The 144179-nt window shown below is 40.0% G+C and overlaps 1 protein-coding gene and 4 long non-coding RNA genes across 5 annotated transcripts; 4 read left to right on the forward strand and 1 right to left on the reverse strand.

Annotated features, from left to right (window-relative positions):
• Window positions 1-6462: 6462 nt before the first annotated feature.
• Window positions 6463-10254, forward strand: LOC128026380 (uncharacterized). Its single transcript, XR_008186415.1, has 2 exons — window positions 6463-6856; window positions 9955-10254. It is a non-coding gene; the product is annotated as an uncharacterized LOC128026380 (long non-coding RNA).
• Window positions 10255-16911: 6657 nt separating this feature from the next.
• On the forward strand, window positions 16912-26173 carry crfb16 (cytokine receptor family member B16). Its single transcript, XM_052613432.1, has 7 exons — window positions 16912-17135; window positions 17946-18069; window positions 18616-18803; window positions 18910-19034; window positions 23649-23796; window positions 23940-24091; window positions 24503-26173. The coding sequence occupies exons 1-7, from the start codon at window positions 17078-17080 to the stop codon at window positions 24650-24652; spliced, it is 945 nt and encodes a 314-aa protein (XP_052469392.1). The 5' UTR covers window positions 16912-17077; the 3' UTR covers window positions 24653-26173.
• A 14570-nt stretch (window positions 26174-40743) lies between these two features.
• On the reverse strand, window positions 40744-42797 carry LOC128026385 (uncharacterized). Its single transcript, XR_008186416.1, has 3 exons — window positions 42653-42797; window positions 42410-42487; window positions 40744-40882 (listed from the first exon to the last, which is right to left on the reverse strand). It is a non-coding gene; the product is annotated as an uncharacterized LOC128026385 (long non-coding RNA).
• A 4814-nt stretch (window positions 42798-47611) lies between these two features.
• LOC128026366 (uncharacterized) lies at window positions 47612-50696 on the forward strand. The gene is made up of 5 exons (XR_008186410.1): window positions 47612-47765; window positions 48158-48236; window positions 48363-48469; window positions 49511-49554; window positions 50300-50696. It is a non-coding gene; the product is annotated as an uncharacterized LOC128026366 (long non-coding RNA).
• Window positions 50697-50885: 189 nt separating this feature from the next.
• On the forward strand, window positions 50886-63553 carry LOC128026374 (uncharacterized). Its single transcript, XR_008186412.1, has 3 exons — window positions 50886-51272; window positions 53276-53340; window positions 62743-63553. It is a non-coding gene; the product is annotated as an uncharacterized LOC128026374 (long non-coding RNA).
• Window positions 63554-144179: the final 80626 nt, after the last annotated feature.

The raw sequence follows: 144179 nt of genomic DNA on the forward strand, positions 1-144179 counted from the left end.
CGCGCGCTATATGGCTTCCGCGAGAGGAAAACTGAATCGGATGCGAAGAAACGGGAGCCCGCGAGCTCATTTCAAACTCTCGCGCGCGCGTGACATGTACTCTGCGCGCAATAAAAGCCCTCGCGTGCATGCGCATTCCCCACATCCTCGCGCTCGATCATCTCACCTCTGCTCGCGCTAACAATTTAATTTTTGTCAGTCGTGGGGCGGGGCTTGCTGTTTTAGTTGTTATCTCAAATGTCATTGGTTATTCCCCTTTTCCTAAAGTCAGTATTCGACGCCTGTTAGAAAATGAGTAATAATTCACTTGACTTGACCCATGACTTCATCAGTGGACCAGATACATGCGAGTAATCATTTCTTTTGCTTGTTTAATTTATTTTTGTCTTTAATGTAATTTAATGCATTGTTTATAGAGTAGATCTTTTGTAGATACTTGATTAACTGGAATTCTTCTGATTGCTAGTGATTGCAGTCTTGTAATAAGAGATACACATATGTTACAGACTGTAATGATGCACACACACACACACATACACACACATACTGTTCATACATACATAATATATATATATATATATATATATATATATATATATATATATATATATATATATAAATAAATCTAAATGAATGACAGTGAAGTGTTTAACAAGTGTTTTATCTTTAATCTTTTAAATAGATACATCGTAATATTTGAAGGTTAGTTTAGTCATTTTTTATTGTTTTTGTTTGTTTTGTTATGAACTTGAATGTCATCTTTTGTGACTGCACTTACAAAAGAGAAACTGGATGGCAGTTTATTTTAAGTTTTCAATTGACTAAAGATATAAGTTATTGTTACATTATGTTGTTAATAAAAGTTTTAAATTTGACAGTGTAATGTGGTACATTGCAAACAAAGGTCAGATATTATATTACATAAAAGTCTAGTTTGAAAAATGACAATCTGTGCTTTAAAGAGAATAAATGTAAAAATCGAGAATCAAATCGAACCGTGACCTTAGAATCGAAAATGCAATCGAATCGAGGATTTGGAGAATCGTGACAGCCCTAGTAAATATCACTTTCATTAATGTAGAATATTACACTATTGACCATTCTGAGCGAGACCAAGTGGAGGGAGAATGGGTAAGGAAGGGGATGAGAAGGAACTGATAACATATGTGAGAGAGGCGTTTCCTGTTCCTCCACTCTGTGGGGTGTCTCGATGATGCCTGTGTATGTTTGTATTGTCTCTTTCTCGAGAGATCAAAAACTAAGTGCATTAGCATGGTTTAAATCATACTTATATGACCGCCATCAGTTCGTAGCAGTGAATGAAGATGTATCATATCAATCACAAGTGCAGTATGGAGTACCTCAAGGCTCAGTACTAGGGCCGCTACTCTTCACGCTTTATATGTTACCCTTGGGAGATATCATCAGGAAACATTGTGTTAGCTTTCACTGTTATGCTGATGATACTCAGCTCTATATTTCCTCGCAGCCCGGTGAAACACACCAATTTGAAAAACTAATGGAATGCATAGTCGATATAAAAAATTGGATGACGAGTAATTTCTTACTGCTAAATTCAGAAAAAAACAGAGTTGTTAATTATAGGGCCTAAAAACTCTGCTTTTAATAACCTAGAACACTGTCTAAGACTTGCTAAGTGCTACTTGATCGCAATCTTTCCTTTGAAAGTCACGTTTATAGCATTTGTAAAACTGCATTTTTCCATCTCAAAAATATATGTAAATTACGGCCTATGCTCTCAATGTCAAATGCAGAAATGTTAATCCATGCATTTATGACTTCAAGGTTAGACTATTGTAATGCTTTATTGGGTGGTTGCTCTGCACGCTTAGTAAACAAACTACAGCTAGTCCAAAATGCAGCAGCAAGAGTTCTTACTAGAACCAGGAAGTATGACCATATTAGCCCGGTCCTGTCCACACTGCACTGGCTCCCTATCAAACATCGTATAGATTTTAAAATATTGCTTATTACTTATAAAGCCCTGAATGGTTTAGGACCTCAGTATTTGAATGAGCTCCTTTTACATTATACTCCTCTACATCCGCTACGTTCTCAAAGCTCAGGCAATTTGATAATACCTAGAATATCAAAATCAACTGCGGGTGGCAGATCCTTTTCCTATTTGGCGCCTAAACTCTGGCGCCTAAACTCAACTAACATTGTTCGGGAGGAAGACACACTCTTGCAGTTTAAATCTAGATTAAAGACCCATATCTTTAACCTGGCATACACATAACATACTAATATGCTTTTAATATCCAAATCCGTTAAAGGATTTTTATGCTGCATTAATTAGGTAAACCGGAACCGGAAACACTTCACATAACACCCTATGTACTTGCTACATCATTAGAAGAATGGCATCTACGCAAATATTTGTCTGTTTCTCTCTTGTTCCGAGGTCACCGTGGCCACCAGATCCAGTCTGTATCCAGATCAGAGGGTCACTGCAGTCGCCCGGATCCAGAACGTATCCAGACCAGATGGTGGATCAGCACCTAGAAAGGACCTCTACTGCCCAGAAAGACAGCGGAGACCAGGACAACTAGAGCCCCAGATACAGATCCCCTGTAAAGACCTTGTCTCAGAGGACCACCAGGACAAGACCACAGGAAACAGATGATTCTTCTGCACAATCTGGCTTTGCTGCAGCCTGGAATTGAACTACTGGTTTCGTCTGGTCAGAGGAGAACTGGCCCCGCAACTGAGCCTGGTTTCTCCCAAGGTTTTTTTCTCCATTCTGTCCCCGATGGAGTTTCAGTTCCTTGCCGCTGTCGCCTCTGGCTTGCTTAGTTGGGGTCACTTCATCTACAGCGATATCATTGACTTGATTGCAAATAAATGCACAGACACTATTTAACTGAACAGAGATGACATCACTGAATTTAATGATGAACTGCCTTAACTATCATTTTGCATTATTGAGACACTGTTTTCCAAATGAATGTTGTTCAGTGCTTTGACGCAATGTATTTTTGTTTAAAGCACTATATAAATAAAGGTGATTGATTGATTGATTGAGATCAAAGAACTGTTGCATTTTTGAGAAATGTGTTTCCCGCACTTTCTCTCAGTGAAATGTGGGAACATATGTCTATGTTAATGCACTGTGTGTCTTTTGAGTGTCTCAGAAGATCAAAGTGTCTGAGGTTCTTTAATTCTTACAAGCTTGAGATCAGTTTTATAAGATCTGCCTTTTTAGAGACTGCCAATCAGGGCTGCAGCTGGCCAAATGGGTGCCCTAAGCAGAATTGTATTGTTGTGCACCCTCCCCCCAAAAATAAATAATAATAATAATAATAATAATAATATACATATATATATATATATATATATATATATATATATATATATATATATATATATATTTCCAGAAACTCAATTTCTAAAGAAACACAAAAATGTATAAAATGCTCCATTACCTATCTTACATTATGGTCCCGTAGAAGCAGTTTTTGTAAAATAGACTAACGATTGCGTCATAAGCTGCTGTCTCCATTTCTTTTACTGTCTATGGTTTTGGACTAGTTTTGAGAAGCAAGTGGGCAGGATTTGTTTTGGCAACCTGGCAAATCCTGATCTGAACGCACGTGCTGGAGATGTACTTCTAATTACAGAACGCCTTTACTGACGAGATGCACATGAAAATCACATTTGATTTTCTGTACAGCCCTACCATCTAGTTAAAAAAGTTTGATGTAGGCGAATTCTGTTAAATAAAATATCTTGCTTGGCATTGAACTTTGAGCTTTAGAATTTTACAGATATTATTTATACAACTAACAACAACATTACACACTACCTAAAGTTTGAAACATGGGACCACGAGGAATGGGACCTTTATGTTTTTTTTGAGCAACTGTGATGGTGCTCCCCTATGAATTGGTGCCCTATGCAAACTGCTTAGGGAGCGGCGGTACTGCCGCTAATCAATCATCCATAAGCGATTATCGCCTGATTGTGTTTGGTATCCGATTAATTGAAGCATCCCTATAATGTTTGTATTTTAATAGTTATTGTGATTTATGAGGGTATTATTCAGTAATTAAATTCAATATATTGCATTTCAGACATCATGACATCAGACATCAGTTCTTCATTAAAACTTACAGACTGCTCCAGTTGGACTCTGCGGATTTATTCACACAGCCACTTGGCACATATAAGTGAAAGTGACGTGTCATTCAGCCAAGTATGGTGACCCATACTCAGAATTTGTGCTCTGCATTTAACCCATCCGAAGTGCACACACACAGAGCAGTGAACACACACACACACTGTAAACACACCCGGAGCAGTGGGCAGCCATTTTATGGGAGCAGTTGGGGGTTCGATGCCTTGCTCAAGGGCACATAAGTCGTGGTATTGAAGGTGGAGAGAGAACTGTACATGCACTCCCCCCCACCCAGGGGCGTAGCAAGCTTTTCAAAAGTGTGGGGGATGGATGTGGTTTGTTTATAAACAATAAAAATGATGAACACATTGACAGAGGGGTACAAAATGCAGGGCTCAAAGTTCTCTGGCACTGTGCGGGATTTCCGGCTTGCAGCGTTTGGCTGGGAAAAAAATAATCCTACATTAAAAAAAAGAAAAGAAAAAAAAAATCAGAAAAGGGGAGAAAAAAACGCAAAATCAGAAAAGGGGAGAAAAAAAACGCAAAATCAGAAAAGGAGAGAAAAAAACGCCCACACAAAGCTTTTTCTCTGGTGGTATAAATAATGTAACAATTTACTGTTTTTAAACATTAAAATAATATACACTTTAATTTCATAGTTCTTCAACAGGTATGCAAACAATATCCCAATAATAGCAATTAGCATTAGTCTAAAAAACGAAATATAATACCGAAAACACTCGACATGTCAACAAAACGATTAACAGAACATCTTCCCAAACACATATGAAGCTTATTTAAAAACCTCTAAAGCATAAACACTCATTCAAAGTACCTGGAAAAGGGAGATGTAAATAACCATAAGTTCCCGCCTCCTCAGCACGAGCTGACCGATAACACCCCAAGAGAGGCGGGCCTTAAGGCAAAACAGCCAATCATCAGCCGATCACACTCAAAGCCGGTGTCAAGTTTGAGAGGGAGGGGGAGGAGGCAGCCGCGGCGAGCGCAGACACAGAGCGGTCAGAGAAACGGAGGAACGACTGTAGTAAGGCGTTTGTGCAAAACTGCGGAAAAACTGCAGAAAATGTGCGGGTGTCGAACCCTCTCACCAGGAAAAGTGTGGGTGTTAAAACCCCCACATCCCCCACGGGTGCGACGCCCCTGCCCCCACCCACAATTCCTGCCGGCCCGGGACTCGAACTCACAACCTTTCGATTGGGAGTCCGACTCTCTAACCATTATGGAGGACTAAACCTGCAAAATCAATAAATAAATACATACATCTGTGTACAAATACACATATTCATGTTTAAATACATATATAAATAATTAAACGTGATGAAAGTAGTCAAATAAATACAATAATAATAATAATGAAAATGCTGAAAAAATAAATAAATAATGCTAAACTCATCCTAAGTGTTTTCTTTTTATCACTCATTTATTTCTGAATGTAGTTCCCAATTTATTTTTCCTCTGCACAACATGCTAATGAAAGGGTGTCAACCATGGACCTGGTCGTGTCATAGCTGGGGTCGTGGCTTTCTCTCTGACAGGAAGTGCATGGTGTAAATATAGTATAGTCCACTTAAAATCACTTTTGCAGTACAACAAAGCAAAATACATAGCAAAACGTATTGTCTGTAAAATATCTGTGATTTCATAAACGAGCCAACGGAATGGCCAGAGATGTTGCTTCGAGTTTCGCAAATCTAGGGACCGTCTCTAAAGTATGTCGACTGTCCCTTTGGTGCCACTTGTACAGAGTTTGGGAGCGTGGCTTGCGCTGCACAACCAGTCAAGCTGGCTCATTCGGATGGTCCGACTTCGTTACGTGATTCAGTTCGCCCGGCGACCTCCCAAGTTCAATGGCATCATCAAGACTTCGGTGGCAGTCCGGGACGCTTCTGTCTTGCCTGAGGAGATTGCTGTCCTGCTGGCAAAGGATGCAATTGAGGTTTTACAGCCCTTACTTCATCGTACCCAAGAAAAGCGGTGGATCCTATCCTGGATCTGCGAGTCTTGAATCGGGCCCTGCACAAGCTCTCGTTCAAGATGCTGACGCAGAAACGCATTCTCAAATGCATTTAGCCCCAGGACTGGTTTGCAGGGATCGACCTGAAAGACGCGTACTTTCATGTCTCGATCCTCCCTCGCCACAGACCGTTTCTGCGGTTTGCATTCGAGGGCCAGGCATGGCAGTACAAGGTCCTCCCTTTCGGGCTCTCCCTGTCTCCCCATGTCTTCACGAAGCTCGCGGAGGGCGCCCTTGCCCCACTCTGGGAAGTGGGCGTCAAGATCCTCAACTATCTTGATGTTTCTGCGCAGATACCCGCGATCCTGAAGGACGGCGAGAGCCCCAGAGCGGTCGTGCTTCACACCGGGGTTAACGACACCACGCTGCGGCAGACGGAGACGCTGAAGAGGGACTTCAGGAGCCTGATCGAGACGGTTCGCAGCACGACGCCCGTGGCGACGATCGTCGTGTCAGGACCACTGCCCACGTATCGACGAGGACACGAAAGGTTCAGTAGACTTTTTGCTTTAAATGAATGGTTGTTGTCATGGTGTAAAGAACAGAAACTGCTATTTGTTAATAACTGGAATCTTTTCTGGGAGCGTCCTAGACTGTTTCGCGCTGATGGATTACACCCCAGCAAAATCGGAGCGGAGCTGCTTTCTGACAACATCTCCAGGACACTTCGCTCCATGTGACTAGTAAGACAATTCTCAAATAACCATTATGATGAGTTTTGTTCTAACCGCTTAAACGCTAAAGGTACTTGCGCTGTAAAACCTATTAAGACTGTGTCTGTTCCCCGAATAGTGAGGTCAAAATATAAATATAATGTAGGATCTAAAAAAAATCTTATCGTAATTAAACCAGAAAAATGTAAAGTAAATGAACAAAAACAATTTTTAAAGTTTGGGCTCATAAATATTAGATCACTCGCACCAAAAGCAGTTATTGTAAATGAAATGATCACAGATAATAGTTTTTATTTACTCTGCTTGACTGAAACCTGGCTAAAACCAAATGATTATTTTGGTCTAAATGAGTCTACTCCACCAAACTACTGTTATAAGCATGAGCCCCGTCAGACTGGTCGTGGCGGGGGTGTTGCAACAATATATAGTGATATTCTCAACGTTACCCAGAAAACAGGATACAGGTTTAACTCTTTTGAAATACTTCTGCTAAATGTTACTCTGTCAGACATGCAAAAGAAATCTAATGTATCTCTTGCTCTGGCTACTGTGTATAGACCATCAGGGCCGTATACAGAATTCCTGAAAGAATTTGCAGATTTCCTCTCAGACCTTCTAGTTACAGTTGATAAGGCGCTAATCATGGGAGATTTTAATATTCACGTTGATAATGCAAATGATACATTAGGACTTGCGTTTACTGACCTAATAAACTCCTTTGGAGTCAAGCAAAATGTCACCGGGCCCACTCATCGTTTTAATCATACACTAGATTTAATTATATCGCATGGAATCGATCTTACTGCTATAGATATTGTACCTGAAAGTGATGATATTACAGACCATTTCCTTGTAAGATTCGCAAATAACCTGCCTGATCTATCTCAACTGCTAATTGTACCCAAAAATACACACGAATTAGACGAAATTACTGACAACATGGGCACTATTTTCTCTAATACATTAGAAGCTGTTGCCCCAATCAAATTGAAAAAAGTTAGAGAAAAACGTACTGTACCATGGTATAACAGTAATACTCACTCTCTCAAGAAATTAACTCGTAGTCTTGAACGCAAATGGAGAAAAACTAACTTAGAAGTTTTTAGAATTGCATGGAAAAACAGTATGTCCAGCTATAGACAGGCTTTAAAAACTGCTAGGGCAGAGCATATACACAAACTCATTGAAAATAACCAAAACAATCCAAGGTTTTTATTTAGCACAGTGGCTAAATTAACAAATTACCAGACGCCACCTGATTCAAATATTCCACCAACGTTAAATAGTAATGACTTTATGAATTTCTTCACTGATAAAATAGATAACATTAGAAATACAATAGCGAATGTAGATTCTACAGCGTCTAACACTTCAGTTTCATCCATCGCACCCAAAGATAAACTGCAGTGCTTTACAACCATAGGACAGGAAGAGCTAAATAAACTTATCACTGTATCTAAACCAACAACATGTTTATTAGATCCTGTACCCTCAAAATTACCTGTAGCAGAAGAAACGCTTCTCAATATCATAAACTCGTCGTTAACTTTAGGACATGTCCCAAAACCATTCAAGCTGGCGGTTATCAAGCCTCTTATTAAGAAACCAAAACTAGATCCTAGTGTACTGGCAAATTATAGGCCTATTTCAAATCTTCCATTTATGTCTAAAATTTTAGAGAAAGTTGTGTCTGCTCAATTGAGCACCTTCCTGCATAAAAATGATATGTATGAAGAATTTCAGTCAGGTTTTAGGCCCCATCATAGCACAGAAACTGCACTTGTTAAAATTACAAATGACCTGCTCCTTGCGTCAGACCAAGGCTGCATCTCATTTCTAGTCTTACTTGATCTTAGTGCTGCGTTCGACACCATAGATCATGACACACTCATAGATCGATTACAAAACTATACAGGTATTCAAGGGCAGGCTCTAAGATGGTTTAGATCCTACCTGTCCGATCGCTACCATTTTGTTTACTTAAATGGGGAGTCATCTCATTTATCATCAGTAAAATATGGAGTGCCACAAGGATCCGTCCTAGGTCCCCTTCTATTTTCAATATATATGTTGCCCCTTGGTAATATTATTAGAAAATACGGAATTAGCTTCCACTGTTATGCTGATGATACTCAGCTATATATCTCAACGAGACCAGATGAAACTTCCCAATTATCTAAGCTAACAGAGTGTGTTAAAAATGTAAAAGATTGGATGACACACAATTTTCTCCAATTAAATTCGGATAAGACAGAGATACTAATTATTGGACCAAAAAACACTACACAGAATCTTGTAGATTACAATCTGCAACTAGACGGATGTACTGTTACTTCCTCTACAGTCAGAAATCTGGGTGTTATATTAGACAGCAATTTGTCTTTTGAAAATCATATTTCCAATGTTACTAAAACTGCATTCTTCCATCTTAGAAACATGCCAAGCTACGAAACATGTTATCTGTTTCTGATGCAGAAAAGCTAGTTCATGCATTCATGACCTCTAGACTGGACTATTGTAATGCACTTCTAGGTGGTTGTCCTGCTTCGTCAATAAACAAGCTACAGGTAGTCCAAAATGCAGCAGCTAGAGTCCTTATGAGGTCAAGAAAATATGATCATATTACCCCAATTTTACAGTCTCTGCACTGGCTACCTATTAAGTTCCGTATCAGTTACAAATTATCATTACTTACTTATAAGGCCCTAAATGGTTTAGCTCCAGCGTACCTAACTAGCCTTCTACCACGTTACAACCCATCACGCACCCTAAGGTCACAAAACGCTGGACTTTTGGTCGTTCCTAGGATAGCAAAGTCCACTAAAGGAGGTAGAGCTTTCTCACATTTGGCTCCCAAACTCTGGAATAGCCTTCCTGATAATGTTCGGGGTTCAGACACACTCTCTCTGTTTAAATCTAGATTAAAAACACATCTCTTTCACAAAGCATTCGAATAATGTATCTTTTTAATTGTGAGTGTAGTTGCATCTGTTCAAAGTTGCATTTTTATTCATTAGCTTGGGTTAAACTAATTTTACTTTGTTGGATCAGCAGCTATGCTAATGATGTCTGTATTTTGTTTCTATGTTTCGCGAACACCTGAGAAGAGATGATGCTGACCCTCAGAGGACCCCAGATGATGCTAACCTTGAATCAACAAACAGAACTAACAATTATTGCTAAATGTGTGACTGAATCATATAATAACTTAATTAATAATATTGATAGTTCATCGTCTAGCTGACTACGTCTTGTATTATTATTATTATTTTTTCTAAAATCCTGTCAAATGTGCACAAACTACTAGCTACTACTAAATATTGTAGAAACATAATTTTCTGTAAAGTTGCTTTGTAACGATTTATTTTGTAAAAAGCGCTATACAAATAAACTTGAATTGAATTGAATTGAATTGACTGGCTCATTATGGCCCGGTCCCGAGAGAAGTTGTGCGATCACAGGGACTTGGTGCTCCGGCACCTCAGTCAGTTGAGGCTTCAGGTCAACCGAGAGAAGAGCAACCTCTCCCCTGTGCAGATAATCTCTTATCTCGGTATGGAGTTAGACTCGGTGAGTATGAAGGCACAGCTCACCAGCAAGCCTGCCCAGTCAGTGCTGAACTGCTTGAGTTCCTTCAGAGGCAGGACAGTGGTACCACTGAAACACTTTCAGAGGCTCCTGGGGCATATGGCATCCGCAGCCGCAGTCACGCCGCTCGGGTTGCTCCATATGAGGCCACTACAGCAGTGGTTGCACTCCCAAGTCCCGAGATGGGCATGGAGCCGCAGTACACATCGTGTCACTATCAAACCGATGTGTCGCCGCGGATTCAGCCCCTAGTCGGACCTTGCTTTTCTACGGGCCGGCGTGCCCTTAGAACAAGTGTTCCGGCATGTTGTTGTCACAACAGATGGCTCCAACACGGGCTGGGGCATAACATGCAACGGGCAGGCTGCTTCAGGGTCCTGGACAGGACCTCGACTGCTTTGGCACATCAACTGTCTGGAGTTACTGGCAGTGCATCTAGCCTTACAGCGGTTTCGGCCTCTGTTGCTAGAAAGGCACGTGTTGGTCTGCACGGACAACACTGCGACTGTTTCGTACATCAACCGACAATCTCATAAATCTGGAGTGAGACGCGGCTCAAGTCGCCTTTCTCGGGGAATGGCGACTCCATCCCCAGACGGTTCAGCTGATCTGGAGTCGATTTGGGGAAGCCCAGGTAGACCTGTTTGCTTCCCACGAGTCCTCCCACTGCCAGCTGTACTATTCCCTGTCCCAGGCCCCCCTTGGCACGGATGCACTGGCACACAGCTGGCCTCAGGTTCTATGCAAGTATGCGTTCCCCCCAGTGAGCCTGCTCGCACAGTGCAAGGTACAGGTCCTGTTGGTTGCGCCTTACTGGCCCACCCGGACCTGGTTTTTGGAACTCATGCTCCTCGTGACAGCCCCTCCCTGGCGCATCCCCCAGAGGAGGGACCTTCTCTCTCAGGGGCTTGGCACCATTTGGCACCCGCGTCCAGATCTTTGGAACCTCCACGTGTGGCTTCTGGAAGGGACGCGGCAGACCTAAGTGATCTGCCCCCAGCGGTGGTAGACACTATCACTCAGGCTAGAGCCCCCTCTACGAGGCAGGCCTATGCTCTGAAGTGGAGTCTGTTCACGAATTGGTGTTCTTCTCACCGCGAAGACCCCCAGAGATGCCAGGTCAGAGTCGTGCTTTCTTTCCTGCAAGAAAGGTTGGAGCGTGGGCTGTCACCATCCACCCTGAAAGTGTATGTGGCTGCCATTGCAGCCCATCACGATGCAGTGGACGGCCGGTCCCTGGGGAGGCATGACCTGATTGTTAGGTTCCTGAGGGGTGCCAGAAGGTTACATCCTCCTAGGACACCCCTGATTCCCTCCTGGGACCTCTCTATTGTCCTGGCGGGACTTCAGAGGGGTCCCTTTGAGCCACTGGATTCAGTCGAGCTTAAGTTCCTGTCTCTCAAGACAGCGCTCCTGATCGAACTCACTTCCATCAAGAGGGCCGGGGTCCTCCAAGCATTTTTGGTAAGTGAAGAGCGCCTTGTGTTCGGGCCGGTCTACTCTCACGTTGTCCTGAGCCCCCGGCCAGGATACATGCCCAAGGTTCCCACCACTCCCTTCCGAGACCAGGTGGTGAACCTGTAAGCGCTGCCCCTGGAGGAGGCAGATCCAGCCTTGCCGTTGCTGTGTCCCGTAAGAGCACTTTGCATATACGTGGACTGCACCCAGAGCTGCATATACGTGGACTGCACCCAGAGCTTCAGAAGCTCTGAGCAGCTCCTGGTCTGCTTTGGAGGTCAGCAGAAGGGAAAGGCTGTCTCCAAACAGAGATTGGCCCACTGGATAGTGGATGACATCGCCTTGGCATACCATTCCCAAGGCGAGTCGTGCCCCCTGGGTGTGAGGGCCCACTCCACACGGAGTGTGGCCTCCTTCTATGCGCTGGCGCACGGCACCTCTCTGGCAGACATCTGTCGATCTGTGGGCTGGGTGACACCCAACACCTTTGCGAGGTTTTACAACCTCCGTGTAGAGCCAGTTTCTTCCAGTGTGTTGGGTAACAGGTAATTGGCGGGAAGGGCTGGCTCGGTGTCAAGCTTGCTGCGCCTTTCCCGCTAAACACGGGGATGTGAGCGCCTTTCTTCTCCCAGCAGAGTTCCCCGGTTGGCGTACCCTGGTCAAGCATCCTCCAGCACCCTCGGCAGTCAGACTTGGTGGAGCAGTCTGTCGCCAGGCCCAGTACTGGTTTTAGCATGCCCGGAGTTCCGGTCAGCCCCTGTACTGGGCTAGGTGTTCATATGGCTTGATTCCCTATGGGTAATCCCATATGTGTATTATTCCACGGTAAGGTGTCCCTCTTGGCAAACCCGTGTCTTCCCTTGACAGACCCGCTCTGTCAGTCTCTTCTGGCATCCGTTCCATCCCTACTCTAAGGTAGGACCTGCCTCAGAGACCCATTCCATATGTAGTACTGCCCCCGGGCCAGTCCATATCAGTATCTCCACATGTCACCTCCCTACGGGTAGGATGTGGTCTCCGTATCGACCTTTTCCTAAAGGCTCGCTTCCCCATTGTCTTGCCAAGCTGTAAGAACAAATAGGGAAGATTTGAAGCAATCTTTCTACGAAGGTTGAAATCCCTTCCACTAACTTTGTGTGGGCGGAACAGCAGCGTGGCCTTCTCCAGCAGCGATGTACTCTCCCTTTGGCCCCTTTGGTAAGTCAGTGAATTTGCGCTGGGGCTTTGGGAAGGTTACGACCTTAAGCGTAGCTTTTGTGGCATGCCAGGGCTTGTCGACAATTGCAGCGCCACAGGGTTGTGACGGTGTTCAGGTTGTGGCATTTTCCATAGGACCCCATATGTCGTTCGACATAACTCGTAGTTACCGACAGATAGGGAACGTCTCGGTTACGTACGTAACCCTCGTTCCCTGATGGAGGGAACGGAGACGTTATGTCCCAATGCCACAACCTTGAACCGGTCGCTGTTGCCGGGACACGTTCTCGGCTCCTCAGTGTAAAACCTAATGAGTGGATGCACCTGTCACCCTATTTATACCCGTTGACACGGGGAGGGGCTCAGGTATGTTAAATCCACTAACCAATTTTAATTGGTGTTTTCTCTTAAACTCAGAGATGATTGTCCTCCCAAGTGAGACCCCATATGTCGTTCGACATAACGTCTCCATTCCGTCCATCAGGGAACGAGGGTTACGTACGTAACAGAGACGTTATGATGCACACCTTTTAGATTTTTGATATTTATGAAAACAACTGTCAAATCATATATAAATATGCTGTTTATTTCACTACTGAATGGACAAAATATAATTTAAAGGCACAAAATCATTTGAGGAGAGTGACTTACAGTAACACAACCAACTGTGAAGAAAGTTAAATTATTTTAAAAACCTACTTTTATATATTCTATTCTGCAGACTCTCTAGGTCAATAATTATAATAAAAAAAAAGTAGAAAATTTGCATTTGGACATCTATTAACTGGCCATTTTATAATATGTTCTTTACCGTGTGTACCCAAAGACCTAAAATCCTAAAAAAAAAAGGACACAATGTCTCTCAAAACTTTATAAAATGATGCATAATTTCATTCTAAACAATTATGCAAAATTTAAGAGAGATTAGGCAAAAAAAAATAACACTATAATAGTTAAATGTTAAACACAGTGTTGTATGAGACATAACACTCAACTAACTATAACAGTACTGTTCATAGGTTTGATGGATACATGCTTAAACATTAAACAAATCACATTGAGTCTAAGTTTACCATTTTGTTCATACAGACACATCAGTGTGTACAATTATGCCAGATTATGATTACAGTGACTCATTAGTCTCGTTATGTAAAGTGAAAACTTTACAGTAGATCGGAAACCGACTGCTCCCTCGTGACCTTTTGTAAACTGTATTTATGATAAAGAACTGCACAGATACAGATATTCTAACAATCTATCAATAAACACACACCTCATGTCCTCTGTTTCTGTTTGGTTTCTGTCGGTCCGCTGATTGAAGAGCGGGCTGAAAGTTGAGGTGGAGAACGGTCGGATGCCGGTCTCATATGAAATTTAATGGTATATGTTTATACTTCTCATCCAACCACAATCCAATTCACTTGATCCGGATAGATTTATCTGGATATGTTTTTTTTTTTTTTTTTTTGAAAGATGACAAGCTGGAATGAAAACAAGCCGAAATAAAATAGCAGTAACGAACCTATTTTTAAAATGCAAGGAGTAGAAGTAAAAAGTCGGCTGAAAAATAATTACTCAAGTATAGATACCCCAAATTTCTACTTAAGGAAGGTAATGAAGTATTTGTACTTCGTTACTTGACACCTCTGGATTCCTTTATTGTCATTGCACAGAGTACAATGTAATTAAGTATTTTTGCTATAAAATTAAAATTACAGAAAGTTACGAGCAAACTGCTGCCAGTTTGTATATATATATATACTTGTTGTGCCAGTTACTGTAATTTCTAAGTTTTTTTTTACAGTGTAGATATGAATTTACAGTTTATTTTAATAAATATCAAAAATCTAAAAGGTGAGCAAAATATTTTACACCTACATGAACACTTTAAAGTTAGTTTTATGACTGTAAGTAATTCACCTCAAAATGCTATTAAATTATGGCATATTTTGTGCTTGAGAACAAATAGCAATATTTACAAACAATTTGACAGTTTATTTGAATAATAATAAAAAAAAGTGTGCATTATAATTAAGACCTATATGAACACTTTACAGTTAGTAGTGTAACTGTAAGTCATTCTCTTCGAATTCTCTTGAAGTTAGAAAAGTGTATACCAATGTCTTATGTAACTTGTAAGATGTAAGATGGTCCCTTGTGAATGTCCACCGTCAGGAAAGATGCCTCTGGCCGTTCCATTGGGTCGTTTGTAAATGGTTGTACACCCTTTTTATTTATTTATTTATGTATGTATGTATGTATGTATGTATGTATGTATTTATTTATTTTTCTCTGCTCTGTCTCTCAGCAAAAGTTACTTTATGTAGGCTATATTGGATTTACAAGAATTTCCTGTCAGAGGGAAAGCTATGCCCCCAGCTATGACACAATCGACCAAGTCCATGGTTGACACCCTCTCATTAGCATGTTGCGCAGAGGAAACATAACTGTGAAACTACATTCAGAAATAAATGAGTCATTAAAAGAAAAGAGTTAAGATATGTTTAGCATTTTCTTAAACATTTCCCATTTGCCCAGCAATTTATTTAATTTATTTGGCAACTTTCATCACACATTTAATTATTTATATATGCATTTAAACAAGAATGGTTTATTTATTTATTTGCATATTTATTATTTTTGTTGGCTTAGTCATCCATAGGCACAGGTTTTACACACATAGAAATCATTCAGACTGAATTCACAGTGTTGCTGTTAATACAACTATTCATTTCAAATATAGGAAACTAAATATGTATATATTCACATGTCTGTAAATGTGTCATAAAATATATTTACAGGGATTCTTCTTTTTATCAAACTGAATTTGAATTAAATTCTTCTTTCAATTAAATTGTCAATAATAATAATAATAATAATAATAATAATAATAATAATAATACATTTAGTATTTTATATTACTAATGTAATATTTTATATTACTAAACCATAATGCAGATTTAAAAATCTTGGATTTTAAACAACACAACTTTTTTTGTGATATTAGTGGTCATAATTGGAAATGAAGAGAGGAATTGTACCTTAGATGGTTGAAGATTTGACTATGTTCTTTGAAAATATTAATTTAAACCATTACAATAATAATAGTAGTAATAATAATAATTATTATTATTACAATTATGTTTTACATTAATTATTTTACATATCAATCTATCTGGTACATATGGCTTTATTGGTCCTCATCAGACAACAAACAGTATTTTTCATCACATTCAGAATAAAACTTATTTTAGGTGTTCTTAATTACAATTCTGTTTGTGCCAGAGGCTGCCTGCAAGAAGCTCTTCTGCCATCTACAGGCTAAACATTTATATTTTATGTGACAATTAATTGCTGGCACAAGCTTATCTGCTTGGGTGGTTGTTTGGAGTCTTTAAAATTTTATTTAAAAATTAATTATGTTTGTGCAGTCATTTAGTGGGATGGTTTGGGGGTCCCCCTTTGCTGAAAATGGGTTTTGGGGGTGGGTGGTGGTGGTGTATCGGAAGGGTAATTTAGCAGTGCTGATTAAAGGGGCAGGGGGCACCCAGGATCTGAAATATTTTTATTTATTTTTATTTTATTAAATTTCTTAATAATCGTTCATATTTAATAACTGCACCTCCCCCTGTTTGACATACTTTCATATAGTTTCATAAACCATGCAACTGTAATTTTCAAACAGGTCTTACAGGTTCATTCTTGTGAACATGACGTATCTTGCCCAACAAGTTATGCTGTTCTTTGCACCCTTCTCATTTTCCATGTCAAGTTTTACATTTAGTACACAGGTATGTTTAGAGGTGCAGATAACATGAAGACACATCCAGTCACTGAGATCGAGACTCTTCCTTTTCACATCAGCGTGATTTTCAGAGGACATTTTACATAAAAAAAGGGAGAGTGGGAAAACCCTACACTCTGGTTTTCGGGTTTTGCCAAAGGAAGAGGAGTCTAGTGTTCACAGAGACATTAGAAGAAGAGGTTATGAGCAGTGGTTTGAATAAGATTCTGTTTCCTCTGCTTCTGTACTTTACCATTAACTGTAAGTATAACCTCTCAGTCACTGTCTATTACAATAGTGAGGCATATAATGTAACACTTCTTTCTTATCACACACTGTAAAGAAATCTATGACATTTATCATAAAATACCAGCAGCTGAGGTTGCCAAAACTTAGGTAAGGTAAACATATTTTGGCGTGCTGTCCTGGGGGAGGGGTCCAGACCTGGAACATAGCCCGAACCCAAAGAACTCCCCTATTCCTAATTTGGGATAAAAATAGATTAGAAGTGAGGAGCTGAATTGGAGGAGGAATGTCGAAAAACTGTCGTAGGACAGGAGGTAGGAAGGCTGCATATATATATATATATATATATATATATATACTTGTTGTGCTAGTTAAGATGGTTAGCTAAACAAGATGCACCTGTGCCAAATTGAATTGATTATCTGATTGTGCTCCTCCTGAACCTTGTTAGTAAAACATAATTTAAATTCACACACAAGTATTTATTTAACTGATTATCTGAAGTTTTCTGATACTTACTGATCCTTTGAATAGTTTTCTGTTTCATTATTTTATACCACCCCAGTCATATATTTGTAAATTACTGTAAATGTTACTTATTTCGAAACATTTAACTGAACATTAGCATCTTTACCTTTCATTAAAGTTAACTTAATTTTGAGTTTGGCACTAGTATTAGGTTCCTGAAATGTTTATGCAGTAAATTTGAAGTTTGCTGTTCTGAAAATACGTACATTTGAACATGCTGATCAGTATTTGTGTGTGAGATTATTCTAGTTTTTTACCAAATGAATGACAAATGTTAATATTGGCCATGCATTTCAGATTCAAGATCACTATCCACAACTCTGAATGCCTCAATGCATTCTGTAAATATGAAGCACATCCTTAAATGGAGCCTTTTGCAAGCATCCTGTTCCATGGCTAACTACTCTGTGCAGTTTCAAGGGTAAGCAAAAATACCCACATTTATTAATCTTAAATCAGTTGAATGTTAATTCAATTCAGTATCAGTACTGCACATTTCTGTCAGTCTATGAAGAAATTTATAGACTGCAAAATACAGTTTTGAGCAAGATCAAGTTTGCACTTTGATGTTACCCCCCCCCCCCCAAAAAAAAAAAAAACAAAAAAAAAAAAACAGTCCTACAGGCAAAATAGTATTTAACAAGCTTAAGGTCCACCCACCACTTCAAGCATCAGGTAGTCACTGCAAAAATACTTTCTTATTTTGCCTGGTAAATAAATAAAGGTAAACTAATTTATTATAATTTATTTTAATTTATTTCACTTAAAAATATTGTCATCTTTTTAAGTTATAAAATTATTATTGTGTTAATATTGACTCTTGTCTGAAAAAACTCTCTCTCTCTCTCTCTCTCTCTCTCTCTCTCTCTCTCTCTCTCTCTATATATATATATATATATATATATATATATATATATATATATATATATATATATATATATAAACTCATATCTGACTGTCAATGTAGGGAGTACGAGTTATACAATCTTAACGCAACATGGGTGGATGCATATGACTGCCAAGAGATCAGTGAAAACTGGTGTGACCTCACCCATGACTTGGCCTCCAACTCTGACTACAGTATCCGAATAGAGACAAACTGTGATGGCCAGAAATCATGGGCACAGCTACCAGCAACCTTCAACAGGAAAGACAGTTGAGCATATTTATTTTTACTAGAAAAAAAAAAACAAAAAAAAAACAGAGATATGTCTGAAATAGCTTAACTGGGTCAATTCCCATTTTTTTCTGTCTTGTATAGCAGTGTTACTGGTTCCAAAAATGATAGTAAATGTGGAGGGGGATCCAGTACAGGTGGGCTTTAGCACAACTCTTTCTGGTGTGACTGTCAACCTTAAAGTCTGGCAGGAGGGAGACGAACAGAATGTGAGAACCTTTTCAAATTTTCATTTTGTAACATAACATGTCTGATGACTCCAGTAATGAGTGCTTGTGGACCTTAGTAAGGGTTAACAATTAGCAGAGATAACTGGGGTTGGGGGCCTTCATGCCTGTGTTATTGTAGAAAACATAATGAAAAAGTGATTCACTTTATAGGTTTGAAGTAAGCCTTCGTAGATTGTAGAGCCTTAATGTATCCAATCTGTCAAAAAATTATCTGTAACTCTTAAATCAGATTTTTAATAAAAGTAAACTCAACCCTTTATTCAATCAATCAAAAAAAAAAAAAAAAAGACAGAAAGAAAGAAAGAAAAAAAAGTACAATGTCAGCAGGCAACAGGTCAATTCTTTTTTCAATGCTTTCACGTGTGGCAGTAAGTGGTCAGGTATAAGAGGTTACCAGTAACAACAGAAATCCTATAGTTGCCTATACCACCCGGAATACACCGGAACAGAACAGCCCTATAGAGGGGCACACAGGCTCGTTGCCAAAGGCAGGGTGAGAGTGAGCATGAAGATATAGACTGTAATAACAAGAATCACTTTATTCAAACATGCAATTAATAATAATAATAATAATACAAAAAAGTCTTGAATGTCTCAAATCAAATCACATCACGAACACAACCACTGAAACATACAAAATTATTTAATAAAATATAAGACAAAATGACAAAAATCAAGAGGTAAAGGGAGATGGACAGCAGAGACCCTCGAATTTCTACCCCACATTCAACACCCATGACATACTTGTGGAAAAAAAAAGACAAAATATTAAGCACTACACTGTGAACACCAGTACAGGGTACCACGACCAACCCCTCCAACTTTAGACACACAGAACAGCATAATCCTGTGCCAGTGCTTCTAACACATAAAACATGCAAAAATAACAAATGATAAATTCTTGTTGTTGGCATGTTAAAAAAATCAGTGCGTATTTCACATGAAATATGCATTAAAAATCCCTTTGAACGGGTCAGTGTCATTGGCTGCTGAATACTTTGATCAAACCATTTCTGTGAGCTTAAAGGGGTGTACCATTCATAGAATAGGATACCACCATTTAATATGCTATAGATCAGCTTATTCAACTTTTTATTTATTTTGTCTTATCGTATAGCCTATACGATAATTCAGGTTTTATGAAAAATGTTATATTATATTAGAAATAAAATTGACAATTTTTTCTCCACACATGCCTCATTTAGTAAATAAACATATTAGTGGACATTATAGCTTTAAAAGTGGTCAAACGTAAGTTAGCATCAAAACTTTAACATTTATGAAAACGGTTACAGTGAAGGTAAGCAATCAATGCAGGTTTAAGACAGACCATTGTAATCAATATCTGTCTTTATAAAATGATGTGAACTTTTCTTGTGTTTACATTTACAGCAACGCCAGTAGGCGGAGCTTATTATGCACTCATCAGACAAACATGCAGGTGGAGGTGATATTATCAATTTAAACAAATGTAAAGATGTAAACTATTTAAATATGGCATTTTATCATATATTTATTTATTGAAGACTTTTAGGTCAGGTAGTAGAACTTGATTTGGCTTTCCTGAGAGCAGAAGTATTCTACCGCTACCACCATTAAATATCCGATATTTATTTATTTATTTATTTTTATTCTTGTTGTTGTAATTTTCTGTAGTCCAAAGAAAATATCTAGATTGCAGGTTTTTTTTTAATAAAAAAATATAATATAATTTTAAATTTAGGTCAAATTTTGTGGTCTTTCCCTGATACTAGCATGAAATACTTGCATATTTTTACATGCCTTTACTGTACAGTAAATGGAATGTATTGTGTTGCAGTTTATTTATTTATTTTTAGTTTATACTTCTGTGCGGTCATGTATGCAGCCTATATCAATTAAAAAAAACCTTGAATTGAGTTCCTCAATGGGGTTAAAATTTATATTAAATGCACCAGTTCAGCTAGACTCTGGAGGTACTTGCGTTCCTTGTTTAGGGGGTTCCTTATTTACTGTTATTTTAAAAAAACTGTTCAAGCTATCCAAAATTCATTCTGAATTTAAGTTCCTCAATGTTTTGGCATCATGTAGACAAAGTTTGCTGTTCATAGTAAAATTTGCCTCTGAGAAGTATGTATTACTTTGCAGCTATATTTTTCCAAAAATCCATATTCTAATCAAAATTCCAAACATATTCAAATAGACTTCCTGTTAGTCGTAGCTGATGACTGTGAATTAGAAAATTGTCCGTCTTGATAATAACAATTTATGTCTGGAGTTTGGTGTCTGTAACTAAAACTAGCCCTCCCACTTTTGACAAAAGGTAGCGCTATAGAGTGCCTCCTCCACGCCCTTTTATGAGCTTTTGCCATTGTCTATCTATCATTAATACTGATATGTGTTTTCAATTCAATTCAATTCAAGTTTATTTGTATAGCGCTTTTCATGATACAAATCATTGCAAAGCAACTTTATAGAAAATTATGTTTCTACCATATTTAGTAGTAGCTTATAAGTGGTGATCAGTTTATGCGCAAATGACAGGGATTTTCGGAAAAAAAACATATATATACAAGACATAGTCAACCAGACGATGAACACTATTAACAGCAATTATAATGTGATTGGATAGTAAGTAGCAATATTTGTTAGTTCTCTATGTTGTTTCAGGTTTAGCATCATCTGAGGTCCTCTGAGGGGTTGGCATCATCTCTTCTCAGGTGTTCTGGATTAGTGTAGCTGCTGTTCCAAAAAAGTAAAATTAATTAGTTTAAAATTAATTAGTTTAACCCAAGCTAAAGAATAAGAATGTGCATTTGATCAGATACAACTGCAGTCACAAATTATGAGATGCATTATTCTAATGCTTGGTGAAAGAGATGTGTTTTAAATCTAGATTTAAACAGAGAGAGTGTGTCTGAAAATTATCAGGAAGGCAATTCAAGAGTTTGGGAGCCAAATGCATTTCATGAATATCTATTCAAAAGTATCTTTACAATTTAGCATCCCCAATGTCTTGAGATCATGTTCACCGAGTTTTGTGGTGAACAGGTGGAGTTCCTCAGAGGAGTATATCAAATTCCAGAGCATGTGTTTTTCACAAAACCCTAAATAGCCAGCTTCCTGTTGGGCGGCACTTATGACATGGAGTGGAAAAGTTGTTTGATTTGATGAGATCTACATGTGTACTGAGATTTTCATATCTATATGTGCAAGTATGTATGATATATATTTTTTTCAGTTCCCCACTTACTTTACCTTCCTCAAGCACTGACAGAACACAGACTAAGCCAGGTACGTAGTAAACTAGGAAAGTAACTAGCCAGCTAGTGATAGCTTAGTGACAGTAATGAAATGTTCAAGGTGATGATGCACAATACTAAGCAAATTTATTTAATTTAACACCTTAATGGCTGAGATGAGAAGATTTACCTCTGTACTGGGTTTTCCTTTTACCTTCTTCCTTTCTCCATTTTCGTCCCTGTGAATTTGAGGGTTTATTAGACTGCTTCATTTTCTTCATCAACTGCGCACTTGCCTAACGTAACATAATGTACTGGCGACCCCCCACGCCCCCAACATATTTGTTGCCCTAGGCAACCGCCTAGTTAGCCTATAGCAATCACCGGCCCTTCTTCCTGGTTCTAGTAAAAACTCTTGCTGCTGCATTTTGGACTAGCTGTAGTTAGTTTACTAAGCGTGCAGAACAACCATCCAATAAAGCATTACAATAATCTAACCTTGAGGTCATAAATACATGGATTAACATTTCTGCATTTGACATTGAGAGCATAGGCCGTAATTTAGATATATTTTTTACATGGAAAAAATGCAATTTTACAAATGCTAGAAGTTGGCTTTCTAAGGATAGATTGCTATCAAAAAGCACACTTAGGTTCCTAACTGATGACGAAGAATTAACAGCGTAGCCATCAAGTCTTAGACTGTGTTCTATGTAAATACATGCAGAGTGTTTTTAGGTCCTATAATTAACACCTGTGAAGAAATATAGAGCTGAGTATCATCAGCATAACAGTGAAAGGTAAAACCATGTTTCCTGATGATATCTCCCAAGGGTAACATGTAAAGCGTGAAAAGTAGCTGCCCTAGTTCTGAGCCTTTAAAAAAAAAAAAAAAAAAGATTTCTGTATGTAGCAAATAAAAACGGCTTTTGAGCAATGTTAATCAGTCTTTATTGTTTTGCATAAAAAGACTTATAAACATTCCACCCTCATTAAAAACGACACAGTTTTGATCACAAAACTATGCATTTACAAAAAAAAAAAAAAAAACATATTATTGGAAGATAGTGGGAAATTACATTTATATGCATTTCATTAAATAGTCTTATACTGTTATGATAATCAAATTTTCAACAACTCCCGACCAAATTGCATATTTTTTCTCAGTTTGGGCCACACAATATATATTTTTTAAATGATAATGATAATAACCGTAATAATAATAATACACATAAAACACTTGCAATTTTGTCTAAAGGTGTGAACAGAGTGTGTTTCTCTAACACTCACCGCCTTGTTTTCATTTGTGTGAAATCAAATTTGTTGTCCTTCCAAACTAAGGCCTAATGTAACATGATTTATGTCTTTACAGGCCTTAATTTATGTGATCAGAGATTATCCCTATAATTTTTCCATTGCTGCCCATCGAGGGAAAGAGAAGATGTGCTTCAAGGCAGAAGCACTGGTAGAAGCCGTTAACAAGAGCTCCAGCACTGACATACAGTGTGTCATCATTCCAAGTGAGTGATCACTGCAGGGTGAGATCTTTTGATAAAGGCAATTATTTTAGTAAATTGCCAAGACAACTGTGAATAGAATAGAAAACATTATAAATACAATAATTCATAATTCTGAGCTTGTAAACATCTGATTTCCTTCCTAGAGCAGATACCTGACTTTATGAGGCCGTTGATGATGGGCATTTCTGTAGTGATAGCAGTTACTGTGGCTTTTATTCTGGGATGGTTGGCAAAACATTTTGGTCCAAAGATCAAACACACTTTTTGTCAAAGGGAGACCATTCCCAATGTACTGGTAACTATATGTTTAACTTCATGATCAATACGTGTCCTGACATCTGAATGAGCTCATCTTTATTTCTGTTAGAAACTTTTATAAAAAAAAAAAAAAATTATTTAGCTCAGCTACAACTCAAGCTCATTGGAAATGCATGACTTTGGCGGCATTTCTGCAAAATGATATTATGTTTCTTCTTACACATCTTGTGTCTCATGGAAGTGGGACACAAGCAAAAAGTAAGTTATTGCTGTTTTACTTCCTCTAGTGTTAATTTCAGCTGGAAACTGCAGTGAATTGTATGCATATGTACATTTTCAGAATTTTGCAAAAATGTAGGTGCAAGCATGTTTCTCCAGTGAGCATTTCTAGATATGATGACTTACAATATCTGGAAGAATGAATACTTGATCTTATTTTATTTTCCAGTTTGATGACTGGCCAACTAGAACACCCATCCTTTTTACCGATGTTTCACTGGAGCCTACAGACCCACTTTTGCTGCTCTTCCCAGCTGAACATCAGTGCACAGTGCAGTTTAGAGGGACCTTATTGAGTGAGGTGGAATGCAGAACATGAAAAATTGTGAAATAGTATATAAAAATTATGTTTCAGTACATACCTCTGTTTTGAAGTCACAGTTTGGTACATTTTCTGTACAGCAGGGGGGATAACTAAACATTTGCTGGACTGTTTCTCTGTCTTTAAATAAATTAAAAATGTTTAGAACTGAAAATTATAAAAGTAGCAATTTTGCTTTCACATTACTATAAGATTAAAGGTCACAATTAATAAAAGAGCACCCCACTTCTCAGTGACATAATAACAACAATAACAATAATAATAATAATAATAATAATAATAATAATAATACAATTATTTAAACCACCATTTTAATAATCCTTTTTGGAATAGTGGTTTTCTGGGCCCCCTCTCTGGTATAGTGACCTCAGTCATGTGCCCGGTAGGCCCTTGCATTAATATGGCCATGAGAACAATTATTAACTGCTTGACTTTCTGCAGTATTTAGACTGAAAAGAAATGGCTATTGATATATTTTGGGCTGTTTGTTAAATTGATCAATTTGCCTCTTTATTAGCAGAACTACACTTGTGGAACATAATATAAAAAGTGTCAAAAAAGGATTTCAAAAGCTAAAACTGTTTTTATTATGCATGAACAACTGTGTGAAATGATTTGTCATCTACAAATGACAAATACACATAGTAAATAAGAAATAATTATAGTTATGTCACGTTATTGCATTCTCTGTCTAAATTTCTTTGATCCCCAATTTTAATTACTGTGTTATTCTGGTAATTAACATTTGTATTAAATGCTTAAAGAGCATGCATTTTGTGTATGTCTATGGATTGTAGGTGTATTATCTCAGTATTGGTATAAGTATACAAAACAGATATTTTTTCTTACCAAGTCATAGCTGTTATATACCTCATTTTACAATAACAAGTTCTTGAAAATATGAACCTAAAATGGGAATCTATTTAAAGGAGAAGCTATTTAAAAGAGAGGAATGGCCACAGCAATATGCAGAGTCAAGAAAAGGTTGTGCAATCTGTGAAAAAAATGTATTGTCCAGTACTATTTTGACAGTTATTCTCTTTTGAGGTAAAACAGAGAAGTTTATCAGATCATCTCAATGTATGTTTGAGAAAATCCCAAAGAACATCTTGAAACAAGATGGTGGAGGGTGAGAAAGAAGCAGAGTGGGATTTACAAGCCTGCTTCTACTGCACTGATTGTTTTGTAGAAGTATTTTTGATATTGTAGATTGTTTTTGAGGCTGCAGACACTGATCAGGATAAGCTCACTGACAACATGACATCCTACATCAGTTTCTGTTAGGACATGTGTGTTCCCACCAGGACTTATTTAACCTTCTGCGGTCCAAGGTGATTTTAGGACCCTTGAGATGTTTTGTCATGCCCTACAATTTGTGCTTATTTCAGCTACTTATAATATAATATTGGTCAATGTGTATTTTTTTTTAGTATTCATCAAAAACTGTGCTACAATATTATGTGAGCAAGATTGTTCTAAGTGTTTGCACTTTTTAAAATAAAATGTTAGTAATTATTATTATTATTATTATTATTATTATTATTATTATTTTGAGGGGTACAGCTGCAACAAAGTCTTGTAGGCTAGAATATTTACATCAAAATGATCTGAATATATATATATATATATATATATATATATAGAGAGAGAGAGAGAGAGAGAGAGAGAGAGAGAGAGAGAGAGAGAGAGAATTATTATATATTATATTGATTTATTTAAATTTTGTAAGACATGTATTGTGATAGCCAAGGTTTATGCGAGGGAGGGACAATGGACATGAATATTTAGTGATTCACACCTGAGAGAAAAAGGGCCATCCCCTAATTGGCCATCAATGAGTCATGCAACAGTGAGGCATGTAAGAGAGAATATATGTGAGGAGATTGAAAAAGTTTTTAAATTATTTTATTTAGTAATGGGAAGTTTGGATCATTTGGATCGTTTGGATCGACTCTGACTTTTGAGTCTTATTCAGCGAATTGAACAATCATTTTTTTACATCAATGAACGGTGGTGTACAGATGTAACTGTGTTAAAGAGGACGTGCTGCTCAAATCTCGAAACACTCTTCATTAACTGCAAGCCGTTCTATTCGCCACAGGAGTTTCACTCGTTCATTCTGGTCAGTGTTTACATCCCTCCGCAAGCGCATGTGAGCTCAGCTTTACAGAAACTCGCTGATCAGATTACAGAGACAGAACAACATCACCCAGACTCTGTTTTAATCATTCTCGGGGACTTTAATAAAGCCAATCTGTCCCGTGAACTGCCAAAATACAGACAGCATGTTACTTGTCCCACAAGAGACAGTAATATATTGGATCACTGTTACACCACAATAAAGGATGCATTTCACTCTGTTCCACGAGCAGCTTTGGGACGTTCTGATCACCTTCTGGTTCATCTTATACCGACCTACAGGCAGAAACTAAAATCAGCTAAACCTGTATCAAGGACTGTAAAAAGATGGACTAATGAAGCAGAGCAGGATTTACAATCTTGTTTTGACCTCACTGATTGGAGTGTTTTTGAAGCTGCTGCCACCGATCTGGATGAACTCACAGAGACCGTAACCTCATATATCAGTTTCTGTGAGGATATGTGTATTCCTACAAAGACTCAACTAATTTACAATAATGACAAACCGTGGTTCACTGCAAAACTCAGACAGCTCCGTCAGGTCAAAGAAGATGCTTACGTGAAGGGGGACAATGTCTTGTATAAACAGGCTAAATACACATTGGAAAAGGAGATCAAAGTGGCAAAGAGGAATTATTCTGAAAAAATAAGGACTCAGTTCACTTCCAACGACTCCGCATCAGTGTGGAAAAGTCTAAAGAAGATCACCAATTACAAGACACCACCCCCCAGCACTGTAGAGAATCAACGACTGGCAGACGATCTGAACGAGTTTTACTGCAGGTTTGAAAGAACACCCATCACCTGCCCTGAACGCCTCCCCACACAACCATTCACACCCTTCACAACTCCTGCAACCAGCCCCGAATGCCTCTCCAAACAACCGTTCACACCATTAACAGCTCCTGCAACCCATCCTGAACACCTCTCCAATCAAGCGCTCTCACCATTCACACCTCCTGCATCCCCCCTCTCAGGTGGGGCACCTGCAATTCAGATCAGCGAGGATGCGGTGCGCCAGGTCTTCCGGAAGCAGAAAAGGAAAAAAGCACCAGGCCCAGATTGTGTTACACCAGCCTGTCTAAAATCCTGTGCTGACCAGCTGGCCCCCATCTTCACACAGATCTTCAACAGATCGCTGGAGCTGTGCGAAGTCCCTTCATGCTTCAAACGTTCCACCATCATCCCCATCCCTAAGAAACCCAAAATTACAGGACTAAATGACTACAGGCCTGTGGCTCTAACGTCTGTAGTCATGAAGTCATTTGAGAAACTGGTGCTGGGCCACCTGAAGGACATCACTGGGCCCTTGCTGGATCCTCTTCAGTTTGCCTACAGAGCAAACAGGTCTGTGGACGATGCAGTAAACATTGGACTGCATTATGTTCTGCAACACCTAGACAGACCGGGGACTTATGTGAGGATCCTGTTTGTGGACTTCAGCTCGGCCTTCAACACGATCATCCCAAACCTCCTCCTGCCCAAACTAAATCAGCTCTCCGTGCCCACCTCTGTCTGTCAATAGATCAACAGCTTCCTGACAGACAGGCAGCAGCTAGTGAGGCTGGGAAAATACACATCCAGCACCCGTACAATCAGCACCGGAGCTCCCCAGGGCTGCGTTCTCTCCCCACTGCTCTTCTCCCTGTACACCAACGACTGCACATCTAAGGACCCCTCTGTCAAGCTCCTGAAGTTTGCAGACGACACCACACTCATCGGCCTCATTCAGGACGGTGACGAGTCTGCTTACAGACAGGAGGTAAAAGAGCTGGCTGTCTGGTGCACTCTCAACAACCTGGAGCTTAACACCCTCAAAACAGTGGAGATGATCGTGGACTTCAGGAGAGACCCCCCTGCACCCTCCCCACTCACCATCATGAACAGCCCTGTGACTGCAGTGGAGTCATTCAGGTTCCTGGGCACCACTATCTCTCAGGACCTGAAGTGGGACATTCACATTGACTCCATTGTGAAAAAGGCCCAGCAGAGGTTGTACTTCCTCCGCCAGCTGAGGAAGTTTAATCTGCCACAGGAGCTGCTGAAACAGTTCTACTCCACCATCATTGAATCCATCCTCTGCACTTCAGTAACTGTCTGGTTCAGCTCAGCTTCTAAATCTGACCTCAGAAGACTACAGAGGGTAGTCCGGACTGCTGAGCGAATCATCGGTACAACCCTCCCTTCTATTCAAGAACTGTACTTATCCAGAGTGAGAAAAAGGGCTGTCAGAATCACTCTGGACCCCTCACATCCAGCACACTCCCTCTTTGAACTGTTGCCATCTGGTCGACGCTACAGAGCACTGAGCACTAGAACGACCAGACACAGGACCAGTTTCTTCCCCCAGGCAATCCATCTTATGAACAGCTGATAATAACTGCGAACACACTACACTTTATATTTATATACACATACACTTTATTTATCTAACACACATACTTAGTATACACTTAAATTTTACACATAATATATATGTACATACATAACTGCATTTTGTAATATACCTGCCTACAATTGTCATTTGTATATTGTCATTCACTATCTACTTATTTGTATTTTTTATTCTTTTATTATGTGTTTTATGTTCTGTCGCTGTCATTCTGTTGTACTGTGGAGCTTCTGTCACGAAAACAAATTCCTCGTATGTGTAAACATACCTGGCAATAAAGCTCATTCTGATTCTGATTCTGATTCTGATCTTTTTTTTTTTGTAATTTCATTTATTTTGTTCATTTTAGCAAAATGTAATTAAAATGTTACGTTACTTCCCCAACACATCTAGTACTTACGCAAACGTTGATCACACTACAAACAATACAAAAGTAAAATGCTATAAGATACAGAAAAGATTAATAATTTTTTTTACCTGGGTCTTAAGTCTGTGATTAGCTAACATCACCTCTTGTCTGACAAGTCTTCGGGTTCAAGTCATTCCTTAATCATGTGACAGCCCCATACGCTAAACCAGTGCAGTATGAGCCAGAAAGATAATTGATTAGAGTTAGATAAGTCCATACATACCTTTTTCATTTCTGTGCGTTCCGTAAGTGTTATTTGACGCACCCACGTTAGCCTAGCTTAGCACAAAGACTGGATGTAAATGGATAATGGTAGCATAGTAATCCCAATAAGTGACAAAATAATGCAAACATTTTCCTATTTACATGTTGTGATCTGTATAGTAACATCGTGTACAAATAACAAGGCTATATGAGACAGAGACCATTTTTAATCGTATAAATACTGGGAACTATATTCTCACTAGGCGTAGGAACACAGCTAACGTTACTTGGGCGGAGTGGCCATATAGCCTTGTTATTTGTACACGCTATGACTATACAGATCACAATGTTTAAATAGGAAAATGTTTGCATTATTTTGTCACTTATTGGGATTACTATGCTACCATTATCCATTTACATCCAGTCTTTGTGCTAAGCTAGGCTAGAAGTGGGTGTGTCAAATAACACTTACAGAATGCACAGAAATGAAAAAGGTATGTATGGACTTATCTAACTCTTGGGGATACTGTGAATAAGCTAAAGTCCTAAAAAGTCGGAGTGTTCCTTTAACAGTGTAAAAAACTCAGTATGCATGAAATAGCATTTCACCCCCCCTTTAATCACGTGACAGACTCATATGCTAAACCAATGCAATCTGAGACGGAAACAGAATTGATTCGTTCATCTCATGAGTCTTTCAGGTCGATTTGTTCCTTAATCACGTGACAGACCCATACGCTATTTCTGACATTTCTGTCACTGTGCTTTTGTTACTGTTTCTTCAGGATCTGTTGTGTTTTATTATTTTATAAATATTGTTATAAATAAAATATTGATTCATTTGTCTTTTTGACTGTCTATCAGTAAATAAACACTAGGCTATATAATAATATAATAATCTAAGCCTACAATACAAAGTATTTGTAGCCTATTTTGTCCATTTTTAATCCAATTTTAATTTTTTAATCCAAACAGCAACTAGAAAAAAAAGAAAAAAACCCAGAAAAAAATGTCTTCATCAAAGTCATTTCGCCAATAATTATAATTATTCAATAATTATAACCAATAATTATTAAAAAAATAATAATAAGTACTATTCACCCATTTGTAAGGAAGGTTGTTAATTAACTAAATACTCTACCCAATGTTGTCACGTCACGTGACAAAAGAACGAACAACCCGAATACCTGAAAGTTGAATTAATTGGTTCTATTTGCGGCCCAATACTGCATTGGATTCAAGCGAATGGGTCTGTCACGTGATTAAGGAACGACTCGACCCAAAGACTCATGAGATGAACTAATCAATTCTCTTTCCCACTCAGACTGCATTGATTTAGCATATGGGAATGTCACGTGATTAAGGAACGAATCAAAAACCGATAGACACAAACTATGAACTAATCAATTTTCTTTCCAGCTCAAGACTGAATTGACTGACACAGGTGAATTACTACTAGCGGAACAGAACCTATAGAATATTGCGCATGTGCGACTAAACGAATCACCCCCCTGAAACGACTCGTTCTTCCCGAGTCACATTAAAGATTTGTTTAAAATTAAGGAAATGTTCAAGAATGACACATCACTCATTTTATTTACAACACAGTATAATCAAAACATACATAATGAATGTCAAATACACACTATTGGGCATACTGATCTAACCACAGAGATGTGAACAGATATCGAGTCATTCCTGAAAACAGATTGTGTTCTACAAGTGAAACAAGTAAACCATACCTGATATTTAAGTGTTTGCTGCTTCTTTCCATGGATTTGAAGAAAAACAACAATCATCATTATTTAAGGAGGGTTTTACCATATAATATCAGTGTAGTTGAACATCTGATTTTGGTACAGTGCTCTCAAAGGAAAAAAGTTTGAATAGACTCAAGTGAAAGGCTGCAGTATGCATCTGTGGTGCAGGTATGTGATCACTAAAAAAACAAACATCCAAAAAAAACAAAAAAACATTTGTGAGCATATTATTATATCAGGAGCATCTGTATATATAGATATTTTGTATTCATTCATAGTCTCATGCATGCCTTGTACTATGGTAAAAAATGACATTTTATCTGAGAAACTAATTATTGTTTAGTAGTTATAAAAATCTATTTTTAGACATGCCACTCTTTCAATAGATATATCTTGCGCGTGTGTGTTTCAAATATTTGCTGACTTTCAGTTAAAGGGGGGGGGGGGGTAGGGGTGAAATGCTCGTTTTCACTCAATATCCTGTTAATCTTGAGTACCTATAGAGTAGTACTGCATCCTTCATATCTCCAAAAAGTCTTTAGTTTTATTATATTCATAAGAGAAAGATAGTCTGTACCGATTTTTCCCGGGAAAACACGACCGGCTGGAGGCATGGCGTGTTGGCGGAGTTAAAGAATCACGAGCGCCAGTAGGCTTTTGCGTTGAGAGCGTTTGGAAGCTTTGACATTACCGTGAGGAAAAAACCATCATCTAAAACAAACCATGGCTAACAGTCAGATTCGGCGCAGTTTTACTCACCGCATGCGGTTCCAACACACGATCGTGACCCTTTTTCTTTGGGACTGCATTATCCTTAAGAAATAAACGATGTGCAAATCCGGCGTCAAAGTGGGCCTTGTTTGTAAAACAAGCATCTTCGAAATGCAGGGAACAAACACAAACACTTGCACAACTCCGTTGATGCTCTGTAAAAATAAACTCCATCCACTGGACCCTTAATGCTGTTTTTTTGGTAATCTATGCAGGGTTGTCTTGCCCTGGCAACCAAAAATACACTTCTTTTGTGACATTTCGCGACGCTCTTGCTCTGATCAGTGAATGTCTGTTGTGCTCTCAGTGCTTTGCTATATGGGAGCGTGCGCTCTTCCGGCAGAAGTGCCCTAGGACCCATATAAGGAAATTCCGCTCCATCTAACGTCACACAGAGCCATACTCGAAAAAAAAACTTTCCGAAACTTGTGACAAACCGGAAGGAGTATTTTTGGAACAGAAATACTCCTTCAAACGTACAACTTAATTTTTGAATCTTTGTCCATGTTTAGCATGGGAATCCAACTCTTTAACAGTGTAAAATACTCATTATGCATGAAATAGCATTTCACCCCCCCCCCCCCTTAATTTTATTGATGCATTTCAAAGAGATATGCACAGACAATGAGATGGCTGAAAGCACACTGTTTATTTTTTTCATTTTGCAAAAGCACAATAATTTGTTGATATTGTGAGTATAAACAAAAGTAGACCCTTTACAGATTTAAATGCTGTATTCCTCTTAACTGTATGATCAAGTATAAAGGAGCATTTTAAGTTCTTTCAACTATTATAATTAAAATCTGGTGATAAAAATTGGTGGCACCACCATCAATCTCAAGGGTTTAATGGAAAATAAGTTAAAGGCAGTTCATCATTGAATTCAGTGATGCCATTATCCAGCTCAGTTTAGTTTAAACAGTATCTGTGCAATCATTTACAATCAAGTCAGCAATATTGCTGTAAATGAAGTGTCCCCAACTAAGCAAACCGGATATGCCTCAGTTACGGGGGCCACTTCTCCTCTGGCCAGACAAAATCAGCAGTTCAATTCCAGGCTGCAGCAAAGTCAGACTGTGCAGTAGAATCATCTGTTTCCTGTGGTCTTGTCCTGGCTGTCTTGGAGATAAGGTCTTTACAGGGGATCTGTATCTGGGACTCATCTAGTTGTTGTCCTGGTCTAGCCTGACTTTCAGGGCTGTAGAGGGACTTTCTAGTTGCTGATCCACCGTCTGGGCTGGATACGTACTGGATCAGGATGATTGCGGTGACCGTCTGATCTGGATACAGACTGGATCTGGTGGCTACGGTGACCTCGAAATAAGAGAGAAACAGACTAATGCCGCGTTTCCACCAAAATTACCTGGAACATTTGTATCAGGAACTTTTTTTCCCCCCAGACCTGTTGCTTTCTGCATTTCCACCACGGTGTAATGTACCGGGAAGATTAGGCAAATAGTCTGGTGAAGTAGGTCTGCGCGTGTTTCTCAATACAAAGTGCTCTGATTTTGGACGTGCATCCTCAGTAGTTCAAACTTTGTGCATTTGACTCGGGAGTGTGATGTCCGTGACAACCAAAATCCGGTAAATCTGCAAACAGCAGCGTACTTGATAACTTAAGTCAGCTCACCATGGCTACAGCAATTTTCATCTCTGTAGGTTTACAATAAAACGAAATAGGATATCAAATACCACTGCCTCCTTTCTTTTTCATTTAAACATAATAACAGCTGCAGAAATGTACTTAGTTCAGGGATATGTGTGTATTACAATGAAACAAAATATTATATAAATTTGCCTTTTTTATTTTCAGTTTAACATATAGATAAATTGAATACAAACCAAAGATAACCTGTTAGATTTACCCAAAACGAATTATATTTTATGTTTAACCACTAAACAGACATCAAAGCCAGCGGCACAAATCAGAAGGTCTGGCCGAGGTGAGGCTGCTCTCGGGGGATACATGAAGACTGAGCTCCTGCTGATCGCGTGGAGCTCACCGACTCCCAGATCGGCGAATCACATTTTTAAATAGGAGCTGTCTTTATAAATAAACCACAGATTTGATTTTTAAAGGGGGGGTGAAATGCTCGTTTTCACTCAATATCCTGTTAATCTTGAGTACCTATAGAGTAGTACTGCATCCTTCATAACTCCAAAAAAGTCTTTCGTTTTATTATATTCATAAGAGAAAGATAGTCTGTACCGATTTTTCCCGGAAAAACACGACCGGCTGGAGGCGTGACTTGTGGGCGGAGCTAAAGAATCACGAGCGCCAGTAGACTTTTGCGTTGAGAGCATGTGGAAACTGTGACTTTACCGTGAGGACAAAACAAACCATGGCTAACAGTCAGATTCAGCGTATATTTATTATCCAGAATCAGATCCCGAGGCTGAAACTGAACGAGAGCAGCAGCAGCAACGACCCGCTCCGAGCGGGCTCGAACCCCGTTCTCCGGCATGGGAGGTGACGCACTAACAAGGAGGCAGAGATATTTTAAGCAGTTTTACTCACCGCCTGCGGTTCCAACACACGATCGTGACCCTTTTTCGTTGGGATTGCATCATCCTTAAGAAATAAACGATACGCAAATCCGGCGTCAAACTGGGCCTTGTTTGTAAAACAAGCGTCTTCGAAATGCAGGGAACAAACACAAACACTTGCACAACTCCGTTGATGCTCTGTAAAAATAAACTCCATCCACTGGTCCCTTAATGCAGATTTTTTTTTGGTAATCTGTGCAGGGTTGTCTTGCCCTGGCAACCAAAAACACACTCCTTTTGTGACATTTCGCGACGCTCTCGCTCTGATCAGTGAAGTCTGTTGTGCTCTCATTGCTGTGCTATACGGGAGCGCGCGCTCTTCCGGCAGAAGTGCCCTAGGACCCATATAAGGAAATTCCGCTCCATCTAACACAGAGCCATACTCGAAAAAAACTTCCCAAACTTGTGACAAACCGGAAGGAGTATTTTTGGAACAAAAATACTCCTTCAAACGTACAACTTAATTTTTTAAACTTTGTCCATGTTCAGCATGGGAATCCAACTCTTTAACAGTGTACAAAACTCAGTATGCATGAAATAGCATTTCACTCCCCCTTTAAACAACTACATTCTCGCCTGAAATACTTTTACAATTACATTTCATCACACAATAACAGTAATATTTTGAAAATTATCAGAATAAATGGTGGTTGAACTCAACCAATGCTGCGTGAACTCAACCAATCAGGCCAATCAGGATGTTTAGAGCTCAAGTCCCACCCCAGAAAGTTCCGGAACTTTGAAAAAGTACTACCTCGCCAGCAGGGACATTCTGAGGGGCATTTTTTTTTAACCAGAACTTTATTTAGTTCCTGGTTCCTGCGGTGGAAATACACCAAGTACCAGGCCAAAGTCCCTAGTTCCTGGGTAAAGTTCCTGCGGTGGAAACGCGGCATAATATTAGCATAGATGCCATTCTTCTAATGATGTAGCAAGTACATCAGGTGTTATGGGAAGTGTTCCCGGGTCCCGGATGTAGAATTTACAGTTTTAGCTATATGAAGTTTGCACAAAACTAAATAATGATCTGAGATATAATAGCTTGGCTGCATAATGTCAACACCATCAACATCAATTACATGTGACGGTATTAAATCTATAGTATGAGACGTATTGTCTAACCCTGACAGAGTTCAGAATGTTTATAAATGCTGATCCCAATGCATCTTTTTCATTATCAACATGGATATTAAAATCACCAACAATTAAAACTTTAACTGTAGCCAGCACTAACCCAGATGTAAAAATAGCAAACTCTTTAATAAAGTCTGTATGGTGCCCTGGTGGCCTGTATACAGTTGCCAGTACAAACATCACAGGTGATTTATCATTAACATTTGTTTTTCTGGATAATGTTATATGAAGCACCATTACTTCAAACGAGTTATACTTGAAGCCTGCCCTCTGAGAAATCCTGAAAACATTGTTAGAAATTGAAGCGACACCTCCCCCTTTAACTTTTGTACATGGCTCATGTTTATAACCATAATCTTGGGGGGGTAGACTCATTTAAAATAATGTAATCATCAAGTTGTATCCAGATTTCTGTCAAACAGAACTCATGTAGATTATGATCAGTGATCATATTATTTACAAAGGTGCTTTCGTAGAAAGTGACCTGATATTTAATTAACCAAGCTTTATCATTTGTCTATCCGTATTGCATCTGTTTTTTATTTGTTGAACCTCAATAAATTTGTTACTCTTAACCACGGCCCGGTGAAACACACCAATTTAAAAAACAAATGGAATGCATAGTCAATATAAAAAACTGGATGATGAGTAATTTCTTACTGCTAAATTCTGAAAAATCAGAGGTGTTAATTATAGGACCTAAAAACTCTGCATGTAATAACCTAGAACACTGTCTAAGACTTGATGGCTGCTCTGTCAATTCTTCGTCATCAGTTAGGAACCTAGGTGTGCAATTTGATCGCAAACTTTCATTAGAAAGCCACGTCTCTAGCATTTGTAAAACTACATTTTTCCATCTCAAAAATACATCTAATTTACGGCCTTATGCTCTCAATTTCAAATGCAGAAATGTTAATCCATGCATTTATGACCTCAAAGTTAGATTATTGTAATGCTTTATTCGGTGGTTGTTCTGCACGCTTAGTAAGCAAACTACAGCTAGTCCAAAATGCAGCAGCAAGAGTTCTTACTAGAACCAGGAAGTATGACGGTATTAGCCCGGTCCTGCAAACACTGCACTGGCTCCCTACACAGCAAAAAACGTTGGGTTGTTTTTTTTAACCCAACCGTTGGGTTACACATATTGGGTCAATGTGCTGGGTTATCTTAAAATTTGTTGGGTAATTTTTTTTTTACGTCGTTGGGTTATTTTTAGTTTTAACCCAACTGTTAAATATGTTTCCCGCTTTACTCCGGTTCAAATTTTAACAGTACAGTCATAGACTCGGCGTCAGCGCGGACATCAGAGGCAACCTGCCTGATTATGAAGGGTAAGTAACTGTTATAACATTAAGTAAGGTGTCTGATACGTTAATTATTATTTTTTTATACGTTAAATAAGTTTTTATTCCCTTTAGTCCGTTTGTTTCCCCCAGAGAAGAATCCTATTCCTGTTTAATCGCCAGCATTAATACATTAAAAAATTAGCTGCAAAATTGTTATGCATCTGTCAGAATACCCTATAATTACAACAATTTCTCTTATGAAGCTAGATTGATTTACATGTTTTTTTTTTTAAATGTGTTGTACTAAATGTGTTTATACTTATGTTTTAGACAATGGACTTTTACGTGAAGGAAAATTTGCAACAATATAATTTCTGCCGGTTAACTGAAACATTTCAAGGTAAGTAACCTATGTAAATTAATGGTACATAAGTTTTCAATTTTACTTAGACCTATGACTTCCAAAAATTATGAAAAAAGACAAAATGAGGTGAAATAAGTGTATTGTTGCATTCCGTCCAAAAAGCTTCCTTTCATTTATAGTGTACTTTTGTTCCTCCCTACAAGTCCAAATCAGTCAAAGGGTAAAGGGTGGTCAAATTTACTCACATTAGCTGCAGATATTGCCACAAATTTTCTGGAGGGAGTGAAAACTGATTTAGTCTGCGTCTTAGTGCAAATGATAGTAGATCCCCACAAAGACTGTAAAAATGTAAACTGTAAGCTTATTTTTTTATTTTTTTAATTGTGCTTTCTGTACTTTTGTCATTTAAAGGCCTTCGTGCAGAAATTGTCTTTAAACCCTTCCTGCCATCTGCACCATACCACACAAATGGAAAATTGGTGTGCACATCATACACGGAAATGAAGCGATCCTTCATTGACATTCAACCTGTAAGTAAAAGCAAAACTTAAAATTACAGTGCCCTGTGTAATCAAGTCACCTTTATTTATTTGGTATAAGACACACGTTGTACAATGCAAATCGTTCCAAGAAGAGATAATTTTTTTTTAAATGATGACAGAATTTTAATTTATTTTAATTTACTTTAACCAATTTTAATTCGCTATCGCTTTTAACTCATTTAAATTCACTCATTTGTAAAGTGAGTGTATCAATGAAATATCATCACAATGCATGTTAACTGAACTTTTTGTTTTATTATTCTTTTAAGGTTGGCACTAATATATAGTGCTGTACATGAATCACGAGACAAGCCAAAATCCACATGTCCTGGTGCTTGGTGACAAGGAAAACTGGTCCTTTGTGACAATGAAAACTGGAACAGAAGACAATACTACAAGCAGTCGATCTGTGTTTTAAACTTTTCTTTGTATATGACATCTAATACACTGTAAAAAAAAAAAGTTTTTTCACAGAAATATACTGTATTATTTTACAGAGATTTTCTACTTTTTTAACATTACGTGTAAATGTAATTAAAATATAGAAAAAAACTTTTATTAAAAACATTAACCATAAAATAAAAGTAATAATCTTTAAATTCATATAATGAGAAATTATATTTTTTTTTACAGGATTATTCTTTTGTTTAATTGGCTTGAATGTGAAATTACATGAAATTCTATGTAAAAAGACAAAAAAATTCACATATTTAAAACTAAGACAACTATTTGTTTTTTTACTGTGAAACCTTAAATTTAAGGTAAATGTATGTAAAAAAACAATCGTAAAAAAACGGTAAAAAGTCTGGCAGCAAAGTTGCCAAACACTTACCGTCAAATTACAGTAAAAAACCTTACGTTATTCTACGGAATAATTCTGTATTTTAAATACAGATATTTACTGTAAACATTTTCTGTATTTTTACAGTTCCACTGCTGAAGAATGAAAAGAAAATCTCATTAAAAAATGTCTGTAGAATGTTAAACAAATGAATAAATCTGCATAGAAACTGGAAATTATTGCAGAAATACCTTAAAATTATACAATTAATTAAAGTCTTCTGTTTTTACACAGTATTCTTTGGTAAATTCATAACATAATCAATTACATCCACAAGAATTCCCCGTCAAAGTACAGATTTTTAGATGTAAAACACACAAAAATATACATAACCTTACAATACCGTATTTTAAAAGCTTTAGGTTTTTATTTTATGGGATTATCAAATCTATTAATATTAAATTCCTGTTAAATTTAGTTTTTGAACTGTAGAAAAAATAAGATCACATTATAATAGCTTGCAAAGCCATATTTTTTTATAGTCATTACTTTATATAAACAATATTTGACAGTAATTACAAGCATTTATCCAATATATCTACATAACTTTTCCCATTAATGTATGGGGTTTACTTTGAATAAACATACTTTTATAGTAATTAAAAGCAACTATCCAATATATCTACAGACTGTTCTCATTAATGAATGAGGTTAACTTTGTATAAACATTGTTTTATAGTAATTAAAAGCAACTATCCAATACAAATACAGACTTTTCCTATTAATTCAAGGAGTTCATTTTATATAAACATTGTTTTATAGTAAATAAAAGCAACTATCCAGTATATCTACATTACTTTTCCCATTAATGTATAGGTTTACTTTAAATAAACCTGACTTTTATAGTAATTAAACGCAACTATCCAATTTACTCTTAGTACTCTAAGTTTAATTACTCTTTAAACTTACTTAAGTCAATTATGGACAGTGGTTCCACACAACCAAATTGTGTTTTGATAACATTAATGGAATTTTTTGAATTTATGCAAACTCCTTGTGTTGTGACAACACAATTGAATGAGGTAGAATCTATGTGAAATAGTAATGTCCAACCAACTCAATTTATTAACTTTGCTTCAACTTAAACCGGTTAAGTTAACTCGACATGTTTTGGTTTATTACAATCTAGGCAAATTTGTTTCACTCTATCAACATGAGGTTTGTTTCAAACTACTCATTTCAATTATGGACAGTGGTTCCACACAATTAGTTCTAGTTACTTTAACACAATATTTTCTATTTAAAGTTACTCCCTTCAACAAAGCATTTTTTTGTGTGATTTGTCTTGTAATGAGACAAAAGACAAGATGTCACAAATGATCAAAGTGTATTTGTTAAACAAGCAATAAATAATTACACACAGTAAAATACAGTTTAAACCACATTACAAAATTACACAAAATAGCAAATAAAATTCTAATTGGCATTCATGGGCAACCAATCAAACCTTATTCCAGGAACAGGAACTGGCTCCAGAAATAACTTCTTCAGTATTCCAAATGTGTACCTGAGTTCAGGAGGGTTGCTCAAGTTCAGTCCATATATCAGTCCCAGCAACATGGTTTTACAGACTGTAAACTGCTATAGGTCCTGAAGAACTGTATCCTTTAAAACTCCAACATCTGCTGGACTGTCTTCAATGATGCAGCTTCAAATATATTCCCACGAGTCTCCTGGATCACCTCCTGATTGCTGCCAACGTCTGTATCCTAAAAGGATGGAGAACTCAAATTATTGTGTATTAACTTTAACAAATCATTTATTAACCTTGAAAAAAAAAAACTCACCATATACTCCATACTGCTAGGGTCTTCACTGGATACTTCAATTTCATTAGTCTGAAGATGAAAACAACAAAATTTAGACTTTGTTTTTTTTCTTCTAAAATTACATAAAAAAAAAGTCAGTCATTCATCTTCTTATGGGAAATCCAGGCAAGCAGTCAAGATGGGATTCTCACAAACATTACAGTGGAAAATGATACACACATCTGGAGCCTGTACGGTAAGCAACAGAACTGGAATGTTCCCAGACCCAGAAACATAGTAAGGACATCAGTAAAACAGTCCACGTCACATCAGTGGTTCAACCATAATTTTACAAAGCTACAAGAATACTTTTTTGTGCAAACAAATCCAAAACAGTGACTTTATTCAACAATTCTTCTCCAAATCGCATCTTCCACCATTATCAACAGCACGTAAATAAATCATGCGCATGGTGCTGCTGACCTACAACACGCATGCGCTGAGCCTTGATTACACGCAGAGGAAAGCAATGTTCATGCCTCTTGTTACTGTCCATAATGGCGGCATATGTGATTTGGAGAAGAATTTTTGAATAAAGTCGCTATTTTTGTTTTCTTTGCACAGAATGTATTCTTGTAGCTTTGTAAAAGTGTGGCTGAAGCATTGATGTCACATGAACTGTTTTACTGATGTCCTTACTATGACTCTGGGAACATTTCTGTTGCATTGCAGCCTTTATGGAGGTTCAGAAATCTCTCGCATTTTCATAAAAATATTAGGGATTCACCAATTGACCAGCCATAAATCGGAAACCGGACGGTTTTTGCTTAAAATTTGCGATTGGTAATCGGCCAGTCTTTGGAATTTTTTTCGGCCGATTTTTCCGGAAGTGCGCCCGCGTGCTCCGACTACATTACTTCTGTGTGAAGGCAAACACGTCCCGGGATTGATTCCAGCATTGAACCCGGGTCGGGGACCTAGTAACATTGCTGGGTTAAATCCCGGGACGAGCGCTGTGTGAACAAAAGCCAGATCTAATGCCATGTCGTAGTGATGACGCACATTATCATGCGACTCTTTTAGCAGCTGTTTTGAAGGAAGATCAACGTTCACTGAAAAAAAAGTGCAAACTGTATGAAGCAGAGATCAGTTAGTTCCTCACTTTCCACGGTGACACCGAGATAGTTCGCCAGATTCAGTGAAAGTGCCTAATGTTTTCGACTCGTACATTCCACGTCACGCCCTGATGTCACGTGTCGTTACGAGACCTGTATTTGCCAGAATCACAATGTGAAAGGGGCTTTATTGAGTTTTTCCTCAATATTGGACTGTAGACTGTGGACTGTCCTTCCTTCTTGTTTGTTGCTTAAAGATTTTCAGTCCAAAATCGTCCAGTTTGCTTGTAAAAAAAATCGGTATCGGCCATGTAAAATAATGATCGGGGCATCCCTAAAAAATATCATAATTTGTGCTCTGAAGATGAAGGATGGTCTTACGGGTTTGAAACGACATGAGGGTGAGTAATGACATGTTTATTTTTGGGTGATCTAGCCATTTAAACACACCTGAACCAGCTAATCAAGGTTCTTGGGAATTTTAAAACAATAAAAGTCTTACCTGAAGTTCCAGGCAGGTGTGTAAGAGCTGAACTCCACAGAACACTGGCTTTCTTAGATCAGGCCTGGACACCCCTGCCTTACATTAAAATAAATCTATCAGTTTGTAGTAATACCACATATTTTGTATTTATTGTATTAATTAACCTTATCTTATTATATCTGTCTTTTTTTGTCAATTTCCAGTGGCCAGTGAGAGAATAATGTTTTAATACAAGGTTGCGTTGAGGGCAGTTGTTCTTACCTGTGTAGTGGGCACCAAGAGGGTTTCATTAAGGACTCTTCTTCAGTATGCAAACATCTTTGTAAGTTTTGCAGTCCGGATCAAGTTTGGCAAAGATTGTTGATTCTGATGGGCCTATGGTAATTCTGTATGTCTCAAATTCTGCACAAATCTGTAAACACATGAAGTGCAATGTGTTACAAAAAAAAAAAAAAAAATTGAACAGCAAAAACCAATTCAATGATCAAAATATTAAATGATTTATTTGTGTGAGTAATGACTAGTGTCATGTTTACCATTCCAAAAATGAGGACCTGATTACATATCTGGAGCATATGTATAATGTGAACAGCTCAGAGTAGTATCTGGTTTAAAGTCATTGTATGACCACACCGCCATGTTCATAAACAAAGCTTCAAATACTTCCACTGTGCTGAGTCAAGGGTCTCCAAACTCGGTCGACATCTCATGGTTAGACATTTATTGATTATTTATCTTTTTCAATTAGTTAAAATATACATATAATAACAAATAAAAAACGGTAATTACTTCCACTTTTGAAAGTCATTATGTATTACTAATACAATTCATTTATACAAATATATTTGGCACACAAAATGAGATAAGAGAGAAACTCCTATTCGCCATTTGATTAGTTATAGGAGGAAGTAGCTGAATGACAAATCATTCTGTCTCTTAACATCTCTTATTGTAAGCCATATGTATAATATAAAGTAAAGGTAAGTGATAGGACGTTTTATTTTTGGATAAGCATTTGATTAATAAATACAATCTCTCTTAAAATACCTTTATTGGGTTATGGTAATCAAAACAGTTTGTTTTGATTTAGCGCAGAACTAAAACTTTAATGAAATATTTCCCCCACTTATAAAATGATTTTATTATTAGCTAGCTCCACACTGGAGAGCTGCTTTATAACAGGAAATCAAGTTATAATTCTAGCGACACTGACTCTGTATTTTCATGTTTAATATTGAAAAGCTATCGATTGCATAAAGGACTGTTATATAAATAAACGTGACAGGACTTTTCTTTACTGGAGTGCCTGGAGAACCTCAGAGTTCGTGCAAACATCCACATCGCTGTGTTTTTAAGAGCTGCTTTTACATCGCGGTCAGTTTTTTGTTGTGTTCATGCAGTTATTTAGAGGAAGGCATGCAGTATATATTTACATATTCATCCAAGGTTCGGTTCGGATCGGATCGGCCAAGGGGCAAGGAACTCGACCGGAAGTTGAAGTCGGGTGGGGGCTGCCATCTTTTAGCAGAACTTCACTTGCGTTAGCATTCCCATTGACTCCCATTCATTTTGGCGTCACTTTGACAGCGAATAACTTTACATCTGAGGCGTTTAAAGACTCTGTTTGTCCATTATTTATTTCTAAAGATACACGACAATGTATAAAGGGCTCCATTACCTTCTATGTTACATTATGGCCCCGTATAAACAGTTTTTGTAAAAAATAGGCTAACGATTGCGTCATAACCACTCGTCTCTCTGTCCCATTACCGTACAGACAGGAGGAGAAGCTCGCAGCAAATTAACTTAATATGGCGTACTGGCGTTACATTTTAAAATACTATACAAAATAATTAATCAGAATACTTACTCCTGCTCACTCACGACAAAGAACTCCCCGCTCAAGCTCGCCGTCTCTGCAAGATTAACGATGGCAGTTTGCACGCACAGCTACTAGAAGATTTACATCTGTCAGACAGGTTGCTGACGTCTTCAAGCTTCGTTTGAGTCTGCGCGTCAGAAACGGAAGTGCTAAAAAACGATAAAAATGGGCTTCACTTGTCTCAATTGAGTTCCAATGGGGTCGCTGTGTCCATTTCTTTTACTGTCTATGGGATCGGCTCGGTTTGCCTCAAACTGAAGTTCTATCTTCTTCTTTAGAATTGATTCAGGAGAGTGTATTACAATCTTGCGCTACAGCGCCACACTGGTCAAACTGCATTATTGCAGGCTTTCAAATTAGGCAGATACGAGATCAAACCACTAACGTTACTCAAAAACATTTGCCGACAATTTTATTTTTATCGTCGACGTTGTCGATAATGTCGAGTAATTGTTTCAGTCCTAGTGTATATATATACTAAAGTAAATACATTACAGAGAGTCGTGCGCTTTCACATCTCCCAACCGCTCAAAATCATCTATTAACGGTGCAATAAACCGATTACACAATACTAGACTGCAAAACAAAAGCTACCCAAAACAGAAACTCTAAAAGAAATTAAAGACTTTGACTTAACACAAGAAAAACTTTAGATTGTCTTACCTGACTGGTACCTCTTGCTCCCCTCTGCACCATCATCAAATGCGTTGGAAATCGTCACTTCCGGGTTTTTTTATTTTTTTATTACGAAATTAAACCCTTTAAAGTCAAGTGCATTTTAATTTACCCTACTTGTCAATAAATTAATAGATTTTTTTTTGCCCAAATACTTATATATAAATAATGATATATATAAATGAATATATATAAATGAAAATCCTTTCACCTTTTCACCTAAAAATTGGTGCAAAGAAAACATTGATTTGATGTATCTGTTTTAGTCCAAAAGTGCATGGTGCACATGCCCAAGTCTGTGATAAACTCATGAGTGAATGTTTATGATTGTACAACATCCCACTATATGATAATCATGTTTTGGTCAGAGGAATGATTTGGCAAAAGTACAATGCAGCCAGTTCACCATCATGCATAGGCCCACTCCCGTAACTTAGCCTAAATACAGAATGACAATACCAGTCACCACAGAGGGCATTTAGAACAGAGACAGCCAGAGCGCAAGACAGCCTGAATGGAATAAAACAAGCTTGCACTACCCTGACATGTCATTAGTCATTAAAACAAGCCATTAATGGCCATCTTGCGATCTTCATCCCACTTTCACGGAGTCCATGGGCCCTTGATCCCCAAAGTCTATTACAGACGCTGGCATGGGGCTCTTTTTCCAGTACCTACTTTGCTGGTGTCTGTAGTGTCTTATAAACTATGGCTTCTGATGTCAGTTACATGGCATGCAGACAGGAATGAAATTAGCACCTCACACCTATCAAATACAGGGTACATTTAAAACTTCCAAGTCCCCTGCCACCAATGCAGAAATATACAATTAAGAAATATTATTTTTCAGAAGCAAAGATAAACTTTGCTGGCCACATCAGCTTAAGATTCAACAAGTGCAGATACAAGAGTGATAGATAAAAAATATATACATAAAATAAAAATGAAAAAAAAACAGCTATGTAGGCTACCTTTCATGCACATATGCTGTAAATAAAAATTGAACATAATAATTACTGTGTGTTATACTACAGACACAGATCTAAAATATTGCCTTGAAAGATGGATGAATACAGAAGGAGGTATTGTTGCACAGTGTAACTAAATATACAGTTATTGCACAGCTTAAGTCTAATATAAAATTCTTAAATCAACAATAGTCAGTGATTGTTTATGCATCATATATACAGTGTTTCTACTGTCAGGCACTGACTCAATGTTTACAATTCTGAAATGTTCTGTAAAAATTTCATAAAAAATGGAGTGGCAAAAATTTTCAGCCCCCACCCATGGACTGTTTGAGCTGCTGCTGTCTGGCAAGTGGTGCTGCAGCCTCAAGTCTCTGATCATCATGCTTTGGGACAGTTTTTCCGCAAGACAACCAGGCTCAAGAATGCTGGACACTAACCTCCTAATGCCTGTCTGCCTGTTGGTGTGAAAGGACTCTTGAATCTTGTGTGCTGATATATCCTCTTTTGACTTGGCTTTTAAGGACATGGTCCTTTTTGTCTGTTTGAAATGCTGCCCTGACAGTGTTTTTCTGTTATAGTATATATTGACCATAGACTATATTGACACATGTCCACTTTAAAAACGTTGAAGCATTAAGACACAAAATCAATCTATATTCAACAAAATTCAAGGCCCTCACTGCAGTGAAATCATTAGGCCTCGGTTGATGGGAACAAACAGCCACACTATGAATAAAGCTTTAAAATAGGGTGCTATATATTTTTAATTTACAATAGGTGAGCAATGTGTGAAAGACTAGGAATTTATTCTGGGGCTCAACAGTTCAACCAAGGCTCTTGTAGCATAAACTTGAGCTTTGGTAAACTAGGGGTGAAGGAATTGTAGACATTAAAATGGTTGAAACATTACACAACCGTGTAAACAAACATCGTAATTGTTTTTCTAGTCTCTGTGCTTTAGATATCACTAAAGGTAATTTAATATATTTACCCAGCCGGCACATGACCTACCTTCAATGTTGAAATTTGATTGAAATAATGTCAGTTGTTGTTTCAACACTGAAATAACGTTTAATGCTACATGGTTGAAAAGGTTAACAAAAACACTTCTAAATCAACGTTGAATGAAAACATTACGTTGTTTCAACATACAGATCTTGTTAAAAAAAATCAACGTTGATTTAGAAGTGTTTCTGCCTTTTAACATATTATTATGATAATTAATTAGCATTTAATGAGTTTTGGATCATAACAGCTCTTCAATGTATATGTTAAAATATAATTATTATCATTATTAACAATAATAGTTTCACCCTCAAGAAAGCAGTGCAGCAGAAACCGTTTGCCTTATGTGATTTTGTGTGAATTTACAATTGTTCTGCTTGCCTAACAGTTTACATTGCATTATTAAATTTTTATTCACTGTCATGTCATTTGACCAATTAATTAAATAATAATACAGACTGCAGTCTGCAAATAAAACTTAATACACAGCTATGTTAACTCGCGCAAACTATTGCTATTGTTATTGGTTGTTTCGCCGTTTTACTTTGAGCATGATTGGTTTATCTGTCTGTTTTCCAGGAAACCGTCCAATGAGAATGTGCGCGGCTCTGCGCGCCCAGAGCGGCTCTGTGCGCGCCTATTTTTAAATTTGAAAATATGTCCTCTAGGTTGGAGCAGCTGCTTTGCGTTGATGACTCGGTCAGACCTGGATTATTTTATATCTGCCTGTTGAATTCTTACATTTTGAGCGAATTTTAGTTGATATGTCAATGAAGAACAAAAGCTGGAATGTGAACAGAGGAAGGGGTTGTTCGTGGTCTGTAAATACTGGCGATATCAGGTAAGAAAACATTTTTCAGTCCTTAACAGTCTAACGTTAACGTTTAGGGACACGGGTAACTGTCATCTTAACGTTACTGCAACCTCGTAGGATAAATAAGTTATCTCTGTGTGTATTTGTACTGCTTCACTATTAGCGTAGCGATATTAGCACGTATTTCATGTGTTAGTACCATCTGATATTGTTGTGTTTTGTTGTTGGTAAGTTAACGTTATGTGTTTCTGTTGTCAGCTAACGTTAGTTTAAAACTCAAACGCATGAGAGGTAAAAAAGTGTGGGAATGAATAAAGTGATAAAACCGTCATTTATTCTTTAGAAGTATGTTTACATAACATCTTCAAACACTTATTAACGATATTGAAAAGATATTTGTTTACTCTTCTTTTTTTTAGATCAAGCATTGGAATAAGATTTTTATCGGGGGAGGACACCCAACAGAAAGATGTGATGTGAAAGAAATGATTCACCAACGTAAGTCAATTTTACCCACGTACTGTTCGAAAACCTACACTAGGATAGTATTAAGTATGATTTTCATACTGTTACTGATAGAAAGTCTGAGTAACTTTCTGTCCTTTTGTCTTTCTTCTGCTGAAGTGGCGCACTGAAACGGGAGATTCATGTCACCTTCATCAGTTCTTTCTTTAATCACTGGACACCATTAAGGGAAAGACCCTCAGATAACAGGATAAATGGGGCTGCAGGTAAAATTATTTGATGGGGTTAGGGTTATTTGATTTTGATACCTATTGGCTTTTTTGTGCTTCCCTTGCTATGATACACATCTCTGATGGGATTGCCATGCTTTAAGTGTATGTTTACATTTTTAATCATGTAATAACTAACAGTCTCAAAGATGACATTACTCAGTTCATGTTGTGTGAATGTTATAATGGCAAAGTTTTTACAATTTAAATCAATTTCATATAAATAATATACATATTTACAGTATATGTTTCCTCACAATGTCAAATGTGCTTGTTAAGTGCGGCAGCTTTTTTTTTATACATTTTTACAATTTTAATATGTAAGTTAACATTAACATTGTCGAGTCAGCAGGGCTAACGTTAAAACTCGCCGTTTGTAACGTTACGTTATGTATTAACCTTATAAAAGTCTTTCTAGCTTTAGCAAATGTAACATTATGCCGGTCCTAATAAAGTTAAAACATTATTAACATTAGCCCTGAATGTGAAACATGCATCAGCCATCATAACGTTAACGTTAAATACCTGTGGTTGACTAACATTAATTTAATAACGTTAGCTGTTAACTTAACGTTACATATTTTGCCTCTTGCAAACACCTAACAGTTAAGTTAACGTTAAATAAAAGGCTGTTGCAGGCTGGGACCTTGTTTTATACAGTCTATAGTTTAACTTAGTTAACGTAATGTTAAGTTAGGACCTGACAAAGACTTGTCTCAGTCGCAGCTCGTTTTTAACTTAACGTTAGCAGTAGCACATTCAGTCAGTTAACATTAACGTTAGCTTGATACGAATACTATTAATCTAGGAAACGTTATAATGCTATGTTGCTCCTACCGTTAAAGTAACGTTAAATTACTGGTAGATAAAAATTTTACCTGTAACCTGCGTGTAACGTAACTTTACCTCCTAGTTATACACATGCCTAGATTTTAACTTTCTCAGCTGACTAAGTTTGTTCTCCTTTATAGTGAACCAGACTCATCGTGAGTGAAAATAACGATTTAACATGAAATTTCATGTCCTCTTTATCCATAGGTTTTGACAGATTGGACTAGTTAACTTACTTCAACAACTTCTGGGTGAGTGTTTTGACAAGTAAGTTGCTGAATTAGTGCTGGGCGGTTTGACCAAAAATTTATATTAGACAAGCTGAATCCCTTAGTATTTTTAAATGCGCCGCTGGCGTGTGCAGTGTAAATGACGGGTAAAGGGTCTGTCTGAAACAGTGTCGTGTGAAGCAGCGTAACATTCATTCCGAACGTTGTGTAATTAAATACATTGGTATCGCGGTATATTAAACATTAAAGGGGGGGGTGAAATGCTATTTCATGCATACTGAGTTTTTTACACTGTTAAAGAGTTGGATTCCCATGCTAAACATGGACAAAGTTTCAAAAATTAAGTTGTACGTTTGAAGGAGTATTTCTGTTCCAAAAATACTCCTTCCGGTTTGTCACAAGTTTCGGAAAGTTTTTTTCGAGTATGGCTCTGTGTGACGTTAGATGGAGCGGAATTTCCTTATATTGGTCTTAAGGGCACTTCTCCCGGAAGAGCGCGCACTCCCGTATAGCAGAGCAGAGAGAGGCTGTGCACAGACAATCATTGATCAGAGCGAGAGCGTCGCGAAATGTCACAAAAGGAGTGTGTTTTTGGTTGCCAGGGCAAGACAACCCTGCACAGATTACCAAAGAAAAAACAGCATTAAGGGACCAGTGGATGGAGTTTATTTTTACAGAGCATCAACGGAGTTGTGCAAGTGTTTGTCCCCTGCATTTCTAAAAAGCCCAGTTTGACGACGAATTTGCGTATTGTTTATTTCTTAAGGATGATGCAATCCCAACGAAAAAGGGTCACGATTGTGTGTTGGAACCACAGGCGGTGAGTAAAACTGCTTAAAATATCTCTACCTCCTTGTTAGTGCATCCGCCTCCCATCGGAGACCCGGGTTCGAGCCCCGCTCGGAGCGAGTCCTTGCTGCTGCTGCTCTCGTTCAGTTTCAGCCTTCACAGCTGTCACAGCTTCCAAACGCTCTCAACGCAACTGGCGCTCGTGATTCTTTAGCTCCGCCCACACGTCACGCCTCCAGGCGCTCGTGTTTTTCCGGGAAAAATCGGTACAGACTATCTTTCTCTTATGAATATAATAAAACTAAATACTTTTTGGAGTTATTAAGGATGCAGTACTACTCTATAGGTACTCAAGATTAACATGATATTGTATATCATAACGAAAATATACACCGGTTTTCTGTATGAACCAGTTTACCGCCCACCACTTCGCTGAATTTCATATTTAGATACTACAGAATGCTCAAGCAAAGACATTCATTATCTAACAAATCAAATGCTTTGTTCAATAGCAAGCTTAACAGTAACGTTAGGGCCATTTTCTGGAAGAGAAACCCACTTGGACAGGTAAGTTAACATTATGTGTGCCATTTTAATGTTTGTACATTTGTCCATATGACGTTATAAGGGGTTTACCACATCTTTCTCACCCATGTTATGGTTCATATTCTGTGTTCAGTTTGACAAGGATCAAGAGACCAAGGACCAGGTGGTGAAGGCTGAACCAACAGACCAGACAGCTCTCCCACAGCCAGCCTCTGAACCTGCTCTACAGTCTGAATAGCCCGGGTGAAGTTAAACTCTCCTTTGCTGGTGACCCAGATGGCTGAGAACATGTTAGGCTGGTACCCTGGAAGCTAAGAGGAAAGTGGCAAAGGAGCTCGCAGGCGAGACTGATGATTGCAGAGGAGCTGAAACCCACAGAGAACATGGGTCTCAATGAACACAAGGTGAGGATTGTATGGAAATCCAGCTGGTTTATTGCTGTTATGTAATAAGTCTGATAATATACATTTTCCTTTTTCATGGGATGATGAAACATTTAGTTGGTGCTGTGGTCTAAGTTACCGAATAACTTTATCCAGAGCAGACTTATCTCGGTTATGTGGCTTGGGAAAGGGTAAAAAAATACACACCGTCACCCAGCCTCTCGGGATACCTAGTGTCGGAGTTGCATGTACCCCCATGCACACCGTTTGACCATTTTAACTTAAAATGACAAGAAAAAAACATAAATACTCCACTTTTCTTGGAAATAGGCTCATTTTACAACTCCCCCAGAGTTAAACAGTTGAGTATTATATTTTTTGGAATCCATCCAGCCAATCTTCGGGTCGGGGGGTCCCACTTTTAGCATAGCTTAGCATAATGACAAAACCATTTGCATCTCTCTCAAAAAAATGATAAAACTCAACTAAAGTACTTGACTTTTATTTTTTTATTGGAGGGATTAACTATTTTGATAATAGTAATTCCTCATATAAAACATATGTTGGTTCCAGTTTAATACATGTGAAGATTATTTACCTTTTCTATTTTTTATTTTACTTTATAATAGGGCTGTGCGATATGGACAAAAAAAACCTATCACGATTTTTTGAAAAATTTTGCGATTTTGATTTTAATCACGATTTTGACACACACAGACATGCTTTACAGTCATAAATGCATTCAGTATAAATTTGAAACATATTTCCAAAAGAAAACCAATGAGAGATTTATCAAAAAGTTGTAACATGCCTCTAGAACAGACAAAATAAGTCAAAATAATAACTAAGTAAAGATGTCAAACAAAGACATACGGCAAAAAAATAAAATAAAACCTGTGTCCAAGGTTTTTTTGGTTTGTTTTTTTGCCATGCATTGATCATAGAGCTCATTGTAGCGGTGCTTCAGGTGTTGAAATAGATTTGTTATACATTATACAGGTTCACACGTACTCCGTTTGCAGTGCGTATACAGTATGTGTATGCGGTGCAGAAGCAGCAGCGAGAGTGCATTATTGTAACGCGAAAGCACATTAAAATAATGCTCGAGCGCGAATCTCTCTGCTCGCACGGATATTTCTTTTGCTCTGTCACAAAACCAGACGCGAGTGCTCCGATACACGCTGCTTTCGCCCAGAGAGAGTGTGCGCACTTAAAATGTGTCTCCTCTCGCTAAAACTGTATCCTGTGCACTCACAACTCTCTCTATGCTCATATGCTAGATATTAATTATTTTTGCACCTTTCCATATCTAACATTTTCCGTTCACATCTTCGGAAAAAATATGCATCACAGACAGAGTGTGTGAACCTGGCATTAGGCTTATGCCCAGTCTGTTTTGTTCTCGCACTCCACTTAGGTGCGCTGCATTCTGAATGGATCGGATAGCATACTGCAGGAGGTCGGGACCGCGGAAAATCGTGCTATAAAGCGATTTAGAAATTGCGCTCGCTCAAATCGTGATTTTATTATGATTTCGATTAATTGCACAGCCCTACTTTATAAACTCGGCAAAAATAACAAACTATTCCATTTGACAATGAATGAAAATTCAAAAATCATGACCCATCTCTAAATTCAGTAATTGTACTGCGAGTCAGAATAATTAAACTCAGTCTTTTGCCAAAGGTTTGTGCCAAAATCACACTTGATAGCAGTCCGTTTTACAAGTGGTTTTAAGATTTTGTTGATCACATTTACAGAGCACCTTGAACCCTTTTAATACTTAACCCCTTAATGTTTCTGCATTAGAAGCATTAATAGAGGCAAAGTTTGTTCATGCTCAATTTTCATTCAAGCTCCAAACTGCAATTATTGTTAAGCGGCAACCTAATGGCTCTGCTCTGGCGATGCTGTGAGGGTAGGAGGCAAAGTTGCCATTGTGTGTAAATTGAAAACAAATCAATGTGGCCACCACTTATATGTTGGAATTTTTACAAGAATGAAACATCTGATCTATTTTTCAGATCAAGGCCTGGTGAGAGCCACTACAGAGGATCATAGCCATCATTGGAATTCTGAAAGGACGTGGGTGAATATCAATCTGCCAAATGAACATTCACATCTGTATATTAATAATGATTATATATGAACTTGTTTGTTTGTTACTGGAAAGAACTTAGCTTCTATTGCTTTTGACTGAAGGACTTGACCGTGTTTTAAGCCTATGTGCATTTTCTAGATGTTGAGCATGAACAGTACTTTAAAACAATGATTTACTGGGTGACTTTTATGGCGTTTTTCCATTACCAGTATCAGCTTTGGTCGTGCTCCATTTTCCATTGCAGATCATACCCAGAGATAGTACCCCTCGATGCAGATGGTCGTCATAGCAAGGCCACACACAACTGCCGCGACGTAATGTTCAATGCGACACACACACCTGCGACCCACATACAGCTGTCTCTTGATTTAAGTTAAAACCTTTCAGCATTACTCAGAATGTAAAGACAGGTACTTAAAGGTGCTCTAAGCGATGCCGGGAGTCGTAACTTCTTGTTGACGTTCGAATTATTGTCAAACAAAATGGAGGCTAGCTAGATCCTCCCTCCTCCTCCTCGCACTAATCCCCCAAACCCCACCCCCAAATCTTTCTTGGTACTTATTGGCTGGAACAGTTTGTTATGTTTCGTGGTGCGGGTGAGCCCAGTTTGTTTTTCTTGTTGTTTGTGGAGCCTGTGGTGTCTAGAAAGACCGCGTTTTTTTACAGTGTGTTCAGGGGACAGGCAGCTAGCGGATAGTGAGGAGATGTTTGCTGGATGTGACAAAAAATGTTTTGGCCTAAAAAACGTGTGACATCACTTAGAGCACCTTTAATTAATATAACATTTAATTTAACTAAAACAAATATAAAAAAACATGTCTAAGTCTTCATCAACACGTCATACTCCTGGAAAAGACCCACATAAAGCTAATATTTTAAAATGATTAATATCCACATCACTGCTGTATTTTTCAGATGTAAGATCAAATTTAGGGGAACAAGCCTGCATCCCAATGTGCACACTATCCATCCTAAATAGTATATAAGAAAATACAGTATATATTTTTTGTACAATAGTTGTTTTTACAGAACATCTCTGCAGTGAATGTTTTTGTTTAAATAATTCCAAGGATATGAAGTAGATTATTATTTTAACGTTATTGCATTGCATTTCTACGTAGGCCGATTTTTGATTCTTTTGACTTTTTTTATTCCGATGCGAGTGATGTACCGTTTTTACACACTTATCTCATTAAAAGGGGAAAAGTCTGTCCATCTTAATTTCTGAAAATGTGTAACATTTGAGACCCCAGCTCGGTCACATTCATATTTCATTAATGCTAATTACATAACTTGCAGTTCAGAAAGGAGTTACTGTGCATTCACACCAGACGCGACTTGTGCGAATAAAGGCCAATTTATACTTCTGCGTCGGGTGCGCGTAGTAGGTACGGCGTAGCATACGCATTGACGTGTACCATACGTCGTACCCTTCACCATACCCTGACGCACACCTCCTCAAAAATGTAACTACCCGTCGCAATGACGCGGACTGCAAGATCTGTGATTGGTCGGCTTGGTAGTATCACGTTTCCTCCTACGCATTACCGGAATGATCTTCCGCACTCTGGACCGCCCGCCATTTTTAAATTCCGAAATTCAGTGAAGAGCCAACATGGAAATGGACCAAGTGACCGAGCGATTATTGAAAAAGTGAGGAAATACAGCCATCTGAATGACTCTTCTTCGGGAGATTACAAAGACTGCCAGATGGCAGCGAATTCAGTCGCCATTGTTCGTAGAAGCCTGCAAGGATCGAGTAATGTAAACACAGTGGAACCCGCCTCTTGTCAACTAACGTTTCGGCGGTGTAACTGCAGAGCAAAACAGACATATGCAGAAGTATAAATGCTCACGACGGCGTCGCCTACGTGCGTAGCATACGACATACACTACGGCGCATTATGCGTCGGTGCGTAGCCAAATGTGTCGTCCTAGTTTTTGATACGCGACGCGCCGATGCACGCAATACTATGCGTTGTCGGTGTGGGCGACATTGCAAGTATTGTACATTAATTCAAGTATATTATGTTTACAGAAGAAGAAAGTTTGAATACAATGGCTGTTGAAGAGGAAAAATTATGCGAGCTTATACGTATAACATACCACCGCCTATCTCTGCGCTGCCTTTGTTGCCGCCGATGTAAAATCAGCAATAAAATGCACTCCTCTTCAGTTGTCATTGTGATCTGAATATCACATGACCCGACTCTACTAATATCACCCGACTCTACTACCCCGTAGCGTGAGCGGTGTATTGCATACGCGCATCGCCCGTGACACTTGCGTCCACTGTTTAGACTATGAAAGGGAGCGAGTCGCTCGCATTGCTTGCTCGCGTTGACTATGTAACGGCCCTATATCGTGCTATTCGCGCGTAGTTGGATGCTTGAACATTTTGAGTTTAGACACTTCATTCGCGCGTGAAATGAACTTCACAACAGATGCGAATTCACGTCATGGGGGGGGCTTCTGCCGGTTGAGTTCACGCAGCATTTTCAACCACCATTTTATTTGGATAATTTTCAAAATATTACTGTTATCGTGTCATGAAATTTAGTTTTAAAAGTATTTCAGGCGAGAATGTAGTTGTTTTAAACTCAAATATGTGGTTTATTTATAAAGACAGCGTCTATTTAAAAATGTGTTTCGCCGATTTCGGAGACGAGCTCCACACGATCAGCGGCAGCTCAGTGATCATGTATCCGCTTAGGGCTGTTTCCCCTCGGCTAGACCTTCTGACATGTGCCGCTGGCTCTGATGTCTCTTTAGTGGTTCAAGATAAAATATAACTCATTTGGGGTAAATCTAATCTTTGGTCTTTATTCATTTAATCTAATGTTATATATACAAGCAAGATCCTTTTTATTCCTGTTTCTGTAAAAGTATGAAGAAGTATCATACAGCTCCGGGTATGCACATACAGCGATGATAAGTTTGTCCTCCATTGTTGTTTCGGATTTGCTACGTCGTAATCACGTCACTACTAGAGTAAGCTCCTGATTGTTTAACGAGGCGCGAAATTTTGCCAAAGTTCAGATTTTTCGACTCGTGAATTTCGCCCGACTTTGAACATTGAAATCACTCGCGCCAGACGCTCTATTCACGTCTGGTGTGAACGCACCATTAGAACTACCGCTTGAGGTGTAAGAAACACTGGGACATGCCATTATGTACAGTAATAGTACGATTTGATTAGACATTTGAACTTAAATTGAAGTGTTCAAGCCATTAAAGGGTTAGTTCACCCAAAAATGAAAATTCTTTCAGTAATTACTCACCCTCATGTTGTTCCAACCCCGTAAGACCTTCTCTCATCTTCGGAACACAAATTTAGATATTTTTGATTAAATCTGAGAGCTGGATCAATCCTCCATAGACTTCTATATGCTGGCCCAGAAAATGTATTAAAGCCATCGTTAATATAGTCCAAGTGACTACAGTGGCTCAATCTTAAGTTTATAAAGGTATGTGCGCTGGCTGAATTAACATCACTTTTATTCATATCTTTCACATCTACTGCAGTCAGATTCACCGTGTTCACTCTGAAAGGAATCACTCACATGACTTAACATTTTTCTTTCGAGGGGAAATATACATCTCAAATGGGGATCTGCACTGAATGGATGGGACATTGCTGTAAAATGTCAGAAAAATGTATGTATGTATTTAGTGAAAAAGTTGTTGATACAAATGCACTTAACATAGACCTTCCAGTTTGTGTACATTCAAAACACCATATACTAATATGGAATGTGTGGACATAAACTGTAATGTTGCTTGTAATTGCTGTCAAATAATGTTTATATTAAGTGAATCCCATGCACTATTAAGAAAAGTCTGTAGATATATTGGAGTTGCTTGTTATTACCGTCAAATTATGTTCATATAAGGTTAGTCTCATGCACTTATAACGAAGGTGTCTATAAATCAGAGTTGCTTATTATTACTGTCAAACAGTGGTTATATAAAGTAAACCCCATGCCGTAATGGAAAAAGTATGTACATATATTGGACAGTTGCTTGTAATTGCTGTCAAATATTGTTTACATAAAATAAACGTGTATTTTTACATATAATGGATAATTGCTTGTAATTACTGTCTATTAATGTTTATCTAAAGTGAACCCATACATTGAGTATATGTCATGTTGATATATTGGAAAGTTGCCTTTAATCACTATAATATATTGTTTATATAAAGTAAACCCTTGTACATTAATGGTAAAAGCATGTAAAGTTATCGGAGATGTGTTTATAATTACTGTCAGGTGTTGGTTATATAAGGTAAACCCCCATATATTAATTGTAAACGTATGTAGATATATAGATATATTGGGAAGTTGCTTATAATTACCATAATAAAAATGTTTTTATAAGGTAAAGCCCAATTCATTTAAGGTACAAATATGTAGAAATATTGGAGGGTTGCTTGTAATTACTACAAGTAATGTTTGTATAAAGTAAACCCCCATATTTAAATGGTACAAATATGTAGAAATATTGGAGAGTTACTTGTAATTACTGTCAAATAATGTTTATATAAAGTAAACTACCGTATTTAAATGGTAATAGGATTAAGAAATATTGTAGAGTTACTTGAAATTACTGTCAAATAATTTTTATATAAAGTAAACTACCGTATTTAAATGGTAATGGTATTTAGAAATATTGGAGAGTTACTTGTTATTACTGTCAAATAATGTTTATATAAAGTAAACCACCGTATTTAAATGGTAATAGTATTAAAAAAATATTGTAGAGTTACTTGAAATTACTGTCAAATAATGTTTATATAAAATAAACTACCGTATTTAAATGGTAATAATATTTAGAAATATTGGAGAGTTACTTGTAATTAATGTCAAGTAATGTTTATATAAAGTAAACCCCAGTATTTAAATGGTAAAAATATGTAGAAATATTGGAGAGTTGCTTGTTATTACCGTCAAATAATGTTTATATAAAGCAATAACAGTTAAAAATATGTTTCTTAAACTTAATATCACAAGATCTTATTTTTTTTTGTACAGGATATAACCAATATTTAACAGGAATTTACTATAAATAGATTGAATAATGACATAAAATAAAATTTTAAATCAATCAATATACTGGTATTGGTAAGGTAATTATACAACATTTTCTGTATGTTTTACAAAGAAAAGTCTTTGCTTTGACAAGGAGTTCTTGTAGATGGATTGGATTATCTTAAAAATATACCAAATAATACTGTATTAAAACAGAAGTCTTTGTTTTTATTATGTAATTTTAAGGTATTTCTGCAATATTTTTAAGTTTTTATACAGATTTATACATTCGTTTAACATTCAACAGAGATTTTTTTTATGAGATTTTTTTTCCTTTCTACAGCAGTTTGACTGTAAAAATACAAAAATTGTTTACGGTACATATCCGTATTCAAAAAACATAATTTTTCCGTAAAATTATTGAAGGTTTTTTACTGTAATTTGACGGTAAGTGGTTGGCAACTTTGCTGCCAGACATTTTACCGTTATTTTACGATTTTTTTTTTTACAGTGTACCCAAAGCCCTCTGCTCCCATTTGAGAGTTTTTGGAACACACAGTCTTTAATAGTTTCTTCAGCACACTGTCTCCTCCTTAAAAACGTTGTATTTAATAATCTGTAAAATACTTTTTTATTTTATTGATCATCAGTAGGTCCAGCAGCTGGTATATTTTTATTATTATTACTTGATTTTATGATTATTTTTTGTTTTATTATTGTATGTTAGGTTCATTTTATTTGAAAGTCGTAATATTTGCCAAGTATGGTAACCCATATTCGGAATTGGTGCTCTGCATTTAACCCACCCTTCGGGTTACAGGTCCAACTCTCTAAACATTAGGCCACAGCTGTGAACTGTATTTGTGTGTTTTGATATGAATATGAATTGACACATTTGTACATCTTGAAAATGTCAGTTGTATTTTTACTAGGGCCGGGACTTTAACGCGTTAATTGAGATTAATTATACAAAAAATAACGCGTTAACTAAGATTAATTAATTACAGGAAAAAAAAATCCCAAAAAATTGGATGAGTTTCGGCGGACCGATTATACTGGAGCACCAACTAGCGTTCGCATATCACCGCAGCACATCGAGTCTCAAGTATCAGCTAGCGTGGACTTTACACTTTATGTTGAACTATGTATTATTTTGTTGGTGCAACAGTTTATGTTGAACTCTTTATTCTTTTGGCCAAGGTTATTGAGAGTTGGACTTAGTATGTTATGGCCTCTGAAGCAACAGAGAGATGTTTTCTAATAGTCAGTGTTTCCAATGTTCTGAATGTAATTGACAGTATTGTGTTTTACTTAAAAATCACTTTACAGAAGGTTCCAGCACCTATAAGCTTCCTGAATTTCTGAAATGTACTATTTCTAAATTGTTTCTAAATATGCTATTGCTACACTTCATGGCAAAAATTGCACTGGTCTGCTAGACTTGGCTGAACAAAAATAAACAATATTTTGTTGCTTAAGCTTATGTAGTCAGTCATTATTCAATGGTATACTATAAATCCATGTGAAAAAAAATTACTTCTCACTGTTCCCAGGTCAAATATTTATATGCGATTAAAATGCGATTAATTTTGATTAATTAATTACAAAGCCTCTAATTAATTAGATTAATTTTTTTAATCGAGTCCCGGCCCTAATTTTTACACATTCTTGTACATTTAAATAAAATATTTTAAAATATATTTGTAAATGTGTTATTTGCATATAAAAATAAAATCTGTAATTTACAACAAAGTAGTTTCAAAATATGGTTGTATTAAGTCATTTTTCATAAAAAATACTGATCTTAATTAATATAAATAATTAACTCAACTGTTGGGTAACTTTTAACCCAACAGGATTTTAACCCAATGGGTTGGGTTGAAATAACCCATAGATGGGAAGGTGCTATACCAACCCATATTTGGGTTACAGGTCGGGTTATTTTTAACCCAACATTTTTTAGTGTGTATCAAACATATGAAAATATTGCTTATTACTTATAAAGCCCTGAATGGTTTAGCACCTCAGTATTTGAGTGAGCTCTTTTTACATTATAATCCTCTACGTCCACTATGTTCTCAAACTCAGGCAATTTGACTCAGGCAATTTGATAATACCTAGAATATCAAAATCAACTGCGGGCGGCAGATCCTTTTCCTATTTGCAGTGTTAATTTCGTTGACGAAGACTATGACGAAAAATATACGTCAACTAACCTTTTTCACGGATGAAAACGAAATAAAAACTAAATAAAAAGTCAGATATGATGACAAAAAAAGTGACAAAATATAACTGACACTTTAGTCAACGAATAAAAATGAGACGAAAAAACATGGGAGGGACGAATGGAGAAGAGATCCAATCAGAGCGAATCTTTGAGGGTAGGTTGATCTATGCAGAAGCAGCTGAGCCATTTTAAAAAGCTGGGGCAAATGCAAGCGCAACAGCTAAACAAACACAGCAGCAGTTACACAGAAAAGAGAACAAAGATGAGTTTGCAGAAATTCGCATAGTTTCGAGGACGTTTTCATAACAGTTAAGTTGTTTACACAGGGAACTACACTGCGACCTTTTGAAATGCCATTGCGACCCAAATTTTTATGGGGTCGTAAATGTATCACTGATTATTTTTGTACCTACTTATGTGTAATGCTATGTTTTAATATGAGCATTTATTAAAACAGAAATGTGTATTTTAAGAATACGTTTTAGAACGTGCTCCGAGCATTCAACACACCAAGTTGGCTTCAGTCCCGCGATGCGGGAAAGTTGAACTGAGCAGCTGGTTACTCGCGCAACACTGAACCAAGCTCTCCTTCAGGACGTTTGCGTCCTCCTGCACCTGAACGAACAAATACAAATCACATTTTAAATAAACATAAGAAAAAGAGCGAAAAGTGAAAGAGCTCAATTCAGCAGCGCGGTGTTCTGGTGTTCAGGGAGCAAGCAGAGACGCGTCTCTAAGTCTAATTGCTTTTGTACCGACAACAAATACATACTAAATATGTCGAAATACCCGTCTTGGAAGGTGTGTTCGAAAAAGTCTGTAGTTATGTCTTCAGTGAAAGTAAAGAGTTGGAAAGAAATCGGATGCGTATCTTTATAATGGATGCATTTGTCTCTTAAAGTGACCGCGCCTAATTTACTAGCTCTGCTGTCAGTGTCTTTAATGTATGAAAATGAAAGTAAATCACTCACTGCTCTTGATTGAATTACTTTGTAGTTTTAACAAGAATTTATCCAAAGTCAATCCAAAAATCAGATAGAATAGATTATATTGTTTTACTAGTGACTAAAAAATAATAATAATAAAAAAATTATTAGGGACCTGAGCATGTTTTGCTTAAGTGTTTCTTTCTTTAATTGCTAATGCAACCTTTTCACACCACAGACTGAACCAAATTAAGCATTGCATCAGACATTATCAAAATGAATTTGTTGTTCTGACACAGTTTAACCCCTGAGTTATTGTCATATTTTATTACCAATTTCTAAACTACAGCAAATAAACTGTGATATTGTAAGAAACGTTGAAGGTGTCTGAATACATTTTGGTTTGATTGTGTATTTTATTTTACAGTGTAGACTATGCAGTGCTATTTTAAATGAACAAAAACAAACTTAAAAAAATGTAAACTTTGTGTAAATAGCACAAATAAAGAAATAGAATGAACATACAATACAAATATAATATAGGTGTTTGTCTATTTCAATAATACTGTACTTCATCTTGAAAGAATGTCATATGCATTGTATATCATTCAGGATGAATGCATATCTTTTTCAGAGAGCATGTATATTTTTCATTGAGAGCAGGCCTTATGTTTATTTTATAAATACCATTCCATAACAGACTGATGGAAACATTTAGTCAAGTCAACTAAGTTGACTTTGTTCTACTAAAAAAAAACCAGACTAAGACTAAAAGACTTAAGACTAGACTAAGACTAAAACTATTATTGATATTTAGTCGACTAAAACTAGACTAAGACTAAAACATTTCAGATGACTAAAATGTGACTAAAACTAAATGGTGTGTTATTCAAAAGACTAAGACTAAGACTAAATCCGAATTTGCTGTTAAAATTAACACTGCCTATTTGGTGCCTAAACTCTGGAATAACCTACCTAACATTGTCCGGGAGGCAGACAATCTAGATTAAAGACCCATCTATTTAACCTGGTTTACACATAACATACTAAAATGCTTTTAATATCCAAATCCATTAAAGGATTTTTAGGCTGAATTAATTAGGTAAACCAGAACCGGGTACACTTCCCATAACACCCGATGTACTTGCTGCGTCATTAGAAGAATGGCATCTATGCTAATATTAGTCTGTTTCTCTCTTATTCCGAGGTCAACGTAGCCACCAGATCCAGTCTGTATCCAGATCAGAGGGTCACTGCAGTCACATGGATCCAGTACGTATCCAGACCAAAGGAAACATATGATTCTTCTGCACAATCTGACTTTGCTGGAGCCTGGAGTTGAACTGCTGGTTTCATCTGGTCAGAGGAGAACTGGCCCCCCAAATGAGCCTGGTTGTTCCCAAGGTTTTTTTCTCCATTCTGTCACTGATGGAGTTTCGGTTACTTGCCGCTGTTGCCTCTGGCTTGCTTAGCTGGGGTGACTTCATCTACAGCGATATCGTTGACTTGATTGCAAATAAATGCACAGACACTATTTAAACTGAACAGAGATGACATCACTGAATTCAATGATGAACTGCCTTTAAACCCCTTTGCGTGCAAACATCGCTGACGGCCCCAGTTTATTATTGTTTCACTTTCACAGCACATTAAACATCACTGTCTTACTTCATCTGGACAAACTGTGCATCAATGGAAAGTTTAAAGACTCAAGCTTCGATATTTGACCAATATTTTGATAAAACATTGTTGCAGTGACAGATATTTAGTGATTTATGTCAGGAGTGCAAAATAATAAATCCGTATTATGCCACATTTTGAATAGAAATTCACAACTCACTCATATTCAGTCACGCCAAGAGCGGTTTATTTGTGTTCACATAGACTCACTGAACAGCGTCAATAAGGATTTACAGACCAAAGATGCATATCTGCGGAGATATATGGATATATTTACTGATGTTTACTTCATATTTCTTCAGACAGAATCGTCATTTCTATTCATTTTCCACGGATTTACGCGATCAGATGATAAACAGTCTCTCCCAGCGATCTGTGTGTGCGTGCAGTAGTCACAGCTCGTGCGGTGTGTGACTCAGACTCTGATTGGGGCTTTCAAACGTCAATCTTAGAGTTTCATATCTGGACACCGCCCCATCGTGTCACATGCTTCCTGCACACTTCCTGGTAGTTATCTGGCCAAAACAACACTGAAACACCTCTGTACACACAAAATATCCGAATAATAAACCCGCGATTACGATAGTAAAGCTTGGTATGAGAATTTCTTGAGATCTGGGGCGTTTTTATAAAAAAAATCGAAAATGTACATCGGAAATGCTAACTTGTGCAGCGATGAAAAAGGCTACAAATAACATATTTTTACAACATTAAACTCCACCCCTGATCGCTAAAGGAAGTTATTATAAACACTCGATCGGGGTTTAAAGTGAGTTTTGAGTAAAAGTGTACTAATAATTTCATAAATTGTCAGATGTAGCTTGATGCTAACGATAGCACCAATGCTACTAATAGCAGGTGCTTTTCTTCTTCATAATGCATTTTTGTCTAAATAATTCACGTAAGGTCGTAAGAAAATGTTTTGTTGTATTTTTATGGTAAGACTTTTGATAAATAAGGGCTAAATGCAAAGAGAGACTGAAGTGAGATCGCTGCTTTGTTGCTTTGTAAAGCCTGAAAAACCACAATCAAGGCTAATAAAGGTGGAATAAAAACAAAAGAATAATGATAAAAGAATAATGCGGATAATGTGTCATACTTGGCGGAGGTGTGAAAGAACCGTTTGGTGAGAACAATACAATCATGATTCGGGCAGTTTTCAACAGTGAAACATACACATGTTTACATGTGAGATCTTACAGAGATGACAAGGGCCATGAATCAATCTGATTAGCCTTCTCTAAAAACACACATGACATGGCCTTAGAAAATATTTCATAAAATTCACAGTTTTACAGATTCGATTATGAAATTTTTTATGAAGTCTTGGAAGACTTGTGGCCTTAGCTACACTGTGTTTTCAAACTCATTTCCTACATCAACATTTTTTTAAATACATTTAAAACATATGTTTTTAATATTTTTGTTTTTATGTTTGATCTTATATATCTCTATTATCATAACAGTCTGAGTGATTCTGATTCCTGAACAGTAAACTTTAAAGTGTCAGCTTTGTGAACAAAGGTTGATTATGTATCTAGTCAGAAAGAATCATGAGCAGAAACCTTTTTATTTTGGGTATGTAATTTCGGTCTCCATGCCAAAAAAGGGGGGTTACTAGTAAGGGGTTAACTATAATTTTGCATTTTTGGCACACTGTTTTCCTAATGAATGTTGTTCAGTTGCTTTGACGCAAAGTATTTTGTTTAAAGTGCTATATAAATAAAGGTGACTTGACTGTTTTTTGTATTTTCTAGTTCGGTTAATAGACTCTATAGTGTGATATATAGGTGAAAGAGTCTCTATGTGCTGAGAATTAACTGACTAATGTGATGTGAGGTGGCTAGCAGACGGTCGGTTTAACCAGTCTGTCTGCTTCCTGACCTGGGCCCCAGTTAGTAAGTTCAAACTCTAAGACTATGTGCCATATTTCTAGAGAGAAGAGCGGAGGGATGAAGACCATCTCTTTTTTAATAGGTCAGGTCTGCCCCAAAAGCTTGTCCAATTGTCAATGAAACCTATGTTATTCTGCGGGCACCACTTAGACATCCAGCCATTGAGTGATGACAATCTGCTATGCATCTCATCACCATGGTAAGCAGGGAGGGGACCAGATCATATTACAGTGTCTGACATTGTGCTTGCAAGTTCACACACCTCTTTATGTTATTTATAGAGATCTCTGACTGGGAAGTCGAACATCATTAGTGCCAACGTGAATAACAATCTTTATGTATTTACGTTTAGCATTAGCCAGCACTTTCAAATTTGCCAAGATGTCAGGCACTCTGGCTCCCTGTAAACATTTGACTATGGTGGCTGGTGTCTCTATATTCACGTTCCATACAATAGAATTGCAAATAAATGGAGCACTTTCTTCAGGTTTCTCAGTGGATGCATCACTGAGTGGGGAGAAACTTTTTAATGTTTTTATCAGAATAGAAGAGTGGTGTTTTGACCCCCGACTATGCCACCTCACTGTCACCCTGTTACCATGCTGCGATGGCTCTGATACTGGAACCGAACAATGTACAGGACTCCCTGAGCTAGACGCATTCAAAGCCATATCTAGAGCCCTCACATTCTTACTGTCCTCAATTAAAGTTTGGATGGTTTCTCTAATTCTGAAATTAGACAAGCCGTATCTGATCACCACACTAATCGTTGGCACAAACAGGGAGCAAGACCCAAAGGAACACGAGACATCAGATTGTCACGAGTTTCTCGTATTGCTTGTAAATACTGGTATTCTACCACCCCCTATACATCTGGAAAACAGATTTCAAGCATTAATAAATGTGGGTGAGGAATCCCCAAATGTATTTAAACATGGATCTGATCAGCCAGCAGCAAACACTGCTACTAACAGGCGCTCAAGGACGAGCAGACAGCGGCTTTCAGCTCAGAGCGCAGCCGAGCCAAGGACTCTGATAGTGGGTGACTTTGTTATCAGAAACATCCGTAGCAGGACTATAACAACATGCTGCCTTCCTCAAGCAACGGTCTCTGATGTGAACAAGGAACTTCAGAACATTCTGATGAAGCACAAGACTGCATATCAAATTATCATCCATGTGGGGAAGAATGATATTCGGAAAGAGCAGTCAGAACTCCTAAAGAAGGACTTCATTGAACTCTTTGAAACACTTCAAAGACTCAAAGTTCAGTCGTTCATCAGTGGACCACTCCCAGCAAGGGGAACAAATATGTTTTCACGGTTGCTTGGGCTGAACACATGGCTACAAAGATCTTGTAATATAAAAGGAGTAAATTTAATCGACAACTTCAATCTTTTCTGGGGCCATAGACAATTGTTTAAACAGGATGGCCTCCACCCAAACAAACTTGGTGCAAGAGTGTTTAAGGACAATATCTACTTCTCCCTCCGTCATCCTTCAGCAGAGTGTGTCAATCCATTAAGCACACACACACCGGGTCCGAGTCATCATGTGGTTGACATATCCCACAAGGACACTGATAACACCACGCAGCCAAAACAAGCACTGCTGATAGACACTTTCCCTGCTGAGCCCTGCCCACAGAGCTCCTCACAGACAGACTGTGATGTATCAAAACAGTTACAAGATTCACCACCCAAGTACGCCTTTCTGGAAAACAGCCAGGGAAGCCAGGACAACACATCACAGCCACCGGAAACACCAGAGACACAGCCCATCTCACCAGACACATTATCACTCTCTCCAGCATCTCCACTTCTGTGCTTCTCACAGAAAATGGAGGAATTGGTGTATGTTGGGACTAAACTCTCCCACTCATTCGCTGCTAGCCCGCAGATATCAACTAAAAAACGGCGGGCCCCCCAACCACCAAAGCCTGTGGGCCCTGTTCCTATGAGAGCTCTCCGATCGCTGCCACAACGCCAGGGCCCAAACCCTCTATCTGCTGAAGGTGAACCAAAAACAACTGATAGCAGCTCTCAGTGATATGTGTCGGGTCCCTGCTATAATAGCAGCAACATTGACAAATGCCTACTGAACAAGCGGGAACCCAGTGTGCCTGTAGCTTTCTCTATTTCAGTTTTATCACGTGATAGAAAGTCTAAGGCCTTCTCAAGCCGAAGGGCAAACTCATCTAATCTGCTGCCTATTATGCATCAAACTAAGATTGATGTAAAGACACAAAGGACTGCCATCAAGCTAGCACTTTTAAACATTCGCTCACTAAAAAATATTTTTTTTCTAATCAATGACTTTATAACCACAAACAATCTGGATTTTATGTTTCTAAATGAAACATGGCTAGAAGACAGCTGCAGTGCAACAATCCTAAATGAAGCAGCCCCTCCTAACTTCACTTAAATGAGTGTTTGCAGGACTGTTAGGAGAGGTGGGGGTGTAGCTGCTCTATTTAAAGATGTCTATCAATGCAAGCAAGTGTCATTTGGTCAGTACTTGTCTTTCGAATATCTAGGGATTGTGCTGAAAGGTGCTCCACGCATTCTGTTTATTATCATTTACAGGCCTCCAAAATACTCTCCAGCCTTTGTTGAAGAGGTCACAGAAATGTTATCAATAATTTCCTCAGAGTTTGACTGTTTTGCAATTGCAGGGGATTTTAATATTCACATAGATAATGCAGAAAACAAAACTACAAAAGAAATGATAATGGTTCTAAACACCTTTGACCTGATTCAGCATGTGCATGGACCCACACACAAAGGTGGACACACTCTGGATCTAATCATCAGTAGGGGTCTAAACATTTCATCCATTGTTATTAAGGACGTAGCACTATCTGATCACTTCTGTATTTTCTTTGATATATTGATCTCTGCTACCACTGAATCTAGATCTGTCTCTGTCAGAAGGAGATGCATAAATGAGAACACAAGTGTACTATTTATGGAGGCTATATCCTTAACACCAAGCATTTCTGCAGACTCTTTTGATATTCTCCATGATTCCTTCAACTCAAAAGTTAAGAATGTTATTGATGATATTGCACCAATAATAGTCATTAAGAAAACAAACAGACAGAAATCAGTTTGGAGAAGATCAACAGCAGTTCAGACTATGAAAAGACAATGCAGAAAAGCTGAGCGGATGTGGAGGAAGACGAAACTTGAAATTCACTATAGCATCTATAAAGACATCCTTCATGCTTTTAATGTGAAACTAGCCACAGCTAGACAGAACTTCTTCTCAAACCTTATAAACAGTAACTTAAATAACAGTCGTACTCTTTTTGCCACTGTTGAGAGACTGACAAACCCCCCAAGTCAGATTCCCACTGATATGCTATCAGACAGCAAATGCAATGAGTTTGCTTCTTTCTTTTCTGAGAAGATCATAAATATCAGGAAGGCGATTAGCACATCCTCAAGTAATGCAGAGGTCAGACAGATTCGGCCAAAATAACAAAAAGATACTATGTCTATTTTTGAAAAAATTGATAGCAAAATTCTGGAAGACAGTGCAGCAACTAAAATCATCAACCTGTTGTCTTGACACACTTCCCACATCTTTTTTCAAAAGTGTGCTTGACTGCTTAAAAGCAGATCTCTTAGAAGTGGTGAATGCCTCACTTCTTTCTGGGACATTTCCAAACTGCCTAAAAACTGCAGTTGTAAAGCCCCTCCTGAAAAAGACCAATCTTGATAACACAATTTTAAGCAATTTTAGACCAATATCTAATCTTCTTTTTATAGGCAAAATTATAGAAAAGGTCGTTTTTAATCAGCTGAACAATTACTTAAACTCAAATGGATACCTGGACAATTTTCAATCTGGTTTCCCACCACATCACAGCACAGAGACAGCATTCATTAAGATAATAAATGATATTCGCTTAAATTGTGACTCTGGCAAAATATCGGTGCTGGTATTGCTAGATCTCAGTGCTGCGTTTGACACTGTCGATCATAACATACTACTAGAGAGACTGGAAAACTGGGTCGGGCTTTCTGGGATGGTACTCAAATGGTTCAGATCATACTTAGAAGGGAGAGGCTATTATGTGCGTCTAGGAGAGCATAAGTCTAAGTGGACGTCCATGACATGCGGAGTCCCACCAGGGTCAATTCTTGCACCGCTCTTGTTTAGCCTGTATATGCTTCCACCGAGTCAAATAATGAGAAAGAACCAAATTGCCTATCACAGCTATGCTGATGATACCCAGATTTACCTAGCCTTATCTCCAAATGACTACAGCCCCATTGACTCCCTCTGCCAATGCATTAATGAAATTAATAATTGGATGTGCCAGAACTTTCTTCAGTTAAACAAGGAAAAAACTGAAGTCATTGCATTTGGAAACAAAGATGAAGTGTTCAAGGTGAATGCATACCTTGACTCTAGGGGTCAAACAACTAAAAATCAAGTCAGGAATCTTGGTGTGATTCTGGAGACAGACCTTAGTTTCAGTAGTCATGTCAAAGCAGTAACTAAATCAGCATACTATCATTTAAAAAACATCGCAAGAATTAGATGTTTTGTTTCCAGTCAAGACTTGGAGAAACTTGTTCATGCCTTTATCACCAGCAGGGTGGACTATTGTAATGGGCTCCTCACTGGCCTTCCCAAAAAGACCATTAGACAGCTGCAGCTCATCCAGAACGCTGCTGCCAGGATTGTGACTAGAACCAGAAAATCTGAGCATATCACACCAGTCCTCAGGTCCTTACACTGGCTTCCAGTTACATTTAGGATTGATTTTAAAGTACTTTTACTCGTATATAAGTCACTAAATGACCTAGGACCGAAATATATTGCAGATATGTTCACTGAATATAAACCTAACAGAGCACTCAGATCATTAGGATCAAGTAAGTTAGAAATACCAATGGTTCACACAAAACAAGGGGAGTCTGCCTTTAGTTACTATGCTGCCCGCAGTTGGAATCAGCATCCAGAAGAGATCACATGTGCTAAAACACTAGTCACATTTAAATCTAGACTCAAAACGCATCTTTTTAGCTGTGCATTTGTTGAATGAGCACTGTGCAATGTCCGAACTGATTGCGCTATATTTTCACTGTTTTATGTTTTATTATTATTTTTATGTAAAATAATTTTCTGTTTTTAAATGTTTTAATCATTTTAAAAGTTTTAAAATGGCTTGTTTTATTTTTGTTATTATTTTTCTTCATGATTATTTTACTTTCTTTTATGTAAAGCACTTTGAATTACCATTGTGTGCGAAATGTGCTATATAAATAAACTTGCCTTGCCTTGCCTTGAAATCTCTGTCAGTCTAACTATTTCCCTGCATTTATCACATGTGAATGCCTCATCACCGACAGGGATAGATTAACTATACATGTGTCAAGCAGTGCAAATAACAATAGCAAGAGAAGCCATTACTCACAGTGCTTGATGAAAGATTCTTACCACAGAGGTTTGATGAACTTGTGAAAAACCGGAGAGAGAGTGCATTCAATTCTGTGACAGTTAATCCAAAAATAAAAATGGCATCTGGAAGTTGCGGTCGGTGTCATATTTTGTCTAAATGTATGTTTTGAAGGAAATATCACCAAAACTCTCTATATTTTGCTGTAGATCATGCTGTAGAACCATTACTCTGTTTCAGAAGCCTGGCCAAAGTCAGTTCATGAGGTGCCTTCATGCAAAAACGCTGCCTGCAAGTCATTGCCTGATACGCAGCGAGTCAGCTTCCTAAAGTTTTTGGATGCAGCCAATGACTTCTCATTTGTGATTCCTGATGGTTTTTGAGGACAATTACTACCCTGTTGTTTCAGAGAATACCCCTGTTGTTTCAGAGAATACACCAAGGTTCTTACACCTTCCAAAGTAAAATTCAAGGACTTTCAAGCACATCCAAGGATATTTCAATTTTCCAGCACTTTACAACTGTGGTAAATTACCTGTGTACATACATACTCTCATCTTAGAATAAAGCACACACAGAGACACAGAGACAGACACACGGAAACACACACACCTTACTTTGTAAATAATTTAAAAGCACATTAGCAATCTTGCATTGTTCTAAACAAAATCAGCAAATTGCCAGCAGGCAGCGCATGTGGACAGCTACAAACAGTTTGTATGAATGTCCTTACATTTGAATGTCCTTAGATTTTAGTGACAATGACGATTAATGTTGATTATATTTTTGGTGGCAGAATGACATGTCATATTCATACATCCTTCAATAGGTAATTTCAATTTCACATGATCTGGACACAACTGTAGCGTTCAACGCAGTGTGTGATTAGGTATAATGCCAATAATAGCCTACCCTAATGCTGGGGAACACTGCATACGATTTGTATGCATTGTGAGCTGATCTTAAATGTATACCACAATTAACACTTTTGATTCATTTTCACTTTTCACTTTAATCGCGACAGTCTTGCGACTTAGTTTAACTGAGCATGGAAATTTTTTTTTACCTTTAAATGCTTGAAGCAAACACTCTACCATGGAAAACAAAACCAGACTTAAGAGGGGGCTACTCAAGTTTTTATTTCTCGGTTTAACCATAATTTGTCATTTTGTGCCATCGCTGACTGAAGCAGCAACCTCCTGCAAGATTTTTTTCCCCCACTCTCCTCCATTAGATTGCAAGCATTAATAAAGAGCACACTACGGACACATGCACAGACTAGAGCAGAGCTGCTTATTTTATGAAAACAATGATTAACCATTTGGTAGGAAAGCAAATTATTATGCAGCTAATGCACAGCATTTTCAAGCACTTTATCTGGCGTCTATACTGCGTTTGAGCTCCGTCACTGTATTCTTTTTATCGACTATTTTTAACTTAAAAATCAATTTTATACACCATTGTTTCCGTTTATATTACGTGTGAATATCCTATATTGTATTCTACAACAAAAAAAAAAAATATGAGTGCCTCGCTATCACTAGTTTTATTTTGATTTGCCAGGTCTGCTATTAGCTTATAGCCCATTAGCATCAGCATGTGTGGTTGTTGCTAAACGCACTTACATTGCTTATACTCTATTCACACACATTACTACTGCTGTACTCACTGTTACTTGCTATTATGGTGGATGAATGTCTACCTTTGATTGCAGGTGGGGGACGCACCGAATGCAGCTCGAGCTCGAGCTCGAGGCCGTGGGGAAGCAGATTCGCAACCTGGAGGTGAGGCAGGCCCAGCTGAGAGAGCAGAGAGTCGTGCTGGAATCATCCCGGGCTGACGCTCAGAAGTCCAGGGTAAGTATACAGCGTGCTGTTAACAGTCCCACCAAGTCTACTCTGTGTGTTTCTCTTCACAGACCCGGTGCACCCAGGTCGCGATCTTCCCGGATGTCATTCACTCCGGCGCCGGGACTCCACAGACCCTGGGTGCATCCACAGTGGAGGACGCGAGCCGGGCCCCGGGCAACGACTTCTCCCCCTCCGGTCTTCGAGATCTCCATCCGGAACCGCTCTGCTCCCCTCTGCGAGACAGGACACGACGCTGTGATCATTGCAGACTCCATCGTCCGACACGTCCGTGCTACGTTAGCCGAAGGTAAAGTGCACACTCATTGTTTCCCTGGTGCTTGTACTCTCGATGTTTCCTCGCAGATACCCGTGATCCTGAAGGCCGACGAGAGCCCCAGAACGGTCGTGCTACATGCCGGGGTTAACGACACCACGCTGCGGCAGACGGAGACGCTGAAAAGGGACTTAAGCAGCCTGATCGAGACTGTTCGCAGAAACTGCTATTTGTTAATAACTGGAATTTTTTCTGGGAGCGTCCTAGGCTGTTTGTGACGGCTGGTGAAAGACAGTCCGGAAACAAATGCGAGTTAACAGGATTTAATGAAATGAAGACAAGTAGAACAATGATACACAAAGACGATGGGACGATAACACTCCAGGGAGACGGTGGTTGGTGAGAAATCCGGCCTGAGGTGGAGTGTAGGTGGGAAGTCCGGGTCTTGGTGGTGTGAGGCAGCAGGAGAGAGTGGCACAGGAACTGCGGGGAATAGAGCCGAAGGTAAGTGTCCGTGGCTGAGTGATCGTGCGGAGAGTGGATGAGGTTCTAGGAAAAACACAGACATCCAAACGCAAACTAACACCTTAACCAGACGGGGGTAACACAACGACATGAAACAACGATCTCACAAACACAAGACGTGAGACAAGCCATATATATAGGAGATGAGTAATGAGTGGCAGCTGTTGCTGATACAATTAACGGAGATGCCCACAACTAATCAGTGCAAACGCAGAACACACAGAATTCACCACAAAGTGTAAACAACCCGAGATCACGGTTTACCAACCGTGACAGTACCCCCCCCTCTAAGAACTCCTCCTGGAGTTCCCAGAAGGGCCTACCTGCTGATTGAATTCATCAATAAGGGAGTGATCCAATATGTCCCTAGCAGGTACCCAACTCCTCTCCTCCGGACCGTAACCTTCCCAGTCCACCAGATACTGGAATCCTCGTCCCCTCCGTCTCGAGTCCAGAATACGATTAACCGAATATGCTGGTTCCCCTTTTACGAGACGCGGCGGCGGGGGAACCGGAGTAGGCGGATTAATACGTGCATAAAACACGGGTTTAATTTTGGACACATGAAAGGCGGGGTGTATCCTCTTGTACGCAGGAGGTAGTTTGAGGCGGACTGTCACCGGACTAATGATCTTGGTGATAGTGAACGGGCCGATAAATTTGGGAGCTAATTTGTTAGAAACGGATCGCAATGGAATGTTACTGGTAGAAAGCCACACTTTTTGACCCACGACGTAGACGGGAGGCTTTGACCGGTGGCGATCGGCCTTGGCCTTAGTGCGCTCCCTCACCCTGAGCAGAGTCTCACGGGCTCTGGTCCAGGTGCGGTGGCACCTCTGGACAAACGCGTGAGCGGAGGGGACCGTGACTTCAGATTCCAGACTGGGAAATGCTGGTGGCTGGTACCCTACACTACACTGGAACGGAGAGAGGCCCGTAGCAGACACTGGCAACGAATTGTGGGCGTACTCCACCATAGAGAGTTGTTGACTCCAGGAAGAAGGATTCTTGGAGACCAAACATCTCAACGTCCTCTCTAAATCTTGGTTGGCTCGCTCAGACTGTCCGTTGCTTTGGGGATGATAACCCGACGACAAGCTAACTGACGCTCCTAATAACTTGCAAAATTCTCTCCAAAATTTGGATATAAACTGGGATCCCCTGTCTGAGACCATGTCTACCGGGAGGCCATGAAGCCGAAAGACGTGATCTAACACAGTAACCGCTGTCTCCTTGGCTGTAGGTAATTTGGGCAAGGGAATGAAATGTGCCGCCTTCGAGAACCGGTCCACTACAGTCAAAACGACTGTCATGCCATTAGAGGGCGGGAGGGCGGTAACAAAATCTAGAGCGATATGTGACCAGGGTCTCGAAGGGACAGACAGCGGTTGAAGGAGCCCATCAGGAGGTCGGTTAGATGACTTACCACTGGCACACACTGAGCAAGCCAAAACAAAATCGCGGACGTTGCGAGCCATACGTGGCCACCAGAATCGTTGTCTAACCAACCCATTAGTTCTACTTATCCCTGGATGACAAGCCATGTTGGAACAATGACCCCACCGGACAACTTCGGACCTTAACTCCTCCGGCACAAATAAGCGGTTCGGTGGGCAACCGGACGGAGGCGTTACCCCTTCTAAGGCCGTCTTGACCTTCGACTCGACCTCCCATACGAGTGCTGAGACAACTAATCTCTCAGGCAAAATACACTCAGGAGTAAAGGGACGGGCGGAGGGATCAAAAAGACGTGACAAAGAATCGGGTTTAACATTCTTGGAACCCGGGCGGTACGATAGGGTAAAATCAAAACGACCGAAAAAAAGTGCCCACCGAGCCTGCCTGGAATTGAGTCTTTTAGCAGTTCTAATGTATTCTAAATTCTTATGATCGGTCCAAACAATAAAGGGAACCCCTGAACCCTCTAACCAGTGGCGCCACTCCTCCAACGCTAATTTGACCGCCAACAACTCTCTATTGCCAATGTCATAATTACGTTCGGCAGGAGATAATCGATGAGAGAAAAACGCGCAAGGGTGGACCTTATCGTCTGAAGCAGCACGTTGGGACAACACTGCTCCTACCCCCACCTCTGATGCGTCGACCTCCACCACGAACTGCCGTGTGGGATCAGGGGCGACAAGGATGGGAGCCGAAACAAAGCGGCTCTTTAGGTTGGAAAACGCAGTTTCAGCTGCGTCAGACCACCTGAACGGAGTACTGGGGGAAGTCAAGGCTGTCAGAGGTGAGGCTAGTTGGCTGTAATTACGAATAAAACGCCGATAGAAATTGGCGAACCCCAGAAACCGCTGTAGGGCCTTACGGGAATCTGGAGATGGCCAATCTATCACAGCCTTTACCTTGTCAGGGTCCATTCGTATTCCCTCAGACGACACGATAAACCCTAGGAAGGGGACCGACTGTGCATGGAATACGCACTTCTCCGCCTTGACAAAAAGCCCATTCTCTAGTAACCTCTGGAGCACTCGTCTGACATGTTGGACATGTTCCTGGAGAGATGAAGAAAAAATCAGTATGTCATCCAGGTAAACATATATAAACTGATCTACCATATCTCTCAACACGTCATTTACGAGTGCTTGGAAAACCCCGGGCGAGTTGGAAAGCCCGAACGGCATAACCAAATATTCAAAATGCCCTCTAGGGGTATTAAAGGCAGTTTTCCATTCATCCCCCTTCCTGATGCGGACCAAATGATAAGCGTTACGTAAATCCAATTTTGTGAATACCGATGCTCCCTGCAACCTCTCGAAAGCTGAAGACATGAGTGGTAATGGATAAGTATTCTTAATAGTAATGTTGTTCAGCTCCCGGTAATCAATACAAGGTCGCAGAGAACCATCCTTCTTACCCACAAAAAAGAACCCCGCCCCCGCTGGAGATGAGGAAGGACGGATGAATCCAGAGTCAAGGGAATCAGAAATGTATTTCTCCATGGCCTCCCTCTCAGGAATAGAAAGAGAGTATAACTTGCCTTTAGGCGGAGATTTACCTGACACTAAGTCTATGGCACAGTCGTAGGGACGATGCGGAGGAAGAGAAGCAGCCCGGGACTTACTGAACACTTCCTTCAGGTCCAGATACTCTACGGGCACGTTTGGCAACGCCATGATCTCCTTCTGAAAGACAGACACAGGAACAACAGGACAGGCAGAAACCAAACAAGACTCATGACAACTTTCACTCCACAATGTGATAGTGTTCGAACCCCATTCCACTCGTGGATTATGTTTGGACAACCAGGGGTGACCTAAAACAATGGGAGCAACAGGGGAGTCCATGAGAAAAAAGGATATAGTTTCTTGATGATTGCCGGATGTGATGAGTGTGATGGGTTCAGTATGATGGGTGACAGGAGGCAGTTCCTGGCCGTTGAGTGCGGTGACATGGATGGGGAGAGACACAGGAAGGACAGGAATGTTCAGGTGATGTGCAAGTGAAGAATCAATGAAATTACCTTCGGCTCCAGAGTCCAGAAGAGCTTGGCATTCATGATGTTGATTCCTCCACCGCAGTTTCACCGGAAGGAGGGTCGAGGATGTGGGTGAGGACTTCTCGGTGGAGATCCCACCCGATAGTAGCCTCAGGTTTACTATCGGGCTGACTCTTTTACCGGGCAAGAGTAGTTGTTATGATTAGCGCCTCCACAGTACAAGCATAGTCCTTGGGACCTCCGCCGTTCCCTCTCCCTCCGGGATAGCCGAGCTCGACCCACCTGCATGGGCTCGTGATCGTCGACTGAACCGACCGTGTTCTCTCGACTCAAGCGCCCCCTACCGGAAGAGAAGGGTTGTCTGGAGGGACTGTGTTGACGGCCCAGGCGATTAAACCTGGCCTCCACCCGCAACGCCAGGTCAATGAGTTCGTTGAGGGTAGGAGGCAGCTCGAGGAGGTAGATCTCCTGCTGAACACGGTCGGATAACCCATGCAGGAATCTATCCCACTGCGCCGCCTCGTTCCACTGGCACGCGGCCGCCAGGGTCCGGAACTCGATGGAGTATTCAGTGACAGATGAGTGTCCTTGTTGGAGTTCCGAGAGGCGATGGGCGGCCTCCCTGCCGGTCGCGGCCCGGTCGAAAACTCTCTTCATCTCTTCAGATAGGAGGTGGAACGAGGCACAGCACGGATGTTGATTCTCCCACACCGCCGTTCCCCATAAGGCAGCCTTGCCTGATAATAGTGTGAGCGTGAACGCTACCTTGGATTCTTCTGAGGCGAAAGTGCGGGGCTGCAGAGCAAAATGCATAGAGCACTTGTTAAGAAATGTTCTGCAATAAGTTGGCTCACCAGCGTAATTCTCCGGTGCCGGAAGTCGCGGCTCAGGCCGGAAGTGGTCCTGGGGAATCCCCGGGGGAACGGTCGGCGCAGGCGGGGCGATGGGCGCAGTGGGAGACGTGAGCTGATGGATCTGCTGGGTGAGCTCGGACACCTGTGCCACCAGCGCTTGGACAGCGCGTCCGGTGTTCGAGATGCTCTCCTGCTGCTGATCCATTCTCTTGACGCTATGGTGCATGAAATCGGTGAGAGTGTTGGTGCTCGCTGCTTCCATGTTGGGTGAGATCGTTCTGTGACGGCTGGTGAAAGACAGTCCGGAAACAAATGCGAGTTAACAGGATTTAATGAAATGAAGACAAGTAGAACAATGATACACAAAGACGATGGGACGATAACACTCCAGGGAGACGGTGGTTGGTGAGAAATCCGGCCTGAGGTGGAGTGTAGGTGGGAAGTCCGGGTCTTGGTGGCATGAGGCAGCAGGAGAGAATGGCACAGGAACTGCGGGGAATAGAGCCGAAGGTAAGTGTCCGTGGCTGAGTGATCGTGCGGAGAGTGGATGAGGTTCTAGGAAAAACACAGACATCCAAACGCAAACTAACACCTTAACCAGACGGGGGTAACACAAGGACATGAAACAACGATCTCACAAACACAAGACGTGAGACAAGCCATATATATAGGAGATGAGTAATGAGTGGCAGCTGTTGCTGATACAATTAACGGAGACGCCCACAACTAATCAGTGCAAACGCAGAACACACAGAATTCACCACAAAGTGTAAACAACCCGAGATCACGGTTTACCAACCGTGACACTGTTTCGCGCTGACGGTCTGCACCCCAGGAGAGTTGGAGCGGAGCTGCTCTCTGACAACATCTCCAGGACACTTCACTCCATGTGATTAGTAAGACAATTCTCAAATAACTATTATGATGACTTTTGTTCCACCCGCTTAAATGATAAAAGTACTTGCGCTGTAAAAACTATTAAGACTGTTCCCCGAATAGTGAGGTCAAAATATAAATGTAATGTAGGATCTAGAAAAAAATCTTATCGTGATTAAACCAGAAACATGTAAAGTAAATGAACAAAAACAATTTTTAAAGTTTTGGCTCATAAATATTAGATCACTCACACCCAGCAGTTATTGTAAATGAAATGATCACAGATAATAGTTTTGATGTACTCTGCTTGACTGAAACCTGGCTAAAACCAAATGATTATTTTGGTCTAAATGAGTCTACTCCACCAAACTACTGTTATAAGCATGAGCCCCGTCAGACTGGTCGTGGCGGAGGTGTTGCAACAATATATAGAGATATTCTGAATGTTACCCAGAAAACGGGATACAGGTTTAACTCATTCTAAATACTTCTGCTCAATGTTACACTGTTAGACATGCAAAATAAATCTAATGTATCTCTTGCTCTGGCTACTGTGTATAGACCACCAGGGCCGTATACAGAATTCCAAAAATAATTAGCAAATTTCCTCTCAGACCTTCTGGTTACAGTTGATAAGGTGCTAATCATGGGAGATTTTAATATTCACGTTGATAATACAAATAAACTCTTTTGGAGTCAAGCAAAATGTCACCAGGCCCACTCATCGTTTTAATCATACACTAGATTTAATTATATCTCATGGAATCGATCTTACTGCTATAGATATTGTACCTCAAAGTGATGATATTACAGACCATTTCCTTGTATCGTGCATGCTGCAAATCACTGATATTAACTATATGTCTCAGCGTTACCATCTGGGCTGAACTATTGTTCCAGTCACCAATTACAGATTTGCAAATAACATGCCTGATCTATCTCAACTGCTATTTGTACCCAAAAATACACATGAATTAGATGAAATGACTGACAACATGGGCACCATTTTCTCTAATACATTCGAAGCTGTTGCCTCTATCAAATTGAAAAAGGTTAGAGAAAAACGTACTGTGCCATGGTATAACAGTAAAACGCACTCTCTCAAGAAAGTAACTCGTACTCTTGAACACAAATGGAGAAAAACTAACTTGGAAGTTTTTAGAATTGCATGGAAAAACAGTATGTCCAACTATAGACAGGCTCTAAAAACTGCTAGGGCAGAGCATATACCCAAACTCATAGAAAATAACCAAAACAATCCAATGTTTTTATTTAGCACAGTGGCTAAATTACCTAAATTAACAAATTACCAGACTCCACCTGATTCAAAAATTCCACCAACGTTTAATAGTAATGACTTTATGAATTTCTTCACTGATAAAATAGATAACATTAGAAATACAATAGCAAATGTAGATTCTACAGTGTCTAACACTTCAGTTTCATCCAACGCACCCTGCTTCTTGCGTCAGATCAAAGCTGCATCTCATTTCTAGTCTTACTTGATCTTAGTGCTGCGTTCGACACCATAGATCATGACATACTAATAGATAGATTACAAAACTATACAGGTATTCAAGGGCAGGCTCTAAGATGGTTTGGATCCTACTTGTCCGATCGCTACCATTTTGTTTACTTTTATGGGGTGTCATCTCATTTATCATCAGTAAAATATGGAGTGCCACAAGGATCCGTCCTAGGTCTCCTTCTATTTTCAATATACATGTTGCCCCTTGGTAATATTTTTAGAAAATACAGAATTAGCTTCCACTGTTGTGCTGATGATACTCAGCTATATATCTCAACGAGACCAGATGAAACTTCTAAATTATCTAAGCTAACAGAGTGTGTTAAAAATGGAAAAGATAAGATCACAAATAAGTTTCTCCAATTAAACTCGGATAAGACAGAGATCCAAAAAACACTACACAGAATCTTGTAGATTACAATCTGCAACTAGACGGATGGACTGTTACTTCCTCTACAGTCAGAAATCTGGGTGTTATATTAGACAGCAATTTGTCTTTTGAATTTCAATTTTATTCCCATGTTACAAAAACTGCATTCTTCCATCTGTTTCTGATGCAGAAAAGTTAGTTCATGCATTTATGACCTCTAGACTGGACTATTGTAATGCACTTCTAGGTGGTTGTCATGCTTCTTCAATAAACAAGCTACAGGTAGTCCAAAATGCAGCAGCTAGAGTCCTTACGAGGTCAAGAAAATATGATCATATTACCCCAATTTTAGTCTCTGCACTAATTAAGTTCCGTATCAGTTACAAATTATCATTACTTACCTATAAGGCCCTAAATGGTTAAGCTCCTGCGTACCTAACTAGCCTTCTACCACGTTACAATCCATCACACTCCCTAAGGTAACAAAACACTTTTTGTGACTTTTGGTAGTTCCTAGGATAGCAAAGTCCACCAAAGGAGGTAGAGCTTTCTCACATTTGGCTCCCAAACTCTGGAATAGCCTTCCTGATAATGTTCGGGGTTCAGACACACTCTCTCTGTTTGAATCTAGATTAAAAATGCATCTCTTTCGCCAAGCATTCGAATAATGTATCTCTTAAATTGTGAGTGTAGTTGCATCTGATCAAATGTGCATTCTTATTCATTAGCTTGGGTTAAACTAATTTTACTTTGTTGGATCAGCAGCTATGCTAATGATCTCTCTATTTTGTTTCTATGTTTTGCCACGGGATTTACACAAGCTCCAGTCTGGATCCAGAACACCTGAAAAGAGATGATACTGACCCACAGAGGACCTCAGATGATACTTACCCTGAATTAAACAAACAGAACTAACAAATATTGCTACAAGTGTGACTGCATCATATGATAATTATTAATTAATAATATTAATAATGTTCATCGTCTGGCTGACTACGTCTTGTATTAATTTTTCTAAAAATTCTGTCATACGTGGACAAACTGACAGTCACCACTTATAAGCTACTACTAAATATGGTAGAAACATAATTTTCTGTAAAGTTGCTTTGTAACGATTTGTATTGTATAAAGCGCTATACAAATAAACTTAAATTTAATTTAATTTAATTCATCTAAATCCAAGAATTTTTAAAAACCTTTAAAAAACTGCATTCAATGTCAAGGGTTTAAAGCACCCATACTCAACCTGAGCTACTAATGTTGCAAAAAGTTCTATAATACCCTCATGGTTTCAGGTTCATCTCTTTGCTTTTTTTCTTCTTCTGTATATAGAAGATTTTTTTTTTTTTTTTGCTTCTGTATTGCAAAAGATTTTATGAACCTTGCTTGGTTGCACATACTTGGTTAACAATTTACATGATCTGGCTCTTGATTTTATTATTGTTATATTTTTATTATTTCTTTACTGGGGTGCAAATATTTCAAACATGCATGCGTTAAGAGCATCTACGGTAATGCACGTTGGCCAAGGTGCAACATACAAGGAAACGCCTTGTCAAAAAAATAAAAATAAAAAATAAAATTACTGCAATCACAGGCATTCATATTCTGATGGGATTAGTTTTCTCAGAGGACTACAGAGTTTGTGTGAGAAAAACACAGACATGCCAGATTCTATACTTACTTTCACCACTATTAAAATATTTTCTGAAATACATCAAGGTAAGTGCACAAAGGTCTCTCTCACACACTCTCTTTCTCACACACACACACATACACACACATACACACACAATATAATATGCTGTTATACTCCATATAGCTTCATATACAAGTCAGAAACTAAGCTTTTTTTGCAAAGGCCTATCTAAAGGTTTAATGGTCCCACCTAGTGATCAACTGTAAAAATAACAAATGTTACCTCTTCCCAACAGGGAAAACCACCAACAATCAAGAATCTCTCACACACACAAACACTATAATTTGCTGTTATACTCCATATAACTCCATATGCAAGCCAGAAACTAGGCCTTTTTTTGCACAGGCCTATCTAAAGGGATAATGGTCCCACCTAGTGATCAACTGTAAAAATAACAAATTTTACCTCTTCCCAAAAGGGAAAACCACAAACAATCAAGAATGCAAGATTATATTGTGTCATGGCTTTGCAATCAAAAAATGTAATTATGATGGAAGTCAATGGGGCAAAAACAGCCACCAACAACAAATTAGGGAGAAAAAATTAAATCTAATGCTGCACAAAAACTAAAAATGCATCAAAGCCAATGTTACTACTAATCTTTGACATGCCCAAGACTGTTATAAAAAGTAAAAAGAAAAAAAAAATCCAGCCACAATTACTTTTATATTGAAAATAAGTGATTTTGTGTGTTTTTTTCCCCCCAAATCAGTGACATAATTTATGTACTTGGCAAATAAAGACTTAACACATTTGGTAGTTTTGATCAGGACTGAAGTTGATTAACAGACTTATGCAAAATAAATTGAAAAAATATATTAATCTGATACATTTTTACAGCAGTTTAACTGAGTAGATGTTTTCATCCCGAACATACCGATAGGGTAGTGAATTTGAACAATCAACAAGGGTTAAGTTATATATATATTTATTTATTTTATTTTATTTTTTTCTTTGAAAGAAACTCCTTATATCTTTACTTCTTTTCATGGCTTGGCACTGCTCTCTTCCCTGCCTTCAAAAGAAACACTTATGTGTGTCTGTTATTCTCAATTAAAAAAATAAAAAATAAAAATTGTGAATGAAATGCACAGAATGCATCCACGTCATTTCACGTGTAAATGACTAAGTTAGGCCTGACAATTTAACTGACTATCTAACTGACTTACTCTCATGCATTAACGTGTCACCAGACAATTATTATTATGGAACATTCTGTGCATATTGTCATTTGGTGCAATCTTGTGGTCACTGTCACAAAATTAAGTATTACAAAATATGCAAATCACCATGACTGTTTAATGTTTGATAGAGCCCAGCTTATTTTACTTTTATTGTGTTTTATTAAACGTTGACTGAACATTCAATTGAAATCAACCACGACCAACATGAGCAGAGCCTGACAGAGTAAAAACATTGACCTAAGAAAACCATAAAAACATATTAAACCATACATAAAGGTTACCTACCAGCTCTTTGTTTGGTGTCTTGTGATGGGTTATTCTTGAAAGTGTTCTTTAATGTGACTAGGGAAGAACGAGTCGTCTCTATGACGGAGACATCACTTTGAATTTTTTTTTTTTTTACAGTGGATTCTAATCTTCAAAAATTACCTTGTTGTATGATTTATGTCTTTTGAGTTCTCCCGTCAGATAAGACTATAGAACTGTAGTGTTACTTGTTTAGTATTCAAAATGTTATTTGCTTTTAATTTATGTCATTATGTCCTTTTTGAGCAAGTATCTTATACATATATTAGACCAATTTGTCAAGTCTGCCTATGAAAAGCAATTATTATACCTGCAAACTCAAAATTGGAATAAAAATTAAACTAGGCTATAAATACTTGGATTATTATATTATTATATAGCCTAGTGTTTATTTACTGATAGACAGTCAAAAAGACAAATTAATCAATATTTTATTTATACATTTTATTTATTTATTTATCAAATAATAACACACCACATATCCTCAAGAAACAGTAACAGAAACACTGTGACAGAAATGTCAGAAATAGCGCATGGATCTGTCACGTGACTAAGGAATGATTTGAACCCTAATACTTGTCAGATAAGAGGTGAGTTTATCACAGAATGAAGACCCAGGCAAATAATTAATTAATGTTTTCTGTATCTTATAGCATTTTAGTTTTGTATTGTTTGTAGTGTGATCAACTTTTACGTAAGTACTAGATGTGTTGGGGAAGTAACACGTAACATTTTAATTACATTTTGCTAAAATGAACGAAATGACTCGAAAAAAAGATTTGTTCAAGTCCAAGTCCGCGATGAGTGTTGTTTCTCTGACGACGATGCACTTCTTTGAATTGCGAACTTCAGAGTCTATAAAATGATTGGCTATAAAATGAACCCATCAAAAGACATCTTAGAGGGGGGCACCTGGGGTGGCCAATCGAATTTCAGGAGGGGCCCGGTATATTGTATTTGTGTGATTTTTACACACACACACACACACACACACACACACACACACACACACACACACACACATATATATATATATATATATATATATATATATATATATATATATATATATATATAGTGTGTGTGTGTGTGTGTGTGTGTAAAAATCACACAAATACAATATACAGACACATCAACATTATGAAAACTTAAATTAATGCTTAATGTAATCACAAAATTTGGTCACAAGACAGACATGCAAGAAACAACTAACTTATGGTAATGATATTGCTATTTTAGATTTGGGTTTGATTTGACATCAAATTTAATCTGTGAGAAATGTCTCAGATCGTCTAGGCATGCACAGCATAACAATATAATTATTACATTATATTATTTGATGAAATACATACAGTAAATGCAGTACATACAGATAAAACACTTAATTTCAGTGTTTTCCTTGTTAAAAACAAACTTCCCCTACTCCTCTGCTTCGAGTGATAGAAAATATCTCTCTGAGAAAAATGTAGGAGCACACAACATTAATGTCGCTATAAATCAATCTAATGTTATAAAATAGATATTTTAAATGAGGTAAAACGCTTAACTTAAGTTACTTCTGGTCTCTCCCTTCTCTGAGCAGCCTCTGCGTCTGTACAGCAGTTCAAATCTGCGAGAGACGGTTAGGCTCGTTTAGGCACGCACAGCATTTAAATATCGTCATTAAGTAAAATTATCTTATAAAATACACGTTAACAAGGTAAAAGACTTACTTATGGTGTTTTCCTTTGATAAAACCAAAATTCCCCATCTTTTCCCCATCATGAATGAAAGAAAATATCTCTCTTGAGAAAAAGTTTTGGAAAACAGCACATAAATATCGCTATAAATCAATATACATATTTTAAATGAGATAAAAACACTTAACTTTCAGAATTCCCTCATAGAAAATAGATGACATACTCGTCTGTTCCATTTCGTGAGTGAAAGGAACACGCACACAGCAAATAAATATCATTATAAAACAATATAATATTACAAAACACATTTTATGAATATGATTAAATACTTTATTTCGCCGTTTTCCATCCTCATATGCGCTGCATCTCGAGCAAAGAAAATGGCGTCTGTGAAAAATATTTCAGATGTGTCAGGCGCGCACACATGAGCAAGTGTCCCAAATGTGACGAATAGCACTCAGCAGTGTTAATAAAGGTAACTGCGTATTTAAACTGCCACATGGGGGCTGTCTACACTAGCAAGTGTTAATTCAACACCACAACTTTAACACTTTACACTAATAGTACCAACACTAGGATTTCAACACTGGAGATTTTGCTGTGCAGAGGATTATTCAGCATACATTTACAAATTATGACAAAGGCTCTATCAGTCTTAGAAAAGGCACGGATAAGTAACTGCTACTCCAGATGATTGTGTATACTGTAACTTGAAAAGTACTTCTTAGTACCCCAGAGGAAGTGTACCCTTTGACTTGAATAAGGTACTTTTTTGTACCCTAGGATGTGTACCCAAAAGGTACTTCTAAGTACCCCATGAGGTTTGTTGTTAATGTTTGTTAATGTTGTAGCTGATCTATTAATCTATATGTTCCTGAGTTCCTGTTGCCCAATTAGTAGAGCACTGCTTATCAAGCGCAAGGTTGGGGGTTCGATTCCCCGGGGACACATGATATGATATGACAAAATTGCTAGCTTGAATGCACTGTTAAGTCACTTTGGACAAAAGTGTCTGCTAAATGCATAAATTAAATTTATATGACAATGTACCTTTTCAAAGGCTACATATATGTACCTTTCACTATGCATATTTCATTGTGTACCCCTTTTCTTTGGAAAGGTACTTTTTGGTACTCAGCTGGATACATGTTTGTTCCTTTGATGGCACATTTGTGAAATTTGTACCTTAAAGTACTTAATTGTACCCTCACTGTAGCTTTATTTCTGAGAGTGTAGTGTGATGGTTGCTGGTTTGCTCCTCATTATTTTGTGTTTGTTTTTGGTTTCGGGATGTTTCTTTGGATTTTGTTATGAGTTGACAGACTTGTTCTGTCTAACTCTATAACATCTTGTATCATACAGAAATGGTAGTTATTTTTCCTTCCTTTTGTTAATAAATATTTTGTTGCAACCTTACCAACACATGTCCACCTTTCATTTGTTACAGCTTCGAGCCAGTCGTGATAAATGAAGGAGGGTTGTATGAAAAATTTGAATATTTAATTTAACTCATTCCTTTAAGGATTATTTTGTTAAAGATAATTCTTTGCAAACATTATTTGTTGAATGTTTTGTTTTAGAAATCTCCTGGAGGATGGTGATTGGTTTGAATTAATTTTCTTCTCGTTGCTTTGCAGGAGTTTGTTAAGTAGGCTACCATATGTCCACCTGAGGACATTTTGGGATTATGCTATTCCCTGTTAAGGTTTAGCGGAGTATCCTTAAAAGGCTCCGATCTTCTTCTTCTTTTTTTTTTAAAGTAGTTTTTGTTTGTGCAGTAAAGGCAGTTAGAGCATTTGTCTCGGGAACATGTCTGTGTTTTGTAATGGTAATTCATTAATTGGTTGCTACTGCAAACACTGGATTACAGTGTATAAAAACCTACTGCAAGTAACTGTATGAAGACTAGGGACTGAGTTTAGGTAGATAGGTAGAGGGAATTGCTAATCCAACGTTTTTCCTCAATTGTTTTTTGGAAATGTAAGTAGCCATACAGTTGTCTTTCATTATGGCCTCAAAGGTTGGGGAATTTATTTGTGCTTCATGATTTGTTAAATGATTTGACTAAAGATCAGCTATTAGAACTTGCCACTCATTGTGAAATCAATTTGATGAGCCAAGATAAATGTATAAAAAGTAACATTTAAACCTTAATAAAGACTGAGTTAATTTTTACGCAGAGTTTTAGAGTCTCAAACTATGCCTCAGCTTTCGTTAATGCAACATGTACAATATCTCATCTAATGTTTAACAATAACAACAATTGTTAATTCAGGCTGAGATGAAAGAAAAAAAAAGCACAAAATCTCATCGAGTTGTCTGAAGTCCAGTTACAGCAAAAACTGCTTGGATTAAAACACTATTGGTTGGATTTAATAATGGATGGTAGGCTTGCTTTTAATGGTGGAGCCATTTCAGTATCCGGATCTTTCTTCTACACAGCCATGATGTTGTAATTGATGCAGTATGTGGTCTGGCATTGTCATGTTGGAAAATGCAAGGTTTTCCCTGAAAGAGACAACATCTGGATGGGAGCATATGTTGTTCTAGAACTTAGATATACCTTTCAGCATTGATGGTGCCTTTCCAGATGTGTAAGCTGCCCATGCCACACGCACTCATGCAACGCCATACCATCAGAGATGCAGGTGTGACGGAGCAGTACAATTGTGAGACCAACCTTTTACCAATAAAGAAATCCGACTACGCCACCCTAGAATTTAACTCTAGGGAACAATACTCAAAACCCAAAAATGGAGTGCATTAAGCACACAGGTTCGGTTCCCTCATGGAAGTAAGCAGGAGACGTGGGTGAAGTATCAAAATACAAATGTTTATTAATGCAAGAATGGTTTTTAAAAGAGACACTAAAGCCGCGTTTCCACCGCAGGAACTTTACCCAGGAACTAGGGACTTTGGTCTGGTACTTGGTGTGTTTCCACCGCAGGAACCAGGAACTAAATAAAGTTCCGGGTAAAAAAATGCCCCTCAGAAAGTCCCTGCTGGCGAGGTGGTACTTTTTCAAAGTTCCGGAACTTTCGGGGGTGGGACTTTCTAAACATTCTGCGCTAAACATTCTGATTGGTTGAGTTCACGCAGCATTGGTTGAGTTCAACCACCATTTATTCGAATCAACATTTTCAAAATATTACTGTTATTGTGTCATGAAATGTAATTTTAAAAGTATTTCAGGTGAGAATGTAGTTGTTTAAAACTCAAATCTGTGGTTTATTTATAAAGATGTCTCTTTAGTGGTTAAACATAAAATATAATTCAGCTGCGGGGTAAATCTAACAGGTTTTCTTTGGTCTGTATTCAATTTATCTATATGTTAAAATGAAAATAAAAAAGGCAAGTCTATATAAAATGTGTTTCATTGTAATGGCTGTGTAACAGATATGCAGGTCAGCGATTCATGGGTTAAATTCTGTTTTATAAATTCAGACTGTTGGTACTAAATGCCAGCCTGGCTGGACTTAAACTATTTACGATGCCCATGCGAGCTTCAAAGAAGAAACGAAAACCCCCAACCCAAATTCTTCCAACACTGGAGACAAAGGAACTTTTCGTATAAGTTCCTTACTTTCATTTTATTATTAATATGCATTTTAATTATGTTTATGGATTGCATAAAATGGTTAATCCTTGTTATGTGAAGAGTATAAGTTGCAAGCTTATACTTTAGGAAATGTCTTTCCTCACTTTAACTTCCTCAAAGAGAGCCATGCTTCTGCAACCCCCACTTTTGCAGGTCGTAAAGTTTACGACCACACAGGACAGGAGAGAAGCCAAGTCACTGGCTTCTTTTGAACAATGCATTCTATGGAATGTATTCATTAACTTTCTGTTTTCATGTTTTATAAATGTATTACGTATTCCCTTTTAGTACATTTAGATGTTTCCCAACATCTGCAGTGTTATCATGTGTTAAACAAATCTTTAAATGTGTAATTCGATCTAAAAATTAGATCTTTGGTCATATATATATTATGTCTAGTCTTGTTCTAATCGTCATGCTTTGACAGACCCATTTATCTAGAGCAAAGTAATGAAAAATGTATTTAATCTGGAATAATGAACTTGCTTTAATATTCCTGATGAAATCGGACAGGCCCTAAATCATCAGGGGTTTGTCTCAACCGAGACAAAGGAACTTTCCCTCCGCTTCAGATCGCGGACATTCATTGGATGCTCCCTCGAAAATGGGCGTGAACTATTTCAAGCTATAAGAATTGACCAAACAAGGTCCACCCTTCTCTTCTTGCGCTCTTTTTGCTTCTTCCTCTTCCCCGTTCTCGGATACGCTGCTCTCCAACGTTGTTTCCGCGCGGCCATAGGCCGCGCTCACAGCGCGAACCCCCTCAGCACAGGGGCTGAGAGAAAAAGCCATTTTAATGGCTCCTTTGGAAGTTTTCGTTTCGTTCGTTTTCTTTTCTTTTCTTTACTAAGTTTATTAAACTATTCGCCTCTCCACGCAAGGAAGACGAATTCTGGAACAATGTTTGTTGAACCTTTCAAATACCGCGCAAGGACAGAACAAAGGACCACGTGCTCCACGCTCACGCCAAGCGCAGCGTGCACGCGCGTCACATGGCCTCCGTTTCATGGCACATGGCTGTTTCAACGGGAACAGTGCGTAAAGCTCACAAGCTCGACGCCGATCTCACGCCACTCACATGGGACACCTTTTGCAAGTATCACTTTCTCTATGGAGATTTAAATGCTGCTTTAAAGTGTTGTTATGATCTGATTTGTTGTTGGCTTCTAAAAGTTACTGACTATGATTTTCATACCTGAGCTCCTTATGTGATTCCATTCTATTTTCTCTCTCTCTCTCTCTCTCTCTTTCTCTCTCTTTTATTTGGATTCGTTATGTATTGTATAAAGCTTACTGTTTGTATTGTCGTACGCATATTTACTCTGTGTGATTTGTAGTTTGATGTATTACTAGTTTAATTATTAAAAACCCATATATAAAATGATTGACTTTGGACTCCACCCCACTCACATTACGAGTCACTGAAATGTCTGATCTTTAGCTACAAGCTCTAAATTTAGAAACTAAATTTATCATAAGGATAGGATAATATTTTCATGGCCAGAGAATACTTTTCCTTGAATTATAAAAAGTGATATCTCTATTGAAAACTGATAACTTAGGTCAATAGTGGTGTGCTGGACAATCCACTGTTTGATCTGCAGTAATTTACAGTAAGAGATCACAATAATTGATATGAAGAATGTAATATTGACATATTAATGAGTAAATTACAGTGCCCTGTGATTAGTATTGGTATTGGCAATTGAGCTATTTTTCATAATCAATAAAATTAAATGTAACTGTCATCTGAGATATATATTAATCAAATTCTTGATTAATTATTCAAATTCCCTATATATCATTTGAGTTAATTACTATGTAAAACTCATTGTTGTTACATATTTTGGTGGAGATAACGCGGGCATTTCAAACTTCGTTTTGTGAGCAATCAATCTGTGTATATGGTTTTTAATAATTTCTGCACGTGCACTATGAAATTATGTAACGTTACTTGTGAGATAAGTCGCAAGACGCGAACTCACTCCTAACTGACTGAGGCAAAAAGCTGGTCAGTAGCACCTAGGTATTCATAGAAACTTAACAGTATAGTCACTGTTATTTTTAACGAAAGTAATCTGCAGTATAATGTTAAAAGTATCCTGTTAAGAAAGACCAAAATCTTTTTACAGTGAGAACATTTTAATATGAATAATTAAAAGATGAAGAAATCTTTTATTAGTTGCAACATGTAAATCTGAACATGAGCGATGTTCCTCTGATTCAGTAAAAAGGCCTTGTTATTAAATATCGTTATTGAATTCGTGGTAAACCACAATAATATTCAAAAATAAAACGATAAAAACTCCTGGTCTAAAATTGGCTTAGCTACCCGATTTTTAAACCTAAAACATTTAAATCATAAGTGCTATTTTGATAAATGTTTATTGGAGTCAACAGTTGGAAAATTCCTGTTTTTGTTACATTTGTGTTTTGGAAGTGAACGGATCCTTCTTCAACCTATGTTAATATAGCACCTCAGAGATTAAAACCTTTGGTTTGTTACTTGTGATTTTTGATGCAGAAAATCAGCCTGACAAACGATCAGATAAATTCTAAGTCCTATTGAAATTGTAATTCCTCTATCTAAACACTAGAGGGAACGTGTGGGTTAGAAATTTCAGGGTACGCCCTGCTTTCTGATTCCAGCTTGCATGAGTGCAAAGCTGCCAACCTGTGGCCATTTCAGATAATGCGCTCTGATTGCTAATTTATAATCCCCTGTGATGTGTATTTGAATTAGATGTCTAAATTCTCGATAATTATTTGCATTTACACTCTTGCTTGTGCGAATATTATTACAGGGAAACAAAAGAATGTTCCCTGCCTTTGACTGTTTACATTTACTTTGAGTTTAGTTCAAACATGATTTGAATTAAAATGTAATTGTTAATAGTGGAAATCTAGATGTGTCAGGTCAACCACTGATTGACCCACTTAGAAGGCAAGCCATCTAGTGGCAGTCTCCTGTTAAATCGACTAACAGACCTCTGTCTTTTCCATTCTGTTTTTGAAATTGCATGTCCACTTTTACCCTCTTTGATTAATCTCACACTGTTTGAGTAATTTCATGATCATTAATGATGACTTACAAGCTATCAATGGTTATTATAGGATATTATTCAGATTTTCCTTTTTAATTCATACATGCTTATTTTAAATTTTGATTTAAACCAGTTTTGAATTTTTAATTTGAATTAAGTTTTCTGCTCAGCAGGTTAAAGACAGAGAAGCAGTACTTCCCCCCCTTGTGGTGAAAACCAGCTACTCCTTCTCCCTTGTTTCATTACTGTCTTTTAATTTGATGTTTATTATTTTTCTTCTCTCTTTTGACTTAGGTTATTTTGATAATTACCATTATTATCATAATTCATTTGTTTTGTTTTATCATGATTAGGTAAAGCTGTTACCTTTCCTCTCTACATATAGTTACTCAATTGATGTTAAACAAACCAAACCTTAATTAACTTTAAGTTTCCTTTGTTCATCCTTTGTGTATTTGATTGTAGAACTCCCTTGGTGATTGGACAGTCATCTCAGGTTTCCAGTGAGCAAGGCTGCCCGACCGGTGTTACCGATACTGGCTGCGAGTGAAACTCGGTCCCTCTTGTCTCAAGAGACATCAGCAATTTTGGCACTCCAAAGGTTGTGCTAAAAGTCACAAGCCGTGCTGTCCTGCGACACGCCAGAGTAACGGAGGACCGGGGACACTGCGGTTCAGTGTTTGGGGAGCACCGGGGAGGTTGACCAAGCCACTGGTTCCCACCTGAATGACTTCAATTCAACCAGGTGAAACAAAAATGATAAAACCTATCCACTTATTATAAGCCACAGAATATTAGATATTCCCCCGGATATATTTTAAGTGTTCTGACCCTTTTGCTTCTTTAAGCCACACCATATTTCTAGGTTTCCTACCCAGATAGCCCACTCACCTGTTGGCCCTATCTTAAAACCTAGCAGTAGGCTTAGGCCTCCTTATTCTCACTAACACGTTGTGTTTCTATTGTTTTCATCTCATTTCAAGTGTTGTGTTTCACTTTGATCTTTTTCTACCACCTGTTCTGTTGTGATTTGTTTCTTTCATTTCACATAGAGACAGTAACCTGGGAGCCACCAACGAAGTTAAATAGTAGAGCGACCACCAGCAGCCGGTGTCATCACACGACCCGCTAGGCTACTGCCTGTCAAATCTCCATTTCAGGTCCTTCGTTGACCCAAGTTAATTGGCTACTTAACTGTCTGACTGTTTGCATCAGTCAGCCCCAAAATTCTCATAAACGGCACAGCCCGTATGAATATAGCTCGTTAAACGTAGAACGAACTTGCATTGGTCTTTTTGTGTGTGTGTGCTGTGCTTCTCTCACCGACAGAGAATCAGGATGTTCCAGGCATCCAGTCCAGCAGTCCACGGGGGCCACCTCTCGACATGGTTGAAAGCAGTGACGACCCCCTTCCTGCCCAAGGATGCCATTAACCTGCAGCACCCAGAGCAACTAGACACCGAGCTAGATGAACTGATGGCACGCGATCCAAACCAAAGCGACTACTACAGAGAACTCGCCAGGATCTTCGGAAGCCTAGTTCCCATTCTCGTCGCCCAGGCACCGCTCAGTGAACGGAGCAACATCGCGGAGGAGGCCTGGAAGGACCAGGCCCCAACCCAGAGTCATCTTGATCAGCTTCTCCTCGAGACCCAGAACCAGCGCGAGAAAGAGGACGACACAGATCCAGAGCTACAGACAGGAGTTGAAAGACTTCACAATGCCCTGCAAGATCTTCGCCTCGACACGGATCAAAGAGAACAGCTGGAGAGTGAAGCCAGAAAAGAACTCAACACTCCAGCAAGGCGACGCTCTCCTAAAAAGAGCAGAGACTGAACTGAAAAAAAAAAAGACTATAAAACCTGGGCCTGCAAAACACACTTGCAAGCGGCCCAAGCTAAATTCAACAAGCTCCAAGATGAACTTGACACTGTTCACACCGAACTGAGACAATCTCACAGATTACAGAGTGGCTGGATCGGAGAAACGCACACCACAAAATTTCTCCCGGGCCGCCACTCCAACCCTTTCAGCCAAGAACCCAGAGCTGGAAAAGGGGGTGTAACAAGAACCAGCTTACAAGAACATCTGTCAACAACGGAGGGAAGAGAACCCTTCCAGAGAACGCATGTCACTAAACCCTGCACTGCTCACAGAGAACTTCACAAGCTAGCCAGAAGCATCTCTACATTCAATCCAGATCCTGCAGGAGGACATGACGTTCATGCTTCTTTACAAGCCATTGACTTTCATTTGCAAACTGTCGCTAACGTGACAGATGTGAACACATTGTACCTGTTAAAAATCACGGCCAGCCGTGATGTGCATTGCTTTCTGGATCGTCAACCAGAGACTGTCAAAGCGTACTACCAGCAACTGCTACAGACTTTGATTCTTGAATTCTCTGATCCAAACTCAGACCATGGGCTCCTTATTGCTAGGGACCTCAAACAGGGCCGATTTGAAAACCCACAGACTTTCTGTAGTCAGCTACGAAACACCTACTTCGGAGCATGCAACGAACCAGGTATGGAACAGGATTTCAACTTAAAAACTCTGTTCCTCCCAAACCTACATGCCAGTTGGAGTTTTCATCTCAGAGTCCCAGCGTGTCCCCGTAACAGAACTACACAAGAGTTACGGAACTTAGCCCACAAAGCTTGCACCAAGCAAAAGACTATTTGTGAAAAGACTGTGAAAAACCCCAACGTCTCTGTCTCTGAGCACTGCTTGGAGTTAACCCTAGATGGCGCTCTACAACACCACAGTCACAGACATCTTTACAGAGAGTCAATACCATTCCAAGCCAGCAGAGGGCAACACAGTGCAGCCACGTCTGAGACAGCAGAGATCCTGAGGGTGCTGAAAGTGCTTCTTCACATGAAAACTCACAAGGAAGATGAGCCAAGCACCCAGAACACTGCCCGTCATCTACAGATCACAGAGCTAACTGTCACAGCACAAGGTGACAGCAACACCCAAGCTCCACAGTCAACAGCTGCACACCCTGAACGAGACAGCACAGGTCCTCACATCAGGTACCACAAACACAAGGTACCAGAAAATGCTGTTTTGACTACCTGCCTTCGCAGCGAGCTACACAAGACCGGTCCTCATCAACCACCGATCGTCCCACCTGCCCTGATGCCAACATTCCTGGGCAGCCCTGTCAAAAAGGGGGTGGGTCAAAAAGGAGTCAACAGGGAAGACCTGATCGACACAGGATTAAACCTGACGGTGATCTCATCCTACCTTTTCAAAAGACTCCAATTTGAAGCTAAGAGACAAGATCGAACTCTTACACCTCAAACTTATGAACTGAATGTACAGGTGTACAGACAGGATGACATCCAGTTTGAACAGGTTGTTTCCATTCACCTGACATTCGTTCCGATGAGTCTAATACATCCCATGTATGTCCCACCAATGAACACTCATACATTGCTCATCGACATAGACCTGCTAGAACACTTTGACCCTTTTCTGAACTTCAAACAGCTAAAAGACTTTGCTCAAGTGCGAGAACCTCTTTCTCTCCAGCCACACAGGTTGCTAGAGCCAGACTGTCAGGTCGCAGAGGTCACGGGAACTCCCACAGAGCCAGACGGTCAGGTCACAGAGGTCACGGGAACCCCAGCAGCCAGCCATGAGTACAACGCCCTAACAACAGGCCCAAGTTCAAGCCTCTGTACCTTAGTCAACAAACAGGGTACGGTGGTACCAGCTTACACCAAAGGGGTCGCTGTTCGGCTCAACCTGCAAGGTGGTCAAACCTTACACCACACGCTGGGTTTCTTCCAATCCTCACCTGAATGTGTGGAACTCGGACTCACACTTGCAAACAAGCATGTCAAACACCAACACCTGTTCCAGCAATGTGATAACATCACAAAAACACACAATGTGATCGTGTACTGGAAGAAGGAAAAAGGACACTCAAAGCTACCAAGTCTAGACGAGGACTTTAAAGATCACACTGACACCCTTGCCAAAACTGGCACACTAAACAACATTCTGTGGTCACTCCCAACCCACCCACCCACATTCAAGGTTGAAGTGATTACACACAGCACAAGAACTTTACTAGCTAAACTGCCTACCTCAGAATCGCTTACGCAGGCTCCGTTGTCTACACAGACCAACATAGCGGACATGCGGGCTTCTGAAACCTTGATAATGACTTTGTTTTACCACCTCTCAGACCCCTCCATCCACCCTGGCAACCAGTCTACAGTCACTGACAACCAAAGCCCCAGACCACTGCATGATACACAAACCATGCTGCGTGCACAGAACAATATTGTGGGTTGTGCACCGTCTGACATCACAATGCCAGGGCGTGTAATGCCACGGAGCAAAAGGGGGATACTGCCAATATATTTCCATGACGCAGCATGTGCTGCACCACGCAGCACCAGAGCCACTGACACAACACTGAGGCAAGCGTCATGCCAGCAGCAAGATGTGGCAAAACATGGGCGAGGGCGAGCTAAACCCAGTCGCCGCCCACGAAGCAAAGAGACTGTCCTGTCCAACCAAAGACAGGCCTTGTTTGTTTCTTTCTCCCCTTTCTCTCTCTCTCTCCCTATTATCTGTACCAGGATGCTGCTGTGGTTTGCCGTGCCGTGCTGTCAGCCAAAGAGAGGACAGCTGCCACCGAGAAAACCGCTGAGACTCCTGACTACCGATGACAGGGCACACTACCCCAGCACTGTAACCGAATACAGCTGTACAAGGTTCCGATGGAGAGAGGACTCCCTCACTCACACTGAGGCCGATGTCAAACACCTGTTCAGCCAATATGAGAAAGTGACGGTTACACAAATGGAGTTAGGTGGACACCACCACCGCTCCAAACAGTTCCCGGGAGCTTTGCTTAGAGCCGCTGCTGCCACCAGAATGTTTAACATTGTTATGTCCAGTGTCAATGCAGCGAACCAGACTGTAAACTCCTCGAAACCACTGTTTACTGTCTTCCAGAAGGACTTTACCCAGACTCAGCTGTTTACAGCGTTAACAACAGACATGCTGTGGGAGGTTAGCTCCTCCAAAGACAGCCTAACCACGAGTAAAACCCCACCATACATGATACCCTTAAGCCTTGTGTTAACTGTGCTGTCTTACACCATCACCATGCCAGCTGACCTGCTACGAATGCACCTGGCCAACTCTCTGGATAGCGCCTTCCTACGGCACGTAAACCCCAAACAGAGAGAAGTGAACGTGCTCCTGAACCAACTCATCAGCGAGTCAAACCAAGTCTACAGACCTAAAGACATTGTCAGTGTCAGGATGTGGAAGAGCAACACCCACACCAAAACACACATTCCAAATGTGGTGGCCTACCACGACAGCAACACACAGCTGTACCTGGCCCCAAACATGCACATGTGTACTTTAACCAAAGACATTCATTATCTCTGCCTTAGCAAACCCTTCCTCAGACACAACTCTGAAGGAATCTGCGAGCTGCAACCCTGGGTCAGCGATACGCGCTGCCCTGCCGAAGCCAAGCCTCGTACACAAGTCACAGAAACGCAAGCAGAGATTGTGGGTAACAGATGGCTCGTCAACACTCCTGTGCACTCAGCTACACTGACCTACGACCAGCATGACACCGCCACCCGTGCCAACCTGCTGGACCAAGTACTGAAAGATACCACCCAACACATTGACATTACTCCTGTCGACACAGCCCTCCAAGCACAGCCTCGACAGCCCGTTCTGAACCAGTCATCTGCGGTCCTAGCCTGGACTGCTGCCGACACTGCACGGGGCATCTCCACTGTCATTGGTCCCGCCCTGACTCTTGGCGTGACCTTCATCCTATACAGGATACTCAACGAGATGCAAACCTCTACAGCCAAACTCACGACAACTGTGGCTGGAGGTCTCCGATGGAATCCCCGGAAAAGGGACGCAAAGTCAAAGACAATACCGAACCTCACCAAGCTGAATCCTCAGCTTCAGGAACCACCTGTCATCATGACCCACCTGCTGCATGACCATCACGATTCACCTGTCATCTGCCCATCCGGGATGATTGCCGTCCGATGATGTCCACACAGGGACTTCATCTGACGAAAGGGGGAGATGTAACAGATATGCAGGTCAGCGATTCATGGGTTAAATTCTGTTTTATAAATTCAGACTGTTGGTACTAAATGCCAGCCTGGCTGGACTTAAACTATTTACGATGCCCATGCGAGCTTCAAAGAAGAAACGAAAACCCCCAACCCAAATTCTTCCAACACTGGAGACAAAGGAACTTTTCGTATAAGTTCCTTACTTTCATTTTATTATTAATATGCATTTTAATTATGTTTATGGATTGCATAAAATGGTTAATCCTTGTTATGTGAAGAGTATAAGTTGCAAGCTTATACTTTAGGAAATGTCTTTCCTCACTTTAACTTCCTCAAAGAGAGCCATGCTTCTGCAACCCCCACTTTTGCAGGTCGTAAAGTTTACGACCACACAGGACAGGAGAGAAGCCAAGTCACTGGCTTCTTTTGAACAATGCATTCTATGGAATGTATTCATTAACTTTCTGTTTTCATGTTTTATAAATGTATTACGTATTCCCTTTTAGTACATTTAGATGTTTCCCAACATCTGCAGTGTTATCATGTGTTAAACAAATCTTTAAATGTGTAATTCGATCTAAAAATTAGATCTTTGGTCATATATATATTATGTCTAGTCTTGTTCTAATCGTCATGCTTTGACAGACCCATTTATCTAGAGCAAAGTAATGAAAAATGTATTTAATCTGGAATAATGAACTTGCTTTAATATTCCTGATGAAATCGGACAGGCCCTAAATCATCAGGGGTTTGTCTCAACCGAGACAAAGGAACTTTCCCTCCGCTTCAGATCGCGGACATTCATTGGATGCTCCCTCGAAAATGGGCGTGAACTATTTCAAGCTATAAGAATTGACCAAACAAGGTCCACCCTTCTCTTCTTGCGCTCTTTTTGCTTCTTCCTCTTCCCCGTTCTCGGATACGCTGCTCTCCAACGTTGTTTCCGCGCGGCCATAGGCCGCGCTCACAGCGCGAACCCCCTCAGCACAGGGGCTGAGAGAAAAAGCCATTTTAATGGCTCCTTTGGAAGTTTTCGTTTCGTTCGTTTTCTTTTCTTTTCTTTACTAAGTTTATTAAACTATTCGCCTCTCCACGCAAGGAAGACGAATTCTGGAACAATGTTTGTTGAACCTTTCAAATACCGCGCAAGGACAGAACAAAGGACCACGTGCTCCACGCTCACGCCAAGCGCAGCGTGCACGCGCGTCACATGGCCTCCGTTTCATGGCACATGGCTGTTTCAACGGGAACAGTGCGTAAAGCTCACAAGCTCGACGCCGATCTCACGCCACTCACATGGGACACCTTTTGCAAGTATCACTTTCTCTATGGAGATTTAAATGCTGCTTTAAAGTGTTGTTATGATCTGATTTGTTGTTGGCTTCTAAAAGTTACTGACTATGATTTTCATACCTGAGCTCCTTATGTGATTCCATTCTATTTTCTCTCTCTCTCTCTCTCTCTCTTTCTCTCTCTTTTATTTGGATTCGTTATGTATTGTATAAAGCTTACTGTTTGTATTGTCGTACGCATATTTACTCTGTGTGATTTGTAGTTTGATGTATTACTAGTTTAATTATTAAAAACCCATATATAAAATGATTGACTTTGGACTCCACCCCACTCACATTACGAGTCACTGAAATGTCTGATCTTTAGCTACAAGCTCTAAATTTAGAAACTAAATTTATCATAAGGATAGGATAATATTTTCATGGCCAGAGAATACTTTTCCTTGAATTATAAAAAGTGATATCTCTATTGAAAACTGATAACTTAGGTCAATAGTGGTGTGCTGGACAATCCACTGTTTGATCTGCAGTAATTTACAGTAAGAGATCACAATAATTGATATGAAGAATGTAATATTGACATATTAATGAGTAAATTACAGTGCCCTGTGATTAGTATTGGTATTGGCAATTGAGCTATTTTTCATAATCAATAAAATTAAATGTAACTGTCATCTGAGATATATATTAATCAAATTCTTGATTAATTATTCAAATTCCCTATATATCATTTGAGTTAATTACTATGTAAAACTCATTGTTGTTACAGCTGTATATAACGTTACACATATCCCTGAACTAAGTACATTTCTGCAGCTGTTATTATGTTTAAATGAAAACAAAAGGAGGCAGTGGTATTTTATATCCTATTTCATGTTATTGTAAATATACTGAGGGGAAAATTTCAGTAGCCAAAGCGATCTGAGTTCACGCAGCATTGGTTGAGTTCAAACACCATTTATTCGGATCTTTTTCAAATATTACTGTTATTGTGTCATGAAATGTAATTTTAAAAGTATTTCAGGCGAGAATGTAGTTGTTTAAAACTCAAATCTGTGGTTTATTTATAAAGACAGCGCCTATTTAAAAATGTGTTTCGCCGATCTCTGCAATGGTGAGCTCCACTCGATCAGCGGGAGCTCAGTCCTCATGTATCCTGTAGCAACAATGAGTTTTACAGAATAATTAACTCAAATGATATATAGGGAATTTGAATAATTAATCAGGAATATGATTAATTTATATCTCAGATGACAGTTACATTAAATTTGATTGATTATGAAAAATAGCTCAATTGCCTATACCAATAAATAATCAACGGGCACTGTAACTAACTCATTATTATGTCAATATTCCATTCTTCATACTAATTATTGTGATATCTCTTACTGTAAATTACTGCAAATCAAACAGTGGTATGTCCAGCAAACCACTGTTGACCTATCAATTTTCAATAAAGTTATCACGCCTTATAATTCAAGGAAAAGTATTCTCTGGCCATGAAAATATTATCCTATCCTTATGATAAATTTAGTTTCTAAATTTAGAGCTTGTAGCTATAGATCAGACATCTCAGTGACTCGTAATGTAAGTGGGGTGGAGTCCAAGCCAATCATCAGTATATGGGTTTTTAATAATTAAACTAGTAATACATCAAACTACAAATCACACAGAGTAAATATAACAATAAATACGATAATACAAACAGTAAGCTTTATGCAAGACATAACGGAATCCAAATAAAAGAGAGAGAGGGAGAGAGAGAGAGAGAGAAAATAGAATGAGATCACATCAGGAGCTCAGGTATGGAAATCATAGTCAGTAACTTTTGGAAGCCAACAACTATCAGATCATAACAACACTTTAAAGCAGCATTTAAATCTCCATAGAGAAAGTGATACTTGCAAAGTGTCCAATGTGAGCGTGGCGTGAGATCGGCGTCGAGCTTGTGAGCTTTGCGCGCTGTTCCTGTTGAAAACAGCAGGCGTGTGCCGGAGGCCATGTGACGCGCGTGCACGCTGCGTTTCTCTTGGCGTGAGCGTGGAGCACGTGGTCCTTTGTTCTGTCCTCGCGCGGTATTTGAAAGGTTCAACAAACAATGTTCCAGAATTCGTCTTCCTTGTGTGGAGAAGCGAATAGTCGAATAAACTTAGTAAAGAAAAGAAAAGAAAAGAACGAAAACAAAAGCTTCCAAAGGAGCCATTAAAATGGCTTTTTCTCTCAGCCTCTGTGCTGAGGGGGTTTGCTCGCGCGGAAGCAACGTTGGAGAGCAGCGTGTCCGAGAACGGAGAAGGAGAAGAAGAGAGAGGGCGGACCTTGTTCGGTCGTTCTTATGGCTTGAAATGGTTCACGCCCCTTTTTCGCGTAAACAGCCAATGAAAGTCTGCGATCTGAAGCGGAGGGAAAAGTTCCTTTGTCTCTGTGGAGACAACCCCCCCTGGAGATCTAGGGCTTGTCCAAATTCCAGGGATTATTCTAGCAAGTTTGTGATTCCAGATTAAATACATTTTTCATTACTTTGCTCTAGATAAATGGGTTTGTCAGAACATGACGATCACAACGATACTAAACATAATATGTAAAAATGATCAAAACATGAAGTTACATTCAAATGCAGAATTACACACATTTAAAGATTTGATTAACACATGATAACACTGCAGATGTTTCCCAATTTATATGGGAAACATCTAATGTACCAAAAGGGAATACGTAAAACATGTATAAAACATAAAAACAGAAAGTTAATGAATACATTCCATAGAATGCATCGTGGAAAAGAAACCAGTGATTTGGCTTCTCTCCTCTCCTGTTTGTCCAGGGTGGTCGTAAAGTTTTACGACCTGCAAAAGTGGGGGTTACATACACATGACTATTTGAGAAAGAGCCAGGCTGAGGAGAACATTTCCTAAAGTATAAGCTAGCAACTTATACTCTTCACATAACAAGGATTAACCATTTTATGCAATCCATAAACATATTTAAAATACATATTAATAAGTACTTACAAAAGTAAGGAACTTTACGAAAGGTTTCCTTTTGTGTATGTTGGAATGTGGTTGGTTTAGTGTCTCCTTTGAGACCAGCCCATGTGACTCTGGAATTTCTTGTCGTAAATAACTGTCACGTAAAGCAGGATGTGGCCAAATTCAGGGCGGCCAAAATGGTGAATTATGTAAACAACAAAGGTCCTTGTTTACTCACGTTCTGGTCTTTTGCTCCGAACGTGTTAAGAGTCAGGAATTCACTAGTATGGACAGATGACTGAAATACCATCAGCTCATTAGTGTTACATCTCCCCCTTTACCGTCGGATGAAGTCCCTGTGTGGACATCATCGGACGGCAATCATCACTATGGGCAGATGAAAGGTGGATCATGACGGCAGGTGGTTCAAGATGGTCATGTAGCAGGTGGGTCATGATGACAAGTGGTTCCTGAAGCTGAGGATTCAGCTTGGTGAGGTTAGGTGTTGTCTTTGACTTGGCACCCCCTTTCCGGGGATTCCATCGGAGACCTCCAGCCACAGTTGTCATGAGTTTGGCTGTAGAGGTTTGCATCTCGTTGAGTATCCTGTATAGGATGAAGGTCACGCCACGAGTCAGGGCGGGACCAATGACGGTGGAGATGCACCGTGCAGTGTCGGGAGCAGTCCAGGCTCGGACCACAGATGACTGGTTCAGAACGGGCTGTCGAGGCTGTGCTTGGAGGGCTGTGTCGACAGGAGTAATGTCAATGTGTTGGGTGGTACCTTTCAGTACTTGGTCAAGCAGGTTGGCACGGGTGGCGGTGTCATGCTGGTCGTAGGTCAGCGTAGCTGAGCACACAGGTTTGTTGACGAGCCATCTGTTACCCACAATCTCTGCTTGCGTTTCTGTGACTTGTGTACGAGGCTTGGCTTCGGCAGGGCAGCACGTATCGCTGACCCAGGGTTGCAGCTCGCAGATTCCTTCAGAGTTGTGTCTGAGGAAGGGTTTGCTAAGGCAGAGATAATGAATGTCTTAGGACAAAGCACACATGTGCATGTTTGGGGCTAGGTACAGCTGTGTGTCGCTGTCGTGGTAGGCCACCACATTTGGAATGTGTGTTTTGGTGTGGGTGTTGCTCTTCCACATCCTGACACTGACAATGTCTTTAGGTCTGTAGACTGTAGGCTTGACTCGCTGTTTGGGGTTGACGTGCCGTAGGAAGGCGTTATCCAGAGAGTTGGCCAGGTGTATTTGTTGCAGGTCAGCTGGCATGGTGATGGCGTAAGACGGCACAGTTAACACAAGGCTTAAGGGTATCATGTACAGTGGGGTTTTACTCGTGGTTAGGCTGTCATTGGAGGAGCTAACCTCCCACAGCATGTCTGTTGTTAACGCTGTAAACAGCTGAGTCTGTGTAAAGTCCTTCTGGAAGACAGTAAACAGTGGTTTCAAGGAGTTTATAGTCTGGTTCGCTGCATTGACACTAGACATAACAATGTTAAACATTCTGGCGGCAGCAGCGGCTCTAAGCAAAGCTCCCGGGAACTGTTTGGAGCGGTGGTGGTGTCCACTTAACTCCATTTGTGTAACAGTCACTTTCTCATGTTGGCTGAACATGTGTTTTACATCGGCCTCAGTGTGAGTGAGGGAGTCCTCTCTCAATCGGAACCTTGTACAGCTGTATTCGGTTACAGTGCTGGGGTAGTGTGCCCTGTCATCGGTAGTCAGGAGTCTCAGCGGTTTTCTCGGTGGCAGCTGTCCTCTCTTTGGCTGACAGCACGGCACGGCAACCTTGAATGTGGGTGGGTGGGTTGGGAGTGACCACAGAATGTTGTTTAGTGTGCCAGTTTTGGCAAGGGTGTCAGTGTGATCTTTAAAGTCCTTGTCTAGACTTGGTAACTTCGAGTGTCCTTTTACCTTCTTCCAGTACACGATCACATTGTGTGTTTTTGTGATGTTTATCACATTGCTGGAACAGGTGTTGGTGTTTGACATGCTTGTTGTTTGCAAGTGTGAGTCCGAGTTCCACACATTCAGGTGAGGATTGGAAGAAACTCAGCGTGTGGTGTAAGGTTTGACCACATTGCAGGTTGAGCCGAACAGCGACCCCTTTGGTGTAAGCTGGTACCACTGTACCCTGTTTGTTGACTAAGGTACAGAGCCTTGAACTTGGGCCTGTCGTTATGGCGTTGTACTCATGGCTGGTTGCTGGGGTTCCCGTGACCTCTGTGACCTGACCGTCTGGCTCTGTGGGAGTTCCCGTGACCTCTACGACCTGACAGTCTGGCTCTAGCAACCTGTGTGGCTGGAGAGAAAGAGGTTCTCGCACTTGAGCAAAGTCTTTTAGCTGTTTGAAGTTCAGAAAAGGGTCAAAGTGTTCTAGCAGGTCTTTGTCGATGAGCAATGTATGAGTGTTCATTGGTGGGACATACATGGGATGTATTAGACTCATCAGAACGATTGTCAGGTGAATGGAAACAACCTGTTCAAACTGGATGTCATCCTGTCTGTACACCTGTACATTCAGTTCATAAGTTTGAGGTGTAAGAGTTCGATCTTGTCTCTTAGCTTCAAATTGGAGTCTTTTGAAAAGGTGAGATGAGATCACCGTCAGGTTTAATCCTGTGTCGATCAGGTCTTCCCTGTTGACTCCTTTTCGGCCCACCCCCTTTTTGACAAGGCTGCCCAGGAATGTTGGCATCAGGGCAGGTGTGACGATCGGTGGGTGGTGAGGACCGGTTTTGTGTAGCTCGCTGCGAAGGCAGGTAGTCAAAACAGCATTTTCTGGTACCTTGTGTTTGTGGTACCTGGTGTGAGGACCTGTGCTGTCTCGTTCAGGGTGTGCAGCTGTTGACTGTGGAGCTTGGGTGTTGTTGTCACTTTGTGCTGTAACAGTTAGCTCTGTGGTCTGTAGATGACGGGCAGTGTTCTGGGTGCTTGGCTCATCTTCCTTGCGAGTTTTAATGTGAAGAAGATCTTTCAGCACCCTCAGGATCTCTGCTGTCTCAGACGTGGCTGCACTGTGTTGCCCTCTGCTGGCTTGGAACGGTATTGACTCTCTGTAAAAATGTCTGTGACTGTGGTGTTGTAGGGCGCCATCTAGGGTTAACTCCAAGCAGTGCTCAGAGACAGACACTTTGGGTTTTTTCACAGTCTTTTCACAAATAGTCTTTTGCTTAGTGCAAGCTTTGTGGGCTAAGTTCCGTAACTCTTGTGTAGTCCTGTTACGGGGACACGTTGGGACTCTGAGATGAAAACTCCAACTGGCATGTAGGTTTAGGAGGAACAGAGTTTTTAAGTTGAAATCCTGTTCCATACCTGGTTCGTTGCATGCTCCGAAGTAGGTGTTTCGTAGCTGACTACAGAAGTTCTGTGGGTTTTCAAATTGGCCCTGTTTGAGGTCCATAGCAATAAGGAGCCCATGGTCTGAGTTTGGATCAGAGAATTCAAGAATCAAAGTCTGTAGCAGTTGCTGGTAGTACGCTTTGACAGTCTCTGGTTGACGATCCAGAAAACAATGCACATCATGGCTGGACGTGATTTTTAACAGGTACAATGTGTTCACATCTGTCACGTTGGCGACAATTTGCACATGAAAGTCAATGGCTTGTAAAGAAGCATGAACGTCATGTCCTCCTGCAGGATCTGGATTGAATGTAGAGATGCTTCTGGCTAGCTTGTGAAGTTCTCTGTGAGCAGTGCAGGGTTTAGTGACATGCGTTCTCTGGAAGGGTTCTCTCCCCTCCGTTGTTGACAGGTGTTCTTGTAAGCTGGCTGGTGATTTCCTTAGAAGTGAGCTTACACCCCCTTTTTCAGCTCTGGGTTCTTGGCTGAAAGGGTTGGAGTGGCGGGCCAGGAGAAGCTTTGTGGTGTGCGTTTCTCCGATGCAGCCACTCTGTAATTTGTGAGATTGTCTCAGTTCTGTGTGAACAGTGTCAAGTTCATCTTGGAGCTTGTCTCTCTGCAGAGTAAGCTTGTTGAATTTAGCTCGGGCCGCTTGCAAGTGTGTTTTGCAGGCCCAGGTTTTATAGTCTCTTTCTTTCAGTTCAGTCTCTGCTCTTTTTGGAGAGCGCCACCTTGCTGGAGTTTTTTGTTGAGGTCTTTTCTGGCTTCTCTCTCCAGCTGTTCTTTTTGATCTGTGTCGAGGCGAAGATCTTGCAGGGCATTGTGAAGTCTTTCAACTCCTTTCTGTAGCTCTGGATCTGTGTCGTCCTCTTTCTCGCGCTGGTTCTGGGTCTCGAGGAGGAGCTGATCAAGATGACTCTGGGTTGGGGCCTGGTCCTTCCAGGCCTCCTCCGCGATGTTGCTCCGTTCACCGAGCCGTGCTTGGGCGACGAGAATGTGAACTAGGCTTCCGAAGATCCTGGCGAGTTCTCTGTAGTAGTCGCTTTGGTTTGGATCGCGTGGCATCAGTTCATCTAGCTCGGTGTCTAGTTGCTCTGGGTGCTGCAGGTTACTGGCGTCCTTGGGCAGGAAGGGGGTCGTCACTGCTTTCAACCATGTCGAGAGGTGGCCCCCGTGGACTGCTGGACTGGATGCCTGGAACATCCTGATTCTCTGTCGGCGAGAGAAGCACAGCACACACACACAAAAAGACCAATGCAAGTTCGTTCTACGTTTAACGAGCTATATTCATACGGGCTGTGCCATTTATGAGAATTTTGGGGCTGACTGATGCAAACAGTCAGACAGTTAAGTAGCCAATTAACTTGGGTCAACGAAGGACCTGAAATGGAGATTTGACAGGCAGTAGCCTAGCGGGTCGTGTGATGACACCGGCTGCTGGTGGTCGCTCTACTATTTAACTTCGTTGGTGGCTCCCAGGTTACTGTCTCTATGTGAAATGAAAGAAACAAATCACAACAGAACAGAGGGTAGAAAAAGATCAAAGTGAAACACAACACTTGAAATGAGATGAAAACAATAGAAACACAATGTGTTAGTGGGAATAAGGAGGCGCTCTACAATCAAATACACAAAGGATGAACAAAGGAAACTTAAAGTTAATTAAGGTTTGGTTTGTTTAACATCAATTGAGTAACTATATATGTAGAGAGGAGAGGTAACAGCTTTACCTAATAATAATAAAACAAAACAAAGGAATTATGATAATAATGGTAATTATCAAAATAACCTAAGCCAAAAGAGAGAAGAAAAAAAAATAAACATCAAATTAAAAGACAGGAATGAAACAAGGGAGAAGGAGTAGCTGGTTTTCACCACAAGGGGGGGGGGGGGGAAGTACTGCTTCTCTGTCTTTAACCTGCTGAGCAGAAAACTTAATTCAAATTAAAAATTCAAAACTGGTTTAAATCAAAATTTAAAATAAGCATGTATGAATTAAAAGGAAAATCTGAATAATATCCTATAATAACCCATGATAGCTTGTAAGTTATCATTAATAATTAGGAAATTAATCAAACAGGGTGAGATTAATCAAAAAGGGTAAAAGTGGACATGCAATTCAAACAGAATGGAAAAGACAGAGGTCTGTTAGTCGATTTAACAGGAGACTGCCACTAGATGGCTTACCTTCTAAGAGGGTCAAACCGAAGTTGACCTGACACATCTAGATTTCCACTATTAACAATTACATTTTAATTCAAATCATGTTTGAAACAAACTCAAAGTAAATGTAAACAGTCAAAGGCAGGGAACATTCTTTTGTTTCCCTGTAATAATATTCGCACGAGCAAAGCTGTAAATGCAAATATTTATCTAATTCAAATACATCAAGGGGAAAGATTAGCAATTAGAGCGCATTATCTGAAACGGCCACGGGATGGCAACTTTGCACTCATGCAAGCTGGAATCAGAAAGCAGGGCGTACCCTGAAATTTCTAACCCACACGTTCTCTCTGGTGTTTAGATAGAGAAATTACAATTTCAATATTACTTACAAATTATCTGATCGTTTGTCAGGCTGATTTTCTGCATCAAAAATCACAAGTAACAAACCAAAGGTTTTAATCTCTGAGGTGCTATATTAACATAGGTTGAAGGAAGGATCCGTTCACTTCCAAAACATAACTGTAATAAAAACAGGAATTTTCCAACTGTTGACTCCAATAAACATTTATCAAAATAGCACTTATGATTTAAATGTTTTAGGTATAAAAATCGGGTAGCTAAGCCAATTTTAGACCAGGAGTTTTTATCGTTTTATTTTTGAATATTACTGTGGTTTACCATGAATTCAATAACGATATTTAATAAGCAAGGCCTTTTTAACTGAATCAGAAGAACATCGCTCATGTTCAGATTTACATGTTGCAACTAATAAAAGATTTCTTTATCTTTTAATTATTCATATTAAAATGTTCTCACTGTAAAAAGATTTTGGTCTTTCTTAACAGGATACTTTTAACATTATACTGCAGTTAACTTTCATTAAAAATAACAGTGACTATACTGTTAAGTTTCTACAAATACCTAGCGCGCTGACTGACCAGCTTTTGCCTCAGTCAGTTGAGTGAGTTCGCGTCTTGCGACTTATCTCACAAGTAACATTACATAATTTCATAGCGCACGTGCAGAAATTATTAAAAACCATATACACAGATTGATTGCTCACAAAACGAAGTTTGAAATGCCCGCGTTGCCTCTACCAATTCTGTAGCAACAATGAGTTTTACAGAATAATTAACTCAAATGATATATAGGGAATTTGAATAATTAATCAGGAATATGATTAATTTATATCTCAGATGACAGTTACATTAAATTTGATTGATTATGAAAAATAGCTCAATTGCCTATACCAATAAATAATCACAGGGCACTGTAACTTACTCATTAATATGTCAATATTCCATTCTTCATACTAATTATTGTGATATCTCTTACTGTAAATTACTGCAAATCAAACAGTGGTATGTCCAGCAAACCACTGTTGACCTATCAATTTTCAATAAAGTTATCACGCCTTATAATTCAAGGAAAAGTATTCTCTGGCCATGAAAATATTATCCTATCCTTATGATAAATTTAGTTTCTAAATTTAGAGCTTGTAGCTATAGATCAGACATCTCAGTGACTCGTAATGTAAGTGGGGTGGAGTCCAAGCCAATCATCAGTATATGGGTTTTTAATAATTAAACTAGTAATACATCAAACTACAAATCACACAGAGTAAATATGCGTACGACAATACAAACAGTAAGCTTTATGCAAGACATAACGGAATCCAAATAAAAGAGAGAGAGAGGGAGAGAGAGAGAGAGAGAGAGAGAGAGAGAGAAAATAGAATGAGATCACATCAGGAGCTCAGGTATGGAAATCATAGTCAGTATGACTAGTCAGAAACCAGTGATTTGGCTTCTCTCCTCTCCTGTTTGTCCAGGGTGGTCGTAAAGTTTTACGACCTGCAAAAGTGGGGGTTACATACACATGACTATTTGAGAAAGAGCCAGGCTGAAGAGAACATTTCCTAAAGTATAAGCTAGCAACTTATACTCTTCACATAACAAGGATTAACCATTTTATGCAATCCATAAACATATTTAAAATACATATTAATAAGTACTTACAAAAGTAAGGAACTTTACGAAAGGTTTCCTTTTGTGTATGTTGGAATGTGGTTGGTTTAGTGTCTCCTTTGAGACCAGCCCACGTGACTCTGGAATTTCTTGTCGTAAATAACTGTCACGTAAAGCAGGATGTGGCCGACTTCAGGGCGGCCAAAATGGTGAATTATGTAAACAACGAAGGTCCTTGTTTACTCACGTTCTGGTCTTTTGTTCCGAACGTGTTAAGAGTCAGGAATTCACTAGTATGGACAGATGACTGAAATACCATCAGCTCATTAGTGTTACAATCCACAGAGAGCAGCCTTTCCTGGGATAGACCTTCTGATATGTGCCGCTGGCTCTGATGTGTCTTTAGTGGTTAAACGTAAATATAATTCAGATGCGGGGTAAATCTAACAGGTTTTCTTTGGCCTGTATTCAATTTATCTATATGTTAAAATGAAAATAAAAAGGGCAAATTTATATAATATTTAGTTTCATTGTAATGGCTGCATATACACATATCCCTGAACTAAGTACATTTCTGCAGCTGTTATTATGCTTAAATGAAAACCAAAGGAGGCAGTGGAATTTGATATCCTATTTTGTTTTATTGTAAATATACAGTAGGGAAAATTGCAGTAGCCAAGAAGAGCTGACTGAAGTTATCAAGTATAATATATATAAATATAGTATATAGTTATGCTGCTGTTTATAGATTTACCAGACTTGCGTCGTTGCGGACATCACACTCCCCAGTCGAATGCACAAAGTCTGAACTAACTACCGATGATGCACGTCCAAAATCAGCATACTTTTTTTTTTATCAGCGGTACTTTGTATTGAGAAATGCGTGCGGACCTACGTCACCAGTCATTTGCCTAATCTTCCCGGTACTTTACACCACGGTGGAAACGAAGAAAGCAACAGGTCTGGGGGGAAAAAAGTTCCTGGGAAAAAAAGTTCCTGGGAAAAATGTTCCGGGTAATTTCGGTGGAAACGCGGCATAAAAATGTCAGAAGGACAGCAGGAGACCCCACTTTAAATGGAGAACAACAATTACAAAAATGAATGTGGGCAATAAAGGAAAATACATTTTAAATATGAAAACAAAATAAAGTAAATATCAGCAGGGCTGAGGCTCCCATCGACAGAAACAAAAATGGAGTCTGGTTTTACAAGAGCACACTTCACACACACACACCAAAGTGCACTCAGATCACACTACCACACACTTGAAGTGATACACCGCACGCAATGAAGAACCACCACCACAAGAGGGAAGATCCGTTCACCAGTGGGACCCCCAGCTCCTGCAGACAAGCAAAAATAAGTTAACAAAATCACAATTAACTCCACATACAATATAAACAAATGATAATAACTGATAAAACTCCAAACAAAAAGGGATAAATATCACAAAATAAAGAAAAAAATTAGAAGAATCAAATAAGTTCAAAAGAAATTACAAAGCAACTTGAAGTCAGATGTAGATAGGAAGCAAATCAAGTTGCGTTAATAAAGAAGAAATAATGTACAAATAGACAACACAATATAACCAAAAGTATAAACAGTAAACCAAAACGAAATCAAAAGAACAGAAACAAAACAATTCTCTTCTCTCAATAAAACGAGATCGTCATATTCTCCCTGCTGACACACAAACAGAAAGCGGCCACTACACCCAATCGGAACCAGACGAACAGTCCCCTTGCAGGAATGTAAGCAAAACGTCCACAGCACAAAGCAGAAGACAGCAAACAACGCAGCAGATCCGATACAATTTAAGTTAGAACGGGATGAAAAGAGAGTGAACGAGAGGGAAAACCCTATAGCGAGCACAAAGAGAAACGTTACTAATAATGATACTTGCCCTTCACAAATTATAATTACATTAAAAACACTTACCGTCGAGGTATCACCCCAAATAGAAAATATACAGGCACCGGTCTATTAATCAGCCCACAGACAACAATGGGGTAGAGGAAACCATACCTAGACAGCATGCTAGCTGTCAACAGCACAATGGTAGTACAATATGCGTTCATACAGATGCACACGCCCACACACATACCTGAGAGGCAACCGGTCACTAGATCCATTAAAGCAGCGCCGAAAACACACCGACACCCGGACAAAACGACACTAAAAGTAAAAAAAAAAAATGCTTTAACAGACCAACCACTTTTCAGATTACACCCCGTTACAGCACAGCACGCTTACCTTTAACCACCGTAAACACGGGCACAAAGGGGGAAAATCGGACGTGACGCACCACGGCCAACAACAAATCAGCCCTTATATTGTGGATACTGATCACTGATCCGGCTGTCAATCACCTAATCTCATTACATTCCACCCCAAGTTTCTGCAACGTCGCCCCGGCGGCGATCTAAACTGCAGCCCCCTTCAGAACTCAGTTCCAAGGCCGAAACAAGGTACCAACTGTACTACCAACTATACGAGACACTGAACCAGCACCTACTGCTTGAGGTAGGTGGTGCATGTTAGAGTGGTGACCTGCAGTTCTCCTCCCAGTTCTTCTCACTCCACTCTCAACCACCCCCAATGAATTTGGAGGCAATGCAACCAGCTGCAAACTCACCTCAGCCTCCGGACCATCTATTAGTCTACAGGCTTCTATAGATAGCGCACCACCAGATGTCTAAGGGACAGAAGGAACAACAGCATCCTGTGGCCGCAACCGACCTCTATCTTGTGGTGTCTCTGGCGCCAAAACAAACAAATCCTCCTCATAATCGTGCTCCTCCTCCAGTGGTTGCAGAGGTTCAATGGCCACAGGGTCAGATAATTCAGGAGATAGATCCTGGCCGAACAAGGCCTTCAGCAGAGATCGGTGCACATGCTTTACTTTACTGAAGTCTGTAGTGGGAGCAATGGTGTATACCGGCCCACCCCCCTTAGTCACTCTAAGGACCTGGTACACCACTGAGCTCCACAGGTCCTGGATTTTGTGTCTACCCCTCACGCTATGATCGCGGAGGTATACCAGCTGACCCTCCTTCAGTGGTGCTTCCTTTACCTGCAGGTCATGCCGGGCCTTTCGTCTATCGGCTGCGGAACCCAACCGTTCCCGGGCATCCTTGAAAGCAACTTGCAACCAACCCTGCTGCTCCAGAATCCATCTATGAACACTGCCAGCCAATGGCTCTTGAACTCTGCCCAACAGGAAAACAACCGGGAGTCTAGGCTCCTGTCCAAACATTAAAAAGTGCGGAGATTCCCCAGTTGACTGATGAGGGGTGGTGTTATAAGCGAAGAGTAGCTGGGGGAGACAGAGCGGCCAGTCACCCTTTTTAGCAAGCGGCAAGGTACGCAACAAGTCATGCAACGTCCTATTGAAGCGTTCGCATTGACCGTTTCCAGCCGGGTGATATGGGGTGGTCCGTGACTTCTCAACCCCATACAAACTGCAAAGTTGCTGGATGAGAGCGGATTCGAAATTACGGCCTTGGTCAGAGTGGACACGACCTGGCATGACAAATTTGCAAAACCACTCTACCACGAGAACCTGAGCTATGGTCTCTGCCCATTGGTCTCTAGTGGGTATGGCCAAGGTGTATTTTGTAAAAATATCAGTCATGACTAACACGTTCTCAAGCCCGGACCTTGAGGGCTCTAGCACAGTGAAGCCCAAGCCAAAACTTCATTAGGACGGGCAGCTAACAAGTGTCCCATAAAGCTACCAGGGGCAGTGGGGACACCTTTAGCACACTGGCACCGCTCGCACTCCTGGCTCCAGCGGGCAATGTCCGCATACATCCCAGGCCAGTAGCATCGCTGCCGCACGAGATGGGATGTACACTCCACCCCCTGATGCCCATGCTGTTGGTGAAGCTGGGTCAAGACTTCGCATTTCATGACTGCGGGCAATAACACCTGGAAGACCTCTTCACCACCGTCTGGGTGAAACACACGCCGATAGAGCACACCATCAGTCTCGACCAGGCGGTCCCACTGCCGAAGTAGAGTAACTACAGACCAAAACACCAGCAACTCCCCTATGACAGAGTCCATTACCTGCTGAGCACCCATGTCGCTGATTGAGGAACAAGGAAATGAGGTAACCCGATTTACCTGGGCCACCTGTTCAACTCGGGCAGCTTGCTGTAACGCCACAGGAACAACCACACCTGGACACAACTCTTGCACCATTCCTGTACCCAAAAAGTTTTGTCGTGACAAGGCTTCAGCATTACAATTGCTTTTCCCTGACCTATATTTGACCTCAAAGTCAAACGCTGCCACTTGGGCAGCCCAACGCTGTTCCATGGCACCCAACTTTGCAGAAGTCAGGTAGCTAAGGGGGTTGTTATCGTTAAATACCACACATTTATGGCCCAGCAAGTACTCCCTAAAATTTTCAGTCATGGCCCACTTGAGGGCTAAAAACTCTAGTTTCATAGAACTGTAGTTAGATGTATTGCGCTCAGTGGGCCTAAGACTGCGACTGCCATACGCTATAGGGCGCACCCTACCTTGCTGCTCCTGTGAAAGGACGGCCCCTAGTCCCCCATGACTAGCATCTACCTCTAAAATAAACGGTAGTGAGAAGTCAGCATAGGCAAGCACTGGGGCTGTGGTCAATTTACCCTTCAACCCCTCAAAGCCACACTGACATTCCGCCGACCAGGCTTCAGCAAACTCCTGAGCACTGCGCTTTACATGTTTTGGGTTTGCCAGCTGAGCCACCAACCCATGAAGAGGGGCAGCCAATTTGGCAAACCCCTCCACAAAGCGCCGGTAGTAGCTAGCGAACCCCAAAAAAAGAGCGCAACTCTGAAACATTAGTAGGCCGAGGCCATTTTGCAACTGCATCCACTTTACTTGGGTCAGTAGAAACGCCCTCAGAAGAGATGACATGCCCTAAATAATGGACTTTCTTTTGAAAGAAGGCACACTTGGACAATTTGGCCTTCAGGCCTTCTCTCTGCAAGCAGCTCAACACAACCTCCATCCGAGCAAGGTGTTGGTCTATTGAGGAGGAAAAGACAATTATATCATCAAGATACAGGAGCAGGGACTGACAATGCTGATCCCCAAACAACCGTTCCATCAAATGTTGGAAGGTGCTTGGGGCGTTGCATAACCCAAAGGGCATTCTGTTCCACTCGAAGAGGCCAAATGGGGTGCAAAAAGCAGTCTTGGGTTTGTCCCCCTCAGCTACAGGTACTTGATAGTACCCGCTGTCCAGGTCCATGGTAGAAAACTAACGGGCCACAGCCATTGAATCCAAAGTCTCCTCAATACGTGGTAGAGGGAACGCATCTTTCCTAGTTTTTGAATTTAAGCGACGGTAGTCTACACACATACGCAGACTACCGTCCTTCTTTTTGACCAACACAATGGGTGACGCGTAAGGACTGCAGCTCTCTCTAATTACCTGGGATTCCAATAATTGATTGATATGTGCCTTTACCACATCATACTCTGATGGAGGAATGCGCCTGAACCGCTGCCTGACAGGGATGTCATCCAACAAGGGGATGTCATGGGAAATCAGGTTTGTGCATCCCAAGTCCCCATCGTGTGTAGAGAACACAGGTAAATACTTCTCCAACAATACTCTGACCTTACCCTGTTCTTCTTCTGACAATACCGATAGATCTGATGCGGCTATCTGTTCCTGTACCATAGAAGAACCCTGCACAACCTGTGTACTCACCTTAGCCATAATGGTGTTAACTTCTGCAACTTCTGGGGTTAAACTAACCACATCCACCTGGTTCACCGTGCCAATAACAGTGCTAGCATACAGCACTACGTCCATAGTACCAACATTTACTATTGGCACATAGACCGTACCACTGTCCACCCTCAGAAGAGCAGGGGAGGCCAACAAACCTGCCCGTAGACCAGAAGTAGGTGGTTCAAACAATACAGTACCACTCGAATATTGCACAGAACAGGTTGCAGCAACAAACTTCATGGTGCCACCCGTGATGCGACACGCCCGACGTCCACACACTTTGACTCGCCCATCACAACCCACAGCTGGCTGAGCATCAACCTGGTGGCAATGTTGTAATGCCTGCAAAACAAAACTGGGGGCCTGTGACACCACCGGTAAATTGAAAAGAGCTGTACCATGCTGGCCAAAGAGCTCCCGGTAGCAGCGGCTGAGGACGTTCATGCCTAACACCCCTGGAACTTGTGCACACACACCACCAGGAGGATCTCTGACCACCAACACGCCACAGCCTAAAACTACTCGCAGGCAAGGTACCTGAACCCCACCCATAGATACAACGAGCTGTGAACAAGACGACATAAAACGTGACATAAAATCAATACCAGTGACATTTGAGCCTATCCTTTTCCCAACCAAGTTGCGGCCCTGCAACTCGGTGGGAACTAGTTTTCCGACGGCTGCATTGACAATGACTGCTCACCCCTCATTAAAGCCGAATTCACACGAGTCGACGGCGGGCGGGCGAGCATCCGCTCCCCATCGTAATCTCTTGCAAAATGGCCAGGTTTCTGACACCTTCTACAAATTAAATTCGCCCTAGATGGTCGTAGATGTGACTGAGGATTTTGAAGCTGAGCCATACTTTGAGTTAACTGATTTAATTGTTGTTGCTGTACTGCAGCATGTCCCGAAGTTCACTCATTTCTGACACTGCTGAACCACCACTACTACTGCCACCACTAAGGTTCTGATGTCCCTGTACCCCATATTGGGCTTCACTGCGAACAACAAATAACGTGACAGTAGGTTGACGTTGCATTAACTGCTTCAGTTCACGTCGAAGGGCACAATCATTAACATTTTCGACAAACTGATCTCTTATCAAAATTTCACCATTAGGGATGCCATGAGGGGATTGATTTTTAACCTTCTCCAGAAGACTCATCAGGGCCAACGAAAACTCTACCAAAGTTTCCCCCTCCTGTTGTCTTCTGGAAAAGAACGACTCTTGAAGCGCTACATAAGACCTGGTGCACCCAGATAATTCACGCAACACTCATAATTAAAAAACATAATTTGTTTCGGGTCCTCCCTCATAATTAAAAAACATAATTTTTTTCGGGTACTCCCTCTCATCCACCGATCGATAATGAATTTCTTCCCTCGCCTCTCCCTCCAGATGATCAACCAAAAAAAATGCCTGATCAGCAGTAGACAGACGACGAAGCCGCATACAAGCCTGAGCTTCCTCCACCCACTCGTCGATGCTAATGCCCAACCGACCACTAAACTTTGGGCATTTACGATCTCGAGGAACAAATACAAACCGTTCCGCGGTCGATGCACCGGCATCAACGAGTGGGGGAGCCAAAACTACAGGAGTAGAAATATTAGATGGGCCCGGCTGTGCAACAGACACTTGCTCTAGTCTCAGTCGTTCATTATCTGACTTTAATTGAGCCACCAAATCTCTTAGCTCACGCATTTCCTCCTCCATAACTGCAATTGCGCAAGCACTTACCACGAATATGTAAACTGAATTTTACTTGTGCCGGTCCACGACAGAAAGGGACTGCTACAGTCCTAAAAAAAAGAAACACAAAGAAAAAGAACAGTACAAACACTCAAACAAACCAAAACCCACGTCTCTGCACTAAATAAGAGGGACCCTGCCAACTACGCTAGAATGTGACGGAGCAGTACAATTGTGAGACCAACCTTTTACCAATAAAGAAATCCGTCTACGCCACCCTAGAATTTAACTCTAGGGAACAATACTCAAAACCCAAAAATGGAGTGCATTAAGCACACAGGTTCGGTTCCCTCATGGAAGTAAGCAGGAGACGTGGGTGAAGTATCAAAATACAAATGTTTATTAATGCAAGAATGGTTTTTAAAAGAGACAATAAAAATGTCAGAAGGACAACAGGAGACCCCACTTTAAATGGAGAACAACAATTACAAAAATGAATGTGGGCAATAAAGGAAAATATATTTTAAATATGAAAACCAAATAAAGTAAATATCAGCAGGGCTGAGGCTCCCATCGGCAGGAACAAAAATGTAGTCTGGTTTTACAAGAGCACACTTCACACACACACACCAAAGTGCACTCAGATCACACTACCACACACTTGAAGTGATACACCGCACGAAATGAAGAACCACCACCACAAAGGACCCCCAGCTCCTGCAGAAAAGCAAAAATAAGTTAACAAAATCACAATTAACTCCACATACAATATAAACAAATGATAATAACTGATAAAACTCCAAACAAAAAGGGATAAATATCACAAAATAAAGAAAAACATTAGAAGAATCAAATAAGTTCAAAAGAAATTACAAAGCAACTTGAAGTCAGATGTAGACAGGAAGAAAATCAAGTTGCGTTAATAAAGAAGAAATAATGTACAAATAGACAACACAATATAACCAAAAGTATAAACAGTAAACGAAAACAAAATCAAAAGAACAGAAACAAAACAATTCTCTTCTCTCAATAAAACGAGATCGTCATATTCTCCCTGCTGACATACAAACAGAAAGCGGCCACTACACCCAATCGGAACCAGACGAACAGTCCCCTTGCAGGAATGTAAGCAAAACGTTCACAGAACAAAGCGGAAGACAGCAGCAACGCAGCAGATCCGATACAATTTAAGTTAGAACAGGATGAAAAGAGTGTGAACGAGAGGGAAAACCCTATAGCGAACACAAAGAGAAACGTTACTAATAATGATACTTGCCCTTCACAAATTATAATTACATTAAAAACACTTACCGTCGAGGTATCACCCCAAATAGAAAATATACAGGCACCGGTCTATTAATCAGCCCACCGACAACAATGGGGTAGAGGAAACCATACCTAGACAGCATGCTAGCTGTCAACAGCACAATGGTAGTACAATATGCATTCATACAGATGCACACACCCACACACATACCTGAGAGGCAACCGGTCACTAGATCCACTAAAGCAGCGCCGAAAACACACCGACACCCGGACAAAACGACACTAAAAGTTTACAAAAAAAATTGCTTGAACAGACCAACCAGTTTTCAGATTACACCCTGTTACAGCACAGCACGCTTACCTTTAACCACCGTAAACACGGGCACAAAGGGGGAAAATCGGACGTGACGCACCACGGCCAACAACAAATCAGCCATTATATTATGGATACCGATCGCTGATAGGCAAATCCGGCTGTCAATCACCTAATCTCATTACACAGGATTCTGAACTGAGTGCTGATAACAACTTTGGTTGTCCTTGTCCTCTTTAGTCTGGATGACATGGTGTACCAGTTTTCCAAAACAGAACTTCAAATTTTGATTCATCTGACCACATAACAGTTTTCCACTTTGACACAAATGACACAAATGAACCTTGGCCCAGAGAAAATGCCTGAGCTTCTGGATCATGGTTAGATATGGCTTCTTTTTTGACCTATAGAGTTTTAGCCGGCAAATGGCACAGTGGATTGTGTTCACGACAATGTTTTCTGGAATTATTCCTGAGCCCATGTTGTGATTTCCATTACAGTAGCATTCCCGTATGTGATGCAGTGCCGTCTAAGGGCCCAAAGATCACGGCATCCAGTATGGTTTACCGGCCTTGACCCTTACCCACAGAGATTGTTCCAGATTCTCTGAAACTTTGGATGATATTATGCTCTGTAGATGATGATAACTTCAAACTCTTTGCAATTCTTCTCTGAGAAACTAATTTCTGATATTTCTCCACTATTTTTTTTGCCGCAGCATTGGGGGAATTGGTGATCCTCTGCACATCTTGACTTCTGAGAGACATTGCCACTCTGAGAGGCTCTTTTTATAACAATCATGTTGCCAATTGACCTAATAAGATGCAAATTGGTCTTCCAGCTTTTCCCGCCTCTTATTGCTAACTGTCCCAACTGTTTTGGAATGTGTAGCCCTCATGAAATCCAAAATGAGTCAATATTTGGCATGGCATTTGATATGTTATCTATATTCTATTGTGAATAAAATATAAGAATATGAGATTTGTAAATGATTGCATTCCTTTTTAACTCACCAATTTTTACAGTGTCCCAACTTTTTTGTAATCGGGTTTGTAAAAAAACAGATGCAATACGGATAAACAAATAATAAAGCTTGGCTTATTGAATATCAGGTCCCTTTCTATGAAAGCACTTTTTGTAAATAATATGATTACTGATCATAATCTAGATGTGCACTATTTGATAGAAACCTGGCTAAACCCTGATGATTACATTATTTTAAATGAGTCCACCCCCAAACATTACTATTATAAACTTGAGCCGCATCCAAAGGGTAAAGGGGGAGGTGTTGCTTCAATTTATAACAATGTTTTCAGGATTTCTCAGAGGGCGGGCTTCAAGTATAACTCATTTGAAATAATGATGCTTCATATAACATTATCCAGACAAACAAATTCCCTGTGATGTTTTTTTTTACTGGCTACTGTATACAGGCCACCAGGGCACCATACAGACTTTATTAAAGACTTTATTAAAGTGTAAGGGAAGCAGGTCAATTTAGCACTAAGGAATCATTTCATAATTTAAAGGGAATTTGAACAGAATCACTGTTTCACGGCTGATCACTGAGACACCCAGCGATTCACTGAACGAGCCGTTTAACATCAAATCTGTGCTGGATATTAATATCCAAAGTATAGTGCAAACACTATCAATTAGCACAGTAACAAGATCAGCAGTTTAAGACATTAACTTGTAAGCACAAAACACAAGATACTTCTCTTTTCAATATGAATAAGGCTTTATTAGATAAATCTAAGACATATAAACTAATCTAACACATAAACGCACGCACTCACACATTCACACAAGTTGCAGAAAGATCAAAAGTTAGGGAAAGATGAGTTTAAGAGAAGTTTACACCAATAGGTTAAATTGCATAGACATGAACAACCATCAATCACTTAATTAACGCTCGCATTGAGTTTCTCAATGAGGTTAAAATTATATTAGATACACCAGTACAGATTTCTGAGGGTACATTGCCCTGGTTTCCGATGTCGCTGATTGGCTGGAAGTTCAGTAGTCGTTGAAATGACGTCCTGGGAAGTCCGTGGTTGGGCGTTGGCTGAAGATGCAGAGTTGTGTGAACTCGATTGCAAGTTGTTTAAGTTGAACTCGATTACAAAACTTAACTCAGAACACGAAACTCTCAAACGGAAAAGAAAAGAAGTAAAGTTTGACGAGAAAAGGTGGTGTTTCTACTCATCGTGGCTAAGTAGCAGCAGGCAGGCATGCTGGAACCGCGCTCAGAGAACAGCTAACAGTGATGACTAAAAGTATGGCTAAAAGCTAAAGCTAGGTAGCAAAGCTACAAGCTAAAAGCAGGCATGACTAATAGCAGAAGCATAGCTAGAGACTAGAAAGCGAGCATGACTAGTAGCAGAAGCAAAGCTAACAACTAAAAGCAAAGATTTTATGGTGTCCTAAGTATTTAAACTGGCCTGTCCCTTACGAAAATTAACCATGGTTTTACTACAAATAAAATCAAAAAACCATGGTTACTATCGTTAAACCATGGTAACCACAAAATAACCATGGTTTTGCTATATTAACCATAGTTTAACTGTGGTATTTGTAGTAAATCTGTGGTTATACAAATGGTAGTCAACAAGCCAAAAAACCATGGGTTACTACAGTTTTACTATAATAAAACCATCATTATTTTTCGTAAGGGGTTGGCCACACCTCAAATGTTGTCTTGACCAATCAGATATTGTCTTGGCTCGGGGGCATCATAAATCATATGTTTATCTTACCAAGCATGTGGTTCGAATTTTAACTCTCTGCAGGGTCTAATTTTGGACATGATTCCTATAACACGAATATGATAGATTTGACCAATAATTGATTGTCAGGACAATATCAAGCAAGCAGATTCAATTACATAGATACTAGGCATGACTATGTACCCTTAAGTTATCCCATCAAAAGACATACACAATAAGTGATTATAACATGATAGTCAAATGTGTGGGTTACATATAAAGGAATATGGAGTTAAGCGATTCATTTAGAAGTCATTTTGGAGTTCATTTTGGTCCATATATATGTACAAAGACAGCGTTCTTTGTCATTCTCTGACCTAGGGATGTTCCTGATGTATGACAATTCCTTAGCATATCCAGCAACCTGATGATGTAACAGAAACTATGGACTCTCTCATTTCTAGTATTTTAAATACTCTTAAGGAAGGTTAAGGAAAACAGACTGACACCATGTAATACAGTAATGGTATAATGAGAACACTCGCACCGTAAAGAGCAGCCCAGAAAATGGAGCGCAGCTGGAGGAAAACAAAACTAGAGGTATTTCATATTGTTTGGTGGGAAAGTAACCTATCCTACAGAAAAGCATTAAAAACTGCTAGATCTGATTACTTTTTTGTCTCTTTTAGAAGAAGACAAACATAACCCCAGGTATTTATTCAATACAGTGGCTAAATTAACAACAAATAAATCATCAACAAGTGTTGACATTTCCAAATATCAAAGCATGAATTACTTTATGAACTACTTCTAAGATTGATACTATTGGAGATACAATTGTTACCATATAGCCGTCAGCTACAGAATCGCATCAGACAGTGGACTATAGATACCCTGAAGAACAGTTCCTGTCATTCTCTACTACAGTATAGGAGAGGAAGAATTGTATAAACTTGTTAAATGATCTTGTAATGGTGGTGGCCGCCCTAGCTTTGTCACACCCTCAGCTCGTTCCCTTAGCCCCAGTCACCATTGCCAGTCACCATCCACTCAATCTCCCATGCACCGCTCACGTGAACCGTCACCTGAATACTGATCACCTGCACCTGCACCAGCAATCACCACACCTTTAAATACTCACCTCACTCATTCACTCACCGGCTGGAATCAAGCTTACATGGACGCTCTTTGTGGATCTTCTGCCTGCTTCTTGTGGACCGCATTGTGACTCTGTGGAGATTCAGTTACAGCGATTAAGGGAAGTGACTCTTTGTTGTCAGGCCTAGCTTTGTGCTTGAACTCACCTATTGATCAGTGCTTGAAGATTCACCGTCTGTGACCACACTTACCTGCTCTGTTGAAATCCTATGTTAATAAAACTTCACGAAAGTACTTACCCGTCTTCTCCTCTCCTTGTGTGGATGTGACAGGATTCCAGCCCCGAAAAACAGAACTTCATATCTCCCATGGATGTTAACGCTGCTGCTCAGGGAGCGGCTTCGGACCCGTTCACCGAAATGGTGACTGCTCTCCGCCAAGTATTACAGTCAGTTTCACCACCCACCGAAACTAGTACTACCACCACCAACAGCACGCCCCTTGCACGTCCCGCGTGCTATGCGGGTGAACCGAGTGGCTGCGGTGGGTTTATTCTGCAGTGCTCACTGTTCATCAACGCAAATACCAGTAAATTCCCCAATGAGGCCACCAAAGTCGCCTTTATGATCTCTCTCCTCACCGGACGAGCGCTACAATGGGCAGAGGCCCTTTGGAACTCCCAGAGTCCGGTTCTATCCTCATTCGACGCCTTCGTCACCCACCTCCAGGAAGTGTTCGGGGTGGCTCTAACTCCTCTTTCAACCCATGATGAACTCTTAAATCTCCGCCAGTGAGCCACGGAAATACATGACTACACTCTCCGTTTCCGGACATTAGCCGCCACCAGTGGTTGGAACCAAACTGCCCTGCTAGCTGCATACCGTAAAGGTTTAAAGCCCCAGATCAGAAAGCAAATGGTCATTTACGACGATAATGTCAATCTCGAGACGTTCATCAGAAAAACTATAAATGTTGCTCAACACCTCTCGGCCTGTGCCTCCCCGGCCTCATATACCATCTCTCCATCAGCCAGAACGCCCTCGCCCCAACGAGACCAGGAGGAACCCATGAACACCGACTCCTACCGCCTAGATGCCTCTGAACGGAGACGCCGCATTCAGCAGCGGCTATGTTTATACTGTGGCGAGGCCACTCACCTGATCCACGCCTGCCCGGTCCGTCCGCCTCGCCCAATGGTGAGTACAGTTTCCATTACCCCATCTGTATCTCACATACCTCATATCAGAGCCCAGATCACAATTAACTCACACAATCTTTCCATCCATGTCCTGGTGGATTCCGGAGCCGCAAGCAACTTCGTCTCTTCTCACTTCGTAACCAAGCACCGTATACCCATCGTCCAGAACGAGACCACTTACCGTATCACTACCATCCAAGGATCACCATTGGGCGGTGGCAAAATAACTAAAAGGACACACGAGCTGGAGCTCGTTCTGCCCCACGGACATCGGGAACGACTGGCCCTCCTCGTACTTCCTCGCGCTACTGTTGACGTCGTCCTGGGTAGGCCGTGGCTGGCCCAACATAACCCACAAATCAACTGGAGCACAGGGGAGATCCAGGCGTGGGACCCGAGATGCCAGAGTCACATTCACCATCCACCAGTCCAGAATTCACAGTCTGCGCCGCCGCACCTTCAATTGCACTCCACCTCCATGGGTAGACCTGCCCTTTACTCCTCCTACTCCGATGTGTTCAGCAAGGAACAAGCCACCCGATTACCACCACACCGGCCCTGGGACTGTTGTATCGACCTGCTGCCAGGTGCCAAGCTACCTCATGGGAAAATATATCCACTCTCCCGTCCTGAGCAGGTGGCAATGGAGGAATACATCCAGGAGGCTCTCGATCAGGGGTTCATCAGGCCGTCCACATCTCCAGCTGCATCCAGTTTCTTCTTCGTCCCCAAAAAGGATGGCGGACTTCGACCATGCATCGACTACCGAGTGCTAAATGACGCCACCGTCAAGTTCGCCTACCCGTTACCACTCGTTCCGGCGGCTCTGGAGGAACTGCGGGAAGCCAAGGTGTTCACCAAACTCGACCTCCGCAGTGCCTACAATCTGATCCGTATCCGAGAGGGAGACGAGTGGAAGACTGCCTTCATCACCCCTGCCGGGCACTACGAATATCAGGTTATGCCCTATGGGCTTGCTAACAGTCCATCCATCTTCCAGAGTTTCATGAACGAAATATTCCGTGATTATCTCCACCAATTCGTCATTGTCTACATAGACGATATCCTGATCTACTCCCGGAACATAGAAGAACACCAAACCCATGTCCGCCACGTCTTACAACGACTTCGAGACCACCACCTCTACCTAAAAGCTGAGAAGTGTGAGTTTCACTGCACTACCGTCTCCTTCCTCGGATACGTGATCTCTGCGGAGGGAGTTCAGATGGAGTCAGCCAAGGTAGATGCTGTGGCCAACTGGGCGGAGCCCACAACGGTGAAAGAACTCCAACGTTTCCTTGGCTTTGCCAATTTCTATCGGCGCTTTATCAAGAACTACAGCCTGCACTCGGCTCCTCTAACATCCCTTCTAAAAGGAGGTCAGCGCCGGCTGCGCTGGACACCCCAAGCTCGAGAGGCCTTCAGCCATCTTAAACACCTCTTCACCTCGGCACCCATTCTTCGACATCCTGACCCGTCCAAGCCGTTCGTCGTAGAGGTTGATGCGGCCAATCACGGCATTGGAGCCGTGTTGTCTCAAAGGTCTGGTGAACCTTGCTCACTCCATCCGTGTGCGTACTTCTCTAAGAAACTCTCTCCTGCCGAATGCAATTATGGAATCGGAGACCGTGAGTTGTTGGCCATTAAACTCGCCCTTGAGGAGTGGCGGCACTGGCTAGAGGGAGCTCAGTTCCCATTCACTGTTGTCACCGACCACAAAAATCTCCAATATCTGCAGAATGCCAAGAGACTCAATGCTCGTCAGGCTCGGTGGTCACTCTTCTTTGCTCGCTTTAATTTCCAGATCACATATCAACCCGGTCACAAGAACACTAAAGCAGATGCTCTGTCCCGTATGTACTCACCAGATCCAGACACCGACAAGCCTGATTCAATTCTACCACCCTCCGTTTTCCTCGCGCCTATCCTCTGGCAGATCGACGAGGAAATTCGAGCCGCCACCCTCGAGGAGCCTGCACCTCCGGAGGTACCCACGGGTCTAATGTACGTGCCCACCAACCAGCGACTCCCCCTACTGGAAAGTACGCACACGTCACCTGGCTCAGGACACCCTGGCAGCAGGCGAACCCTCTCGCTCATCCAGCAGAAGTACTGGTGGCCTAACATGGCTCGTGACGTTACCCGGTACATCCTCGGATGCTCGGTCTGCGCCGTTACCACCACACCTCGGCAACTTCCCGTGGGAAAATTACAACCACTACCCATTCCTCGCCGACCCTGGACCCATCTAGGGGTGGATTTCGCCACTGACCTTCCCCCCTCAGGGGGGTACACTACCATTCTAGTTGTTGTTGATCGTTTTTCTAAATTCTGCAAACTAATCCCATTAAAGGGTCTTCCCACAGCGTTCGAGACCGCCGAAGCCCTCTTCACCAACGTGTTCCGGAATTATGGCACTCCAGAGGACATTGTCTCGGACAGAGGACCTCAGTTTGTCTCCAGGGTCTGGCGAGCGTTCTTCCAACTCCTCGGAACATCCGTCAGTTTATCTTCTGGATATCACCCTCAGACCAACGGCCAGACCGAGCGGAAGATTCAAGAGATCTCACGGTACCTCCGTACTTACTGCTCCCAACACCAGGATACCTGGAGCCGGTATCTGCCGTGGGCTGAGTATGCCCAAAACTCCCTTCGCCAAACCACTACAGGCTTAACCCCTTTTCAATGTGTTTTAGGCTATCAGCCCCCGCTGTTTCCCTGGTCAGGAGAAGTCTCTGAAGTGCCCGCGGTAGATCACTGGTTCCAGGAGAGCGAGAGGGTGTGGGACTCAGCTCACGTCCATCTCCAGCGGGCAGTTCGGAGACATACAGAGACCGCTAACCGACGCAGATCGCCTAATCCCGTCTATCTACCTGGAGACAAGGTTTGGCTCTCCACTCGGGATATCCGCCTCCGACTGCCCTGCAAAAAGCTGAGTCCCCGCTACATAGGGCCGTTCACCATCCACTCTCAGATAAATCCCGTCACCTACCGCCTGGACCTACCACCACACTACCGGATCTCACCCACGTTTCACGTCTCACTGCTAAAACGTCACACTGATCCAGTTTCTCCTTCCTCCACAGAACCAGAACCGCCTCCCCCTCCAGACCAACCCGAAATCCTCGGAGACAACATCTACCAGGTCCAAGAGATCCTCGACTCCCGGCGGCGGAACGGCCACCTGGAATACCTCATAGATTGGGAGGGGTTCGGTCCCGAGGAGAGGTCGTGGATACCACGCAATGACATCCTGGATCCGGCTCTCCTCGAAGATTTCCACCGACAACACCCGGACCGCCCGGCTCCCAGAGGTCGTGGTCGTCCCCGTCGCCGCTCTAGGATGCCTGGAGTCACCCGTGGGGCGGGGGGTAGTGTCACACCCTCAGCTCGTTCCCTTAGCCCCAGTCACCATTGCCAGTCACCATCCACTCAATCTCCCATGCACCGCTCACGTGAACCGTCACCTGAATACTGATCACCTGCACCTGCACCAGCAATCACCACACCTTTAAATACTCACCTCACTCATTCACTCACCGGCTGGAATCAAGCTTACATGGACGCTCTTTGTGGATCTTCTGCCTGCTTCTTGTGGACCGCATTGTGACTCTGTGGAGATTCAGTTACAGCGATTAAGGGAAGTGACTCTTTGTTGTCAGGCCTAGCTTTGTGCTTGAACTCACCTATTGATCAGTGCTTGAAGATTCACCGTCTGTGACCACACTTACCTGCTCTGTTGAAATCCTATGTTAATAAAACTTCACGAAAGTACTTACCCGTCTTCTCCTCTCCTTGTGTGGATGTGACAAGCTTAATTTTTTTTAAAGAAAATGTTCGGGCGCCAGACAAGATAAATCCTGTCAAATTATAAATTAACCCAGGATAGCAAAAACTAAGAAACCACCTGTTACAATAATAATAATAATAATAATAATAATAATAAACAGTCCAAGGAACATTTCATGAGAGAAATTTATTCCAGAAGTCCATAAAAGAAAAAGAAAAAAAAAAAATCCTCATGACAAAAAATCATATAAAAAACTAGAATTAAAAGTTAGTGAACTAACTTTGATGTTGGCTTGGCCATGGGGCAAAAGAGCCACAGTACTTGTGCGGCCAACATACTTGAGCTGCCCCGCTACAAAAATAAATAAATAATAATAAAAAAATACACCTGTAACAGTTTTTTTTCCATGGTCCCTTGCTGTTTTCTTTTCTAATAAAAAGCCTAGGCTATGATAACAGCTACGACACGGTTTTCTAGCTGGATGCGAAATAAGTCATGCATATTTTTCTCTAATAAAAAAATTATAAATATTCATTTTTATAAACTTCAATAAGGCCCAATATAGTGATAATGCAAAAACTATAATCTCCTAAATACCATTCAATTTGATCTCATTTTAATAGTACTGACAACATATTTCACACATTACTGAAAAATTAAAGAGGGGACACTATATTGGTTATCTATTTTCATATTGTGCATATAATAGTACTCACAGACAGAGTTAATTTTGTCAGCAAATTCGGATTTAGTCTTAGTCTTTTGAATTACACACCATTTAGTTTTAGTCACATTTTAGTCATCTGAAATGTTTTAGTCTTAAGCCCTATTCGGACGGGACTAGTTTTACAGGGGGTCGTTAGAGAAATCTGCGTTTCACAGATGTACTTGGTGATTTTAATCCCGTCCGAATCTGCCACGTCTGTGTTTTTCTCATACAACCTCTGTGATAATTCCAGAGCAAATTACCTACCGTTTTTCAGCAAACTCAGTGATCCTCTGAGAAAACTAATCCCGTCCGAATGCGAATGTCTGTGATTGCCGGTGATATTTTATTTCACAACGCGTTTCCTTGTGTGTTTTGCCCAACGTGAATTACCGTAGATCGATGCTCTTACCACGCGGATGTTTGATATATTTGCTTAGCGGCAAATAAATAATAATAAAAAAATAATAAAATCAAGAGCAAGATCACGTAAACTGTTAATACCGGCTACTGTAATATCAGCATCAGGTAAGATTTCTCACGCTCATTTATGTACTCAGTTACATAATGTTTTAATTACATTTAATAAAAAAAAAGGAAAACAAGTTAATCTAAAGGAACCACACATTAACATGGTTTTGTTATACTAGCCATATAGTATTTATTGTGTAATAATACTAAGGCAATCGTTCTGAATGAATGCAATGCACGCACACAGAGCGCGTGATCTCTGTGACGCCCAGATGCACAAATCAGACCCTCCCACCTCTGTAATAAACACGGAGATGTTAGTCCCGTCCGAATTGGTACATGAAAATCAAAGACGTCAGGTAGTAAGAATCGAAACTCAAACGTAGTTTAGAAAACTAGTCCCGTCCGAATAGTGCTTTAGTCTAGTCTTAAGTCTTTTAGTCTTAGTCTAGTTTTTTTTTTAGACTAAATTTTTCCATCAGTATGTTATGGAATGGTATTTATAAAATAAACATAAGGCCTGCTCTCAATGAAAAATATACATGCTCTCTGAAAAAGATATGCATTCGTCCTGAATGATATGCAATGCATATGACATTCTTTCAAGATGAAGTACAGTATTATTCAAATAGACAACCACCTAACTCTAAACTTACTGTCTTCTACTGAATGTGCAAAATCAAAAACATTAAGAAAAATGAAGTGCAATTCTCAAAAACAATAAAAAGTTTTCGTCCTAGACCTAACGTTAGCTCTGACATTTCTGTTCTGTCATTGCCCTTGGACCAGGTGCACGGCAAAACGTTAGCGTGTTGCTAATGAAAAAAGTCAGCTGACATCACCCAAAGTTGTGTAACTAAGACTGTGCCACCACAACTAAATATAATGTAACAGGGAACTACACTAACTTTTTCCATTGGTGGCACTTGCGCTACTAACTTTTTCAGTTAATGGCGCAAAACATGATTTGGTCACACAAATTATTTATAGTATTGTAATTACTGGATAACAATCAACAATAATGAAACTGTATTGCATACAGATGTGCTTTTTATTTTACTTGCCATCTTTTAAACCACATGCCTTGTTCTATTTCTTACAGTACACACAGTGCATTGCTCCGTCTTGTAGCAGGGGTTAGAGGGACCCCGGTGCAGGTTGTACAGTGGGCCCTGTTTAAAAGGGTTTAATTTGTATTGTATGTTCATTCTATTTCTTTATTTGTGCTATTTACACAAAGTTTACATTTTTTTAAGTTTGTTTTTGTTCATTTAAAATAGCACTGCATAGTCTTCACTGTAAAATAAAATACACAATCAAACCAAAATGTATTCAGACACCTTCAACGTTTCTTACAATATCACAGTTTATTTGCTGTAGTTTAGAAATTGGTAATAAAATATGACAATAACTCAGGGTTAAACTGTGTCAGGACAACAAATTCATCTTGATAATGTCAGATGCAATGCTTAATTTGGTTCAGTCTGTGGTGTGAAAAGGTTGTATTAGCAATTAAAGAAAGAAACACTTAAGCAAAACATGGTCAGGTCCCTAATAATTTTTATTTTTGTATTTTTTAGTCACTAGTAAAACAATATAATCTATTCTATATGATTTTTGGATTGACTTTGGATAAATTCTTGTTAAAACTACAAAGTAATTCAAACAAGAGCAGTGAGTGATTTACTTTCATTTTCATACATTAAAGACACTGACAGCAGAGTAAGTAAATTAGGCGCGGTCACTTTAAGAGACAAATGCATCCATTATAAAGATACACATCCGATTTCTTTCCAACTCTTTACTTTCACTGAAGACATAACCACAGACTTTTTGAACACACTTTTCGACATATTTAGTATGTATTTGTTGTCGGTACAAATGCAAGAAGACTTTTAGACGCGTCTCTGCTTGCTCCCTGAACACCAGAACACCGCGCTGCTGAATTGAGCTCTTTCACTTTTCGCTCTTTTTCTTATGTTTATTTAAAATGCGATTTGTATTTGTTCGTTCAGGTGCAGGAGGACGCAAACGTCCTGAAGGAGAGCTCGGTTCAGTGTTGCGCGAGTAACCAGCTGCTCAGTTCAACTTTCCTGCATCGCGGGGCTGAAGCCAACTTGATGTGTTGAATGCTCGGAGCACGTTATAAAACGTATTCTTAAAATACACATTTCTATTTTAATAAATGCTCATATTAAAACATAGCATTACACATAAGTAGGTACAAAATAATCAGTGATACATTTACGACCCAATAAAAATTTGGTTCGCAATGGCATTTCAAAAGGTCGCAGTGTAGTTCCCTGTGTAAACAACTTAACTGTTATGAAAACGTCCTTGAAACTGTAGGAATTTCTGCAAACTCATCTTTGTTCTCTTTTCTGTGTAACTGCTGCAGCGTTTGTTTAGCTGTTGCGCTTGCATTTGCCGCGGCTTTTTAAAATGGCTCGGCTGCTTCTGCATAGTAGAGCTGAAGATCTTTGCCCGAACCCGTCGGGACCCGTCGGGACCCGATGGGTTCGGTCGGGTTCGGGCTTAATTTCTATCATCTTACGCGGGCTCGGGCCGGGCTCGGGCTTGCGCTCCGGTTTGCGAGGTAAACGAGCGGTCATGTGATGTGTTTCGATTAGTGCGAGAAAGATGCGAAAATGAATGCTGAGCAGGTGTAACGGAGGCTTGCCTCTGGTGATTACGTTTTGGTTGCACCAGCAACTAAAGCAAACTCTGAGGTGTGGAAAAGTTTTTACCATGTTTATAATGAGAATAATGAGTGAATAATGACGCACCATCAGTGAGCGCAGGAGCACGCTGAAGACATCTACAGTGGATTCAATCATTTTCCTCCACAAAAACATGTAGACCTAGCTTAATCTCTGTGAGTAAAGGTTTTTCAAATGATAACTAAATATTCATTGAGTCTTAAATGCATAATGTTGACAGAGTATTTACGCTAATTTTGGCATAATTCTTTTATTAAATAAAGCAAATCCGGCCTTTATCTTAATTTCGTTATTGCCAAATACTCATCTTAATTTAAAATGTATCTTAATTTAATTTTTTTTAAATGACTCGTTTTTATTGGTGCGTTGGTCTATTTATAGGTTAAATGAGCCTATGTCTAGAATGCTGAGATGTTATGATGTGACAGGACTTGTTTTATTTCTTTATTCCAATTTCCAAGTGGTCTAGTCTACGTTAGTTATGAGTAAATTATGTTAAAACATGAATAAATTGCTCATTGTTGGCAAAAGGCAAAAGAGCTGTGTGCGTGCGCACATTTGAATAATGTCGGCCTGTAAACGGGTTCGGGCTTTAAAAAAGCTGTCAATCAAAATGTACTTGTCGGGCTCGGGCCGAAACCTGTCGGGCTCATCATCATCAGGGGAATCATCATGAATCATCAGGGGAATCCGTTTGTTTTCCCCCAAAAAGGGGCATTAACCTTCGATGACGCAAAAGTAGCGTTGGTCTATGACACTCTAATGATTGACATGGCGAAGGACCAATCGGAGTCTGAGTGATGCACAGCACAAGCTCACACCACTGCACACACACACACAGATCGCTGGGAGAGGCTGTTGATCATCAGATCGCGTAAATCAGTGGAAAATGAACAGAAATGACGATTCTGTCTGAAGAAATATGAAGTAAACATCAGTAAATATATCCATATATCTCTGCAGTTATGCATCTTTGGTCTATAAATCCTTATTGATGCTGTTCAGTGAGTCTATGTGAACACAAATAAACCACTGCTGACGTGACTGAATATGAATGAGTGGTGAATTTCTATTCAAAATGTGGCATAATACAGATTTATTATTTTGCACTCCTGACATAAATTACTAAATAACTGTCACTGCAACAACGTTTTATCAAAATATTCGTCAAATATCGAAGCTTGAGTCTTTAAACTTTCAATTGATGCACAGTATGTCTAGATAAAGTAAGAGTGATGTTTAACGTGCTGTGAGAGTGAAACAAACTGGGGCCGTCGGCGATGTTTGCAAGTAAAGGGGTTTTAATATTCAATCCAGCATTAATACTACCCATTTTCAATTTATTTCTCAACAGTTTATGTTTGCGTTGCTGTTTTCGTTTATATTCGCCAAGCTATTATGAATTTTGAAATAATCGTGTACTTGATTTGTCCGATCTACCGACGAAAAGTCAGAATCACTGTCCTCCGAAGCTGGAGAGATGGATGTTATTTTCACCTAAGACAAAAAAAAATCACACAAGCACTCATTTTGATCTCTATAATATATTATTTTAATTGTTTTGTGTTGATTCGCTGCACTGTTTTAATTTAAAAGGCTGTCGTGACTTTTTTTCCTTCCAGTATTCATAAGCTGTATCATGCTGTCGAATGGGCTGCTGATGAAGTGCTCATTTCTCTCTCGTCTTTCTCTCGGTTCTTTGGCCTGAGACATAATTTATCAATGAGATCCAATCCGGTAATAATAACATATGTTGGTTTAGCTTGGCAGTGTGAATGAAATGTGTATTTATTTATCCGATCTCGCCCAGAAACGCTGCTGTCATGTGACTTTTTCTCCCTCAATGTCAAATGATATTTATTTTGCACGGCTCAACAAACACCTGGAATTTGCTCGTTTTGTTCTAATGAGTGGATTGTGTGCATTAATATTTTAATTTAAGAAGCTCTTAAAAATATATATATATAAATGACTTTACCATGTTGTGAAGATGGATAGCAATTGATGTGACGTTCAGTCTGACAGATAAAATCTCACAAGCACATATAAACACTCATTTTCATGTGTATAATATATTCTTCTAATTGTTTTGTGCGGTTTCGCTGCAGTGTTTTAATGTGAAAGGCTGTGAATTCTCTGTGGACTTCAAGTGTTCAGAGGAATACATTGCGAGCTCGCGGGCAGTTGGCTGCCGCAAATATATCATCATATCATAATATATTACTTTAAACAGTTCAGAAACATCTGAATTTAGCTCTTGGTGTGTTCTAACGTGTGGATTGTGTGCAATTGCCATTTTAAAAGGTCTTAAATAAGAATAAATTCACTCGTTGTGAGCGCCTGAGCTGACCAGTAGTGATTCTTCTCTCGTCTTTCTGACTGCTCTCTGCCCAGAAATCAATTATTAATGAGGCCTGACCCCTGTAATAATCAGATATGTTGGTTTAGCTTGTCAGTTTGAGGGAAATTGTATTATTTACTTGTATTTTTAACCGGTTTAAAAGTGAAACGAAAACCGACTCCTCCCCTTAATCTCTCAAAGGGTATTGCAACTGTAGGGGCGCAATTTTTCTCAGACAATGTAAGTCTATGGGTAATGAATTTTTACATAAAAAAATTAAAAAAAAAAAAAAAAAAACTTTAAGTCTGATCAGTCTGAAAAGATATAGCAACAAGCACCGCTCTATCCCGCAGGTGTCTGCCGAGTTTGGGGCTTGTTTTTAAAGCCCTAGGAGGAGAAGTGTTTAGTCTCAGAAAAATAATAAGAAGGAGAAGTTTAAATAGCATAACAGTATGTTGGCTTGTTGCCAAGCCAACATAATAAAAAAATAAAAGTTCACAGCTTTTCACTTTCCACAGGTGAACTTAGCTTGCCGTGTAGAAAACCGCATCATTCTATCATGTCCAAGTTAATTCATATAATGACCATAGAGACAGAGAGAAAAGAAAAAAAAACATGAAATAAAACTGGTTCAGATTTAAGAAACAATAAAAATAATCAAACAACAGTCTTAGAGCAAAAATAACATTTGCATAATCATGAAAATAAAATAAAATAAACATACAGAATACACGGATGGGAATTTAACGTGAGTGGGTATGTGTGAAGTAATGTATGAAATGGGGTGGCGTACAAGTAGGCTACTGACCAGGTTTGCAAATGAGAAGGAAGCTGAGGTTGCACGTCATCATCAGACACTAGGACAGGAGGATAAACGGGCAGCTTTTCGTTGGACATTTCATCCATATAGACAGTCTGGAAACGTCATGCTTAAGTTTAGTCAAACTCCATTGACTAATCCATTAAATTCGAAACATGCAACAGTAAACCTTCCACGCAAACTTTGATGACGCGCCTCTCTCAGGTACGTCACATCTACTTTATATCCTCCATTCTTCCGCTGTTAATTGAAAACTCTGCCTAAGTCAGTTCAATCGAAAAATGAAAGTAAACTAAAAGGTATGGTGGCCGAAGTTTTCCACTGCCACACTCTCCCTCCCTTGAAGAAAACAACCCATGGTTGTTTAAAAGAAATAATTTATTAGAAACCTAGAAATTCTTCTTCCTCATTAGAGGCTTCTTGAAACAGGTCAAGGAGCTTTGGGGTATCCTGGGAGTCCAATTCCTCGGCTGTTTGAAAACACATTTTTAAATTACAGACATGTGCTGTACGGACATCTTCTCCGGTGTCTTCCAGAGCTATTTTATAGTTCAGAGGACCCAGATGCTTCAGAATACGGTAAGGTCCCTTCCACTTTGGGGCTAGTTTTGCACTAAAATTATGTTGTGCACTGGACTGTGGGAAGTTTCGTAACCATACACAATCCTTGTTCTTAAATGTTAAATCTCTTCTATTTTTGTTGTAATTTCTCAGTTGTCTCAATTTTGCTTTCCTACTGTTTTCTTTGGATTGGGCTTGTAAGTTATGAAGATGATGGACCACATCGTAGGAAGCAGCGTCTGGGGTTAAATTAGCCCCATGGAGCATCTTGTCCATTGGATCCTGAAGTTTTCTGCCAAGCTGTAGCTCTGCTGGGGACAGTCCAGTGGTTTCTTGTATGGCTGAATTTATGGCGAATCAAAACTCAGGTAAGAACTGGTCCTACTTCTTGTGATTTTCATCCACATAAGCTGAAATCATATTCTTGAGAGTCCGATTTACTCTTTCAGTCATGTTGGCTGTAGTCAGTTTGGGAGTAATTTGCCAATTCTCACACAGTTCTATGAACACAGAGGAGACAAACTGAACACCCCTGTCTGAGAGGAGATACTCTGGAACACCCCATCGAGTCAGAACTTTTTTTCTGAAGATATAGGCAATATTCTTGGCAGTGGATTTGCGCATGGGGAACAACTCAACCCATTGGGAATAATAATCAACAAACAAGAGCAGGTACTCATTCTGGTTTGTACTTCTTGGTAGTGGTCCCATGATGTCAACTCCCAGCATTTGGTTTGGGTGAGTGGTAGTGGTTTGCTGCAGTTTCCCAGCCGGCTTTTGATTGTCATGTTTTATTTATTTGACATTTCACACAGGTTTTCACATGATGTTTCACGTCAGACCACATGCCTGGCCAGAATGCTACTTCTTGGAGTCGTTTGTATGTGTTGTAGATTCCTCCATGGCCACTGAGAGGACTGGAGTGGTAGTGCTGCAACAGACAGGGTCGAAGACTACTGGGTACATACACTCAGTAGTGCAACTGGTTATTTGGTAGGTAAGTTTTCTGATATAATTTGTCCTCAACAACTTCATATTGGTCCATCAAACTCGCACGGTTCTCTGAAACTGCTTGCACTAGTTTTGTAACCCTCAGGATCTTTGTGCTGTTCCTCCCACAGGAAAACATCTTACAATGGCATGTCTGACTCCTTGAGAGTGGTCAGTGACAACTGTGAAGAGTTTGTGTTCCAGGTAGTGTTGCCATTTTTCCAAAGCCCATATGACTGCCAGACATTCTTTTTCTATTGCTGTATAATTAAGTTCAGCTCCTGTTAAGGTTTTACTCGCATAGGCAATGACCTCCTCTTTGCCCTGTTCTTTCCATTGGGCCAGAATAGAACCAAACCAGTGTCACTGGCAAGGGGAGCTGAAGATCTGGATGGCCAAGGATGGGTGGTGAAGTGGGGCACGACTTTAACTGCTCAAATGCTTGTTGGCATGTAGTTGTCCATTCAAACTTATGTGCTTTCTTTCTTAGTGAGTTGAGGGGTTCGGCTATCCTTGAAAAGTTCGGGACAAACCGATGATACCACCCAGCCAGTCCAAGAAACCTTTGAACCTCCTTCAGGTTTCTAGTCGCGGGGTAGGAATGAATGGCCTCAGTCTTACATGGGTCTGCTGAGATGCCGTGAATGCTTACAACATGTCCTAAAAAGGTGATTTCTTGAAGACAGAACTTGCTCTTCTTCATATTAATAGTTACACCAGCAGTCTCCAATCTGTGGAAGACAGTCTGAAGGTCATGAAAGTGTTGAGTTATTGAAGGTGAGTGAATGATTATATCGTCTATATAGACAAAGCATGTTTTTCTCCTTAGTTCCCCCAGGACTGTTTCCATAAGTCTCTGGAAAGTGGCCGGAGCATTTTTGAGACCAAACGGCATAACGTTAAACTGAAAGAGACCCGCAGGAGTGATGAAGGCAGTCTTGGCTTTGCTATTGGGATCCATTGCTACCTGCCAATAACCACTGTTGAGGTCAATAGTGGAGAAAATAGCTGCTCCAGAGAGTGACTCGAAGATTTCTGTAATGTTTGGAAGAGGGTAAGCATCACTTTCAGTTACAGAATTAACCTTTCTGTAGTCCACACAGAATCTAAGTTTGCCATCCTTTTTGGGTACCAAGACCACTGGGGAGGCCCAACCAGAGTGGGATGGCTCAACAATTCCTTTCATCAACATCTCCTCAAGCTGTTCCTCCATGGAAAGTTGCTTAATGGGGGACAAACGGTATGGTTTTTGCTTAATGGGTACCTGACAAGTGGTATAAATGTGGTGCTTCAGAATATCAGTGCGTCCAGTCCGGAGACTACATACCGGAGGGTTGCTTTTCAGGATGTGGAGCAACTGTTGTTTACCATCTGGAGGTAAATGAGCTTCATTTACTGTATTTTCTATTAACATTTTTTCGTCCATAAGGTCAGGTGGGTGTATTAACATTTGGGGAAATGGAGGTGGAACAGAACTCAACAGGGACAGATTCTGTGTTGATTTCTTCTGTTGCAGGTATTCACATTGGGGACTCACCATTGGCACACTGGCATTACCTGGTTGAAAGGGGTACTCTTTTGCAGGGGCAAACTTGAAAGAATATTTTGATCTGAGACATTAAGTTGCATTCCACTAAAGAAAATAAAGTCCAATCCCAGGACTACAGCATGGGCGAGGGCTTGTGATGACAAAACAACAGCAGGTATAGTGAAGTCTTGGTCATGGAGTTGTATGGTGGTATTCATCCATCCTAATGGAATCTCTGCTTCTCCATTTGCTAGGTAGAGAGGACCACGAGACCATGGATGAAGCTGCTCTGCTGATGTGAGCTGTTTCATGAGACTTTCATGAATGAGTGTGTAACTTGCCCCAGTATCAACAATGGCTTTTCTAGTCCATGCAGCAATGCTAACGGGAACAACCAACTGCTGAGGTACTGTCGTCGGAGCATTAAGGTTTGTGGTGGTAGAGGCTTTCTTTTTTTACTTGGAAGCTTCTGCATTTCTGAAGCAGTAACGGAGTTGTTAGAAAACTGACCCCTTGTCTGAGGAGATGAATAGGGATGTTTACTGCTGGTAAATTGGTGTACAGATGACTGAGGGGACTGTGGAGGGATGTAGTCTGGACACTTGCCTGGAGGATGCTATCCTCGGCATCTCCAGCACCGAACTGGGATTTTTTCAGCAGGTTGGTTCGATGAGGATCTTTGTGATGTGGGTGGATGTTTAGGGCCCATTCGACCTTCATATCGAAGCTGCTGCTCATAATCTTTTTCCAGTTGGTGTCCTAACTTGACTAATTCCTCTACAGTACTCACCCGACTATGCAATTGGCTGGCAAGGTAAGGCTTGATGTTCTTAAGGATCATCTTCACAATTTCACCCTCAGTTAGATCTGCCTTCCATCTTTTGCAAAGGGCTCTGTAGGAGAAAGAAAAGTCTCTAGTAGATTCTTTCTCACTTTGAATTTTTGTTCGGACACGTTCAGCCAGTTCATCATCATAATCTTCAAATAAGAATGCAGAAAGGAATACAGCCTCAAACTCACTCCATGTGGATATGCTGGAACGTCTGACCTCCCACCAGTCATGAGCAGTTCCATGTAGAATAGTACGGAATGTGGCTAGGATATCTGTATCAGTGAGGGGATGAAGGGCCTGACATTTTGTTAAGTACAGTAGGGGGTCTGGGTCATCTGATGGTCTACCAAAAGTGGGAAAAGTTAATTTAATATGATCACTTTCTACGATGTAGGAAGAGGGGTTGAAGTTGAAGGAATTGCTGGAGTATACACAGATGGCGTAGTTGAGGTAATGGTGCTGGAAATTTGTGCTACCAATTTTTGTTGTTCGTCAATTTGATTTTTTAGATCCTGAAATCCTTTCTCCATCTCTTTTCTCAGCTCCTTTACACATGTGGATAACTGGTCATTTTGGGTGACACATTTCTGAAGTTCTATAGTAACGTGATCATGGCTTGTTTGAAATGTGTGTTGAACAGCTTTGATGTCCTGTTGAACTTCTGACTGGAGTTGATCCACCATGAAACGCATCTCTGCCACCCAGGTAGATTCCATCTTTTGGGTTTCAGCTGTAATCATTTGCTTCATAGCTTTAATCAACTTGTCCATTTCAGATTCCTCTTGTTGTTTGGTAGAGGTCAGTAGAGTGAAGACTTGACTCTTATTATCCTCCACTTTTGCAGCGAGGTCAGCGAGTTGATTTTTGTTTTAGGTAGAAGTGGCTTTCATTTCTTGGGTAAGATCATTCACTGTCCTTTCTTGTCTTTTCATGAAGTCAAATACAATTTCCCAGTTCCCTTGTACCTGAGAAGTAAACTGTTGAATTTCTTTTCCAGGAGTTGGTAGAACATCAGCGAGTTGATTTTTGTTTTAGGTAGAAGTGGCTTTCATTTCTTGGGTAAGATCATTCACTGTCCTTTCTTGTCTTTTCATGAAGTCAAATAAAATTTCCCAGTTCCCTTGTACCTGAGAAGTAAACTGTTGAATTTCTTTTCCAGGAGTTGGTAGAACGTTGGGTAGGTCATGCTGAGAACTTGAAAGAGATCCTCCTTCAGATAATGTGCATAGTTGCATGTTATCCACTGGGGGTGCCCAGGAGACTGTATGCACGGGAGTGCGGCCAGCCAGCACAGGAGAAGCCATTAGTATACGGGACACAGGATGCATGGGGCTGAACGGAATAGGGGTGTTATTCACTGCAGACACACCAGGTGGAGCTACTGGTGGCATCAGAGGTTGCACTGCTGGTGGCCATACAGGAGTTGAGATGTCTGGAGGGGATTCCATTTCTATAAAAGTGGATGGGGAAAGAGGGGGAGTCGCTATGTGTGTTGTGCTTGTGTGGGTGAAACAAATGTTGGGCAGGATATCAGTAAAATGTATATGTAAATCAATAATTGTGTTTGTCAGTAATTTTAAGCACCACACTTTTCACAAAACAGCAATTTTACAATTTACAGAAATGGCTAGAAAAGTAGTTAACAACAACTCTACTGAATCAATTAACGCTCGCAGACAAAATTTATACAAGTTCCACAAAAATTTTTACCATAGACAAAACAGCCTCGTTAAAACATTTCAATTCAAGGGTCGAATAATTCATAAACACTTTCAAAATTCAAATGTTCACAAAAAAAAAAAAACTTCCCAATTAATAACACTCCCATAAATCAAAAGCAGAAAGTAATAAAACAAATTGAACCATAAACAATTTACCATAAGGTTTCAATAATTCCCTAACAAAACAATTCACAACAAATGATCAAGTTTCTTTTTAAGTTTATGTTTTTCAAGTTTAGGTTTTCAGATGGAATGAGGAAGGCAAAGGAGAGGCTATTCCCCCAGCTGCTCTGTTATGGTGTAATGCTGCTCAGGGTAGAGTAACTGAATCACCTAAGCCTAATGAATCTACTGAATTAAGAGAAATTAAGGAGTTGTTAAAGCACCAACCAGCTCAAATTTATGAGATTATAAAGCGTCTTGATGATCATGAACCCTCTGTCCCTTTGACAAGGCCAAATGGTCCTCGAAGGTGTTTACGTTGTAATAAATTGGGTCATATTGCCCAATATTGTCGACAACAATGGCCTGTTGATTCTGGCTCTAGGTTAGCTGGGGGAACAACGAGGGGAACACCGGTGGAGGAGATAGATGAATGTGCCTCTCCTGTGGTTACTAGTCAATTCAATTCAATTCAAGTTTATTTGTATAGTGCTTTTTACAATACGAATCGTTACAAAGCAACTTTACAGAAAATTATGTTTCTACAATATTTAGTAGATGCTTATGGTGGTGACATACATTATTCGAATGCTTGGCAAAAGAGATGCATTTTTAATCTAGATTTAAGCACAGAGAGTGTGTCTGAACCCCGAACATTATCAGGAAGGCTATTCCAGAGTTTGGGAGCCAAATGTGAGAAAGCTCTACCTCCTTTAGTGGACTTTGCTATCCTAGGAACTACCAAAAGTCCAGCGTTTTGTGACCTTAGGGTGCGTGATGGGTTGTAGCGTGGTAGAAGGCTAGTTAGGTATGCAGGAGCTAAACCATTTAGGGCCTTATAGGTAAGTAATGATAATTTGTAACTTACAATAGGTAGCCAGTGCAGAGACTGTAAAATTGGGGTAATATGATAATATTTTCTTGACCTGGTAAGGACTCTAGCTGCTGCATTTTGGACTACCTGTAGCTTGTTTATTGACTAAGCAGGACAACCACCTAGAAGTGCATTACAATAGTCCAGTCTATAGGTCATGAATGCATGAACTAGCTTTTCTGCATCAGAAACAGATAACATGGTTTGTACCTTGGCAATGTTTCTAAGATGGAAGAGTGCAGTTTTTGTAACATTGGAAATATGATTTTCAAAAGACAAATTGCTGTCTAATATGACACCCAGATTTCTGACTGTAGAGGAAGTAACAATACATCCGTCTGGTTGCAAATTGTAATCTACAAGATTCCGTGTAGTGTTTTTTGGTCCAATAATTAATAACTCTGTCTTATCCGAATAAAATTATTTGTCATCCAATCTTTTACATTTTTAACACACTCTGTTAGCTTAGATAATTTAGAAGTTTCATCTGGTCTCGCTGAGATATATAGCTGAGTATCATCAGCATAACAGTGGAAGCTAATTCCGTATTTTCTAATAATATTACCAAGAGGCAACATGTATATTGAAAATAGAAGGGGACCTAGGACGGATCCTTGTGGCACTCCATATTTTACTGATGATAAATGAGATGACACCCCATTTAAGTAAACAAAATGGTAGCGATCGGACAGGTAGGATCTAAACCATCTTAGAGCCTGCCCTTGAATACCTGTATAGTTTTGAAATCTATCTATGAGAATGTCATGATCTATGGTGTCAAACGCAGCACTAAGATCAAGTAAGACTAGAAATGAGATGCAGCCTTGATCTGACGCAAGGAGCAGGTTATTTGTAATTTTAACAAGTGCAGTTTCTGTGCTATGATGGGGCCTGAAACCTGACTGAAATTTTTCATACAGATCATTTTTATGCAGGAAGGAGCTCAATTGAGCAGACACAACTTTTTCTAAAATTTTTGACATAAATGGAAGATTTGAAATAGGCCTATAATTTGCCAGTACACTAGGATCTAGTTTTGGTTTCTTAATAAGAGGCTTGATAACCACCAGCTTGAATGGTTTTGGGACGTGACCTAAAGATAACGACGAGTTAATGATATTGAGAAGTGATAAGTTTATTTACTTGTCCTATGGTTGTAAAGCACTGCAGTTTATCTTTGGGTACGATGGATGAAACTGAAGTGTTAGACGCTGTAGAATCTACATTCGCTATTGTATTTCTAATGTTATCTATTTTATCAGTGAAAAAATTAGTAAAGTCATTACTATTTAACGTTGGTGGAATATTTGAATCAGGTGGCGTCTGGTAATTTGTTAATTTAGCCACTGTGCTAAATAAAAAACAAGGAACTGAAATAGGCAGTGTAGGAGCCATACATCTGAGTTTGATTAGTCTTTCATGATATTTCCTCCTTTTCTTTCTATACTGTTGTGTATGTGCACGTGCATAGTGACGTCATTGGTTACCGTGGGTGTCACCGGGGGTGTGGTGTCTGTATTAATGCATGTGTGCTCACCTGTGTGGGGCTGGTGTTTGGATTATGGCTGCAGGGTGAGCGTGTGGAGAAACTTTCTGTCGAACGTCGCCGTTATCATCTTCTGTTTCTGCACTGTCTGAGGTATCTTTGCACGGCTTATGAAATGCATCAATTCAAGTAAGTGTTGGTTCTTGCTAAGCTTGTGACATGGAACAATAAAGATGTCCCATCATGTGCAATGGTTCAAGTGACGCGTCTTCAGTGTAAACCCACATGTCTTAGCCTGCTGCGGCTTTGGATTAGTTTTAAATTTTATATGCCGCATTATTTGTCGACAGAAAGGTTTGTTGAAGCGTTTTGTTGGGATAACATTGGATGTTTGAGATCGCTTTCAAAGTTGTAGCTGGTAAACGATAGACGTGAATGCACATTGTACTCGCATAAAGCCCATTCATTCACAAATCTGCTGTTACGATGCTTATTTGGTCATCACAGTCGCTTTTATTAAAAAGTACACGTTTATAAACGTGGCACATTGTTTGTCAATGACGGATTGTATTCCCCGCTAGGCTCAGCGGTACTTTCGCATAAGGTGATTGTACTGGTATGTTTGTTTTGGGGCTTTTGGTAGTGTTTTGGTTCGTGCGTCAAGCGGGTGAAGCATTGTGCTTGGGAGTGCCGCCATAGTTATGGTTCTAAGACGGTTAGTCTGGTTCTAGACTATTGGTATTGAGGTACATAAATACCCACCGCTAGTATGCACAGAAGACTAGGGTTGAGTTTAGCTTAGCCTCAGTGGAAGTTAGGGGGAATCAAAGACAACGCATTGTACCTTGTTCACGTGGAAGCATAAGTTATAAAAGGGGCGCTGTGTTTAGTGTCACTAGCGGATATATTTGTGATTATTGGATTGTTTGTAAATGAAAAATGGAGTTGAATGATACCAGGTCAATTGATAAAAGACAAATAACACTTACACCTAGGGCCTTTGAATATAAATTGGAAAAGTTCCAAGAAGAACGCCAAGTAAAAATAAGAAAGATTAAAGGTGCAATAAGAGAAATTAAAGACCTAAAGCAAAGTGCTGATAATGCTGAGAAAATACGGTTATGTCTTGAAAATATATCGAGCTTGTTTAAAGAAGCAAGTCATCTTCATGGTGTTGTGGTCCCTATGCTCCCACCTGAAGAACAAGAAAAACAAAATGCTTGGTTTGGCAGTGTGGAAGAACATAAAATTGCTTTTGTAGAGGAGACAAATGAATGGTTGCTGGAGGCACCAGACATGTTAGAGGAACGCGTTGTCTCACCGTGTATAGGATCTGTTTCCAATGATGAGGCACGTATATCTAAAATAGTGGAAAAGGCAGTAGAATATGATATTAGACCAAGGGATAGTGTTTCTAATGTGTCAGTGAGGTCAAAGAAATGCAGTTCAGTGGCGAGTAAATTTATGTCCATTACTTCATCAGCTAGATTAAGGGCTGAGGCGGAGACTGCGGCTCTTATGGCTCGTCAAAGGCTGCTGAGTCAGAAGCATGCCCTGGAGGAGCAGCAGG

Source organism: Carassius gibelio, chromosome A2 (genome assembly GCF_023724105.1).
Source record: "Carassius gibelio isolate Cgi1373 ecotype wild population from Czech Republic chromosome A2, carGib1.2-hapl.c, whole genome shotgun sequence".
Taxonomy (NCBI): Eukaryota; Metazoa; Chordata; class Actinopteri; order Cypriniformes; family Cyprinidae; genus Carassius; species Carassius gibelio.

Excerpts from the sequence above, each read along its gene's own strand:
- crfb16 (XM_052613432.1), top strand. The coding sequence starts at position 17,078 with ATGAGCAGTGGTTTGAATAAGATTCTGTTTCCTCTGCTTCTGTACTTT. Across the intron at positions 18,070-18,615 it reads TACTCTGTGCAGTTTCAAGG|GGAGTACGAGTTATACAATC; the intron begins GTAAGCAAAAAT and ends CTGTCAATGTAG. Across the intron at positions 23,797-23,939 it reads ACAGTGTGTCATCATTCCAA|AGCAGATACCTGACTTTATG; the intron begins GTGAGTGATCAC and ends TTTCCTTCCTAG.